General features: G+C 44.9%; 2 protein-coding genes across 2 annotated transcripts; both read left to right on the top strand.

Annotated features, from left to right (window-relative positions):
* Positions 1-708: 708 nt before the first annotated feature.
* Positions 709-19,387, top strand: SLC30A6 (solute carrier family 30 member 6). The gene is made up of 16 exons (XM_061567936.1): positions 709-894; positions 2,725-2,768; positions 3,385-3,471; positions 4,766-4,850; positions 5,669-5,711; positions 6,035-6,100; positions 7,055-7,135; positions 8,441-8,476; positions 9,487-9,581; positions 9,903-9,951; positions 11,323-11,442; positions 12,267-12,369; positions 12,523-12,570; positions 14,351-14,419; positions 15,692-15,806; positions 15,996-19,387. Exons 1-16 carry the CDS (start codon positions 723-725, stop codon positions 16,418-16,420), a joined length of 1,638 nt encoding a protein of 545 aa, XP_061423920.1. The 5' UTR covers positions 709-722; the 3' UTR covers positions 16,421-19,387.
* A 1,208-nt stretch (positions 19,388-20,595) lies between these two features.
* Positions 20,596-95,969, top strand: CFAP47 (cilia and flagella associated protein 47). The gene is given in 67 exon segments (XM_061568231.1): positions 20,596-21,935; positions 23,249-23,406; positions 23,770-23,885; positions 25,588-25,726; positions 26,748-26,979; positions 28,118-28,251; positions 28,522-28,658; positions 29,103-29,335; positions 30,394-30,592; positions 31,592-31,817; positions 33,291-33,443; positions 33,936-34,131; positions 34,485-34,581; positions 35,269-35,485; positions 36,090-36,334; positions 36,970-37,100; positions 38,007-38,129; positions 39,811-39,942; positions 41,345-41,422; positions 42,075-42,225; positions 43,170-43,261; positions 45,117-45,279; positions 45,996-46,096; positions 47,535-47,682; positions 48,033-48,243; positions 48,565-48,777; positions 49,421-49,521; positions 50,802-50,924; positions 52,030-52,076; positions 52,079-52,218; positions 52,566-52,922; positions 53,874-53,955; positions 54,138-54,269; positions 54,977-55,169; positions 55,587-55,639; positions 55,641-55,685; positions 56,092-56,205; positions 56,862-56,999; positions 57,818-57,930; positions 58,297-58,441; positions 59,389-59,477; positions 60,032-60,130; positions 60,886-60,986; positions 61,588-61,733; positions 63,042-63,150; positions 63,885-64,003; positions 64,006-64,101; positions 65,216-65,348; positions 66,095-66,288; positions 67,373-67,516; positions 69,358-69,531; positions 70,344-70,455; positions 71,111-71,233; positions 71,868-71,953; positions 72,729-72,904; positions 74,621-74,728; positions 76,074-76,185; positions 78,067-78,171; positions 79,174-79,330; positions 80,079-80,174; positions 80,755-80,914; positions 82,010-82,104; positions 82,422-82,655; positions 83,092-83,269; positions 84,043-84,204; positions 92,670-92,838; positions 94,701-95,969. Coding segments are annotated over 67 exon segments (9,684 nt in total). The 5' UTR covers positions 20,596-21,779; the 3' UTR covers positions 94,944-95,969.
* The last annotated feature ends 8,956 nt before the right edge of the window (positions 95,970-104,925 follow it).

The following is a 104,925-nucleotide window of genomic DNA, read 5'->3' as shown; positions in this document are numbered from 1 at the left end:
CATTAATTATGTTTACTGGCCAGCACCTCCAATTAGCACGGTTGGCTAAAAATAATTACTGGCCAAGACAAATTAGAAAATCTATTTAAAGTATATTAATTAATACACTATTTAATTGCATGCCTGTTCAGGTTATCATGTTGATTAACTGTGACTAATCCAACCGATAATTTATACTGCATATTTTCTGATTACCATAATCCATTGTAATTTATATGACTACATTCACGACACATCTATATTTACGAGATATCACCCCAAAAAATGAATATTGGTCGCAAAAAGCCTACGTGTTAAACATATTATCGACCCTGGCAGTATGATGGGCTGAGACAACTCTCAGCCAGGCTTTGTACAATTGCGACTACCACTGTGCCACTGCCACCAAGCGGTGCTACTGAGCCCCCTTTAACTCCACAGCACAGGGTGCTTCAAAAAATGTGAACAATTTGCAGCAATACTGCGAGAAATGTGGTATTGCATGTGTTGACAATGATGGCGAACAAGTGGAGACTCTTTTACTTTTTGAAGCTATTAACATACATTTGTTATCATGTTACAGTTCGTTCTTTTTTGCATTAAAACGATAGTCCCATATGAGTGTTTAAAACATAATTTTGAAGCACCTTGTATTTGTACAATGTTCCTGCACGGTGTCCATGCCGCAGCCTTTGCAGCGCCGGGGTTGAAATCGCCGCGGTCCCTTAGGCGAACCCCTCAACATGGCTGCCTCCACGTCCGCGCAGGCCCCGGCAGGAGACTGCTACTACCCGCGAAAGCTGGGGCCCAAACCCGACGTGGTGCCCACCGAGGTGACGGAGAGGAAGATCTCCGCCTATGCCACCTACAGACCCGACATGGTGTCCGTGGACGTGGCGCGCATGAACTCGACAGGTGCGGCTGTGTCCCTGGAAAGGGAGCGCTGGGCCCGAGCGAAGCCTCGGTCTTGTCTGAGAGCGCTGCCGGGGAGGGCGGCGTTCAAGCGGCAGGGCTCGTAACGCGTTGTGGGTGGTCAAGGGGGTAGCGTACGAGAGAAATGACGCCGGATTTAATAAAACTTATATTTTTATGTGCGCCGTAACGCTCCGTAGAGTGTCGTTTTATGTCAGATTTCTTTCATTTTGGAGTGTCATACTTTCCCAGTGTACAGTGCTCCTGCACGATATACAGAGTCGCGTCACGGGTCGTCGTGATCATCAGCCATGATCAATCCACTGCTGGATTGATTATGGCTGTGTCATCTCTCGCAATACAATTAATCTACCAGCGCATACACGCGAACCGATTGGATCGCTCTACCCCCCTCGACGTTCACTCGGAGGCGCTTTCATCCTTTGGCTGCCACTCCGGCATTGTTCTTGACCATCAGCCGTCATCCCCTTCTACTCCGCGGTGTGTTCTTGAGCAAAGTCCACTCATGAGTATCGGTCCTCTGCCACGTACACGATCATTATCACACGGCACTCGCGATCCCATCGCGCACAGCGTCAATATGCCATAGCGTTGCGTTCTTAAATTATCGTATATGCTGACATTGCTTTACAACAAGGGTGGACAAACAGACATTTTTTCTCGAATTCATCAAAAAACTCAATGTTACAAGAGCCGCAATGCACGTTAATACGAGACGGTTCTGAATAAATAACGTCATGAAATATACCTCAAGGAGCCGCATACGACTCTGGAGCCGTAGGTTGCCGACTCGTGTTCATGGTTAACTGGACTGGACTTCCATGGTGAACTTGCTTCCATGGTAAACTGGACTTGCATTGTAAACTGGACTTGCATTGTAAACTGGACTTGCATTGTAACTGGACTTGCATTGTAACTGGACTTCCGTGGTGAACTGGACTTCCATGGTGAAATGGACTTCCATGGTAAACTGGACTTCCATGATGAACTGGACTTCCATGGTGAAATGGACTTCCATGGTAAACTGGACTTCCATGATGAACTGGACTTCCGTGGTGAAATGGACTTCCATGGTAAACTGGTCTTCCACGGTGAACTGGACTTCCATGGTGAACTGGACTTCCACGGTCAGGGGACGGCAACCAAAATAACAAAAAGAGCCATTTTTGGGGGAAATTTCAAGAACCGCACTGTAGTCCGACGCTTTCTCTACTACATACCCGATCAAATAATATAAGAAAAATATATGTACAGCTCTTTGTCAATCCACTACTCGATGAATCCCTCCCCATGATGTATCTGTCATGGGGGTTATTGGTCAGTGCGAGTTGGTGTATGGGGGTTGGCCAAAACTGGTTCAAATTCTACTCACCAGTACGGTATGGACGGCACCACCGCTTCCACAATCAAAGTACAATTAACCAGACGTGGTGGCACGCTCCTGTTATTTAGCACTTTGGAGATGAGCCTTAGTGGATCGCATAGATTGCTAAAACTTCCCAATCCCAATTACGCTGGGCTGTGAATTGGCCATGAGGTTGCAGTACACCAATTGGGTTTGTTAAACTTTACAAACATTTGAGTGTTATCCTCTGGTATGTGGTGGGGTTTCTCTTAGTACAATTGTTTCATGCCATATACAAACTGCTTTAATTGTTCACTTTGTGCCCCCATGGAGATGCGCAGTAGAGGGAAGGTAAATGAGCTGTGCTTAGGCGACGTCGACCCATGTTGCTTATACAACATTAATTATAAGTGTACCTGGAATGTAATGTATATTAATTTGGGCTTTTTTTGTGTATGTTTCCACAGAACCTGTTCATAAGACACTACACCTAGGAAATCAATATGTGTCTGTAAGTAATTTACTCATGTTTACATTGCACACACTTAATTGTTCAATATGTTATATTGTAAATAACAATCTGTGAATTGGAAATCCAATTCATTGAGAGCCTTCACACACCAAATAATGATAATTCATTGACCTAACTCTTGGCTTCATCCCAGCGTACATGGATTTATATATGATGCACATAAGTACACGTGTATTTGTGTGTGTGTAAATATACAGCCCTTGAGTGAATCCACTGCAGGATGAGGGCTTTCCCACCTTGTTTAGGTCAATGTGTCTTTTTTTACTGTACTTCACTTTGATGGTCAGCACGGGTTAGTGAAGAAGAGGGCCCAGTTCCGGTTCAGATATCACTTGCCACTGATGTTAGCTATGGCCAAGAATCACATTCAGTTTGCTTGGTTCATTAACCGCTACACAACCACTCTGCCCCACTCTAGGCTTACCACTGTGTACTTTGAAATAAATGACACAGCAGGTTAAGGTTTTTGCTATCTTTGGCTATTGTTCAAGCGTATGTACACACGTTTGTAAGTGCGATTATATATGTTGTGAATATACCTTTGACCCTTGTGTGTGTGTAGTGCCTGACACTTTGACTCTCATATCCACCCTAGGGAACAATTCACCCTTTCCGGAAGTCACAGCGGTCTTTGCTCAGCAGATTAATACAGGAATCAACACTGGTGGCTTCAGACAGACGGGTAATTGTATTTGTAATAAATCAGTAACTGTGCTTTTCATCAAATGTGTCACAATATGCTCATTCGGTGATGTAGTGCACTGAGGATGATAAAATGGGTACACTTGATAAGGTTAACATTTAATAATAAATGCTCTTTATATACCTTGAAAGCTTTATTTAGCCTCAAGACTTCTATTCAGAAGCATCCCACATTAGGATGTTTTGGCCAGCTCTTTATATGGAAGGAATCAGAGTTTGAGAGAAACACAATGTCTCGGGGGAAGTAATACTCAAATCTCTGCACAGATACATGAAATCGAATGTTGTACTGCCATCTGTTGGATGCCTCTCAAGCCAAACCTCCACCTCTTTTATTCCTTGGAAGTATCCCATCCTAGTACTAAGCTCGTTCGTCACCAATGTAGTGTTCTATTATGAAGGCTCTAAACAAGTATATGATTTGCTTGTATGGAATAAACGCGTTTACTACCAATAAAATTAATAACGTCACCCAGTGCTGTTCTGCACGTCCACACAAAGCTAATTTTCAGCATTACATTTTGTTTTCAGTGAATCAGGAAAGTCGGTAGGAATGTTGAGCATTTGCCAATGCCAGTGTTAGCTTTAGCTTGCGATGCAATTTATTGTGATGTTGAAACTGGAAATAACAAAAATACCGCTTCAGTTGTCCTTTTAAAATACAGCCGTTTAATGTCATGTTACGAACATTACTCTGAGCGGTAAAGCAGGTGGGAGAGTGCTGCCCCCTATTGTGTAAAATTGAGGTCACTTGAAGTGGCCTATTCTCTAAAAGGAAAAAATGTACCCGTAAAAACAAAGTTTTTCACTATAAATCCTTTATATGCGTGGCATCGGTTTTATTTTATTGTTCATTTCTGTTTTTCTTGCGTAAGAGTTTCATTTTTATGACATTGGTATTTTAAATAAAATATGAAATTTTTTTTTTCCTAAAAAGTGGAAAATTTTGGGAAAAAAATTTCACGAAAATAAATTGTCACGCACAACGAGTCTGTGTGCAAAATGTCAGCTCGATTGGACCACGGGAAGTGGGTTAAAAAACGACCGAAAGATTTGCACGGTCGTAAGCGCGCAAGCAAGCAAGCAAGTGAACTTAATATAAAGGATTTAAAAAGTTGTACTGCTCTGCGAGAAATTCAAAGGGATTCTTTGTTTCATGACATGACGTTGATAGCACAATGAGGATAACGTTCACAAAAAGAGTAAAAGATATACAAATAGTTTGGTTTGATTGCTGACATTGCAATTACCTTGTGTTGCTTTGTAAATTTCAGTCAAGAAAGATCTTTGTGTTTGGAGTCCTCAATGTTGTTTGCACAGCCCTGCTCATCACGTGGTGCAGCTCTACAAATAGCATGGGTGGGTGCTGACTACTACACAGCTTATATTTTGTTCTATTGCATGTAGTTATACCTCAAAAGGGCAAGTTCTGGAATAAGGCTGATATAAAAAACATTTAAAACATGATTCATGTACATTCTTGAGCTTTATTTTTTACTCATTCTTCAACCTACATCTGTAACAAAATGTTATGATAAAATTAGTACTTTCGATAATAGCCTATAAACAATGTTTTATATTCAACACTTATTGAGTAACCTTATTTACTGTTAATGGCATACCTTTGCGAGTATAACTTGCTCAAGCCATCGATGAATATGTATTTTCAGTTGACAATACATGCTTCGAATCATGCGAGTAAGAATTGATCTTTTCAACTCAGGTGTAATGAGATCAGTTGTCCACTGCAGCCACCAGAGGAACTCGAATCCACTGCAATCTTAAAATCTTGCAACATGGACGTTGGGCCATGGCATCGGCACATAAATACATCTTCCTGCGAGTAGATTAACAACTTTACAGCAGGTGGCACGCTATTGAAATCCCCTTTAAGGTTAGCGAGTGGCTGCAGGAATCAAATTGTTGGCTTCGAAAACTTGCTCTTTTGAGCTCACTGATCGCAATTTTTACAACCACCCCAAATGTATTTTTTGTAATACGAAGGGTTGGTTTTATTTAAAACCAGATAACGTGGCTTGTCTATTACTTTTTGAAACTTAAGCATCAGATGTTTACAATTACAGGTCGTAGTAGCAAATAAAAAAATGAGAATTGCACAATATATTGATGCTGTACTGTAGTTATATGCATCTCAATGTTTTTGCTTCTTGTTTCAGCCTTAACAGCATATACCTACCTCACCATATTCGATCTGTTTAGGTACGTAACGCTGTTGTTGCTTCAGTGTATGAACACACGATGAACACATTTGAATGTTAAAGGACCCACTGGTGTTTTAAATGTTGAGGTGTTTTAACCACAGAATGCAAAGCAAAAAACCACCATTCACTCACAAAAGATGACTCATTGATCCTTTTATGTAATAATATGGGAAATGTATTTTATACGGTCATGTGAGGGGTTGCAACATGTATACTAAGTACATCAATCTTGGTCTTTTTGGACCCAGAGCTGCTTCCTAAGGTTGATATGCAGGTGTCTTTTTTCATTTCGATGAGACTAATTGTGTCGTTGCTTTTCAGTTTGCTGACCTGCTTAATAAGCCTATGGATCACATTGAAGAGACCCACAGCCACGTACTCATTTGGGTACGTTTCAATTTCACAGTATTTTACATTTAAATTCAAGGTCGAATAACATGTCGAGATATCGCGAGACATGACACATGCCTGCGGTGATTTACCAGTGGCCTACTGGAATTAGGGTTTGAGTTTTTTCAGGACCAAGGTTAAAATGTATGCCATTGTATCACTCAATATATAGTCGATTACCAACCAATATCAGACTTAATGTTATGGAAGTGTGAGTCATAAACAATAACACCACACGTGTCGATATAGTGACAAATAATGAGCCCGAGTGAAAGAAGATTTAATGAAAATGAGGAATCGACACAAGTCGACTGGTCAATGTTTAGAGCGCAACTGAGTAAATATATGGATTCTCTGCATCACAAAAGCAGCCGATTGCAGGAGAATCGGATGGATTCATAGTTTAACTCGTGGCCAGATTATTTTACTTGAGTTTCCCAGTTGATTATTTTTTTTAAGTGTTAATATAGCTCTATTAAACACGTTCCTTCGGAGTGGGCAGGTAGGAACTTGGTTGGTCAGCGCATTCGTGCGATCCGTGTCACGCGGCGCAAGCTGCGTGGGGCGGCGCGTCACGTGGTGCTGAGCCTGCCCGAAGCGCTCTATGAAATACAAATCGAGGGCGTGGCTATGCACGACAGACAGACAGACAAATAATCCCTGGTGGGCAATGTGGAACTGTTGATCCTACCGGTATTAGGAGCACTGCTTACCAACCGCGCTATTTCAATTCCCATCATTATTCAGCCACTGATTTAGTGTGCTTGACATATTATCTTCTCAAATTGAGTTTGATCGTCTTAAAAGTCCCGTGCTTTTTTTATATGATTGCGTCGTTATTCTCACTTATTCAGCAAGTGTCTGCCATGTGATATAGGGTGCCGTTATTTGTCTCCTTAGGAATTTGCCTTGTCCATGAAACCCTGAGGTTTTTTTTTTTTTATCACAAAGGTACGACCGCTTTGAGGTGCTGGCCGTCTTTGCATCTACGGTGCTGGCCCAGCTGGGAGCACTCTTCATTCTCAAGGAGAGGTGAGTGACAACCTGAGACAATGAGACTTTTGCAAATGGGCTGAGAGCTGGCCGGTGACTCAAGAACCAGAGCACTGAGCCAGCACCGCTGAGATCCTGGGTTCGAATCTGGTTTTCAGTCGCCCACAGAACACATTACTGCGGAGGGAGCTGGTAGGAACGTTGGGTTGCTCGGTCAATGGCCAGGGTCAACGGCGGCGTGGTGTATTCCGCAAATATGCCGACTGTGAGGGCGGGCACAAGCCGGCGTGAGTAGGTTAAACGTTGAGTTTTATAAGGGCACCACGGGTCAACCAGCCCCTCCCCTCCCACCCCCCACCCAGCCCCACCCTCCCCACCCAGCCCCTCCCCACCCAGCTCCTCCCCACCCTCCCCTCCCCACCCAGCCCCTCCCTCCCCACCCAGCCCCTCCCTGCACGACGGATGGACGGACACAATAATCCCCTGTGGGCTGGTGTAATCAGAGGTTCCTACCAGTATAAAGTGGTTTCTTAGGTATGACGAGTTGATAATTTCAAGCCAATGCCGTCTCGTTTGGTTCTCTGAGAAAAAATATGTTAGGTTAGATTACCATTCAAAGAACATCAACACGGCACATGGGACTATGCAGTGCCCTTTGAAGGACTCTTGAAGAGCAGTTCTGTAATGTCAACTTCCACAGACCAAAATTCAGAATACTCACCTTATTAGGCAGCCAAAGTGTGCCTCTAGTTTTTGCCTCCTACCAAACAAAATGGAACCCTGCTTTCTTAATAACAGATGTATTCAATACAGTTCATGCAAAAGTATACGTAGGCAGACTATCCGGGTTGCGCATTAACCATGATCACTCCCGCCTTTTACAAATATGCTGCTTCTATTATTGACTGCTCCTCACTCGTCGGGGGTCAGCGACTCAGTGGCCATAAACATGTCGGCAAGTACATCGATAACTTTAAGAAGCGATAATTACAGAGGACACATGCTACATCTTCACTTCCCTGTAATGCGTAAGTGCGGTTATAGCCTAACTTACATATGCATTGCATTACCCGTGTTTTATTTTATCAGGGGCATATCTCCATATCTCCCCCCCCCCACCCATTACTCTGCATATTTCATATTTAAGAGTTCACTACAATGAAAATGTATTCACCATGATGATTACCTAATCGATTTAGTTAAGCTCAACAATCAATGAGCTTGATTAATTGATGCGTGATTATTCACTGGTTACAACTGTGAATCGCATTATAACGTTGCGTTTTGATGTAATATTTATTCGGTTTTGGTTTAACGTATTGCCTCGTCTAATTCCACTTTCAGTTTGGAGCGCTTGCTTGAGCCCCCTGAGGTTCACACGTAAGTTTTATTATTATTTTTGTAAATGGCTTTTAATATTACTGCCTCTTTTATTTTTAAGTAATGAATGTCTTCATGCGTAAGCAGATGAGAGCATATTGAAGCCGCATGACATCGTGTAAGGGTTTACATTTTTTGCCCTTAAAATCCTGAGTACAGTAATTTTTTTATTGCATGTTTTATATCTCGCAAATGATGTTAGCTTTGGCCAAGAATCAAATTCAGGTTGGAGGATGCATAGCTTAGTGCACAAAATACTAGGCAATAGCCTAGGATTAAAATCAAAATGTTTTTCTTATGATTTTTTATGTTCTTTGTAATTGCTTTATGTGACCCCTGCAACCACTATCGGCACTGCAATTTCCACAATGGCAAAAAATTATCCCTTGAATCAATTATTAATTATTACATTTAATTACGTGTGAGTGCACAAGCCATTTAAAATGCCTATTCCTCTTAGATAATAAGTATTAAATATGTACGTATATAGAGTTGACAGTTTGACTCATGCCACCAGCCATAAAATGTATGCAGGGAATAACCATATGTATTTGTGTCAAATGGGTCTGACAATTTGCAAGAGTAGACCATTGTGTGGCAAGTTTAAAATTAGAAATTTACCCATGTCCAGAAGTTCATGTTTTTTTCTAAACTGAATGATATAAAGCCAGGCCTCTGTTGAGTAAGACAGGCTGAATCTTGACGGACTGTCATGCAGTTAATAAAGGGGCTTTTTTAAGCTCTCAGATGTATTTTTTGGTTATGATGTTTGAAGTTTTGCTCCATGTTCTGGGAGTTTCTTCTGTAACCAACTATTCAGTTGGCCATCACTTCGAACCACATGCGGTACAACCGTAAACCCCATCGCAGAGCTGTACGGCACAACTGCACCCCCCGATTAGCACGGTTGGCTACGTACGGTGCGAAAGAAGTTCAGCATACATACAACCACAGGAGGTGCTTCTACTGATGTCCTCTGTTACTCTGCACTGTGCTCTTGTTCATGGTAGGGGAAGACTTCTCCTGGGGACCCTGGTCGCCTTGTTCTTCCACCTCCTCACCATGCTGGTGGTCCCCAACAAGCCCTTCACACACGTCTCTGCGGGTACAGTTTTCTCATTGCTGGCACGTGGGAGGGGACTGAAGTATGCGGAGAGAACCCATGTTTACGAGGCAGTGCTGGCTTAAAGCTCTGCTCAGGTAGATTTAAATTATAAAATTTTTTTTGTACTGGCATAATTCTGGACACCGCACTACGCTGCCATTTTTGTGGTCACGTTGTGCCTCATTGCCTGCAGAATTGCATTGCGATGGATGTAAACATGGAATGTAGAGCACCTGCATGATTGATACAAAATATCCACTTTGTATTGGGGTAGGACAAAGGTTTTGTTCCACTGTTAATTTGCATACTTTTCTTTTTCAGCTGCGTCGACAAGTTGGCTGCAAGAGCATGTGGCTGACCTCAGTAGGAGGTGAGGTGGCCGGTCCCTTTTGAGTTTTAATACCCTACCTCGCGATGGCATAGTCAAGGAGCATAAACCATCACGCAAACTCCGGTCATCTTCTCAGCTGCTTTTGGCTAGCCATCGAACACAGACGATCATTGCATTGCGTGCTTTCAGGTGCGCTTCTGCGGCCATCTGGAATGCTCTTCCTTCCAATATTCGGAAGCCGCTGGAGCTATGCACTTTTAAAATCATCTAGATTAACAAACTCATTTATTTAGAACTGCTTTTTGTGTTTCGTTTGTTCTTCTCCCGCACCTTTATCACGTTTGGCTACGTACGGTGCAAAAGAAGTTCAGCATACATACATACAAACGCCTATAGGAGGTGGACTTTATCACAATAACTTCACATCTATTTGTCTTTGCTGTAGTCATAAAGCGTACAATGCTGTCCACATGTAAACCAATTTTACCTCCTTTGGGAGCTCAAAGCTCCAACTTAAGATCACGGTGGTACTCACATCAGCGGTGTATGCATAATAATGTTGAAGCAAGGCAAACGCATATAATACTGTACAACACTCATTGTAATTAATTTTAATTAAAACTGGACATTGTGCATCAATTAATTTACAAGATGAGCAACCTTCATTAGACATTCATGAATCATTTGGATTTAATTTTCACGTGCATGTAATCAACACTTGTCTCATTTACGCAAATCTTGTGCAGTGGTTGCGCATGCTGTTGTGCAGTGCATTTGTGGATTTTGTTGAAACTTTATAGGCTTATGTGGTTAAACACAATTATTAAGCCCTCATGTTAATATAAAAATTGTCATTCGAACTTAAGCAGGGTATTTGTTTGGAGGTCACATGATGACGTAGTGTTATAAAAGCACATACAAAATTAACTCCTCTTTTGCCCTCTCCCCTACGTGACTTAATGCCATTTTACAATGTAGGGTCACAATTCAGGTGAATAATCGGTTGTTTCCTGCGTCGTTTGTACCATCTGGTTGTATCTTACGTCTCATTTGTTCTATGTCATATATTCTGTCTCATTAGTTCCATTAACCAAAATGTCAAATTTGTATATCATATGCATAGGTGGTAAATAAACAACTCTTACACAGTTTCATGCATCTATCGTTAACATAATTGATTCTAATGAACGAATGAAATCATCATTACTTGCCTAGTTTCCTGAATAATGATATTTCTGATACAATATGATATCCTTTAATGAATTAACGAATCAATACATGACCTACATTACTGGATAATGCTAAATCTATCTGATAAAAAACAAGCCGTTCTTACGAAGGCTGGAGGCGTGATTGTATTGCGATGTGTAGCGATGCAATAACGGAGGAGGCTCGTGTTGCTGTGTGCAGCTTGTGCGGCGTGGTGCCTGGCCTCAGCAGCTTCCTGCTCCCACGCATGAACCCATTTGTACTTATCGACCTGGCGGGTTCCCTGGCCCTCTCCATCACCTACATGCTCATCGAAATCAAGTATGTACGATTCCGGCGATCCTCTGCTACATGCCTCGCCGTTGTTACTCGTCTAATCGGGTCATCCACATCCGCATGTGACAGCTGTTTTGTCAATGCACTGCTGGATGAGTGCCTCCTTCCACACATTGTGGGTCGTGGGGGTTATTTGACTGTCAGCATGCTGGTTAATGTGGGTTGGTGAACGTGAGGAGACTTGTGTTGCCTCCGAAACGTCGTGATTTATTATTATTGCCTACTATCTATCTATCCTGTCCTCTGCTGCCTACAATGTAGGTTACGCAACAGCTTGCATCACCTGTTTTATGCGTGGTGTTCGCCTATCCAAGCACTAGCCAGGCGGCTCAACCTGCTTAGCTACGGAGATTTGTATGAGATTCTGGGTGATTTGTTCATAGGCAGAATGTCAGCTTGCGGGAATTAAGTTGGCTGGATAAACCACAGGCTGTCACAATTGCTACTGAACCAATTTTGATTAATATTTAGATTTCTACGCAAGACCATTAATTTCTGCATGGAATTACAAACATGATTTGCCTTGTGCAAAGTGAACGTTAATAATTATGTGATATTATTCATGTGAGGAAGCCACTGAGGTTCCCAAGATGAATACCCAACAGAGATAGGAGGGGCCTCCCATTAAGTGCAAGATGCCAAGATTGTGTTCCTATAGTTGAATGCACACAAAGGAGAATAGAGTGAAATAAGCGGGGAGATGTGGATTGAGTCCGTAGGTCTACACCACTAACCTCTTTATTTCCTTGCACACACAAGCTGTAGCACTAGGTCATTAATTCAATCTCTGGTTGTCTGCTCTTCTCTAGTAACTATTATGCCGTGGACACCATGTCTGCCGTGGTCATCGCGATGATGACATTTGGTACCATGTACCCCATGAGCCTCTACAGTGGGAAGGTGCTCCTCCAGGTAAATGCTGTCAGTTTCACAGAAAAGCCTCTAGGCCACACCTCCCTGATCTGTCAGCCTGCAGCTTTACCATCGTTTGCAATGAGCAAACATCATTCTTGTGTGATGCGTCTCACACGATGAAAACATAATTCTCTTTGCTTTGCTTTCCAGACAACACCGTCCCACGTCATTGGACAGTTGGACAAACTTCTGCGGGAGGTGAAGAGTGCATTGTTGCAGAGCACCCAGATCACTGTGTCAAAGCCATTTGATTGATTTCTGTTTGGATTAGAACTTGCAAGTTGCACGAGATATTTTTAGTTTTTAGCCGGAAGCACAATTCCGTTCAGTGTCCTTAATTTAACAAATAAAATATTAATTGTTAATGTTGCAGGCAAGACCTGGCAAACTACAAGCAATTAGCTATTAGTTCCCCAAAATACAGTTTCATGTAGGTTTGCACATTTGGAATGCTTAGCAACGGTCATAGGAATTGGTTATACTGGTAGGAACCTCCTGGTTACACCAGCCCACAGGGGATTATTGTGTCTGTCCATCGTCCATCAAAAATGGGAGGGGTGGGGCTGGGTGGAGAGGGGAGGGTGGGGAGGGGCTGGGTGGGGAGGGAGGGGCTGGGTGGGCGGAGGGGCTGGGTGGGGAGGGACTGGGAGGGGAGGGTGGGAAGGGGCTGGGTGGGGAGGGTGGGGCTGGGTGGGGGGTGGGACTGGGTGGGGAGGGGCTGGTCACCCCGTGGTGCCCTTTTCAAACTCAACGTTTAATCTACTCACGCCGGCTTGTGCCCGCCCTCACAGTCGGGCATATTTGCGGAATACACCACGCCGCCGTTGACCCTAGCCATTAACCGAGCAACCTAACGTTCCTACCAGCTCCCTCCGCAGGAGGAATGTGTTCTTCCCATGTGAACGCTGCGTGTGTACAACAGGAAACCAGTCTGTAATTGAGCCACCAACAAAACTACTGACAGCATAGTTTAGTGTTGGTTTGTATTTGGCAACCCAGTAATCACTTCATGTGAAATGTTTACAAAGTGCACGCAAGGTAGACAGCCCAGAGGTGGGTTTTCTCACCACTCTGCCAGTTTATGTTGATTCAATAGTTTTCACTTTCACAGCCACCCAGTCATAGCTTCTGTTTACCGTTAAACATATTTTGACAGCATTCACTAGGGTATGCTCAATGTCCTCATGCCATTGCCTGTAATAGAGAATGAAAAAGTTGCCTACAAATACATTATGAGTATCTTTGCCTTAATCGTCTATGGTAAAACAGGTCTCCTTTTCAAGAGAGACAATGCCTTGATTGTTGTTTATTAAATGAAGTACATTGGATTTATACTTTTTAATACGTGGGTAGAGCGGTGACACAGTGATTAGCATCACTGTGTTATGAACCTGGTTACCTGAGCTTGATTACAGTCATGGCTAACATCAGTGGTGAGTGATATCTGAACCGGTCCTCCCTCCACCCACCCCAACCTTTACTAGCCTGCACTGACCAGTGTGGCAAAGTATGGCCATTACACTCTAATATTAGGGGATGTTACTCATAATTTTGGATTCTGAGCTGTACATACATCCAAGGGTCTCTAAGTGAAGGACTGTCTTTCATTTCGATTTAAAGCTTTCGTGACTGCAGGGATTCATCTTCTTGGTTCTTTCGGTAAAGTCACGTAGAAGGGAAGTGATAAAATAATAAAAATAAAACATAATAAAATAATTCTCACGACGTTTCGGCCACAACGCAAGCCGTCCTCAGGTGAGGACGGCTGCTATTATTTTATTACTTCCCTTCTACGTGACTTTACCGAAAGAACCAAGAAGACTATCTTTCAGGCGAGTACAGCTTTTGAGTTAACTGTCCCCGTGCTAATCTGAAGCGGCGATGTGCATACCAAATCCTTCTGTGTACCTTCCACTCGTCTGACTGCTTGGTTTTTGTTGTGCGTTCCACTCGGCAACATGTGCTTTATATGTGCCAGGCTTCGACCCTTGATGGAGTGCTGGAGTTCCGCAACGAGCACTTCTGGACGGTATCATTTGGCTCCCTGGTGAGCGCATGTTTTAGTTTAACTTTGTTGAGTGTAACGTAGAACCGTGCTAATTGTGTTGTGCGGTCACGTACGTTCTACTGTCCACCGCTCAAGTTACATGTACAGGGAGAGGTGTATGCCTAAAATTGCATACGTACGTGTACAGCCCACGTTCTGCATTTGAAGCTTTCGTGGCTGCAAGGATTCATACGCTTAGGTTTTTCGGTAAAGTCACGTAGGTTAAAAATAGTGATAAAATAATATAATAATAAATCACGGCGTTTCGGAGGCAAGACAAGTCTCCGTCTTCAGGTGGGACCACCAAATTTACTGTATACAGTAAATTTTGTTGTGACGGTCCCACCTGAAGACGGAGACTTGTGTTGCCTCCGAAACGTCATGATTTATTATTATTTTATTTTATTATTAATTTTTTACCTACGTGACTTTACCGAAAAACCTAAGAGTATACAGCCCACGTGTCAATCCACTACTGGATGAGGGCCTCCCCACACCTTGCGGGCTGGGAGAAATGTGACCATACTTCACCACTGTGGTCAGTGTGGTTTGGTGAAATTGAGGGGGAGTGCGGAACAGCACGAGAGTGTGCTGCACTGCCCTCTAGTGTCCAAAACGCCTCTTGCCACCTGTCTTTGCAACTGGTCATCACCCTACCCATGCAGTAGCCAGACTCAATCCTATGCATAGCATCTGGGATCCCATGAGACGGGGTGCATTCTGGTTGATTTGATCGTAGGTGCTTCAAATTACGATTAAAAAAATTAAACGCGAGGATCTGAGAATAAGTGCAAATCAGAAAAATAAGTGGGATTGGACAGAACACAATCCTGTAGGAGGGTTGATGGCCGACGGACGATACTGGTAACAGAGTTGCAGTCAGGGGAGGGATCTTGCCCGGCGGATAACCACCATGGAGATGGAGTGATGAAAGTTAATGTGTGGGAGCAAAATGAATTGTGCCATCTTGGTTCCATGTCAGGTGAGATGACTTGGGAATGCCTTGATCGTGGTATAATATTATTTGCATGTATGTTGAACTTCTTTCGCACCATACGTAGCCAACCGTGCTAATCGGAGGTGTGAAAATTGATCATGGACTGCGCGTTATTATAAAAAAATGCACGTTCTCTTTGTGTCATAAATTATCAATAACAAGCGCTATGTAATAGTGACGATATACTACGTCCTGAACACCGCTCAAAAGCAGTGTTGCTCCTAATACGTCCTGAAGGACACTGTTCATGTGGAACTGTCCGTTTTGTTTCCAAGGCTGGATCAATGCACGTGCGTGTGCGACGCGATGCCAATGAACAGCTGGTGCTGGCCCACGTGACCAGCCGGCTCTCCACTCTCGTCTCACATCTTACCGTACAGATTTTCAAAGGCAAGTTCTCTGTCAGGCGATCAAAATAAATAAAAACATTGAATGTATAAGATGTATTGCTGGGAGGGTGACTAATACATTTGTAATGATATACCGTACTTCATTAATCATATCATTCGTACGGCAATGTTTACCATAACGAAATACAATTGTGTAACGTGTGTTGTTTGGATCGGTCTGTGCGCGCAGACGACTGGAGCAGGGCAAGTGTGTCCACAACCTCTCTGGCCCCAAGCGTCCTGCACAACGTCGTGCCGCCCCTGACCCATACCCCTCACCAGCCTCATGGCCACCACCATCACGGCTCCCACAACCCCCTCACCTCCACCCCGTCCAAGTCCACCAGCCCGGCGCCAGAGTTCTCCTTCGGCACACCCGGGCGCAGCGTGCAGCCCATCGTGCCGCCCCCAGCCGTCACGCGTCCCGGCACTCGGACCTACGCCCCACCCGCTGCACACTACCCAGACTCCGCAGGCCTCTACAGGGCCTTCGGGAACTCCTCCAGGCCGTTTGGCCCAATGCTTGGCACCACCGGCTTGCCTTTAGGGGGCAGGTACCCAGCCAACTCTGTACTCCATGGGCAATCATCTTCTAATGTACCATCGAGTTCATAGCAGTGAGAAAACTAATGGACATTTTTCGATTTAAAGCTTTCGTGACTGCAGGGATTCATCTTCTTGGTTCTTTCGGTAAAGTAAAATTTATAAAAGTAAATTAATAAAAGTAAAATAAAAATAAAATAAAAATCACAACCGTCACAGCACGATAGCTGTGACGGTTCCACCTGAAGACGGAAGCTTGTGTTGCCTCCGAAACGTGATTTTTATTTTATTTTTATTTTACTTTTATTAATTTTATTCTTTTACCTATGTGACTTCACCAAAAAAACCTAAGAATATGAATCCTTGCAGTCACGAAAGCTTCAAATCTAGAATTAATGGACATTGCTATGTCCGAGCAGCTCAGCAGTTTTACTATTTTCTGTTTCGTTTGTCCTTTTATTTTACGTGGCCACAATCGTGTTGCAGCTTTAAACACATCTAAGACGATCTGAATCTTAATGGGCTTTGCTGTGTCTATACCCCGGGTCTTAACGAGCTGGCTGTTATTACCGGTCTAACAGCACTGTAGGTATGTTAGCGACAGCTGAACACTCAATTTATTCTTCTTTAGTTAATTATCTCTGAGCCCTTGAAGTTTCTATTAAATATTTTTTTGTGAGGAAGACCTGGGTGCCTACTGGAATCAAACCGTTAACGTCATGCAGACTGGCTCAGGTGTTCTACATTGACCGCTTAGCTTTCCAGCCACCTTATATCACACAGTTATAAACAGTAAAACCTATTTAAAGCTCTCATAATTTAAGCATGTGATTATGCCTTAATAATAAAAATTTAATTTTTGGGATTTATTCAATTGCTAAGTATAATATATATTTTTTTAATGTCCAAACATAATATTAACAGCCCTTTACCAACCCACGGCTGGATGAAGATCTCCATTGTCCTATTAATCAGGGGGTTGTTTGACCATGTCTCACCAAGCTGGTCAGTGCAGGTTGGTTGAATGGATTTTGAGGGATGATTTAGGATTGATTCAGATAAGACTCGCCAATGTTAACCATGGCCGGGAATCGAACTTGGATAGCCTGGTTCAAGAAGCCATTCGCGAATCTCTCCACCACCGTTCCCACCCCAGCTCCATAAAACACTATTTGTAATTTATTTTCCTTATCGTTAAGTCGAGTTTCCAGGATAGCAGTATTTTCCAAACTTTCATGTCAGAAATTTAAAATGTAACAATTATACAATACCATTGGGAATTGGTGTATAAATGCAACCCACACCTTTAACTTCTAAAATTGCCTATCTTGCATGTGACTTGGAAAAATAAACGGCCACTATTATCTGTGCAATTAAAAATACATTTTTAGTTTATTCAGGTGACATGCTAGAATTCAATACATTTATGGCTGATGTCGCATATATCAGAGCACAGGTTGACGTCTGTACTTATGGGTCCCAGGTCTGAGGAATTAAGTAATTGTGGGTTTGTGGCATAGATGGGCCACATAACCTGTGTGGACAAGTGAATTTTCACACAAGAGTTCTCTTTTGTAATCTGACACTAAGCTGCGAGAGACCCACGGTTTTTCAATATTGATATAGGCACAGTAAAGAAGATGTATATTCAGTGTTATTGTACACAGATAACAGAGTGAAGTGTCTCAACAACCCACAGCAATGCAATATACGTTGTGTGTTAGTTGTGTATATTTTGGTCCTGTATAAAGTGCCTCTGTTTGGTGAACTTGGGGCGTTGTTCTACAATGATGTTCCTTAGGCCAGTGGCGGATGTTCCCCATTCCTATGGTGGGATGACCATGAACGATTTGTTACAAAGTGGTACTTCATTTGTCCACCCTGGCCATAACATTTGCTCAGTCACAATTGAAAACTTGGATTTGAACTCTCAACAGTTTTATGGCGAGTTGAGTACTTTCACAATGACACAGAGTCAGTGTGTTGTAATAGCGAACAAGAAATATATTTTATAAAGTGTTTGGTCTCCCACTTGGCTATCTCAGTATTTTATCAAATATGGTGTTAGACTGTATTGCCCACTGAACATTTAATCCGGATGTAAGTTACGATTAAAACTTGTGCTGTAAAAAAAATCCCAATTTAAACAAGCCACAAAAGTGGCCTGAAAAATGGCCTTTTTTATGTTGAATTAAAATTTAAGCCACATTCTAAATGGTACGTTGTGTTATGTTGCTAAGACTTGGGGCCCAATGCATTTTTGAAATTTTTAAATGCATTAAAATGATCACATTTAAGGGGGATTTGTTTGCAGACCAAGCAGATTATTCACCACATTGTGACCGCTCATGAGAATTCATTTGGTGTAAATAATATTGCTTATCTTCTCGTGCTATAACAGTAAATGGATCCCTGTTGCCTATGTCTATAGCCCATGTATTTAAATAACCAATGTTTGTATAAAAAAAAATTACATCACTGCAGTAACTTTAGCAAGATGGTAGTTTTGGTAATTGTGGAGTGTAATGAGCATTGCGGAAAATTCTGCTTAATTGTACATTTAAAAAATATATCCTTGTGCTTTATTTGCCATGAAGTGGTTGCTAATGAACAGCAAGACAATTTTGAGCGGTGCTTTCAATTTACGTAAAATCCAGGCAATGTTGGCCTCATTCACATTTTGTACGAAGAAAGAAAAAAAAACATCCGTGTAATGTAAACCTTGATTTTTATGCCAAGTTTAATATGACGAGCTGTCAAGCATTTAATACAATACATAATTTTTACAGTATGGTGTTTGTTGAAAATATATACGGTCATTGTTTGCCGAAATTGTTCTGTGCCCATTAAACGATGCAACTTAACTCGGTAATCCTGGAAGTGAGTGGTTGATTGTAGCGTGTGTGTGATAACTTATGTGTATTGCACAGGTATATATGTGAATCTATTATCTCTCACTTTCGGATGCTACCATGGTGTAATGTTACTGGTAGGAACCTCCTGGTTACACCAGCCCACAGGGAATTATTGTGTCCGTCCGTCGTGCATCCAAAAATGGGAGGGATGGGGCTGGGTGGAGAGGGGAGGGACTGGGTGGGGAGGGTGGGGCTGGTGGGGGGTGGGAGGGGCTGGTCACCCCGTGGTGCCCTTATAAAACTCAACGTTTAACCTACTCACGCCGGCTTGTGCCCGCCCTCACAGTCGGGCATATTAACGGAATACACCACGCCGCCGTTGACCCTGGCCATTGACCGAGCAACCCAACGTTCCTACCAGCTCCCTCCACAGGAATGTGTTCTCTTACTTTCGGATGCTACCATGGTGTAATGTTTAAGCACCAGCTGGATATCCTGGCATGGCAGTATCACTGGACAGTGCTTATTTCTGTGCAGACTTTGAATCTAACAAACTTTGGACAAAGGTTAATGTGCAAAAGTGGTGTGCTTCAGAGTTACATACCCTGGGGAATACCCAGTAAACATGAAACGGGCCAATGCTGGTCCCAGCAATACATCTTATATGCCAAAGTTGACCTAATTTTGGATGTTTGTTTGCACTTAGTCACATATTCACTTTAAGATGTTTTCTTGTTCATGTTTTAGTTTTTTGTTTGTTGCGGTTGCACCCCATTCAAGAGCCGAATGGCTCACAGGGCTACACCTAATAAATGAAACTTGAAACTTGAAAAACCTTGCCTATAATTTGCATTCCTTTCGTGTTTTTTTGTTGTTGTGATTATATTCTAGATTTGAAGCTTTCGTGACTGCAAGGATTCATATTCTTACGTTTTTTCGGTAAAGTCACGTAGGTAAAACATTAAAATTAATAAAAGTAAAATAAAATAAAAATCACGACGTTTCGGAGGCAACACAAGCTTCCGTCTTCAGGTGGAACTGTCACAGCCACGACAGCTGTATCAATAAATGAGAGATTGCAGGAGCTACCACTCCGTTTATATAATGGTTGGAGAGGGGGGGAAGGGCCAAGTGCAGCACACTTTTTATTCATATGGTAATTTTGATTATATGTTGGTGTGACGTTCTGACCTGCTCCCCTTACTGGACACATCTGTGGAAAAGAGCTTTACAGCGCATCGGGTTCCTCCAGTGACGAGTAGCTATTGAGACTGAAGCCGGCGAGCAGCGAGCACGTGGCGGCGAATCGCGCGGCGGCCAACGCGGAGCCGAGCGCCGCGCGCCGATCAGCTGTTGTTTACTCTCGGTTGCCTAGCGACGGGACGCGCACTCAGCGGCAGCAGCAGTAGAGACGCAGAGAGACGCAGGGTCAGAGACACAGAGACACAGGGACCAGGTAGACACAGAGACCAGGAGACAGAGACAGGGGGGTGGAGACACAGAGAAAACGAGACACAGAGACCAGGAGACAGGGGGGTGGAGACACAGAGACAGAGGGTGGAGACACAGGGACAAGGAGACACAAAGACCAGGAGACAAAGACAGGGGGTGGAGACACAGAGACAATTAGACACAGAGACAGGGGGGTGGAGACACAGGGACAAGGAGACACAGAGGAGTGGAGACAGAGACCAGGAGACACAGGGACAGAGACGCAGGGACAGAGACAGGGGTGTGGAGACACAGGGACAAGGAGACACATAGGGGTGGAGGCAGAGGGACAGAGACAAGGTGGTGGAGGCAGAGGGGTGGAGACATAGGGACAGAGACACAGGGACTGAGACAGGGGGGTGGGGACACAGAGACCAGGATACAGAGACAGGGGGGTGGGGACACAGAGACCAGGATACAGAGACAGGGGGGTGGAGACACAGAGACCAGGAGACACAGGGACAAGCAGACAGACACTGGGGACGAGCAGACAGAGAGTCGGGGAGACGAGGTCGCAGAGTTACCAAGAGACACAGAGACGTGGAGAGTGAAGAGGCGAGAGTCAGGGGGTTAGAGACGCAGAGTTGCAAGGAGATAGACACAGAGTTACAAGGGGACTTAGAAAAAGAAAATGAGATGAGGACACATCGCAAGACAGAGAGACAAAGAGACTGAGAGAGTGCAGGGACTTCTATTTGGAACTGGGACCGAGTGACAGGGAGACGAGGGACTTGGGGGAAAACCAAAGAGGCAGCGAAGCTTGAAGACAAAATATCTGACATTGGGATAAAGGAAACTCGTAAAATACCTCTTCTGCTGAAGAGGGTGCATTTCATAAAACAAGGGGAATAGGTTCCAGGGAGGAGCCTGTATCTGTAGAACCCTGTGGGATCATCGGTCACCTGTTCAGCGAACAATCAGTTAAACGAGACCAAGGTGGCAATCGGCCAACACTTAACGAGGGTAGGACGCAGAAAATCTGGGAGCTAAGGACCTCTGAACTTGGGACTGACCTGGACATCGACCGAAAGTGAGAGATTAAAGGGAACCCCGTGAATCTGAAGGAAGGAGGCTGCCCAGGGGCAATGGCCATGGCTGAGTCGGCGCTGCTGCTGGTGGTGTCACCTCGCGTGGTGGAGTTCGCGGACGCCATCCCCGGCCGCCGACTCTCGGCCGTGGTGACTGCGAGGAACGCGGGGGACAGGAGCCGCCGGGTCCGCGTGTGCGCCCCTCGCTCCGGCGTGAGAGAGACACACGTGGCTGTCACACACACATGTGTGCTGTCACACACACACACACATGTGCTGTCACACACACACACACGTGGCTGTCACACACACACACGTGCTGTCACACACACACGTGGCTGTCACACACACACACGTGGTTGTCACGCACACACATGTGCTGTCACACACACACACGTGCTGTCACACACACACACGTGGCTGTCACACACACACACACGTGCTGTCACACACACACACGTGGCTGTCACGCCACACACACGTGCTATCACACACACACACATGTGCTGTCACACACACATGTGCTGTCACACACACACACGTGCTGCCACACACGTGCTGTCACACACACACACGTGTGCTGTCACACACACACACACGTGCTGTTACGCCACACACACGTGCTGTCACACACATACACGTGGCTGTCACACACACACACGTGCTGTCACACACACACACGTGGCTGTCACGCCACACACACGTGCTGTCACACACACACACATGTGCTGTCACACACCACACACATGTGCTGTCACACACACACATGTGCTGTCACACACACACGTGCTGTCACACACACACACACGTGGCTGTCACACACACACACATGTGCTGTCACACACACACATGTGCTGTCACACACACACACACACGTGCTGCCACACACACACACACACGTGGCTGTCACACACACGTCTCGTCTCTTCCTGTATTTGCAGCGGAGCTCCGCAAATTTGTCGATTTTGACGATAACAATTATTGGAATCGTACAGAAATGACATTAATAACACAGATGAGTGGAAAAATCTTCATATTTATTTTATTTGATTGTTCTTTTTTACTTTTCGTAACAGCTATTTTCATTGGAGTATGGCAGGTGAGGCTCTGCCTCCCCTGCCTCCCCTGACCGCACGTCCCTGACTATGAAGCCAACTCAGGCGCACCGCGATGTAACTTGTCCTGCAAGGGTCGGCCAATCCCCTGGCACCGGGAAACCGTGGGACTTTCCTCATAGGGACCCTTCGGATGAAAACCCGTTGTGCCAAGCAATCCCACGCCAGGCCGGGCGTGGTGTTGGCCACCCACTCCCTCGTGTGCCGTGCCGGCCTTCATAGGTGCTCGCTAACACCACTTGCCCCTACAATCTGTTAAGGCTATACGGGGGATCTTTGTCTTTGTACTGAGTGTGGGGGACGGGGGGGTCGTGGCGCTTGCAGAATGGCTTTGAGGCCGTGGCATCACAGCAGCTGTCTACTCTAACTCTTGTTTTCCCTGTGTCTGTGTCGCCCATACATCTACTATAGGCATTTAAGCTGCACGGAGTTCCTCTGCAAGAACAACATTTGGCTCCTGGTCTGTCCATTGCGGCCACCGTAGAGTTCTGCATGGAGCACAAGGGATCTGTACGCGATCGTCTACTGCTGCTGGTTGATGGAGACTCAATTGAGGTCCCACTCATTGGGCAAGTTCTGACATTCATGGAAATAACACAACCACAATGTTGTCCGAGTTGTTAGTAAAAATACATTTGTCGGAAGAACATCTATTCATTTGTTAAAATCTATTCTTACACTCATGATGTATCTATCAGATGATGCAAATTATATGCTAATTATGTGTACATAAAATGATGATACATTCAGACTAAGTGTGTAAACAAAATTACAAATGAGGCCACAAAGTAAAAAACAATACAAGAAGGAATATGTGAAATTAATTTAATCATGATCCAGAATCGTGACAATTCAACAAATCACGATGGGGGTGAATTATCAAATATCTAATTGTTATGTAATGTTTGTGATTCTTCGTCTCGCAATGGCAGGTTTTCTCCAGCTTGTAACTTAGATGTACAGAAAGAAGTGGACTTTGGGTGTGTTCTGGCCAATGGTGCCATGCTCCAGCAGAACATCACAGTGGTCAACCATGGTTCTGCTCCAGGTAGGCCATTGTTTGTATGTTGAACTTCTTTGCCACCATAAGCAGCCAACCGTGCTAATCAGAAGTGCGGGGAAGGACAACAAATTACACACAAACAGCAGTTCTCAATAAATTAGTTTTCAATCTAGATTTGAAAGTGCATAACACCGTGATCTTAACTTGGAGCTCCCAAAGGAGGTAAAATTGGTTTACATGTGGACAGCATTGTACGCTTTATGACTACAGCAAAGACAAATAGATGTGAAGTTATTGTGATAAAGTCCACCTCCTATAGGCGTTTGTATGTATGTATGCTGAACTTCTTTTGCACCGTACGTAGCCAAACGTGATAAAGGTGCGGGAGAAGAACAAACGAAACACAAAAAGCAGTTCTAAATGAATGAGTTTGTTAATCTAGATGATTTTAAAAGTGCATAGCTCCAGCGGCTTCCTAATATTGGAGAGAAGTGTTCCAGACAGCTGCAGAAGCGCATCAGAAAGCGCACAATGCAGTGCCTGTCTTTGTTCGATGGTTTTCCAAAAGCCGCTTCGAGGATGGCTGGAGTTTGCGTGATGGTTTATGCTCCTTGGCGAGATCAGCAAGATATTTAAGTTCAAGCAAAGTATTGTACAGCACGATAGCTGTACAGCGGACTTTGGGTGTGTTCTGTACAGCAATCGTGCTGTGACGGTTCCACCTGAAGACAGAAGCTTGTGTTGCCTCCGAAACGTCGTGATTTTTATTTTTATTTTACTTTTATAAATTTTTATTTTTTACCTACGTGACTTTACCGAAAAAACCTAAGAATATGAATCCTTGCAGTCACGAAAGCTTCAAATCTAGAATCAAAGTATTGTAGTTCACAATACCATCAGTGCCGATGCTCATTTTGCGTATTAAGTTTACCTAAATGTAACATGAGAATATCATTTGCAAATGTAATTATTAATTCGATGATCCACCATTCATTGCGTTGGCTGAGTAACCGAAAGAACAGGGTGTGCTAAGAATCTCTGGGTACGAACGTGAGGATGAGATGTTAATCAATACATTGATGTATCATGTATGTATTATATGTCTACAAAGATCATTACAAATACTTGATTTCACTTATTTAACCAAGGGAAAGAACTTTGAGACTAATGCTCATGTTTTGCATAGATCTATTGTTTTATTCTATTAACATTTTAATGGTGGATAATATTCAAGTTTAGACTTTTAGCTCAGATGTATTTTATATCACATTGTCTTTTAATTTTACCAAAAATAGCTTGCTTAGACGCAGCTTTTTCTTGCTGTGGTTGTCCCACCTGATGATGATTGCTTGTGTTGCGATCGAAACTTCGTGATCTATTATTTTTCTACCTACATGACTTTACCGAAAGAACCAAAGAGTATGAATAACGATCGTTGAGCTTAAGATCCACTTACAAATTACAAAAAAATGTACGTGTATGTCATATATGTATTGGCTTCACATTAATCCCCCAGACAATAGAGGCCACTACATTCACCACAATACAACAAAATAATACATTCTTCAATCACTATAATTAATTGAATTTGTCAGTGAGGGGTGCAGTCATTACACCCTTAGTGGCCAACTTGTCCGATGTGCTTTCAGATCAATATGCACAGCACATCAGTATGCACTCTGTTAATATAACCCAATAGTACAGAGCGGTTTTTGTATCTGTTGATTTCTGGTGTGTTTTGCTACAGGGGAATTCCATTTCAGCTGTGAAGGGGAAGTTATGTTTAGTTTCCGGCCAAGCAGTGGCATGGTACCCCCAAAAACCATGCAGCCCGTGCAGGTGGAGTTCTGTGCAAGCAGCCAAGGGCATGTCCTTCAAACCGCACTGTGAGTAAGACCACAGGGACACGGGGCCACATTCCCATGCAGATCCAGTGGGCTCAAATATTGTGGCAGGAGGCTCTGAAATTGGTTCTTCAGGCCACTTTGGCAAATGTTTGTGGTGTCATCATAAGACGTGTGCGTTTCGGCCAGTGACGACACAGCACTCTACTTGTTCATTTAACACATTCCTGCGGAGGGAGCTGGTAGGAACGTCGGGTTGCTCGGTCAATGGCCAGGGTCAACGGCGGCGTGGTGTATTCCGCAAATATGGCCGACTGTGAGGGCGGGCACAAGCCGGCGTGAGTAGGTTAAGCGTTGAGTTTTATAAGGGCACCACGGGGTGACCAGCCCCTCCCCACCCAGCCCCACCCAGCCCAACCCTCCCCACCAAGCCCCTCCCCACCCAGCCCCTCTCCACCTAGCCCCACCCCTCCCATTTTTGGATGCACGACGGACATACACAATAATCCCATGTGGGCTGGTGTAACCAGGAGGTTCCTACCAGTATCACTCGCCATTGATGTTGGACCGTGGCCAGACGTTGAACTAAGGTCGCCAGGTTCAGAGTACAGTGCATTAATCACTGTGCCACTGCTCCAACCCATGCATTATTATACAGTACCGTATGATGCATTAAAAGTTTGAAGGTTTACATAGAAAACTGGCAGATGGACGAAACATATATTAAATGTTTTTTTTTTAAATAGATGGGCAATTATTTTAACTGCGAGATCACACAATGATTTATTATCTCTTGTTGTAACTTTCTGACCCACCCCTACTGGGACATCAGTGAAAAATAGCTTCATAGCTCATCGGATTTCTCCAGGATAAATAAAGATTCTGATAAAGATTCTGATCTAAAATGTAAACACAACTACCATCATGTGCACATATTCCATTGCCTAAAGCCTCCTCTTTCTGGACTGATAGATGAAGCGCACAGTGTCTATATTTGCCTTTAACTCTAGGATGTAGAATTGAGGTTGTTTCATGTGCCCTCGTAACGCGCTGTGGCTTTCAGGGTACGGCTGGATGGCCGTGAGGAGGCACAGGAGGTGCAGCTGAGGGCAGAGGTGGTGCAGCCGCGCTTGGAGGTTTTGTCTCCTTCTGGGAACGAGGAGCTGCGATGCTTGAACCTGGGGGCGGCCTATTACAACACAAGCAGGCAGGGCCAGGCTCTCCTTCGCAACCCTGGGCCCGAGCCCCTCAGCTGGGTGGCAGTTCTGCAGGAGGACACGGCCGGAGAAGAAAAGGTGGGATCGGGGTTTCCTTACGCCACGTAAATGAAATTTGTGATGGAACACTTTGGAAATAAATGTGTTGTGGTGGCTTGGTGGTTTGGCGTTTGGGGTTCATCTTTTGGTCAGCATAATTATCCAGCCTGGCTTTATTTATTGATTGTAAGTTCAGGTGGATATTTAACATTAAAGGGGTAGTTGTGTTTAACACAACGCAATACAAATGTTCGTGTATAAAATGCTTAAATATGACTGCATCTCCAAACAATATGGTAATTGCACTTCGTTTTTTCTCTCCAAATTTGAGGAATTATCTGGACTGAATCACTCATTTGCACACATGAAATAAGTGTAATAATTGTAATGAGACATGCAGTTCTTGTTGATTTAGGCTGTTTGGCACAATTAGTAATTTGTATAAAAATGCAAACTATGGAAGAACTGACCATATGGCTAAGGCTTCAAAACACTGAGCCTGCAGCACTTAGATTCGCAATTTTAATCTGTATAACCACTGATTAATAAACTGAGTGCTTAAGTATAGTGGACAGATGAGTCTCGGGCTTGTTACCATTAATACAAAATCCCCATCTCATGAAATTTCAGCTTTCACTGAATGAGGCAAAATTGAAATTTCGATTTGAATGCCATTTGATGAAAATTTCGCTGGAGCAGTGCTTGGGACAGAGGTCGCAAACCGGTTTTGATTCCTTACCCGTACCCGGCCGCACCAGGGTCGCAAACGGGTACCCGTACGGGTAGCCAGGTATCGGGTAGGGTACGGGTATCGGGTGCCCGATTGCGACCTCTGGCTTGGGAGCTGCAGTGGCACAAAAGTAGGTCAGAGGTCACTTTGAAGGAGTGTCAGAAATAGTGCTGTACTATCAACTTCCACGGGCCCTAATCTAACAATGGGTTGACACATTTTCCTGCAACAGTTCATCATGCATACTCTACTTCATCTCATGATATGATATATTTCCCGCACCTCCGATTAGCACAGTCGGCTACGTACGGTGCAAAAGAATTTCAACATACACGCTGGTAGCACAATTGAAGTCCAATTGGAGGAAAGAGGAAACAACGTGAGTGAAATGTTATTTGTGGCTACTGTGTTGTATTATTGTACGTGTGCGTGTGCACTGCGAGGCAGAGTGTGGATGTGGTAGATGCTTCAGCTCCCAGGCATGAGCTGCAGGGAGTGCTGCACTGCTTCCCAAGTCAGGGAACTCTGCGTCCGCGCGAGGAAATACCTATCACGCTCACCTTCAGTCCACGCCACACACGGTGGGTCAAAGCCACCGTTCAGTTGCCACGCTCATCACGTTGTGAGGAACGTACATTGCAAGCAATGAGAGTGAAGTCTAGATTTGAAGCTTTCGTGACTGCAAGGATTCATATTCTTAGGTTTTTTCGGTAAAGTTACGTAGGCAAAATTTATATTTTTACTTTTATTAATGTTAATTTTTTTTACCTACGTGACTTTACCGAAAAAACATAAGAATTAAAAAAAAATAAGAGTGAACTTACGGAGTATTCTGTTGGGTATCACTGCAGAGATCGCACTGGCTGGAACCACATGGATCGACCGCCTCCAGGACATAACTACGCTCTCTTTATCCACTTTGAGATCGTCGGCAGCCAAAACAGCTCTGTCATTCCTCCAGGGCAACCCCGGCAGCCACATGGTACAGGTGATGGTCGATACTTCGTCGGTTTCATATGATCGGCAATTATTCTCACAGTCAATACGGCAAAGGTGGTGTTATGGATGTGTTAATACTGTTGACATTGTTTGGACATTTTCTGTTGTGAAACGACCTGTACGTGCGATCACAATCCTTCACCCGATATTCCTTAGGAATATTTATTGTGCAAACACCAAATTGTGCTGTCTTCAGCTGTGCAGATAGTATAAAGGTTTGCCTTGTACCGATTTAGACACATTTTTCGGTGGAGTCATTCGTTACCAGATTTGAGACCAGTTAACTCATCGCGCAAGAAAAGGTCGTTTTATTTTGTGTGAGAGCCTAAAATATCGGAAGTAAAAGCGCTCCAGACGGCCACAGAAGCACATCGGTAACTTCATTCGTGAAAGGGAAGCTTCTGGCTGCGTGAACCCTCCTCCTCCTGCCCAGGCTTGGTGGGAGTGGAGCTTGCTGTGACAGCCACGGCTCAGCCTCTGCTGCTGAGCACGGTTCCGTCTCCCCTGGTGTTCGACGTCGGTGCGTGTGCACCGGGCGCACGCGTCGAGATGCTCTGCACCCTACGCAACGAGTCGACCGTGCTGCCGCTGCACTACCGCATCCCTCGAGTGGCCCACATCCAGGCCATTCCAGCCGAGGGCAAGATACCGCCTGGCCAGACACAGGTATCCAATGTGATTTTGGCAAGGCATGGGCCAGGGCACATGGCACGATTTTACATAAAATGTGGAGGTAAATTCTGCACCTCAAGCATCACTGTCATCTCCATATATATAAAAGGCAAAGTTGTGAATATGTGTGTCTGTTCAAAATGTTTAGCGTACTTCCCGACATGCAACAAGCTGGAAATTTGCCATGTGGGTACTTTCCAGACTGTACACCATGCAAAAATTATAAAAATACACTTTTATTTTTTTTTGGAGGGGGGGGGGAGCTCAATAATGCATAGATTTTTTGCACGGCAAGTGAGCTGTAACGTCAAATCTGTCACGTGACCCGCGCATGTGGAAGCGTAACGCATTGTAGTGTAGTGGTTAGCGCGCTGCGCTACGAACCCGGCGACCCGAGTTCGATTCCTGCTCACGGCCACCACCGGTGACAATTATTTGAACTGCTCCTGGGCCTCGCCTAGGTCGACTCAGCCTCAAACGAGTAATTGGTGTGAGGTGTGAACATCGCCACTGGGGAGACAAAGGCGGCCGGGCGTGGTGAATCCAAGTCCCGGGCGAAGCCGGGTAGAACAGCTAGTATGAAGTCTATATGGTAAAGATGCAGGTGCAATCCTCAGCCAAGACAGACCCATCATAAGCATGCCCTAGGACTCTATTTAAAAGGTGGTAAAGGTGCAGTCCTGCAATTGCTTGCTCATGCCACTACGAGTAGAAGAGCCTTCACTCGAGGGACCTCTAGAGAACTCCTCTTATGAAGGGTATATTGGCCTACTCATCCACGCTGCCCAAACATTTTGAAATAAGTGAGAGTAACCGCCATACTTTACCCCACCTCATGCGACCTGCCACTCGACTAACTGTGGTGTACCCACCTGTTCTGCTGGGTGGACAGAGGCAAGGGGATTCAAGAAACTTTCACCTTGTTTAATCTGTCACACCGGGAGTTCGAATTGAACCAGCAACCTTGGACATACCGCCGTTCTATATTTTTTCCCCTTCCTGTGTGTTTGTTGTGAGCTGAAACGCTGCCGCTTTGCGCTGTGTGGGGGCAGGACGTGGTGCTGTCATTCCGACCCAAGCAAGTCGGGGAGCTGCAAATGCGGCCCACGCTCGAGCTGTTGGGCCCTGTCGTGCCCCGAAGTGGCGGTGGCACCGTGGGGCTGTCGTTGAAACCCTTCCACCGTATTCCGATGCAAATGAGTGGCCAGGGCATCCCAGTCACTCGCCGTCCCAACCCCGCCTTTAACCCAGGTCAGGCTCGCTGTCAGTCGAATAAACATCTTGAAAATGCGACGGTACTCGAAATTTCTAGATTTGAAGCTTTCGTGACTGCAAGGATTCATATTCTTGGGTTTTTTCGGTAAAAGTCACGTAGGTAAAAAAAATTGTTACGTAACAAATGTTTCGTAGACTAGCTGTAGTTTCAGCCGCACCAACCTTACCATAATAATAAAAAGGGGGCCTGTCCTGGCTCCTCCCCCCCTCAACCAATATATATACGGGGTAGTATCGCTTGGAATTTCTCATTTACTTGATGCAGCAAGCGTGCTGTGACGGTTCCACCTGAAGACGGAAGCTTGTGTTGCCTCCGAAACGTCGTGATTTTTTTTATTTTATTTTACTTTTATTAATTTAAAAAAAAAATTACCTACGTGACTTTACCAAAAAAACCCAAGAATATGGTACTCAATATACAGGACGCAGAGTAGCTCGCCATTGGTACCATTGGCATGGTTGCTGAAGTTTTATGTTTTAATTGCATGGTCATCCAGTTTTGTATCTGGGGAATTAACAAATCACACCATGTGCTGTAAAATGGGTGTTACAAACCTCATGTCCAGTTTGAAAACTAGATATTAAATTCAATTATGATTATATATCCCCCACCACAATGAGTGGTATATCCTCGAAATATTTTTTTAATAACAATTGATTTTTTTTAGGTTATATCCCCCTGGTTAAACACAACCAACATATCGCAGCATGGTGGGTGTGGAGAGGATTGACTGATCTTCTTGGTTTTTTCGGTAAAGTCACGTAGAAGGGAAGTAATAAAATAATAAAAATAAAACATAATAAAATAATTCTCACGACGTTTCGGCCACAATGCAAGCAGCCGTCTTCAGGTGAAAAAAAAAAAACCAAGAAGATGAATCCCTGCAGTCACGAAAGCTTTAAATCGAGGATTGACTGAATGAGCGTGCACGTACGTACGCAACACTGACAAAGGCTCCGCCACCTTTGTCGCAGGCCTCACTCCGCTCATCTCCAACGCGACGGGCACGCTGGTGGAAGTCAAAGCGGCTGAGGCTTCCAGTTACACGGCTTCGGCACAAACCGCGCTGCTCAGCTCGGCCAAGACACGCATCCACCAGCACAGGCGCAGCCACAGCGCCGACGACGGGGCAGCCCTCCTCTCCTTCCCCAATGACCGCGCGGCCAGCGTGCGGCCCAGTGACAGGAAGCAGCCCTACCGGTGCTTATAAACTATCAACAATTTATTTTGTTCACCAAGGCCCACTGAGCTATACAGCTACTTTTCAGAAGCGACCTGGCCGCAAATGATTGCTCAACGAAGTAGCTTATCATGTAGACATTTATTGCAGCCAAATACTCTTAAACACGTGTATCTAAATGTGGAGGGAGAATACTCAAATTCCAAATATACAAGCGTCAGTGTCGGGATCGGAATCACGATCTCCTGCATACCTGGCGAGGTCATTAACATCTCGCCACCGTGACACCCCTTCGCGCGGCTTAAACCACGCGAAGCCTATGCCGTGCATTAGGAGTGTTTACACCATGCACGGTGGTGCCGCGAACTTTCGTGGAATATGATAATTGTTTTTTTACCCTTCTATCTGGCAACAAAACTGACACCGTTTTAACAAGGAGTCATGTTTGCATAGATCACAATACCTGCAGCCATAATGCAAAAAAAAAAACATAACTGGTAATATATGCACTGTCCTTGAAGTTGATTGGTCCACACCCGTGACAGCTTTCCTTAGAGCCTAGTCTCACATGGGTTGGACCAGATGATGGCGTCATCTGTTTTTGTTTGCATTATGGCTGCAGGTATTGTGGTCTATGCAAACATGACTCCTTGTAAAAAAGGTGTCAGTTTTGTTGCCAGGTAGAAGGGTAAAAAACCAATTATCATATTTTTTACTGGCAAATGAGGTTCCAATGGTGTTTCGTGGAATAGTCAATGGGCATGTGACGGCGCATTGGAAACGCAGTAACTGTTAACTCACCATATGGGTTGCGGAGTGGTTACGCGCGGTGAGTATCAACACTGCATTATGAACCCGGCAGCCCGACCACGGCTGACATCAGTGGTGATTGATATATGATTCAATCTTTGGCCAAGCCTTTCAATAAATGGTACTGATGTCGTTTAGGTAGGGCTTCATAATTAAATAATATAGTTTATCATTCTTGCAGTCTTATCTCGGGGTATGATATTTTATCAATTATAATACCTCCTCACATCTCAAGTTCATAGATCTCGCCAGCTAAATACAGCCTCAGAATTTAGCAATATAATGCGCTGATAGAACTACACTTTTAATCTAAATATTAATAAAGTCAAAATATCAACCAGTATCTCAGAATGACAATCAGCACTATCCTTGTTACAAAGCCCATACGACGGAGATTTGTGTTGCCTCCGAAACGTCGTGATTTTTTTATTATTTTATTTGTATTAATTTCAATTTCATTTTTTTACCTACGTGACTTTACCGAAAAAACTACGAGTATGGATCCTTGAAGTCACGAAAGCTTCAAATCTAGAAAGAAAACAAAAACCCACTTGCCTGATGCAAATGTACGCAACGTAACAGTGCATTGAAAAATATTTGTAAATTACTTTTCCTGCTTGCGTTTTACTGCCGTCTTGTCGTTTGCCCGCGTATGACGCGAGTGCGATCCTTTGTCTTCCTAGAACGATATTCACAGGCGAGGGCCGGCACACGTACATCGACCCGGATTTTGCGTACACTGACGAAGAGGAGCTGCAAAGGCAGGAGCACAAGGAACGCTACAGCCACTTCATCCAGCAGCTGAGAAACCAGCGCCTCTCTAAGCTGCAAACCAGGTGCACTCCGCAGAGCTCTTAGCCAGCCAAACGGAGCTATTTGTTATATGGATGTTACCCTGTCGACGTTGACGACCATTGTTTTAGTCCCAGCCCCTCCACCACAAATACTGACTCCAAAAGTAATTTGGGTTAATTTGAGCAAATTTACCCTGTTCAAAACTTAAAACACACTTTGATTTTTTTTTAAGTCAAAATGCAGCATGTGCATTTTTTTTACTTAGTAGGCAGCTACAATATATAAATGCCCAATGTGTAAATGTCAGGTTTTATAAATCAAACCTGGAATGTATTGTACTTTATTCAACGGATTTAAATCCATTGAATGTATTCAATAATATGAAATTCTTCCAGCAGTGGCGTGAGCAAGCCATTGCGGGGAGGGGGGGGGGCTGCATTTTATTTATTCGTAGCAGCTGCCCATTGTTTACCATTTCGTTTTCGCTTCATGACAGCGGTCTACCACCTCCACGTGTGTGTGTGTGTGCACAGAGAAAACAATGGGAATGAGAACTCTGCAGACTTGGGCATGGAGCCGGCTTCCGGCCTGTCTCCTCCCAGCCCCAAACCGCCAGCAAGAGATGCGATCGCACATGGAAGGAGAGTCACCAAGCCAGGCCAGAGGCACAGCCGGGTGCTTACCACACGAGACCTGACAGCCACCGAAGTGAAGGCGTCTATTCGTCCCGTGAGTCATTATTAACCGTTTTCCCCGTTCCGAGACGTTTGAAAGTTGTAGGGGTGGGTTGCCGTTCCGATGACGTGCGTGGACAAAATCATCAGAAGAAAATCCGATGACGTGCGTGGACAAAATCAGAAGAAAATCCGATGACGTACACGTACTGATTATGTACACGTACGTCATCTGTACTATTGAACCCGGCATCGGAATGGGTTAAGCATGTGATGATGATTTGTTGAATCGATTAAAGATTGTTTTGCTCATGATAACTGCATAGAATGGATGATGTGTGCGATGGTGCAAACGGGCTAAAATTGGAGAAAAAGTTGACAAGTGACAATGTGATGTGTGTCTGGCAGCATGTGGAGGGTCTGAACGCTGTGCCAGCTACACTGCAAGAGAAGGATGACTGCAGCATGATTTTGTCTCCCCAGCAACTCCTGAAAGTGATCATAGGTGAGAGCTTTCTTCACTCGTACAATACAGAAGCGATAGGTGCAAGCAATAATGCCCCTCGAAGGATATCTACTTCTGCCAAGTATGTGCATTGAGTGAGGAAAGAGCTTGCTTACAAATCTTGCTCAAACAGTGCAAACAGACTAAGAATTTGCCTCTGTATTTGTATACATTGTGCGGAACTGTGGAATGGCTTGTCGCTATGATCCTAGTAATAAGCTCATTGTGAAGTAAATTGGCTCTCTTACCCTGAAGAGTTGGGCCAGCCTGCAATACACCTTGGGATTGTACTGACCTAATGCCATAGAAACAGGTGGGTCCAAATACAGCCTTGGCCTGGCATGACTCAAGCCCTCTACAAAACTATGGAAGCCAGGCAAGCGGTGAACGGACATGGTGCTGGCCACACCACCTAATGCAAAGTGCCAACTTACAAAATCACTCCTAACTTTTAACAGTACATGTTTTGTTTTAAAGCCCATTAAAACGTATCTATGAAAGTACATTCACCAACAAATTTAATATAAAAATTACCTGTAAAGAAAAAATTGTCAAATTTACAGCGAACAAAAAATATTGGCTTGTTTTGTAACATTGTTACTGCACATTTCAAAACTGTTATACGTGAAAAGTAGAAAACTAAGGTATAATGTAATTACGTGCGTGCATGTATGTGCGTGTTCCAAGGCCCAATGCCGCTGGATTTTGGAGAGGTGTGTGTCGGCTCGGCCGTAAGCAGGAGGCTGCACGTGGTCAATGGGCTGGAGCACCACGTGCTGCTCTGCCTGTCCACCGAGTGCCCCGAGCTGCAGCAGGGCAGCCCCTTGTCACAGGTGGTGCCTCCCTTGTCCCGCGCCTCCCTGCCTCTTCTCTTCCAGCCCAGCCAACTTGGCAGGTTTCAGAGGTACCTCCTGTCCGTTAACAATAGAGATCACAGTGTCGATGCATGCAATGCCGCTAACAACTGCAAATTTGACTGTCTTGATCTGCCCCATCATAAACACCCCCAAGTTACATCTATACATCGACTGAACATTTATTTTATTTTAATTATTCATGCATGAGAGGGTTAAACAAAGAGCTTCCTGCCAAGGCTTTCTAGGGGTCACCAAGTTGGATTATATTTGCACGTTCAGCTAAGTGATTAACCTTGGCATGACATCGCCAAGGGGCATAAACCATAACGTGAACGCCAGTCATTCTCACAGCAGTCATCCTTAAAAGTTCATAGCTCCAGTTGCTTCCTAATTTCGGAAAGAAGAGCGTTCCACACGGCCGCAGAAGGGCATCTGAAAACGCGCTGGCTATCCATCAAATAAAGATGGTCACTGCATCACGCGCTTTCAGATGCGCTTCTGCGGCCGTGTGAAACGCTCTTCTTTCCGAAATTAGGAAGCCACCGGAGCTACGCACTTTTAAATCTAGATTGAAAACTTCTTTAGAACTGCTTTTACATAGTCGTCTAGGTGCTCATTACTCCCTCTGACGTGGCCTATTCCGCTCGGCAGGTCGTTTTGGTACAGCGTGAACGAGCACCACTCGTCACACCTCGTGGTGCTGGCAGAGGTGGTGTCCTTAGAGCTGGAGCTGCGTCCCGCCGTGCTGAAGGTGGCGGCAGTCGAGGGCCTTGCCTCCGAGCTGGGTGTGCGGTCATCGGTGCGGCTGTGTAACCCGCGCAACCTGCGCGCCTCCTTCTCCTGGGAGCCTGTGCCCAGCGAACTTGGCGTGCCCTTCTCCCTGCGGCCCGCTGCTGGTCTGACCACGTTACACTCAGCTACTTGCGCTCACCATTCATCTCACTGTCTCTTAACTATCCGTGTGAGAGCCCAATGGATAAAAAATAATTGTCACGCACAAGTGTCCGTCCGTCATGCTCTGTATCTCGCCAACGGTTCATGGTACGCTTTATTGGTGGAATGGTCCAGAAGTTGGGTTCTCCGTTGATTCATATTTAAACCTATTCCGCATGATGTCATCGTAGATGGCTTTGCCACAGTGATGTCACGTTTGCAGGCTGGATGACGCCGTGATGACATCTTTGCACTTAATGCCGAATCCTTCCACAATGCACACACGGGAAAGGGTACGGTGAAGTTATATCCCTCGCAAATGCGCAGCGGTACTTGTCACACTACAAGGCTGCGCACGGTTACACTTCTATAGATCAACATGTTTGATGTTGGTCCCACCAGATTGTTGACTGTTATGAATACGAACCATTCCTGAGTATTGACACTTTCTATAAATCAGTCTCATGTGGATTTGCACAATGTTGCTTGGCCTTAAATGTGAGTGATGTGGCGCAAGTCTCGGTAAGATCTTGGCGAAGAAGTATTTGTCCCGAATTGCCATGTGCTTTGCTGGCAAACTGTGATGTGTGTGTTACAGGCTGCGTGGAGGAGAACAGCGAGCTGGAGTGTGAGGTGGTGTGGCACCCTTCGTGCAGGGCCACCGATCAGGCAGAGTTCGTTGTAAACGTACAGCACGGAAACTCCCTTCGACTCAAGTGTCAGGCACAAGTACGATGTCCCTATCCCTTACTTCTACTAAGACTGAGTGCTGAATATGCAGGAATTGAATTCACTTCCTACGAGTCAAATTCCTCTTGGAACTGCGATTCTTCTACGGGTCATTCTCATGTAAGAAAATCTTCATTCACTTGAGTTAGATTTTAACAGGTTTTCTGCCATGTATGTATGTATGTTGACCTTCTTTCGCACCATACATATCCACCCGTGCTAATTGGATGTTTGGGAGAAGGACGTGTATGATATGTGCAGTAGGATGGCATTCTTTTGTGATTCTATTGTGAATCTGCGTTAGCTCAGCCTTGGCTTTTCATACTGCTTTACTGTTAAGCAGCGCTGCATATGTCGTCATCAACAAGACCCACATGACTGTGATTTATACTACAGTATTATAGCTTTACCAGTGGCAGTTTGAATGCATTGTCATGGAGCAGTTAACGCTGCACGTGTAAGTAATACAGGTATGGCAATTGTTCTTGAAGAGGACGGGAAATGCTTGGTCATAATAATACTTTTGATTTAAAGCTTTCGTGACTGCAGGGATTCATCTTCTTGGTTCTTTCGGTAAAGTCACGTAGAAGGGAAATAATAAAATAATAAAAATAAAACATAATAAAATAATTCTCACGACGTTTCGGCCACAACGCAAGCAGCCATCCTCAGGTGAAGAACAGGTCTGTCGGAAAGACAGCGTCTGAATTCAGACGCTGTCTCTGAATTCAGACGCTGTCTTTCGACAGACCTGTTCTTCACCTGAGGACGGCTGCTTGCGTTGTGGCCGAAACGTCGTGAGAATTATTTTATTATGTTTTATTTTTATTATTTTATTATTTCCCTTCTACGTGACTTTACCGAAAGAACCAAGAACGTAATAATACTCTCAATGGTATTGTGCAGATTGGCGCGGTGAGCGTGCAGTGTGTGGACCAGCGGGTGGTGCTTGGATCTGTGCCGCTCAACATCACAACTGTGCGGAGCGTATTTTTACGCAACATGGGGCAACAGCATGCCTACTTTCAGGTACAATGTGCAGTTGCATCTTTCGTCCACCCAAGGGACACCCGCTTACAACTCGTTCAAACACGACTATGTACATGTACAGCCCTTTTGTCAAGCCACTGGAAGTTCCATTGTTGTACTGTACCTATATGATCTCATGTCCCTGCTTTCTGCCTTCACAAACCTGCACTGACCAGCATGGTGAAGTATGGTCAAATAACAACCCAATATCCAGCAGTAGATAGACAAACGGATTGTACAAGTTTTAATTACTCTTTGGTTTTTTCAGGAAAGTCACGTAGGTAAAAAATAAAATAATATAAATGAAAATAACTAAATTAAATAACGACGTTTCGGAGGCAACACAAGCTTCCGTCTTCAGGCGGAACCGTTACAGCCAAAGTCGCTGTAGTACAGCGAAGACGGAAGCTTGTGTTGCCTCCGAAACGTCGTGATTTAATTTAGTTATTTTCATTTATTTTATTTTTTTATTTTTTACCTACGTGACTTTACCAAAAAAACCAAAGAGTATGAATCCTTGCAGTCACGAAAGCTTCAAATCTAGAAGTATTAATTAGCAATGTAACAATGCATCGATTAAGTGGTTAATATTGATTTTTACACTAACGATATATGCGTCAATTTCCGTGTGTGAAAATCGACTGTTGGTGATTTATGGATGTCTTAGGCTGACAAATGTCCAGAAATACTGAATAACTTTCATATGCCAATGTTATGGAAATGTTACATATCGGCTAATGGAGCGGACACAACTTTACAAATGACCATGAACAAATGAGAATCCATACAAATGAGACCGCAAAACCGAGACGCAACATAATTGCCCTTTCATTGATTTGCAATGTAAAATGGTGACCATTCATAACACCGCTGGGTGGATAAATCATGAGTAATTAAGAAGTTATAAAATTTTGTATTTGTAACACGCACAGTTTTCATTCACTCTCAGAGGCGGAGTAAACCACAGACGGGCGGGAAGGCAGCCAGAATCGCTGGCAACAATTGCCCAAGCTCTGTGATCCTGTTTTGTCATGTGTGGTCAGCTCTGTTAATGAGTGCTTATCACATACCGAGTAAGAATATTACTTGCACCTGCCCTATGTAATCTTATTACAGTGGCTGCACATATTCTGGTGATGCAGTGTCCCACAAACTGATTCTGTGTATTTGTAATAAACCCACTCCGGACGATATCGTATTTTCTTGTCTTTATGCGTTCTTCCTTTACACAGCTCTCTCACACCGCTGGGTTCCTTTTTCCCGTTACTCCCGTTACTCCCGTTGCTCGAGCGTGGCGTTCGCTCGCTTTCCTCGCTCCCTCACACCGCTGGCTAACGGCGTTCGTGAGACAACCTCCGGCCTGCCACGTGGCCGCTGGCATGCCGGAGGCACAGACGTGGTCTCTCCTCGAAGCTCTTCACACTGACCACGAACTGTCTCTCTCCACCCCTGGCTCACGTGATGCCACACAGCCAATCATAAGCCTCTCCCCTGGAACCTTCTAGATGTTGCTATACAGCCCCAGGGCTACGCCCCTGGCTCGACGTCCCATTGGCTGCGGGCTGAGGCCGGCAGAGCCTATCACCATCGCCCAGTTACCCCCGGGTGCATCCTCATATTACATATTGAAAAGATTCTGTGCAAGTCTGTAACCAGGTCTTGACAATGTCGTTCCCCTCAGGTTCTAGACCCCAGCCCGTTGCCTGGGCTGTCCATCATGCCAGAGGAAGGGGTGGTGGCCGTGGGTGGAGAGACGGAGTTGGCTGTCTGCCTCACTCCCAACACTCTTGTCACATTTGACACCAAGGTTCAGGTGTGTCCATCAAAGGGGGTTGGGAAATGGTTACAGCATACTGCATGTTTGTGTGTGACTCTATCATACCACCACGACATCGTTTCTTCCTTTCGTAGTGAAAAGGCTAAGATGTACAATTAATCATCTAGGCTGGAGAGGCAAGTGCGGTCCGTGGGGACATAATGTGGCTGCCAAATTGTCTCCATGCTATGATAAGTGCTATGGTAGCACTCTGAGTAAATTTTGGATTTTACACATTCTAGTGTGGGAGCCCAATCTTCATAGGACACCCACTGTTGACTTCCTTTAAATGAGTACTCAGTTTATTGATCTCCAAAGGGATGATGTGCTGTGTTGACTAAAGAATTGCATTCGAACAGTTAAATTTGTAAGTTTAATACTCTAACCCCAGTGCCACCTGGCCACAGATAATGATAATTTCCCAGTTTAAATAATGGTTATTGATATTCTTTGGTTCTTTCGGTAAAGTCACAAAAAAAAACACTAATGTAGATTGTAGCCTGGTTCTTAATCAGAGTGAGTGTAATGGCAATCTATAATGTAGACTGTAGCCTGGATCTTAATCAGAGTGAGTGTAATGGCAATCTATAATGTAGACTGTAGCCTGGTTATTAAGTTTGGTGAGTGTACTGGCAGTCTAACCCTTTATAAACAGTTTTGCCTTTAGAGGCTAATCCCCCTTTTCCTGATGACGACCGCTTGTGTTGCGATCGAAACATCGTGGTTTTTGTTTTTTATTTTTATTCTCATTTTTATTACTGAAAGAACCAGAATTAGTCTACATTATAGACTGCCAGTATGCTCACTCAGGTTAATAACCAGCCTACAGTCTACATTATAGACTGCCAGTACACTCACGAGTTCAAAAATCAGGCTACAGTCTACATTATAAACTGCCAGTACACTCACCAAGGTCAAGAACCAGGCTACAGTCTACATTATAGACTGCCAGTACGCTCACCGAGGTTAAGAACCAGGCTACAGTCTACATTATAGACTGCCAGTACACTCACCCAGCTTAATAACCAGGCTACAATCTACAATATAGACGACCAGTACACTCACCAAACTTAATAACCAGGCTACAGTCTACATTATAGACTGCCAGTACACTCATCGAGATTAAGAACCAGGCTACCGTCTACATTAGTGTGTTTTTTGTTTTAATTTAGATTTTTTTTTATTCACTTTATTTCTTATTTTTATTCTTATTTTTCTATCTACGTGACTTTACCGAAAGAACCAAAGAATATGAATTCCTGCAGTCACGAAAGTTTGAAGTCAAAATTTAATGGATATTAAATTAACAAACTGCCTCTCTGCTTAGAGTTGTAACAATAGAATTGATCTAGAAGGAGTGAACATGTATTTTCTCTGCTGCTGCTGCTGCTTATTACAGGTGGCATTTCGAGGAGGTAAAAACCAGGAGCTGAGGATCATGGGTTCTGTGGAACCCCCAGCCCTGGAAATTAACGTTGTAAGTTGCTGCTTATTCTGCTGATTGAGAAAAATGTTACGTCGATTAGGTCCATATGAAAATTTAATATGTAATTAATATGCCTTGTCTCTTCTGTAATTATAAATACATTACACCGGAGCCATTCACTTTGCAGAATTATTCTATCTGCAGTTACTTTGCAGATAGAATAATTCTGAGAACTAGTGCATAATTACTGCACTGACCATTTGTATCACTCGCATGCAGTAGTTTGGTCATTTCGAGTTAAAGTCTTTCATTGTTTCCAGTAGCCCACAGTCCAGCTACGATCATCAATATCAAACCATGGACAGCATAGTAACGCCCCTGCCCACTTCGATCATTCAATGTCATCATTTTAGAAATGAACCAGGGTTGGGTGGACAGGGTGGGAGGGGTGGGGCTGGGTGGGGGGAGGGTGGGGAGGGGCTAGGTGGGGAGGGGCTGGTCACCCCATGGTGCCCTTATAAAACTCAACGTTTAACCTACTCACGCCGGCTTGTGCCCGCCCTCACAGTCGGGCATATTTGCGGAATACACCACGCCGCCGTTGACCCTGGCCATTGACCGAGCAACCCAACGTTCCTACCAGCAGCTCCCTCCGCAGGACAATGTGTTACTAACCGAGTGCCCGTGTGTCTCGTGTGTGCAGAAAGCGCTGCGGTTTGACGGGGTCTACGTCGGTTCAAGCCGCTCTCTTCCGTTCACACTCAGAAATCCGACTCGATGCTGTGTGCAGTCGGAGATCGACCTATCAGCTCGTCCGGACTTTAAACTCGCACTCACTCACAATCAGCACGCAGGTACGCTTCACAAGTTTGTGCCGTCACGTATGAAGTCTGAATCCTATAATATTGTTGCATACTTTTGGCGATAGTATGATCATGTTTGCAGCACAATGTGGATGTTTAGAGCGTCAAATGCAATCCCCTGTCAAGATTCCACATCTGCCTTTATGTAATGATACAATTACTATTACAACAGATCTCACTAATTGCTTAAGTTAAATCATGTAATTTGCTGTGTAATTATTGAGACCATTGGTACATAAAAAAAACAAAGGATCAACTGAACAAATGCACGACTGATAAAGAAAGAGTGTTGCCAAAATAAACGGTGAACGTGAATACTCTTTGGTTCTTTCGGTAAAGTCACGTAGGTATAAAATAATATTAATCACGACGTTTCAGGCGCAACACAAGAGTCCGTCATCAGGTGAGAAATCTTGTGTAGTGCCCGAAACGTCGTGATTTCTTTTATTTTATACCTACGTGACTTTACCGAAAGAACCAAAGAGCATGGATTCCTGCAGTCACGAAAGCTTCAAATCAAGATTGGTGAACGTGAAGTTAAACGTCTAGCCTTTTTAACGATTATCACGTTTTATAGCAGGAGATTACGTATGTCAAGTTAAACACGTTTCACATTTTTGTTGCTTGTGCGATAACTGCAAACATGAAAAAAAATTAAAGTCAACGTAAATGTTAAAGATTAAAATACAGAGAAAGTTGTAGAAATGTCATGCTCACCAGACCTGACTCCCACTGACTTCCACACATTTCACCAGTTCAAGAATCACAAGGGAAGACACGTGCTCCGTTTACAATGAAGTGAGCTGAGCTGTGAATGAGAAATGTGTAGTAGCCTTCCGAGCTTGGCATTCTTATATAAATAGAACACACCATGGTTATAGAAACAGAATAACATTTCAACGTTTGTAATTTCAATGGTACGGTTCTGTTTGAAGCGTGTCTGAAAGAAGATATTCCAGGGCTGTACTCGCTTGAAGTCGATGCTGGACAGACTGTTGGCTGCTCTCTGAACTTCACACCAACAGAGGTACCATTCACAGCATCATCATTGCATTTCTAAATGTGCCTATCGCTCCTGGGGAGCTCACGGCCATCAACAGTGACGATCATCTAAACCGGTCCTGGGCCTTTCCTCACCGAATCAGCCTCAAATGAGTACCTGTTGCGGTGTGTAAATATCGCCACTTGCGAGACAAAAGCGACCGGGCGTGGTACTGGCCAACCACCCCCTCGTGTGCCGTGCCGGCCTTCATAGGTTTCTCGCTAACAGCACTTGCCACAACAGTCTGTTAAGGTGGGGGTCTTTGTCTTTGTTTGTCACTTCCAAAAATGTATCTCAAAATACAAACAGCTACGTGAGACACGTGCATAGGGTCATAAGGAAAATAAATAGAGCACAAGGAAGGAAGCCTGACCGTTTACAGACTTCCTCCAGGGCTGGCCTTACGCTCAGGTGCCGTGCATTCCGATCATTGTGAGACTCATACGCTTGGCACATTTATCATAATCTCACAATCAAGCATCCAAACAGCATTCATTTCTCAAACTGAGATGGTCCAGGTTTTGTACTGGGCAGGTTATGTTTCATATTGTGATACTGTTTGGCATTTATGATACGTATTTGAAATTCTTTAATGTTATTCTATCATATTGTAGTACATTTACTTTGTGTTTTTACATAGAGTGTACATTGTAGATGTTTCGTGATAATGCCCATTATTTACCCAATAAAGTCTCCCTGAGTCTCAAGTCTCTTTTTAAGGAGGGTCCCTGATGAGGATGTTTGGCTAATCCCATTAATGAGCGTTTGGCATGCGAGAGGGAATCAGATGAACTTAAGAAAGGCCATGCATACAATTGGAAAGCTCTAAAAGCCCCTCAAAACTCTTAAGCACTACTACTTTTTTCAAATGCCACAAAACAATTATTCAGTATTCTAAATTGCGATGAAAAAATGTTTAAAGACTTATTCCTATACTTATTGTCTTTCTTTTAATAATAATAATAATTTCAACTCTACTAAACATTTTTTTTTATTTTACCAGGTAAGACCCACTGAGCTATACAGCTCTTTTTCAGAAACGACCTGGTCACAAATGATAGTTCAATGAAGTAGCTCATTAATGGAAATTTATATCAACCAAATACAGTAAAACCTTGGATTGCGAGTAATTCGTTCCGGAAACGTGTTTGTAATCCAAAGCACTCGTCGTATATCAAAGCACTCGTATATCAGTTGTGATCACGTGACGCTCGGCAGACAAAGCGTATGCACGTACTACTCGTATTGCAAGACCTCGCTCGTTTATCAAATTAATATTTATTTAAACATTTTGCTCGTCTTGGAAAACACTCACAGACCAAGTTACTCGCAAACCAAGGTTTTACTGTACTCTAAACTCATGTTTTTAATGTGGAGGGAAAAACCGGAGGACCTGGAGAAAAATCCACGCGACTAAAGGGAGAACACACAAACTACAAATATACAGGCCCCGGGGTTGGGATCCAACCCACAATATACCAGGCGAGATAATTAACATCTCACCACTGTAGCGGCCAACTCACTCTCAAAGAGAGAGAATGAGTCGGAGGCACGAGGAACCACAGGCAAGCGAGAAACACTGCTGGGCAGTGAGCCGGCACGACATTTCCCCCCCCCCCCTCCAAGCTCTGCGGTCCTCTATAAATTAAGGTTTTATCGGCCAATGAATGAGCGTTTAGATGTGTAAACACACATTTAATTTTAGTTTCCTTGTGTTTTATTGAATGTAGTCATCACTGGGTCAATACTACTGATGGATATAAGCACCAATGTTTGTTTGAGAATGGCGTGGCACTGTGTCTTACGCGAGGGCCTCCCCCGTCTATTGCCTCTGCTACAGGTGGCGGCTTATGACTTCCGCCTCCCCATGCATCTGAACGGCTTGGTGGCTCCCTCGCCCGCACCAAGCACCGTGCCCCCCAGCCCCTCCACCCAGCACATCCGCACCCCGCGCCCTGCGTCGTGCGATCCCATCACCCCGGCGAGCAAGGTCCATGCTATTGGTACGGCTATTAAGAGCGTCGTGATCGTAGAGGTGGTTTGCAGGCTGTACGTATGTTTGACTTCTTTCGCACCGTACGTAGCTAAATCGGAGGTGCGGGCAATAATGATTGCAATACTAATTAGAGTATTAATTCTCGATTTGAAGCTTTCGTGACTGCAAGGATTCATACTCTTAGGTTTTTTTTTTCGGTAAAATCACGTTATTATTAATTTTTTACCTATGTGACTTTACTGAAAAAACCTAAGAGTACTAATTAGAGTAATACGCCAATAATGTACATATACAGCCATTGGTCAATTCACTGCTGGGTGAGGTTGTGGGGTCAAAATGCTGGTCAGTGTGGGTTGGTGAAGATGGTGAACATAGATTGGAGGGAGCTTAGAAGTACAGTACAGCAATGGAATTTGCTGCATCGTGAGTTGGGATAGGCTGCACTGACTAGGCACATTGAAGTATGCTCAAATAAACTACACGACCTACACATTATGGTGAGGTCCTCAACGAGCAGTGTATTGAAAAAAGCGGTTGTACATGTACCTGTTATTCTATTACAAATCACATTCATATCATTAGCACGTGGGCTACTTACGGTGTGAAAGAAGTTCAACATACATACATACATGCTGGTTGCACATTCATCATATGAACATGTGAGTTTGGACACGTGCTGAAGCGTTGCCGGTAATGCATTGTGTTTTGTGGGCCTGCTTTTAGCTCTGCGGCCACTGTTGCTGATATCTGAGAGCAGCCTGGAGTTTTATTTGCCATCCAACTACATCGGGCTCGGCGTGTCTCCCGAGTCTCTTACCATTCAGGTACTTTCTGCACAATACAAAATGATGTAGCTCCACATAGCCTTAAAACACAAATGCTAAACTACACAATCTACTTTCATCTTCTTGGTTCTTTCGGTAAAGTGACGTAGAAGGGACATAATAAAATAATAAAAATAAAACCTAATAAAATAAAATTCTCACGACGTTTCGGCCACAACGCAAGCAGCCGTCCTCAGGTGAAGAACAGGGCTGTCAGAAAAACAGCATCCGAACAGCTCTGTTCTTCACCTGAGGACGGCTGCTTGCATTTTGGCCGAAACGTCGTGAAATTTAATTTTATTATGTTGAATTTTTATTATTTTATTATTTCCCTTCTGCGTGACTTTACCGAAAGAACCAAGAAGATGAATCCCTGCAGTCACGAAAGCTTTAAATTGATACACAATCTACCTTCCTGAAGGGAATACAAATTGCAGTGTATAATGCAGTTTACTTTTTCCATAGTGTATAAACACATAATACAATACAATATATAATATGCTACATCCACTTTAGAAAAGAAAGATGAGTTTCCAGGTGAAATTTTTTTATATTTTACAATAGTTAAGGACAATTTCATATCCTTTTCACATGTTCAGATATAATAATATAATGTATCTTCATGTTAACAAAAGCGATGTCACTTGATGCTGAGTGTCACAACATTTGGTGGGAAAAGCGCAGAAGTGACAAAATATCTATTTGGATCATCCGAAATTTGGTATCTAGGCCCGATTTTTGGATCTTGTCTGATAAATATAAAAATCCGGAACACATCCCGACTACAAACATGTATTACTGCGTAAATAATTCGATTCACAAAACTACGCAATTATATATATGACATTACTAAAAAGCATCATCTTCTGTAAAGTGAACTTTATAGACCCAGTGACAACACTTCCAGAAGTACAATCAACACGAAACTCGACACATTTGTCAACAGCACCGCCTTTAAAGGAAAAAATATCTCATGGGTGACGTTTTTGGCAATTTCCATCTTGACTTAAAGCTTTCGTGACTGCAGGAATTCATATTCTTTGGGTCTTTCGGTAAAGTCACGTAAAGCAATTTTTTTTACAAAAAACCACGACGTTTCGATCGCAACACAAGCAATCGAAACGTCGTAGTTTTTTGTTATTTTTTTCGTTCTACGTGACTTTACCGAAAGACCCAAAGAATATAATTGTCCATCTGTTTCCCTTCTTCACGTGCTGCTGCACGTACACTTTCAAAAGTAGGTAATTTAGTGCTGCTGTTAAAAACTAAATCCCAACTTTGAAATTAACAACAATCAAATTGTACAAACATTAATGCCTCCACGTGATTGCCAATGCCGTGTATCTCGTGCACCCAATATAATTAACACTTTACCACTCTGTACAAGTGGATGTGCACTGTTTGACACGCAGTCATTCCTGCGTTTATTTTGCCACAGAGCGTACAGATCCAGAACCTTAGCAACACGTCTCTGCAATGGAAGTTTGACCTGAGGACACTCAGTGAGGATTCGTTTAAGGTTTTCCAGAGTGAAGGCTCCCTGGGTCTGAATGAAAATGTCTCCATCACCTTCTGCTTCTGTCCAAGTGGGTGTTCACACATCAGTCGAATAATAATCTTCCCGAGCCAACTTACGCAACAGATCATTTATTACGTAACAGTGACTAATGTCTGTGCAATATTTTACATTTTAATTTCGAACAAAGGTGTTTTTTGCACGTATTTCTATTCGTAACGTTGCTGTACTCTATTTAATATGTTCAGATTGTTTAATATTGGTGACCTAGCACACTCTTGGAAATTAGATCAATTCTGGTCTCTTGGGTTCTCACCTCGTGAAACAAAATAAACCTGAAACTCGACTTGAAAGTGCATGGATCAGCAAGTGGGGCTATGTGGCTCTCTCTCTCTCTCTCTCCCTCCCTTGGCCGCGTAGGATCAGCTGGCACGTTCCACGCCCGCATCCCTCTGCTGGTATCCGGCGAGGGCGTGAGGAACGACAGCGAGCCATACCGTGTCATCTCGCTGAAAGGCGTCCTCCCCACCCCGACCCTCACGTTTCACCCGAACTCCATCACTCTGGGACCTACGCCTCTGGACACGGAGGTGTCGGCTGAGTTTTGCATAGTCAGCAGACATAATACCAGGTGGGTGCACAATACACGTCGAACTTCAAATGCTACGAGGCTTGTTCGAGGTGCCAACCGTACTAAATACTGAACAACACACGGTACAACCCGAAAACATAACAGGGACATATTCTTGGTTCTTTCGGTAAAGTAGAAGGGAAAGTCACGTAGAAGGGAAATAATAGTATTCTAATAATATTATTATTTCCCTTTTACGTGACTTTACCAAAAGAACCAAGAATATGAATCCCTGCAGTCACGAAAGCTTTAAATCAAATATAACAGAGACAATCTAATTGGTACTGGATATTAAAAATTTCTCCCATATGCTGTGTGCAGCTGGGTTACGCTGGATGTGGATCTGCCAGAGGTGGAAGGAGAGCTTGGGGAGAAGTTGACTCCCTTCTTCATAAGCTTCCCCTCTGGACGAAAGTTGGGCCCCTCTGAGTACGGGCAGCCTGGTTCCCCATTGCCCTGCCGCCTGGTCTTCCAATGCCCCAAGCCCCTCAGCCTGTCTACCACCATTGTGTTCCACGACTCGTTGGGAAGAAGGTGAATTTCGGTGGATGCACTTCATTCACTCATTTTGTTCAGTGTCCTTGAACTAGGTGGGAGGCCTAAACGCATTTAGACAAGAATGCTGTTTCAGAGACAATATGCGAGGGTCAAATCGCAATCCTTTACTGTGATCTCATGTTCCATTGCTGAACTTTCTTCAGCCCAAATCCTTAGCAAGGATTGACGTAGACCATCATCCCTCTGCGCTTGATAAATGGAACACCAATGTTATATGTAGGCTTTCAAAATAATCAAATGATTCAAATAGAATACCACTTTGTAGAAGATCAACTGGTTGTCCTATGAGGAGGCTGACCCTCAAATTAGGAATTACCACAACTGCCCAATGTTTGTAAACAGAATCGAGTACAACCTAATCTCCTGTTTCCGCATGAAAACATTTAGATTTTGTTTTGTATTTACTTTGTCAATTCAATGTATGACTTGCTAAGCAGCAGGGATTATTAAACCATTCACTCCATGAAAACTGGCCTATTGGTGAACTCACGGACTACTGACATTTATGAGTGTCCCTTATGGTCACCCCCATCATGCATGTCTTTCCGTATTAGCCACCATTTGAATGCTGCTTTTGGGAGTGGGTGTATCTTCAGCGTGTTCGTGTGCCACTTTACAGGTTTGAGCTTCCAGTAGCGGTATGTGCTGACAACTGTCTGCTGACTCTCTACCCATTCCTGGCCCTTCATCGCAACAATCATCACGTGGTGCTGGAAGAAGGTGAGGACAATCTTGGTCATATTATGTGAAATGAAAGGTGCAAGCAATGTGCCAACGGTGTAATCGCAATCCAAGCGTGTTTGTGCCGAGTAGACCTAGTAAGACTCACGACGCCTCGTGAAAATTCCGTCACAGTTCCTATGATTGATTTTTCATTGCTTTCATGGCTTTATTTTGGTGATTTCGAAAAGTGTATTGGTTTAGCCATGTTTGTTTGTTGTAGTACAGAGTTAGACTGATGGCCTTAATCTAAGTTGTCTTGTGGTTGTTGTTGTTGTTTGACTTGCATCCCACTGGGATTTTTGCACACAGCGTTGGTGTACGGTGCTTTTTTTCTGCAATATTTTGCTGTCTTTTCTTGGATTTTCTGTTTGCACTTAGTCACATATTCACTTTAAGATGTTTTTTGTTCATGTTTTTGTTTTTTGTTTGTTGCGGTTGCACCCGATTCAAGAGCCGAATGGCTCACAGGGCTATACCTAATAAATGAACTTGAACTTGATTTGTTAGGGAAGTGCTGTTACCTTGGTTAGCATGATACACTACAAACCTAGAGACTTGAGATGGACTCCTAGCTAACGCCAACATTAGTGGCGAGTGTTGTCAGCGATGGGTCTCGGCCTTCCCAGGTTGGCTTGGCCTGATATGTTATGGTGTGTACACAGCAGCAATGGGGAGACAGACAAAGGGGGTCGGAGCAGTACTAGCCACACTACCCCATTGCGTACCATGTCAGCCTTAGTAGGTGATGGCTTAATGCACTTGCCCCAACAATTTGTAAAATAACGTAGAGCCCTTTGTCAATGCAATGCTGAATGACGGCCCATCTCCACCGGGTCGAATCATCGGAGCTTTGCACCACACTTTACCGTGCTGGACAGTGCAGGTCGATGAAGTGGGTCAGGGCCGAGGACCAGTTCATATATTACTGGGCACTGATGTTAGATATTAGTGGTGGGTGGAAATTGAGCTCAGTCTACCAGGTTCAGAGCGCAGTGCTCTGACTACTATGCTACTGCTCTACCACTTCCAATCTATGTAGGCTTCACAAATAGTATTTGATCTTGTCTTTGTGTTTGTCTTCGTGTGTGCAGCCTCAAATGAGTGCTTAGTGTGATGTGTAAAAAAAAACTTGCTACTGAGGAAACAAAGGTGGCCAGGGCGTGGTGCTGGCCACCCAACCCCCCCCCGTGTACCGTGCCGGCCTTCATCGGTGCTCGCTAACAGCACTTGCCCTAACAGTCTGATAAAGGCTATATGGGGGATCTTTGTCTTCGCAGTGGAGGGAGGGGAGCGGGCAGCCATGCTGAGGAGCTGCGTGTCTGCTCAGCAAGACTCGAATGTCTCCTCATCCAGCTCCCACTTCTCCTGCCCCACCAGCACGATCTACAACTCACTGACAGGTAAAGCAACATCCGTCAATGCAGAATTGAGTAATTTAAATTGTTCCATCTATTTTTTTATTTTGTCTGGTCCACATGTCTCTTTCGCCCCAGCTCTTAGCCAGTTTTAACAGCGTGATATCAAATGATCTTTCATGTTTATTTGTAGCAGACGACCAGGCGTCAGTTTCAGTAACTCCTCCTGGATGTCCAAATGCACCGTTTTATGTAGGACCGGCAAATGCCCATCATATTTCACCAGCTAAAATTCTCCCCAAATATTCAGTGTGTCCTATCGCATATTAACTGCATTTTTCTTCATTCTACGAAAGTATTTCCAATTCTCCACTGAAAACATTTGAGGGGATCAGAAGAGAGGTATACATTTGTAAAAACGAATAAGAGTGGTGTGCTGAAAATGTTCATTCTCGTTTTTTTTTTTTAACCTCGAACAAAGCTCATAAGTTATCCAGAGCTTATCATCAGTACCATAGGCTTGCACTTCTTTCTGGTCAAAATGCGCCCTTACTCTACATTGTGTAAAGAACGTTACTCTAGTTCGCACTGCGACTAACAGCGGACTGCCTCACAAACAGACAAATTTAGTCTCTTGCAATATCCTATTCTTAGGTTTTTTCGGTAAAGTCACGTAGGTAAAAAATTTAAATTAAATTAATAAAAGCATTTATTAATTTAATTTTATTTTTTTGCAATATCCTATTCTAGGTTTTTTCGGTAAAGTCACGTAGGTAAAAAATTTAAATTAAATTAATAAATATTTTTATTAATTTTAATTAATAAATACCTTTATTAATTTTAATTTTTTATCTACGTGACTTTACCGAAAAAACCTAAGAATAGGATATTGCAAGATAAAATAAAAAATTAATGAAAGTATTTATTAATTTAATTTACATTTTTTACCTACGTGACTTTACCGAAAAAAACCTAAGAATAGGATATTGCAAGAGACTGAATTTGTCTGTTCGTGAGACTTTAATTAATACTTTTATCAATTTAAATTTTTTACCTACGTGACTTTACCGAAAAAACCTAAGAATATGAATCCTTGCAGTCACGAAAGCTTCAAATCTTGCAATATCGATGATTCGCTGTCACTCAACAGACCTGACGTCCGTCAGCGTGGCCAACAGCGAGGGCCAGGAGCCAGGCAGGCTCCTCCCTTTGCGGAGTCTCAGTGCATCGACGATATCTCCTTTTACCGACGGGCCCAGGCTGCCGTGACCCGCTGGTTCAGCCGCTTCGGGTGGCCTGGCGGAACCAACCACCTCTCTGGACCGCAGCAATTGCGCAGGTGATCCCCGCAAGCAATGGGGGTTGTCACACAGTGCAATGTGATGCTCTTTTACTTACCCCACAAATAGAATGCGGAGAAACGATGGGGAAAGCAGAATTGTATTTGAACGCCTGTAAATCGTTGGCTGAGGAGTGATGATGGAGATGATTATTACATCCCCGTTTCTCATTTAATCAAAGATACAAATCTGCACACGTCAAAATCTACTTATAACCATTCAGTTTGGTGTGTAATTAACGCAACCATTTATCAAAGCATGTTCACTTCTGCACGGTTACATTTTTACCATTGTTAGTAGTCGTAACTGTAATAAAACAACACCTCATTGCATATTTCTCTGACAGCGCCATCGGAAAAATATTAGTCTCCTCATCTGATCGCAAAAGAGGCGGTGTCGGCGGTGGCCGCAAGGGCCTCGCTGGCGCCCCGCCGCCCGGCACCGGGCCCCGCAGCGCCTACGGCTCCCCTCGGCCCCGTAGCCGCCAGCAGAGCTCCCGGCCGCCCTCCGCGCCAGCGAGGGCCACCGCCCCGGCCACGCCGTGGGTGCTGCGTAAGGGCGGCCGTACGCTCTACGACATGCTGGCGCACCTGTGTGGGCGGGCACTGCCCGGCGTGCCCGTCAGCCAGTCGGTGCCAGCGGACGTCGCGGACAGGGCCGTGCAGCTGCACTGGCAGCACGCGACGCTGCTCGAGTTTCTCAGGTGATGGGCCGCCGGAAATCGGCGTCCGTGCCGGCGGAGTTCGCTGTGTCTTCCCTGCTGAGTTTGTATGAGGGTATTCAGAATCAGAATGTTTAGTTTATACTTGAGGAATCCGATGAGCTACAGGGATCTTTTTCAAGCAATATGAAAACACGATAGGACTGCAAAATGTAGGAAAGGTAAACAGATCACTTTAAAAACATATATACGAATAAAACTAAACAATATTTTATCCTACCAGGTAAGGCCCTGAAGCGACCTGGCCACAAATGATAACTCAGCGAAGTGGCTTATGAGGTGGAAATTTCCAGCAGTCAAATACTGTTATTGATTTCAGGGGTAGAGCATGAGTGTAGTGATTTGCAAAGGTGCGCTCTGAAGCCGGTGACCTGAGTTTGATTTGCGGTCACGGTTAGCATCAGTGGTGAGTGATATCTGTAGCAGTCCTGAACCAGACCGGTACTAACCAGAGTAGTGAAGTATGGTCAAACAACCCCCGTGACTGACACGGCGTGTTGAGGCCTTCGTCCAGTAGTGGATGGATAAACAGCTGTAAACTAAAGTAGACTAATAAAACCTGATATCTTAAAAAAATTAACCCGTAAAAACAAAGTTTTTCACTATAAATCCTTTATATGTGTGGCGGCTAGAGTCCTCTCGTCCTCTGGCTGCAACCTATGGGTCAGATGATTGCCTGCCACCATTAAGCAATTGGTAATTAAATATAATTTATTTTTTCCTAAAAAGTGTCAAATTTTGGAAAAAAAATTTCACGACAATAAATTGTCACGCACAACGAGTCTGTGTGCAATATGTCAGCTCGCTTGGATCACGGGAAGTGGGTTAAAAAACGACCGAAAGATTTGCACGGTCGTAAGCGCGCAAGCAAGTGAACTTAATATAAAGGATTTAAATACATTTCACGCGAATAATGTGCTCTGTGTTGTACAGGGGTCAGGGAGCGTGTTTGCCAAATGTGAAGCCTGAGCATCTACTTCACATGGATGACTACTACTGCTGGCACAGTCTGCTGGTACGATGTGCTTGCAGCATCATTCCATTGCGAATGCACGAAGTGACAACACACCTGAGAACAAAATAATCTTCGGCTATTTTAGTGACCACTACATCACCCGTGCTGTTTGGTAAGTAAAAGTGTAATTGACAAAGTTCGATTGGCCTATTTTATGAAAATGATCCCATTTCTGTCAACAGAAGGAAAACGGGAAATGTGGAATTGAAAATGAAGAAAGCGAGTTCGGTTCCACGGCCACCGAGTTGGCGGAGAGCGACTTTGAGAATGTGAGCGAGCGTGCATGGACCGACGTTCTCCTGCAGATTTTTAAGGTGAGTTGTTGGGCATGCTTGGGTACCGTATGCATTGATCACCTCAAAACAGTAACACATGAGCCAGACTTGTTCTGCTCCTTCAGCAGACAACTAGCTGGGAGACCACTGAGAATCATCACTGGTGCTGGACTATGCCCATATAATGTATCATTTTGAAGCAGGACTCGCATCACGTGCCAAGCTATTGCACATGGTAGTGTGGATAAGTGGCACTAAAGACAATAAGACAAATTAGTAAAATTAACGTTTGTGGTCTGAGCCCAGCTGTTGCCCTGGTTAATACTGCGGGTGCATTTATCATAAAAATGCGTTGGCTGCTTCACAGTAGAAGGTAGAAAGGGCCATGATTGCCAGCGTCAGGGTCCAAATTTGAAAAGTTACACAAAGTATTTAATTGCGGAAAATCACAGAGCAACATCGCCCCCTACTGGAAAACTAATGCCCACTTGTAGGCCGGTGCTGCGTGCACCTTGTGCCACATTGGGACATCTGCCACCAGCAATCGTCTTGGCTAAACTACAGCAGGGCACTAAAATGATTAGGATGAGATTTAATGTTGGACGCTTTGAGTTGCTGACGTTTTTCAAGCACCCTATAAATACAAATTCTTATCTTCACAGCACTTCCCTCGACTTCCCAATGTCGATTTAATAGAGGAATCTGTGTGGGTGTGTGGTTGTGTATGTGCTTGTGCGGGTGAACAGGTGTTTGTGCTGTCGCGTGTAACGACTGAAGCGGTCAGCAAAGCACTACCGACAGAAAACCGTACAATGGCTCAGCCACCGCTCCTGGCGGTGGCACCTTTGAGTAGCAATTTTTATTCTTCCAGCGAGAGGTTGCTCTTGTCCTGGCTAAACCACCACTACCATGCATCGCGCATGCTCATCTGCTCTCCAGGTAAGCAAAAGAATGGGACCTTCCCCAGTTCAGTAAGTGAATAGGTCTTACTGCCCCTTTGTCATCCTACTGAGGGACAAAGGCCTCCCCATGATGTGTGGGTAATGTGGGTTGTTTCACCGCACTTTGCCATGCCGTTCGGTGTGTTTTTGTGAAGGCAGGTAGTGTAGATGTGGGAGCATATAAGAACAGTACAACAACACATTTCTCTGCACTGGCCGCCTCCAATTACCACCACCAAGGGCCTCTTGCAGTGGCATAATTGACTGAGGTGTGTGTTTAATGTGAATCTCAGCTCATGGTATTTCAAAGTCATGTTCGTAAGGAAAAGGTTCCCCAGCCCTGCTCTAAGAGCTGTGGAGTCTGAGTGATGATATCCTTGTTGCTGTGATGCCCCTCAATCCCCTCTGTCCTCAGATGACCCCCCGTCTGCACGGTGGGTGGTGAACTTTGACTACGACTTGATGGACTGGGCTGGTGATCGCAGCGGTGCTTGCCTCCTACTGCCCCTATCTGGTTGGACACACACCCACATCGATGTGATACAAATCTTAACATTATTAGATCGCTGCTCATTACATTGTGGGTTCATGTACACAAGGCAGAGAAGAGTGGACACAAATGCCGAAATGTGCAGTGGACACCTACGGGCTATGTCCCCATGGATCGTGATGATGATTGTTTTACATTGGAGACAACGGTAACTTGATACTCTTTGGTTATTTCGGTAAAGTCACGTAGGTATAAAGTAAACCACCTGATGATGATTGCTTGTGTTGCGCCCGAAACGTCGTGATTTAATTTATTTTATTTTCTACCTACGTGACTTTACCGAAATAACCAAAGAGTATGGATTCCCTGCAGTCACGAAAACTTCAAATCTAGATTGAACGGTAACTTGCTTGTTTGTGCCCATCGATAGATACCGAGCCACTTAAGCCGCCTGCAGCCTCATCCCTGCAGCCCTGAGCAGTACCTGCACAATGCCCTGGTGCTCGTGTCTGCCCTGCACGTCACGGGCCTGGCACTCGACATTACAGGTTTACACACACACGCCACATCACATTGACTGACTAAACGATGCATGGCAATGTTATTTTGCTGTTGTGCAGCCTCTACTAGCGGTGTAATGGTGCATCGGTTTGTTGAATAATAATATGAAATGTTTATTTTTTATATTTTTATATTTTGTTATATTTATATTATTATTATTTTTCCCTTCTACGTGACTTTACCGAAAGAACCAAGAATAATATGAATTTGTTGAATACTATTGATATTGATTTGTTAAAGATCATGCGTCGATTCCCGCGTGTGAGAATGAATGTTTTCCATTCACGCAAAGTGTATGCAAACGCATTGCTAATGTTACAATTAACAAAAAAAACACATTCGTCGATAACAAAAAGGAAAATCTAATTTTAGACAACATTTATGGCGATGGCAAGAACTTCTTTATCCAGCGAATGAAGAGTTCCCCAAGCTGCCGCCATCTGCTGAAATCCTCCGATGCAACAATAGGCTCATTGGGGAAAGTCTAGTCATAGTAAATAACATTTGTACAATGTTTTTTTTTTAAACAAGCGAAGTGTAATATTCCCGTTAGAATAGTGTAACATTTAAAATGATGTTGTTCTGTGGTATGTTGCCTTCGTGATATTTACGTGCGTGTGTTTATATCTCTCGTGCCACCAGGCCATAGAGATTACGGACCCAAATCCCGTGCAGATGCTCATTGTGTGCGTGGAGCTGTTCAGGGCTCTGCCTCACTACTCCCCACACCGCTCTGTGAACTTTCCAGCAGCACTGCATGCCCCAGTCACCCGGCAGGTCAGTCTGTACATCACCACAAGCATAAAAGCTGAAATATGTAAAATCGCAATCGGAAGGTTGCTAGTTCACAAACCTAGTAGGGGCTTGACTTAGCTCTTCGACCCTCCAAGGTCAATAAAATAAGTTCCATTTTGTGCAGAAGTCAACTTCGGTCTACAGCAAACATGTAAACTCACACAAATATGCAAACCCAAATATAGATTAAGCCACATGTCTATGCTTGTGTAGTTGTAAAGTCCTGGCCGAGAATTGGTCACAATTTTCTCGAGCTCAATATTTTGAGACATCCCAGCCACATTATAGGGCTCGCTAACAGCACCTTCGATAACAGCCTGTGCTGGCGACACGGGCGGGGATCTTTGTCTCTTTTGCGTGTAAGGCTTCCCTTGTTTGCCAACAGCATGTCTTAAAACCCATTCTCCATGAACTAATATTTACGGAAATATTTCAAAGTAGCAGTGGGACACACCGCCTGGAGAAAACCGCAGAGCAATCCACGTCTCATTGTTCTGATACATTCAGATTGAGTGGGAGCATAGGCAGAGTTTGAATTCTGTATTTGGGGGGAGGGGGGTGGCAGGAAATCGCTTTGTCCCTCACATTAGGAATCACAAGTGCATATAATTAATTTAGTTATTTTTACTCTTAATTGTAAACTACTGAAAATGTATTTATAAAGGTGTCCAGTTTGGAGGTGGTGTTGGCCCCACGTCCGTGCCCCCTCCCCCGCCCCCCACAAACTCCGCCCATGAGTAGGAGTCATATTTGTGTGATTTGCGCGAGCAATGATAATTGTGCCTCTCATTGGACTGCAGATCAGGGTGTCCAACCCAAGCTCCAAGCCTCTGCAGTACCGCGCCGTAATCATCGGAGAAGATGCCTCGCAATTCAGATTCCCCAAAGGAGAAAACTACATCCTCCCTGCCAAGTGAATTCGCAAGCACAACTACATACGCGCTAGACTCATAGTGATGCGTCGATTTATCTATTAAAGCCAATTCATAAGCTCACGATAAGTGCATTGAATCGTGTGTCTAAGAATAAAATGTTATTAACAATTTATGCATGAATGCCAATTTTACGGTGCGGCAAACAGGATTTACTAAGCTGACATGCAAAACAAGAAAATAATGTAAAAAAAATACGTTTGAGTTTGATCCACTGCTGGATGAAGGCCTCCACAAGCCGTCATCATCTCTCACGAGCCACCTGCACACCAGCAGATTTCGTTGCTCAATCTCGGGCGCATTCCCTTGACTATTTCTTTGATGTCACCATCTGACGCTATGAGCAGGGGAGGCCTGGATGTGCCGGTGGAATTCCGTGGCCGCTTCTTGCACGATGCAGCAGCCGTGTTGCTGATGCTGCCCCGGGCTGGTGCGGGCGTGGACATGCTGGCGTTCACGCTGAACGCTCGCCTTGCCACCCTGGAACCTGAGGTTTGTCCGAATTGACCGATCCGTCTGATTAAGGATGCCCTGTGTAACATTTACATACACGTAATCAACGTTTTTGGGTTTAGATCGCGTTATTTATAAATGTGTCGTAACCCTCCACCACCCGACACGGCCAATCTTTTGTCAACGTGACACTTTTTTACTGATTGGCCGTGTCGGGTGGTGGAGGGTTACGACACATTAATAAATAACGCGATTTAAACCCAAAAACGTTGATCATGAATAATATTGGTCGCGAAAGCCTACGTGTTAAATTTACATACACAGTTTGAGTACAAATTATTCATTGTATTCATGACTTTAAATGTCCACTTAATAATTTCTGGGTCCACTGGAAGACTGGAGTTGGCCTGTGACTAAATAGCTACGGCCATTGCGAGATGTATACTGGATATTGTGTGCCGGGTGGGGAAATATTTTCTGGGTCATCGACCTGGACAGACCTGATTTTAGTACAATGACTGTAATATGACGACGAGATTGAGTTTTTTTCCAGTCTGATATTATTCATTGATATATATACGTGCGGTGGCAAGGTGTTAACTACCTTGCCTGATATGCAGCAGGTCGTGGGTTCAATCCCGACCCTGCCGCCTGTATATTTGGAGTTTGCATGTTCTCCCTGTGGTCGTGTAGATTTCTCTCTGGGTCCTCCAGTTTTCCATCCTCATGTAGAAACATTTATTTAGAGTATTTGGATGCTATAACATTCCACGTGATGAGCCACTTCGTTGAGTTGTCATTTGTGGCCAGGTCGCTTCTGAAAAAGGGCTATAGTAAAGTGTGGTCAAATAACCCTTATGACCCGCACGGCATTACATATGCCACCAGATCTCACTTAAAACTAAAAGTCCCTATACAGCCTCGTCTGACTTACTAAGGTTATGTTCTTCATGCTGGTGATGGCTGCGGTTGGTTCATTTCAACAGGGAGTGTCCAAGTGTGCGGGGCCATGTTACCAACAGCAGATGATGACGCTGAGTGTTACCAACCCATTCACGGAGCCTGGAAGGTTCAGGTAGGATCGCAATGCCTGTGTGGTGCATGTTGCTTTTGGTGAAATGAACCTTATGGCGGGACCCCTGGGGTCCCATAAGCCCCCGGCTCTCGCATAAACTGCGTTGCGACGTCATTTTAAGTCCGTTGAAGGCGAACGATACGGTGATCTATTCCTCTCGACGAGCTCTACACGATGCGCTAATTCAAAGTTTCGCTTGTTCAGCTCTTCTGCGCATTCAGTCCTCGATGCGCTTAGACGACATGACAACAGAATGATCCGTGCCAGGCGGGTCGCGGCGTTTATGTGCGCGGTGGGACGAAGTCGCCAAAAATAAAGAAATTAATTACGATTTTGTACTTCCGTTTATTCGGAACCCCAGGGTCCTGCCATGAGGTTAAAATGTGCATTGCTGTGGTTATTTAGGTCAGGAGTGTAGCGAATTATCTATTTGCAATTGCCATTATAATTGACCTCAGGTCTGTTGGAGAAGCATTCGTTTGACAGTGGACCGAAAGTGGCTGATGATGATGACAATGATGGTGATGATGATGTTTGGCACACGTTCTCTTCAGGGTCGTGGTCTTCGAATCCAGCAGCCTACTGCAGCCCTCTCAGCTCTCACAGCTATCTTCGCCGTGCCACCAGAAGGACCCTCGTGGCGAAAGCCTACGGTGGGTGCACCTCCCACGAAACTGTTCAGACTCTTTTTCTTTTTCGATTTAAAGCTTTCGTGACTGCAGGGATTCATCTTCTTGGTTCTTTCGGTAAAGTTACGTAGAAGGGAAATAATAAAATAATAACAATAAAACATTATTAAATAATTCTCACGACGTTTCGGCCACAACGCAAGCAGCCGTCCTCAGGTGAAGACCAGGTGACTTTACCGAAAGAACCAAGAAGATGTTCAGACTCTATAAGCTAGGGGTTGCCACCTATAATGTTTTTTTTACCAGGATCCTCTTTTTTTAAGTGTCTGTACTGCGAAATGTGCAGTTCTTTCCGGGACGTTAAAAGTCGCACGTTATTGTTGGTTGCGTAATAATTCACTGCGCAAAACACAGTGTATTTGCGTGAAGGTCTCCCCTCTTCCGATATTGTGCGATATCCTTATTCCATTAGAACAGTCTTGCTTTTTTGTGGCTCACAGGTGGAAACCTTACTGCCAGTTCTGAGATATATTGTCATGAATATGCCTTGGTCTTAAAGCCTACAGGGTTAAAGTTAGAGTGGACCTATTAGATCATTGCCAATCTATAAATGAATTGTGTTATATTCATTCATGACTAATATCCGTAGTCCAATATCGTTATTCGCGAAATTTGGCGTTCACGAGCATCTCCGGAACGTATCCCTCGCGAATAATGAGGGAATACTGCATCAGCAAAAGTGTGCAAGATGTTCATGGGCAGTGCCATATGGGTTACAGGATGAGCAAGTCTGAAGAGAGCCATGGTGTGGGTCTGCAGAGTCTTGGAGCACCGACAGGAGGGAGAAACTACGTTTGTTCGTCCTTGGATTCCCCCGAGTGTAAACATTTCACCCACAGCTCACCGCACAACCTCCTCACTCTCAGCTGGCTCGACCCAGTGGTCAACGCACATTTCACTGAGTCAGTTGGCACAAAGCTTATAGTTAACATTACAATAACAAGAGGACATGATCACCGAGAGAAGGCCATTCATTTATTGTGTCTTAATGAATGCCTAATTTTTTTCCCCAAAACAAATTATAACGACACCGGGGATGTTTCTAAACACTCTGGAAACGGAAGTGCTGACCTAGGATGGTACACAGGAGCAATGCAGTTTCAGTCTTGGTCTAATCAGCACCACATCTTCACACCTTTGGTAGCATGCAACGTTCTTTTTTATTGCTCTATTACCGAGCAGCAACCACACCTCATAACGAGCCACACATGTCGAAGCAATCTGAGACAGCTTTAGCATGAATGCCTAATTAAAATCTGGTGTAATTGTCAAAACGCTAATTTTGAACAATTGGTAAATCACCTACGTAAGAAACTACAGTTGTTCATGTATCCCTCGCGAGAGAACGATTGAATCTAAATGGACGCTCACTGCCCTGTGTTGAGAATGACAGCTAATGCAGGTTGTGTGGCAATCGGCAGGGTCAAGCGCCATGGCATTGCCGTGGTTCCTGTGCCCGGTGGAATTTGTTCAGCTGGATGTGGGAGAGACGGCGAGCCTGGAGGTCACCTTTCTACCATTTGGCCTCGGCCCAAGACACTGCTACCTTCTGCTTCTCAATGCACAGGTGCTATAATGAGTGACGATCAACATGTAGTGATAGATCATGTTTGTCTAGAATTGAAGCTTTCGTGACTGCAGAAATGAACACAAAAAACACGAAAAAAATTAGCAGTCTTTTGAAATACGTGGTCAACCAGGTTAGTGTCTTACTGTGTTGTTGGCCGACTGGTTTGCATCACGTGATGTTTCTAAGGTTTGTTGAGTTCTCGTCTCCCATCTTCTTGCTGTATTTGCCTCCATGCAGTTTGCCGTTCTCTGTTTGCTATGTATGTGGTGTCCCCCTGTGTGTTCCCTCGCTGTGTGTTTTACCCCATTTCCATCTGATGATGAGCGCTTGTGTTGCGTTCGAAACGTCGTGATGTATTTTTAATTTATCTTATTTATTTCAATTTTATTTTATTTCTACATACGTGACTTTACCGAAAAAAACAATGAGTGTGCATGTTTGTCTATTCATATCAATTGTGTTTTGTCAAAGCCCTAAATGAGTTGACAAGCAGAATAATAAGACGGGTGGAACAACTGTCGTGTTAACTAAGGGTTTTTTTTACATTTGTAAAAAAAAAATCCAGCTTTGAGAATTAAGCAATAAAATGTTGCTTTGACTGCGATGTATGTAAGTATGTTGAACTACTTTCTCACCGTACGTAGCCAACCATGCTAACCGGGAGTGCGGGGGAAGGACAACAAACTAAACACAAAAATTAGTTCTACAGAAATTAGTTTTCAGTCTAGATTTTACAAGTGATTAGCTACAGTGGCGTCCTAATATCGGAAGCAAGAGCATTCCAGACGGCCGCAGAAACGCATCTCAAAGTGTGCGATAGAGTGGCCGTCTTTGTTCGGTGTGACAAACCTCTCCACAGCAGGTCATGTGGGGAGGTCCAGAGCTATTAGTGTGGATTAGAGGACATTTGAAATTACTTGAGAAATAGGTCCAGGATATCACCTTCTACGGGCCATTTTCTAAGACAAAGTTATGCGCTGGCTGCTTGGGAAGAGTTCTGAATGGACATTTGGGCTGTCGGCATCGCGTCATGAAATAAATTTAAATTTAGAAAAAAAGACAAACTCTTTTTTACAATTTTCGATTTAAAGCTTTCGTGACTGCAGGGATTCATCTTGGTTCTTTCGGTAAAGTCACGTAGAAGGGAAATAATAAAATAATAAATAAAAATCTTAAATCAAATAATGTTTTATTTTTATTCTTTTTTACAAGGCTGAAAAGCAATTCCTGTGAAGGGTGGTGCAACTGGATGAATGAAATGTGGACTTCTGTCGATTAAGTCTGAATTTATGATTGTACACACAGATTGGGGATGTTGTGTACATGATCGAAGGCTGCTCTAGTCTGCCCACTGCTCTCCCTCCCATGGTTCTGCCCGACACTCCTAATGTCCATGTCGGCAACACACAGGCGGGTGAGTGTACAAGCCAGCTTATGCACCACACCCTACATCACACTTCAGCAACATCAGCAGCACCACCACTATCCCTGAATCCCTGTCCAAGATCGGAATGGTGTACATATATTAAGACGAAGAGTCCCTCGGTAGCATTATCAGACTCTTGGGGCAAGTGCTGTTTGCGAGCACCTCTGCAGGCTAACACAACACACGAGGAGGTGGGTGGCCAGCACCACGCCTGGCCGCCTTTGTCTCCCCGGTGTGGATGTATACACACCGCACCACAAAGTCACTTGAGGTTGATGTACATTACAACAATTGATTATGCTGCCTGCCCTTCTAGAGTCTAGGATTCTGCCCACAATAAAGCGGTGTTGGTAGGTCATGGTAATTATTATGGTGTATCTTAGTTGTTGTTCGGAGGTATACTTCAACTTCTTGAATTAATTTCACTGCCCATAATCATGACCCATCTCTCACGATTTTGCGAAGTAACAATCCATCTTAGCTTCTGCCGGGCGAGCTGGATTCATCGTTCCCCTCTCAGCAGTGGACATCCTCTCAGGCACGTTCCCTCCTTTGGCTACCACCAGCCATCGTCCTTGCTAGCTCCAAGTGCAGCCCAAGCCCACTTACGAACTCCATTCGTGCGTGCTCCATAAGTGCATCGATCTTGGCTAACCAAACCCCCCCCCCCCCCCCCGGTGTTTCCGTACGCGTGCGGGGCGCGGCGTGCACGCTGCTGACAGGTCAAGGGAGCAGCCCTGTGCTGTACGTGCGGTGTGCGGAGGGCCAAGAGGCGACCGTCGCCCTGCGAGTGCCGTGGGTGAACACGCAAAGGGACGAGGCCCTGGCCCTGGCAGGCGAGGCTTGCGCATGTCGGAGCTTGAGCTGGAGCGCCGCACCCTCACCAAGAGCCTGCGAAGCGCCAGCGTCAAGGCGGCGTTCGCCAGGCTGGCGCTGCAGGTGCCACCGACTCGGCGCGTACGTGCGACGTGCTATGAAACGCACCTTTTGAAATGTGAAGGTGCAGCCCTGCAATTACTCGTTTACGCCACTGCTGTGGAACCGCCTCCACTCAAGGGAGCCCTAAGGAGTCCCTCTGGAGCAGGGCTCGGCAACCTGCGGCTCTTTAAGGACTGACTGCATTGCAGCGCTTGAAATATTGATCTTTTTTTTATTTTTTACCGAATTATTTTAAAAAAATGGCTCTTCTTGCTATTTTGGTTGCCAACCCCTGACCATGAGAGTCCAGTTTGCCATGGGCAGGAGTCGGCAACCTATGGGCTCCGGAGCCACATGCGGCTCCTTCAGGACTGCTTCGTGATGTTATTTACTCAGGACCGTCTCATATTAACATGCATTGCAGCTCTTGAAATATTGAGGTTTTAATTTTGCTGATATTCGAAAAAAGTGGTTCTTGGTTTTTTGGTTGCCGACCGACCCTTGCTGTAGAGGGTATTTTTGCCTGCTGTTCCTCGCTGGACAGGCGTCTTGGAATGAGTCGGAGTACCCACAATTTACCCCACCACACGTGATCTGCCGATCAACCGTGGTGTACTCACATACAGTATACTGCTGTGTGTACAGAGGCATGGAGGATTTAATAAACTTGTCCCGTTCTTTCAACTGAATCACGGAAAATGTTACACAACAAACCTGGCCGTACCCAAGTGCACACCTGTTGCAGAATATGGGAAAATATATTAATACGATGGCTAAGTTCAGGAGCTACAAATGCCATTGACAATAATGACCTCTTAATATTGAGGGATGCATACAGGGAGAATTTGTGAATATTTCTGTACATAACATTTTGTTCAAAATTAGAATTATATTTCACGTATATATATATATTTTATTTAGTTTAAAATCATCAGGGAAGTAATCATTCATCATTGAACTGTTAAGTGCCTTGATTGACCTCTGGTATTTCGATTTTAACAAAGAAATTAAGATTTTATTACAGAATACATAATAGCATGCTGTATGTAGAAAAAAATGAAATGCAAGTATATTCCACCGAGGCAAGTGGGCATAGAAGCATCAATTTGCTCAGCCTCATTCCTTGCTTTTGCAGACTGACAACTCTGAGAAGCACTTCGCTGGTTCAGGATCACGAAGCAAGAAGTTCCATGTCGAAGCAAGCCTGTCCCAACACTTCACCGTTCCGCATCAGTTGTGCATGCCTGCACCTCCCAGTGGATCAGAAGGTGAGTCTGGCGCACAATGACCATGTAGCGACGCATCGATTAATCAAGCTCCATTATTACACTCACAATGTATGGACACGGTTCATGTTAATTATGCAGCCACTCGAAGTGATAATTGTTGACCACGTTTGGAATGAGTAAATCAATTCTTAAACTGAGCAGCGACTCAGAATCCTGACAGTGAATCGAATTTCAAGGCAGACGAATGATTCATGTATAGTGCACATGCAACATTTTCGGTGCGCTCCAATCGCATACGCGACGCGGTAGGGCACCGAGGTAGGGCACCGAGCCATGAGTGACCGAGTGCCACTGGTATACAAGAGGCGTGGGTTCGATCCCAACCCTGACGCTTGTATATTTGGAGTTTGCGTGTTCTCCCTGTGATCGCGTGGATTTTTCTCCGGGTCCTCCGGTTTTTCCTTCCACATTTAAGAAACGTGCGTTCATAGTATTTGGCTGCAAACATTTTACGTGATAAGCCACCTCGTTGGGCTATGATTTGTGGCCATGTTGCTTCTGAAAAAAAGATAAATAGCTCAATGGGCCCTACTTGGTAAAATACAAAATAGTTTTAGTTTAGTTTATATAGTGGCAGACAGTCGACCCGAGCGTCCACCACTGCCATGCATGCGCTCTCCGCGATGCTCCCCATAGTCTCTCAAACACACTTCACTGTCTCTTTGGGCTGCGTGAAGTGTCACGATTGTCTGTGTGTGTGCGCGCGCGCCCACGTGTCCCATCAGACTGCGACACGGTGGCTCTGCCGGTGAGGTTCTCCCCACCCAGCCCGGGACGCTACCCCTGCAGCGTGGTGCTGCGCTCCTCCGATGACGTTCGCGTGTATCGGCTGGAAGGCCTCTCCGCCCCCGAGCCGACTCACACCACCCTGACCTTCTGCACCGCCGCTCACAACGCCCTCAGCCAAGACATACCCATCGTAAGCACGCTCTTATCTGCCCGCCCGTAAAAAAGGTGGTATAACGGTGCAGTCCCCGCAAATGTTTGTTCACGCCACGGCTGTGCTGGCGGAAGGGCCTCCGCTAGAGGGAGCTCTAGAGAGCTCGTCCACAGAGTATTTGGCCTACTCTTCTATGTTGGTCAGATGCCTTTACCCCACCCAATACACAATCTGCTTGCTGATCGACTAACTGTGATGTACCTATTTACACTGCAGGGTGGACAGAGGTATCGGAATTTAATGAACTAAGCCCATGTTTCAATTGTCACACCGGGTGATCGAACTGGCGACCTCTTGATTGCAAGCCACCATTACACCATGGCAGGATCCTGTCTGTGAGGTTTATCAAATAGTTTCCTTTCTTTATCGCGGTTGCTGAGCACAGGCCCAAAGGCCCAACGTTCCAAGTGACCGGCAACAAACAGCGCTCTCGATTTTGCAATAGATCAGAGTTCACTAGTTTCTTAAATCAAGCAAGGTTATGAGAACTTGTCAAAAGGGGTCGATGGAGGGGAATTCCCAAGTGGATCAGTGCAAGGGAAGAAGCATACATCGATGTGTTTTTACTTGGTCGAACACGGTGTGGTGGATGAGACAACAGAGTCAGTCTGGTCGACCGAGTCCTCAACATGGGTCGAGGAATTGAGGACTGAAGTTCTATGTACTTATGTGTGTTGAACATATTTCGCACCGTGCATATGTATTTATATTGAACCTCTTTCGCACCATACATAGCCAACCGTGCGAATCGGAGGTGTGGGGGGGAAAGACAATAAATTAAACACAAAAATCAGTCCTAAAGAAATTAGTTTTCAATTTAGATTTAAAAGTGCATTGCTCCTCCAGTGGCTTCCTCATATCGGAAGTAGCCAACCGTGCTAATCGGTTGACTATGTAGTTCATGCGGAAATAACCATAGTTAGTATCACGGTTGGCTACGTATGGTGTGAAAGAAGTTCAACATACATGAGGAGGCGACTGACCTCGTCCAGTGGGAAAGTGACCTGGGGTATGATGTCAAATGCCTTCGTAGTCCTAATCCATGCCGTCTGACCCCGTGTAGCACAACGCAACTCAGCAGGACTGGTTGCTCACTGCCCACGTGGAGGGCAAGGGCTTCTATGGATCACAGTACCTGCAGGTGCTGGCCGGAGAGACCGCACCCTACTCGCTGCTCTTCAGACCTGGCCATGAGGGAGAGATCGTGGTATGGTTAAGCTGTACTTCCGTGATGTGTTATCTAATGGCTTCTTCCTTATGTCAAGAGCTTAAGCAATTTCCGTATAATTGAATGACAAGACTAACAGATTAGAGCCTAATCATATAATTAATAATGATATAATAGGGAGGAGTATTGGCACAGTGGTTAGCGCACTGCACTTTGATTACCAGATGACCTGAATTTGATTCCTGGATACAACTGACATCAGTAATCTTATATGTATTTTTAGTGCGCGTGATAAAATGTCTTTCCTGTTTTAGGTAATCTTACCAGCCAACTATCATACTCTTTAGTTGTTAAAGCATGTGCAGGCTAAAGACAAATTAAGAGTTAAATATTTAGTGTACAGCCATAAAACTGCGTAAAAATAACTCCCCATATTGAGTGCAGAGTGACAAAGTTCAACTGTGTCAGTTGGTCAGCAACACCAACATATACGAGTTCAAAATACTGTCTTAATGTGACAGCAAGGCTCTTGCCAAGTCTTCAAGACTGATATAGCTAGAATACTTGAAAACAATTCTGTTAGCCCATGATGTTGTTTAAAAAGCGTCACTGCTGATGAGATGCAGAATGTCAAAACAAGTCAATGCTACATTTTTATTTAAAGCTTTCGTGACTGCAGGGATTCATATACTTGGATCTTTTGGTAAAGTCGCGTAGAAGGGAAATAATAAAATAATAAAAATATGAAAACAATAAAAATTATCACGACGTTTCGACTGCAACACAAGCAATCATCATCAGGTGTGATTCTCACGACGTTTCGACTGCAACACAAGCAATCATCATCGAAATGTCGTGATAATTTTTATTGCTTTATATTTTTATTATTTTATTATTTCCCTTCTACGTGACTTTACTGAAAGAACCAAGAATATAAGTCAATGTTAGTTCACTTAGAGTACATGAATGCTGTTGGATAATATTAAATCATGAAGGTCCAGTCACTGATGAGACGAAAGCTAGTTTATTTTACGTGGCACGATGGACATTTCTTTATTTACAACAAAACAAGAGGCCATAATGCAGCTTTTTCGGGTTAGATTGTGTAAATATATAAATGTGTCGTTAAACCCGCCCCAACCCAACACAGCCAATTAGTAAGGTTTGTCACGTAAACAGAACATGCCAATTTGTCACTAGTATAGCACACCGATGTGTTGGAGAGCAAATCCACAACATTTACAATCTGAGTAAATGTTGCTGTACTAGTAACGATTTGGCATGTTCGTTTTACGTGACAAAACTTACTAATTGGCTGTGTCGGGTGGTGGCGGGTTTAACAATACATTTATATATTTACGCGATTTAACCCAAAAGAACCTGCATTATGGATTACATTGGTCACGAAAGCCTACGTTTCGATTTAAAGCTTTCGTGACTGCAGGGATTCATCTTCTTGGTTCTTTCAGGTAAAGTCACGTAGAACTGTCTTTCCGAAAGATCCTGTTCTTCACCTGAGGATGGCTGCTTGCGTTGTGGCCGAAACGTCGTGAGAATAATTTTATTATGTTTTATTTTTATTACTTTATTATTTCCCTTCTACGTGACTTTACCGAAAGAACCAAGAAGATGAAAAATGAAATTAAAATTCATTATTAATTTTAATTTCATTTTTTACCTACGTTTAATTTCATTTTTTACCTACGTGACTTTACCGAAAGAACTAAGAGTATGAATCCTTGCAGTCACGAAAGCTTCAAATCTAGAATGAAAGCCTACGTGTTAAAGTGTTAAACCAAAATAAGAGGCTTTTTTGTGTTTTTCGGATCGCACGGCTTCATTTAACTGAACTACGCTCGTGTTGGGTTCTTCCGCGCCAGGGTCGGTTGGTGCTGTACAACGAGCAAGACAGCTCAGAGCACACTTTCGTGCTGAATGGCAAAGGAGAGAGGCCGTCTCCACTTGCCCATGTGGTCATCCACGCGCAGGCCGGGCAGACTGCATGCAGGGAGATCTCCGTGCCCAACTACACTCACCACCGGCTACGCTACTCGGTGAGCATCGCATTCAGCAGACGACGTGCTTCGATGCTTGGTGGAGGGGCGGGGGGGGAACAAAGTACACGCAGTGTTCAGTGTTACATTTTTCCACTTAACCCTTTCCCGTTCCGAGACGTCTGCAACTTGTAGGGTGGGTGTCCCGTTCACGGCTGAATCTCGGAACGCACGTGAGCGGCTCAGCATTAATTTTATTTAGAAAGGCGTAGCACTGTTGTTTTTTAAGACATTGTACTCGCCGCAGTAAACTGTAGCGACACGACCGCACTCTATGATAGCCGGCGCCGAACCGCCACACGCTCTTCCGCGTGGCCTTGTGGTTAGCCTCGGTACCGATAGAGTATATTTTTTTCTTCGGCTTCCATTCTGATGATGTACACGTACATCATCGAAATGTAATCGGAAGAAAAACTGATGACGTATAAATGCCTTCATTGGAATGGGAAGCGCAAGGTTAAGCCTGGTTTGTACTTACGTGAGAAACTACCTTAGAATGTTTGGTGTTGTAGACTTGGGCTATGAGGTGGCCAAATGCTGGCAGTACAATATAACATTGATACTTTAACTTAACCACGTGGTGCGTTGCGTGTCACCCTCTCATATGTGTGGCTTGTCTCTGGGAACAATGGTTTCCTCCCACACCAAGCGAAAAACTCATCAGTGAAAATTATCACATTACCCAGTCAGTGGAACACTGAGTCTTGAGAACCCAGTGGGGCTTTTTCGTTACTCTACTGACATGTATGTATGTTGAACTTCTTTCGAACCGTGCGTAGCCAATGGTGCTAATAAGGTCATGTGTGGTACAGGTGGAGTCCGACGTTCCGTTTGTGAGCGGCGCCCCCACGCTGAACGTTCCAGCCGGGGAGAGCAGGCCCTACCTCCTGACCATCACTCCGTGGAAGCGAGGCACCTTCTACGGCGAGTGCTCACCAGTGTTGGTCGTATTTTTGTTTAAGTTTTCACCCTTTTTCCCGTGGTTGCTGAGCACAGGCTCAGAAAGGCCAAAATTGTCTTGCTGTAGTTTCCACACCTGATGATGATTGCTTGTGTTGCAATCGAAACGTCGTGAGAATTTTATTGTTTAATTTTTATCGTTTTATTATTTCCCTTGTACGTGACTTTACCGAAAGAACCAAGAAGATGCATCCCTGCAGTCACGAAAGCTTTAAATCGAAACACGCCAATTAGTTACTACTTCAGCCCTCCGGTGTGTTGGAGTGTAAATCCACAACATTTACAATTTGAGTAGTACGACGTTTCGCTGGTAAATACATCCAGCACCACCCGGTATTGCCTTCAGTTTAAAAATATAACATTTCGACTCCAATTAATCGAAAACGACGTATCTTAACGCAAGTATTATGTATCATTCATAATAATTATTGGAGCCTTGCAATATTTTTCTGACATCACTCGATGTGTAAGGCACTGCACTGATTACTCAGATTGTAAATGTTATTAACGCTAACCGCTTGCACGTTCCGAGATTCAGCGGTGAACGGGACCCACCCTGCAACTTGCAGTCGTTTCGGAACAGGGACAAGGTTAATGGCTGTTTCTGTGTGATGCGTAGGCGTCGTGAACTTCCACGCAAAGGAAAAGGCGGCGAAGCAGCTGGAGGCGACTGAGCAGGCGGCAGCCGATCAGAGGCAGCCTTTCGCTGAAGCGGAGCACGAGCTGGACGTTGCTGACGGGCGTAAGAGCGAAGCTCGCGTTTACTGCCACACGATTTTATTTTGTAATCCATTCCTTTTTTTATTTTGGTGAAAGATAGTGCCTCCAAAGGCTGCAAAAGATTCAGTGATATTGAGCTCAGTATGAACTTTGAGGCGGTCTTCATGTCTTGTTCACAACCCTGAGCCGGGTGGTGGAAATTCCACATTTAATAATAATGATACATTTTTACTTGTACCTATGTATGTTGAAATTCTTTGGCACCGTACGCAGCCAACTGCGCTAGTCTGACTTGTAAAGAGTCTGTGCATAGGACGAATGCTGCTGATCCCGACACAAAGTGCAGTGGTTACGTGAACTTATTACCCACACTATGTATGGCTCGAGAAAAACATCGATTCTTAAAAAGTTATTCAATCGCCATTGGAACCTCATTTGCCAGTAAAAATATGATAATTGGTTTTTTAGCCTTCTATCTGGCAACAAAACTGACTCCTTGTAAAACAGGTGTCAGTATTGTTGCCAGATAGAAGGGTAAAAAACAATTATCAAGTGATTCAATGTTTATTTCACGTACGCTTAGGTATCGATGCTCATCGATGAATCGATGTGTATGTGTACAATGAGTGCCACGTGCGCTGTGTGTGTTCATGCAGTCGTCAGTCGGGTGTGGTTCACGCTGGAAATCAAGAGCGTGCCTCCACCTCCTCAGCGAACGGTCACCGTAGATGCAGCGATGCAGGTGGGCCATCATTGCCTCCTCCCTCCCCTTACCGCTGATGTAACGCTCCAACAATCTTGGTGTCGTGCTAGAAAAGCATCCATTCACATGCTACGAGTCAGCAGTTCGACTCCGTAGCCACACCGGTTATTTCCGTGATCATTGAATTGAAATGTGTTGCATCCTCATGCATAATGTCTTCATCAACCAATAAATTAGAATGCGTGCCTCTGTCGACATACAAGCAAAGTATTTTTTTAGTATTTGTTATTAATAATAATACATTCTGTGCAGAGATTAAATAAGGTCAGTCGGGTTTTTTTACCCACAGTGCTCTAAAATGATGTGGAGAGATGTTTCAGTGGTTGTCACATTGCGCTACAACTTGAGTTTGATTCCTGGCTATGGCTAACATCAGTGGCAAGTAAAATCTGAACCAGTTCTGGGCACAACCCTTCTCTGACCCGCGCTGATCAGCATGATCATTAAACTCCACGACCCACGCAGCATAGGAAGAGGCCCACATCCAGCAGTCAATTGACAAAGGGGCTGTGCATTTACATAAGCAACACAATTCCAGATCATGGTTGACAAAAGGCTGTACATGTCCATACACCCAGGGCTTAATTTCTCATTAAATATTTTCTGGGCCACTAGGAGGCACAGCCAAAAGCGAGGGGTAATATTCGATGCGATGGGCTGGGTGCGGAAATATTTCCCCGGGTCACCAACGTGGTCGAAATGAAGGCCCATACGTACCCCCCGCTTGCGCGCCCCAACCGACCGCTGTTGGCAGGGCACAGTGGAGGTGAGCGTGCCGGTGAGGAACCCGTGCGACACACGGCTCACGCTGGACGTGGCGCTGGAGGGCGTGGGACTGAGCGGGGACGCCCGTATCGTGCTCGCAGCTCTGGAATCGGGAGTCTACCGTCTGCTTTACCAGCCCAGCCGCATCGGGGCCTCTCGCGGAAGGTATGGGTGCTGCGGAAGATGCACACACCGCTCACACAGCGCCTACCCAACCTTATGTACGGTGCAAAAGAAGTTCAACGTACATAGCATTTTACGGCCGCTGTTCCCAGATTGCTATAGGGTTGGCCGCCCATGTGTCCCTGCTGCCACTTCTAAAACTAAACTATTTTTATTTGAACAGGTAAGGACCCACTGCGCTATATGGCTTTTTTCAGAAGCAACCTGGCCATAAATGATAGCTGAACGAAGTGGACTATTACATGGACATTTATAGCGATTAAATAATCTAAACACATGTTTCTAAATGTGGAGGGAAAAACCGGAGGACTCAGAGATAAATTCACGCGACCACGGGGAGAACATGCAAACTCCATATATATATCGATGTCGGAGTAAGGATTGAACGCACGACCTCCTGTATTCCAGGCGAGGTAGTTAACATCTCGCCACCGCGGCACCTTGTCTGCGTAAGGCCTCCATGCCTCGCTCATTGCCACCCCACTCACTCTCGTGTCCCTGTCTATTTTAGTCTTCCATCTCATCTTTGGTTTCCTCTCCTTCCTCTAATCTACATATTTAAAGGTGTGTGGATGGTAAATCCTTCCTCATTCCACACTCCATGGCCAAGCCATCTGAGTCTGACTTCTCTTGCTTTGTCGACAATATCGTACACCCTAATGTCATCACTTCCCTTTCTCTTCTTACCCAACTTATATAACTAATAAATCCGCTCCAGACGAGACCATGTCTTTTGTCTTTTCTTTATTCGTTCTTCATTCACAGCTCCCTCACACGCTGGGTTCCTCTTTTCCCCGTTACTCCGTTCCCCGAGCGTGGCGTCCGCTCGCTGCCTCGCTCCCTCACACCGCTGGTTGACGGTGTGTGTCGGAGACAGCCTCCGGCCCGCCACGTGGTCGCTGGCGTGCCGGTGATGCAGACGTGGTTCCTCCTCAGCCCCTCTCCACACTGGCCCGGAACTGTCTCTTCCCACCCCTTATAACACCTGGCTCACACGTGATGCCACGCAGCCAATCATCAGCCTCGCCCCCTGGAACCTTCCAGATGTTGCCATGCAGCCACAGGCTACGCCCCTGACTCGACGTCCCATTGGCTGCGGGCTGAGGCCGGCAGAGCCTATCACTATGGCCCAGTTACCCCACAGGTGCATCTTCATATTACATAACCATGAAAAAAATTCTACTTAAATCACCATAACTGCCCACTATGTATGTACGTGGAACTTATTTCGCGCCGTACGTAGCCAACTGTGCTAATTGGAGTTGGTATCGCAATGGAGCCGGGTTAAAGCTGTATACTACTCATTTCCCATGACAAAATCACCTAGAATGTGATGTGATCACCGTACAAGTTGAACGTAGATAGTGCTTGGATGAGTGACGACCACCTCCGATTCAATCCCACGCACTTCTGCTTAGCACGGTTGGCTACGTACGGTGGGAAAGAAGTTGAACATTCATACACCATGCATCCTACAGATGCTGCTCCCAAGTCTACCGCTCATCGCCTTTACCTACCCACACTGACCAGCATGCTGAAGTATGGTCAAATTACCTCCACGACCCGCACAGGCATGGGGAGACCTTCATCCAGCAGTGGATTGAGAGAAAAAAATATCTCTACGTGTACATGTTGGACCAGAGTGGTTGATTAATGGCGGGTGGTGTGTATGTGTGTGTATCTTTGGTGTTTTCTCAGCGTCATATTCCAGTCAGAGGTGTGTGGAGAGTTTTGGTTCGATCTGGAGCTGATCGCAAATCCCTCAGCCCCTGTCACTGTGCCCGAGCTACAATGCCAACTTGGAAAGTGAGTTCATGATTGCACATTGCCGTTCTTGCATTTTGCCTCTCAACTGAAGTAAAACATAACATTTAATCTGCTTTTTAAGGGAGAATCCAATGTTCCTTGCTATTGCATGTTTTTTTTTTATTTGTACTGAATAATAATACTTCGACTCCACATGTCAAGAGGAATGAATTGCATCATGTCCATGCATTAAATTTTCAACAATAAATGTGGGCAATGCCACAAACAACAACAGTAGTTTTAATTTCATATAGAGTCTCAATACAATCGCATGTCAAGAGACTTTATAAACAAGAATAAACTCTGTCATGGTAGAAGGGGGACAGGGGTGAGGCAGATAAACACAGAAGACAGTTGCGATAGGAACACCGTGGCACAGCCCAGGACGAAGCAACCGGTGCCCAGTACAGAGTTAGACTGATGGCCTTAATCTAAGTTGTCTTTGTGGTTGTTGTTGTTTGACTTGCATCCCACTGGGATTTTTGCACACAGCGTTGGTGTACGGTGTTTTTTCTGCAATATTTTGCTGTCTTTTCTTGGATTTTCTGTTTGCACTCAGTCACATATTCACTTTAAGATATTTTTTTGTTCATGTTTTTTGTTGTTGCGGTTGCACCCGATTCAAGAGCCGAATGGCTCACAGGGCTATACCTAATAAATGAAACTTGAAACTTGAACCAACACCAACGAGCCCCAGGGGTAGCTGTGGCAGCCAGCTCATGGCAGCACCGAGTCCCAGGGCAGCACCGAGTCCCAGGGCAGCCCTAGCAGCAGACGAGGCTCAGGGCAGTGACAGGGGACGACCGCCTTGAGGAGCAAGGACGCAGAGGAGAGGTCAGGCAAGGGACAGGAGACAATGTGGGGGTAAGGCCAAGAGATGAGAGGAAAACAAGAATGAGGTGAGGAGAGAACATCTGAAGAAATTAGGGAGACAGTGTGCGGCTGTGGTCATCCAGAATAGACCGTACAACGTATAACGACGCAATGCCCAATCCACAAATACGAATGAGACGTCACAGCGATACACTCCGCTGCTCTTAACGCGGTTATCTGGCTTGACCAGCTGAATGTGAAATTGTAGTTGTTGCTCTGCATCTACAGCAGCCATACGAAAGAAGAAGAAGGGAGGCCGTGGGGAAGGACCAGGGGAATTGTTGGTTTGGCAGTGGCAACGTCATCGGTGCACAGCCAAGGGAGCTTCTTCAGGAACTGAGTATTCCATCCCGTTCAGTTCGGTTCCTGAAGAAGCTCCTCGCATGTGGAGCGAAACATCAGACATCATGGCAAACAACATGCGGTACAACCCGAAGAGAATATGCTTCCCCGTACCAATGTCGTGCGACAGGTGGACGAGTCAGCTGCTGCGTTTGACGAACACCACATCGGAGAATCTGGAGCTCGAGCCGGTAGTGAGCAACCCCAAAAACTTCACCCTGCAGATCCCAGCAAACAGACTGGTGAGTGTGTGCATATCCACAGGACAGGCTCGATTACTATACACAAGTTGTAAAAAATATATAAATATTTAAAAAAAAATTGGCGTCATCTGGTCCAACCCATATGAGACTAGGCTCTAAGGAAAGCTGTCTCGGGTGTGGACCAATCAACTTCAAGGACAGTGCACATTATCAGAGTTATGTTTTTTGTTTGCATTATGGCCGCAGGTATTGTGGTCTATGCAAACATGACTCCTTGTAAAAAAGGTGTCAGTTTTGTTGCCAGATAGAAGGGTAAAAACCCAATTATCAAAACATGCAAACTTCATGAAATGTAAAGGGTGCAGCTGTGCGATTTCTTGTTCACACCGCTGCTAATGGAAGGGCCTCCACTCGAGGTAGCTTGAAAGCGACACTGAAGAAAGGGTAGTTGGCCTACTCCTTCACAATGGCTACACATTTTGAAAGAGGAAGTACCCACAATTTACCCCACCCTCACGTGACCTGCCAATAGACTCGTATTGTGCCCATTTATACTGCTAGGTGGACGGGTATTTAACCAACTCCCGCACCATAATCAATATAATCAATTTCCATCTGTAATCAACTGTTATTTGTGGGTTGATACCTCAATAACAGAATCATGTTTTTGACCTCAGCAATAAACATTGTTAAGTGTGCTCACAAATGACAGTTATATGCCAGCGGAGGCAAATGCACAGGTAAACACAGACTAATGACCGTATTCAACTTATGAAGAAGTTTATTTATGGGACCTTTTTGGCTGTATCAAAGTATGTAAAAATAAGAATAGGGTTTACCCTTTCTGGCAATAATACTCTACCGAAAGACCCAAAGAGTAACAATACAGGTGTTAAGATGTTCAAACACCAAATAGAAACCTTTTTCAAGGAATCGTGTCCTTGCAAAATCATGTCCTTGCAAAAGACTATTTGGCGTTTGAATATTTTAGCACAACTGTTTCATTACCAGAAAGGGTAAAACCTATTTTTATTTGTCTACAAGTTTATTTCTGCATGCGCTCTTTTATCACCCAAGTGGTGCTGCTGGCTTACGGAGCAGAGCGAGTGTGTGGAGACCAGTGGTCTCCACCCAACCTGTGGTTCCCACCCAACCTGTGGTCTCCACCCAAGCTGTGGTCCCCACATAACCTGTGGGCCCCACCCAACCAGTGGTCCCCACCCCACCTGTCCCCACCCCACCAGTGGTCCCCACATAACCTGTGGGCCCCACCCAACCAGTGGTCCCCACCCCACCTGTGGTCCCCACCCAAGCTGTGGTCCCCACCCAACCAGTGGTCCCCACCCACCCTGTGGTCCCCACCCAACCAGTGGTCCCCACCCAACCAGTGGTCCCCACCCAACCTGTGGTCCCCACCCAACCTGTGGTCCCCACCCAACCAGTGGTCCCCACCCAACCTGTGGTCCCCACCCCACCTGTGGTCCCCACCCCACCAGTGGTCCCCACCCAACCTGTGGTTCCTACCCAAGCTGTGGTCCGTGGGCCCCTGGTGGTCTGCGTGGAGAAGAAGAGGAATAATATCCTGACCAAGGAAATTCCAACATTTCGTAGTCGCGTGTCGTGGTCCGCAAAATGTTTGGAGGTTCAAAAGGGGTCCGCACACTCGACAAGGTTGGGAACCGCTGGTGTAGACAACCTTTATTCGGGAATGGAGGAGGAGGTTATATGTTGCTATTAAGCACTTTTATTATGGCTGCAATAATATCATGAAAATGGCTCAAAACAATACTGGTATACAGTATAGCTAATGAGATGCATTGCACTACTTCGCATTACCGCATATACCCTTGCCCATAACCCGGCATATAAACGAAATGGTGACGCGTTGTTTCCATGCGATACGTTTTGTATTCTTTCCAGGTTGAGCTCCCCGCTAAGTCTGAGCGAGAAATCTCCCTCCAGTTCAGACCATCTGCTCTGGGGTCCGCTGATCATCATGCCGCTATAACCTTCACCTCCTCGCAGGTTTGACTATTCACACTTTAAAAATGAAAAGGATCAATACTCTTTGGTTCTTTCGGTAAAATCACGTAGGTATAAAATAAAATAAATTAAATCACGATGTTTCGGGCGCAACACAAGTGCCCGTCATCAGGTGGGACGACCACAGCAAGAAACAATTGCTGAAGTGGGCAAAAGGGCTGCCGTGACAAGGGGGCGCTAGTGTTGCGCCCTAAACGTCGTGATTTTTATTATTTTATTTTTATTAATTTTTATTTCATTTTTTACCTACGTGACTTTACCGATAGAACTAAGAGTATGAATCCTTGCAGTCACGAAAGCTTCAAATCTAGAATTAAGATCAACAAACCCTGACATTCAGCGTGTCGGCGTTCAGCTGCTCTGCCCTGGGGCAGAGAATCAGCCTCGTGAGCCATCTCCCACCCCTTGCTCGTTAACTCGTGCTTTCACCCCCATATTGGCCGGGTGGCTCAGAGATCGGAGCGATGAGCCAGCACCGCTAAGAACCTTGGTTCGAATCCAGGCAGCCACCTGTGATTAAACCAGGTTCTCATGTTTAGTGATTTGATGGTCTCAGCCCAACCGCCAATGAATGCACGCAAAAGCATCACTTTAAATTAGCTTCTGCGCTTGGTTAAGATAAATTTCAGCTTTGACAGTTAAATGTGTGGGTTTAACCTTTATGCAACAGATATTACTCTCAGATGCAGAGTGAATGAAAATGTGCTGCTGAATACAAATCACTTGTATGTATGTATTTTGAAATTATTTTGCACCACCGTACGTAGCCAACTGCTAATCGGAGGTGCAGGGAATGGACAACAGCTCTGATTTTCGCTTCCACGGGCCATTCTCCAACATGAAGTATTGCACTGCTGTACCAGAGAATCAATTCGTAATCTCACGACATGAGGCCGATAGCTCAATCAGGAAGAAAAAAAAATTGCCGAAAATTGTCAGGTTCAAATGTTTTATTATTATTACATTTCGCCACTGTGACTGCAGACGGGCGCGTGGGTCTTCTTTGCGAGTGGAGTGGGGCTGCCACCCGAGCCCTCGGAGCCCGTGAGCGTGATGGCCCTGCTGGGCTCGCAGGCGACACTCATCCTGCCCTTCAGCAATCCCACCGAGTTCGCGGTCAACGCTCAAATCTCACTCACGGGTAACCACCCCCCCCAGCGCCTTGCGACCCCCGTCATGCAGCCTTCGCGATGAACGTGACACTAACGTGAAACGCGCCCCATCAATCGGTGTCGGCTCTGGAGGTCTGAGGTCAACAGTTAACGGAGAGCGGCGGGCACTTCGTCTCGGCGCGAGCGCTCATGCTGCCCGTGTTCTTTCGTCTGTCTGGTCTGTGTGTGTGTGTGGGTCACGCTTAACATATAGAGTTCACATGGGGCGTCGTGTTCAACGGTCATCAGGCGCGTATAACATGTAGCAATTAAATTTTGTATTAAAATGAAGGTTGTGCTTGAATGTGCTTGGACGGGTGACCACCATGCACAACAGGTGTTATAGGCTGCTGTGGGGCATTTTTGTGGACAGCAGAATGCGTCAAAATCCATTGTTGTACTGCAATTACAATTTTGCACTGTAAACTCATTGTTGTACTGTCATCCTACATCTATGCTTCCTGCCTTCAACCCGCACTGACCAGCATGCGGAATACTGCATGGTCAAACCCCCATGGCTCTCGTTCAGCAGCGGATTGACAAAAGATCCATCGATGGACATGTGCTCATTGGTAAACAAGTAAAGGTCTACCATAGCGGACTGTTGAGGAATGGAGTTTGTGAATCCTTTGTATTTTAACGTGTTGTGTTTTTTTCCTGTTTGTAAAGCAGCTTGATATGGGATTGTAATCGGATGCAATGTCACTTAAAATTGTTGTTGTTCTGCTGTGCTTGCAGATGAAGAGAGCGTGGTGCAGTTGACCAGTTCCTCTGTGCTGACTCAGAGCATTCAGGCAGAGTCCCCGTTCTCCCTGCTGCTCAAGCGGACGAGCGGTGAGCCTTTTACAAAGCCCAGTGTGGGCTCTCGTCCGTCTAAGGGGCCGTCCATAAATGACGTCATGCACGTTAGGGGGGGGGGGTCAGACATTTTTGACGATGTGTGACGATGGGGGGTTTGAGAAATGTGACGTCACATCAAAATGCGCAACTTTAAATAAATATAGAATTGTTATAACAACACTCCTACAACATCAGAGTGCAGTGCCACATTAAATACGCACTACAATGACAATAGTTTAAAGCGATTTGAAGCGTGTTTTATTTTCAAAATGAAATTATGGTTTGGGGAGGGGGGGGCAGAGCTTTGTGACGTCATATTTAAGGGGGGGTCTGACTTTTTGTGACGCCGTGTGACGAGGGGGTGGGGGGGTCAAAAATCGTCCAAAATCGCATAACGTCATTTATGGACGGCCCCTAAGATGCATCGGCATCAAAGCGAATGGTCTTTGGCTTAGGCTTTGCAGTTTATACTTTGTGAGCTGGCTGGATGTGGTATTGGCCACACTGCTACAGCACTTGCCCCAACAGTCTGTTAAAGGCTACACGGGGGACTATTGTCTTTGTCTTTGCATAGATGTGTCCTTGCCACCACGGGGCCTCCTGTCCATCCCGCTGAGCTTCTCACCGGAATCCCCACGTCTCCGCCGAGCTCTCTGCGTCGTCTCGCTCAGCCAGGAGTCCGGGGGGAGGTGGCAGACCAATGGGCTGGACCTTCCCGTGTCCAACCTCGCCAGGTGAGCAAGCTATGAAACAAACACGAATCATATTCTTTGGTTGTTTCGATAAAGTCACGTAGGTAAAACAATCAATGAAATAAAATAAAATTTAGTTGTTTTCATTCATTTATTTTATTGATTGTTTTACCTTCTTGGTTCTTTCGGTAAAGTCACGAAGAAGGGAAATAATAAAAATAAAACTTAAATACAAGTGAGAATTGTATTTTATTATGTTTTATTTGTATTATTTTATTATTTCCCTTCTTGGTGACTTTACCGAAAGAACCAAGAAGATGAATCCCTGCAGTCACGAAAGCTTTAAATCGAAATTTGATTGTTTTACCTACGTGACTTTACTGAAAAAACCAAAGAGTATGAATCCTTGCAGTCACGAAAGCTTCAAATCTGAAACACAAATCGGGTCTTTTAGAGAAATATACAACATTTATATTCGAAAAGCTATCGAATTAATTAAGGGGAGTTTGTTATTTTTAAAGAGATTGATTAATTTAAATGTATAAGTTAACATCTTGGAGTATTCCATTTTTTTTTACTGCTGACATTTTGATTGCCATGGCAACTTTGTCACCTCCACATGACCGCATCCAGCCAATCACAGCACCTTTGCGTGTGAAATAAGAAAAATTACGTAAACTAAAAAGTGGCACCCATGACCAAATCACAAATGTTGATGTACCCTTTTATCAAAAGCAATTCGGGTCAGGCACGACACTAACCCACTCGCGCTAACACTAACTCATGTGCACTGCACAACTATTGTGTTTTTTATTTCGCTGCTATAAATTTCCACATGATAAGCCACATCGTTGAGCTTTCAATTTTTCCCAAATCCCTTCTGAAAAAGAAGCTAATAGCTCAGTGGGCTTTACCTGGTAAGATAAAAAAAGTATTTAGTTTTATCTGTATTTTTTTCAAGTGATTTGTTTACCTTTCCTATACTTTTCACTCATCTCGTGTTTTTTTCATATTTTTGTTGTTGTAACGTTCTGACTCGATGCCCCCTTACTGGACATCTGTGAGAGAGCTTCACATCTCATTGGATTCCTCTACCAGTCTAACAAAACGTTCTGTTTCTGATTGCGTCGCTTTCAGTGTGCACATTGGGGACGGTGGCGAGGTCACAGAAATCCGCTGGGTGTTTCCAATTCATGGCATACCGGTGATAAACCCGCCAACAAGTACGCCTGGTACGTGTCGTCGCAACACTCTCGCTGGAGGAATATGTTTGCCTCCTGCAGAGTTCTCCCGTGAAAATGTACAAACGAATGTGTGCACAGTATGTCATTCTCAGCGCTGGATTTCATCCACTATAAATCGCAGGGCAAATTGATTACGATGGGCTTTGTTGTTGTTGTTCAGACCATCAACTCACTACACTGGAAAACCCGGTTTCATGTACATATGTACGTTGAACTTCTATCGCACCGTAATCACAGTGCTGCGATGTAAAGATGTGGGGGGAAAAAAAAATCTACGTGGATTTTATTTTAATTTTCATGCACAGCCACGTTTAGGTGCGCGGCGAGGAGCCGGCTGGAGGAGTCTGTCGAGGTGGCACTCTCCAGCGTCCTCCCGGAGAGCCGCGACAGCACCCCATACACTCCCAGGCACTCGGCTCACTCACCACCACCACCACAACAACAGCTGCAACCACAACTGCTGCAGCCCCCCACGTGTGAGAGCCCTCGCTCAAGATCTCCCAGGCAGGGCAGCGCCAGTTCAGCGAGCAGACCAACAGGTAATCAAAAATGCATTCCAACTGGTGTTTTCGGCACCACTCCGGGTTAGTGTCGTGCTTGACTCGAAGGAGTCAGTTTGCGTTGCTCCATATGTTAAAGAACGGTCCATGGACGATGGTATCATCACTGCTGCAAGTAAAATAGGGTCAAAAGAGAAGTATGGTCAAATGGCATCCACGACCCGCATGGTGTGGGTAGACCCTCATCCAGCAGTGGATTGAAAAAAGGACGACATCATTAAAGAAGGGTAACCCACTTTAAGATGTGTTTTTATGAAATAAAGGGCATTTCATTGAATTTCACCCCATACTGCATAATAACCTGGATGTATGTTACTTGTGTTTGGTTTATTGTCCTTCCCTCGCACCTCAGATTAGCACGGTTGGCTACGTACGGTGTTAAAGAAGTTCAACGTACATTTCCACTCCCTTGCAGAACTCCGCCACTGGCTGGACTTTGGATTTGGGAGTGAAGATGCGGCGCCAGAGTCTGCTGCGCAGGCGGCGTTGGAGAGCGCCGTGGCCGTGAGTCTGCTGGGTCAAGAGCGCGACCCCCACTCGGGCATCGTGCGACTCACCTTCAGAGTCGTCTTCGCTCCCCAGGCTCCACTCAGGTACCCAGCCTCTCCCCAGCCGAGCCCAGCGATACCTCCGCTGTGCGCGCTCTTTCCGTTAGCGCGGTCGCCTGTGTTTTTAAACCTATACAACGCATCCGCACGATTTCATGATGAAATTACATTGTGAATATGACATCACCCCAGCTGTTTTGGTGTCTGTGATCAACACAATAAATAAAAAAGAATTGTAATAGTTATGTAAGAGTAGAGCATTCGTAGCACAGTCCCACAGCCTCCGATGATAACCTGGCTTGCATGGTGGTCACCGATCCACGAGCTATCTAGAATTAAGCCTGCTTGGCTTCCGAGACCTGACGAGATTGGGCGCATCCAGGCGATTTCCTTACGCGACGATGTGGGTAACTGACGGAGTTTCCGAGGTACAGTCTGTTCTCCTGTAACGCGTGTTTTCATAACGCGAATTCTATATATAACGCGATGAATGCATTAGGGAACACATTTTTGTTTATAACGTGGATGCGAATTGGATATAACGCGATCGAGTGAACAGAACTACGTCACGCGGATGTGCGGCTGCCTCGGCGTAGCATCACACAAGGCGGGATGCTGCTGGATGCTTCTAGATGCTACCCACGCGCCTCAGTCTTTGTTCAGCCTGTATATGCGGACTGTGCTTTAACCCTGTATTATATATATTATTTATTTTCACGCGATTTTCCCCATAACGCAGTGTTATTCAGGAACGCAACTGTTGTAGAGGAACAAGACTGTACGTTGATCTACGTCGGTGGTGTCGGGCTTCCCCACAGCGCGGCGGCCTCGCTGCTGGTGAGCGGCCCCTCGGGAGGCATCTACCGCTTCCCTCTCCACTTCGAGGCCACGGAGGCCCTGCCAGACGACGTTGTCACGATCCACGCGCACGGCCTGCACCAGGCGTCCACGGTGGCTTTCCGCCTCACCAGCAAGTCAAGGTAAGGGAGGCCACGTGGCCCAGAACAAGGACTCGCCGGATACACTCGGCCACTGAAGGCTCAGATGCATGAAACAACTTAAGAACGATGTTCCCCTTTACGCCTACTTAAATTTGTGTCAACTAAGGGGGATGTTTCGATTTAAAGCTTTCGTGACTGCAGGGATTCATCTTCTTGGTTCTTTCGGTAAAGTCACGTAGAAGGGAAATAATAAAATAATCAAATAAAAATAAAACATAATAAAATAATGTTTTGTTTTATAATGTTTTATTTTTATTATTTTATTATTTCCCTTCTACGTGACTTTACCGAAAGAACCAAGAAGATAAGGGGGATGTTTTACTTTAAGGTGTTTTATGGAGCTGACCAGAGAGCATCGGGCATTGTTCCCAATAAATTTAGTAAGGTATGTACTGTAATGATTTACCCTCCGCTTCACTCGCACTATGGTTAATTGTGACGATTCACATTCATGGTTCGATTCACGTATCCATTATCTTTTTGGTCTGATTTTTATGCCCTTATTGTTTTGTTTCTCTTTAAATTAGATTTTTACTGTTTTATTTGCTCTTTAACATGTGGAGATGTAACATTTGCGTAGAATTGTAAAAATGGTCAAGCATGAATCATGTATACATATCATTAAATACAGGTATCCTGAACATAAGAATAGTTAAATTTCGATTTAAAGCTTTCGTGACTGCAGGGATTCATCTTCTTGGTTTTTTCGGTAAAGTCACGTAGACGGAAAATAATAAAATAATAAAAATAAAACATAATAAAATAATTTCAAAAGGAAAATAATTCTCAAATTATTTTATTATGTTTTATTTTTATTATTTTATTATTTTCCTTCTAAGTGACTTTACCGAAAGAACCAAGAAGATAAGAATAGTTGTCAATGGATGAATGTATGACTACATGTCTAGGTGAGGCCACATTACTCCACCCACAGGAGTCGCCAGAACACAGCTTTAAAACACAAGCGAATCAAACCGAGGATCCTCATGATGTAACATCCACTCATGATGCTATCGGTGTCACTCGCTGGATATGGGACGTTTTTAATCCACGTTAATACTACTCCTGCAAAATGAATAGCAGAGAGCCGTCCAGAAAAAATACATTGTTATACTGTACTGTGTCTATGCTTCCACATCTGTACTCACCAATCTACATGCAACACCTTCATCAAGTACAATCACATAGCCCCCAATAAGAAATAGATTGTACCCTTTCTGGCAGTAAAACAGGTGTTGAGATCTTCTTGGTTCTTTCGGTAAAGTCACGAAAAAAGAAAATAATAAAAATAAAACATGATAAAATAATTCTCACGACGTTTCGGCCACAACGCAAGCAGCCGTCCTCAGGTGAAGAACAGGTCTGTCGGAAAGACAGCGTCTGAATGGGCACCACCAGGCTTGGCAGCGTATATTTAAGCTGGGTTGGAGGGGGAAGAGCGCCTTGACAAAGGAATTAGCATATCAAGAGGAATTTAGCATATTTATGGGAAATGCAGATATGGGATTAGTCACTACTTTACCGAAAGAACCAAGATGAATCCCTGCAGTCACGAAAGCTTTAAATAAAAAAAAAACAGGTGTTCAGAGGTTAAACAGGTGTGAAGATGATGATACTACCAGAGTATGTTTTTTGTTTGCACGTTCACCACAAGTATGTGTGTTTAATGCAGACACGATTCCTTGCAAAAGGTTTCTGTTTGGTGTTTTGACATCTTAACACAACTGTTTTATTGCCAGACAGGGTAAAGCCTATTCTTATATTTTGATTGCTGGCAATGGAGGTCCCATGACGTGCCTCCTCCAGCCACGCGGCTTGGGGAGGTTCCCACCCAGCAGTGAAGTGACAAGAGGCTATGCACGTCAAACTCTACCGTTTTAGTGTGCCCAGGCTGTATGTTTGTACGTGTGTAGACATGTTGAAACGTCTTTCGCACCGTACGAAGCCAACCGTATACTTACTTTTTCCACTAATTGTTAAGGGGAAAAAATACCTATCCCATGGGATAATTGAATGTAGTCGGATGGATTTATCAGAATATGACTAAAAAAATTCAACATTTGTCAATAACACACTGAGCAATGGCCCTTCTTCGTAGAACATAAGCGGGGAGGCCAGCGAGTATAATAAGAGTTTGAGACGGAACTTTACACGATGGAATCTGCTGAGAATTGAATTTTTTTTTATGTTTTCTGATCACCAGTTTTTTTTTATTGCCGTATGAATAGTTACCTAATAGTAGCTAGTGAGTAACAGACAAACCCTGTTCAGCGTTTTTGGGAATTGTGCTGGTGCACCACAACCAATGTAGTGTCACCAAATAATTAGTTTTACCTGACAGGATATGACTCAGGTCATTTTCAAGTCTGTGCACTTTTGGTCCGATCACCCCATTTGACAAGACGTTTTAAACTAAAATACGTTTAATAATTAACCATCGAGGGTCGTTTCTTTTTTTCAAAGTGGTCATTGAACCACCGTCTAAATCAGGTATTTCAGTGCCAGTTTACTTGAATTAAAGGGTGTCTACCACGTTCGTTTTTTTAAAATCCTTTATATTAAGTTCGCTTGCTTGCTTGCGTGCTTGCTTGCTTGCTTACGACCGTGCAAACCTTTCGGTCGTTTTTTAACCCACTTCCCGTGATCCAATCGAGCTGACATTTTGCACACAGACTCGTTATGCGAGACAATTAATGTTCCTAAAAAAAAATTCCTAAATTTTACACTGTTTAGGGAAAGCAAATTAAATATTTAATTACCAATTGTTTAATACTGGCAGACAATCATCTGACCCATAGGTGGCAGCCATCTCAAGCCAGAGGATGAGAGGACTCTAGCCGCCACGCATATAAAGGATTTAGAGTGAAAAACTTTGTTTTTACGGGTTATACTTATTCGCAGTTTTTGTCTGCCATGAAAGGTGTAAAGCAGATAATGAAGGCTACTCTTAGTTTTTTCGGTAAAGTCACGTAGGTAAAAAAATGAATGTGTAGTGAGAGAAGAGGCTCCTTTGTTGCAGCGTTCTTTTCAGTTTAACACGTAGACTTTCTTACTTGATACAGCAAATCTGGCTGTGACGGTCCCACCTGATGACGGAGACTTGTGTTGCCTCCGAAACGTCGTGATTTTTATTATTTTATTGTTTATTAATTTTAATTTCATTTTTTACCTACGTGACTTAACCGAAAAAACTAAGAGTATGAATCATTGCAGTCACGAAAGCTTCAAATCTACAAATAATGAAGGCTACTCATGGAGAGTGGTAACCCCGGTAATTATTGTTAATTGCAATAATGCTCAGGTCATCGGATATGCAATAAGTCTCTTACAAATTACACCAGCCTTTGTGAGTAATGGGGTGGATCAGTGGTTTGTGGAATGTGGCTTTTTTTAATTTGGTGACCTCAGTTTAATTTCCGGCCCTGGCTTGACGTCATTGGCGAGTGAAGTCTGAACCGGTTTTCGTCTCCCGCTTCACCGACCGGCATGAAGGACGATGCAAATTCGTTGATAACCCTGAGCGGAATGAAGAACGATGCAAATTCGTTGATAACACTGAGCGGAATGAAGAACGATGCAAATTCGTTGATAACCCTGAGCGGAATGAAGAACGATGCAAATTCGTTGATAACACTGAGCGGAATGAAGAACGATGCAAATTCGTTGATAACCCTGAGCAGAATGAAGAACGATGCAAATTCGTTGATAACCCTGAGCGGAATGAAGAACGATGCAAATTCGTTGATAACCCTGAGCGGAATGAAGAACGATGCAAATTCGTTGATAACCCTGAGCGGAATGAAGAACGATGCAAATTCGTTGATAACCCTGAGCGGAATGAAGAACGATGCAAATTCGTTGATAACACTGAGCGGAATGAAGAACGATGCAAATTAGTTGATAACCCTGAGCGGAATGAAGAACGATGCAAATTCGTTGATAACCCTGAGCGGAATGAAGAACGATGCAAATTCGTTGATAACACTGAGCGGAATGAAGAACGATGCAAATTCGTTGATAACCCTGAGCGGAATGAAGAACGATGCAAATTCGTTGATAACCCTGAGCGGAATGAAGAACGATGCAAATTCGTTGATAACACTGAGCGGAATGAAGAACGATGCAAATTAGTTGATAACACTGAGCGGAATGAAGAACGATGCAAATTAGTTGATAACCCTGAGCGGAATGAAGAACGATGCTAATTCGTTGATAACACTGAGCGGAATGAAGAACGATGCAAATTCGTTGATAACACTGAGCGGAATGAAGAACGATGCAAATTCGTTGATAACCCTGAGCGGAATGAAGAACGATGCAAATTCGTTGATAACCCTGAGCGGAATGAAGAACGATGCAAATTCGTTGATAACCCTGAGCGGAATGAAGAACGATGCAAATTCGTTGATAACCCTGAGCGGAATGAAGAACGATGCAAATTCGTTGATAACCCTGAGCGGAATGAAGAATGATGCAAATTCGTTGATAACCCTGAGCGGAATGAAGAACGATGCAAATTCGTTGATAACCCTGAGCGGAATGAAGAACGATGCAAATTCGTTGATAACCCTGAGCGGAATGAAGAACGATGCAAATTCGTTGATAACCCTGAGCGGAATGAAGAACGATGCAAATTCGTTGATAACCCTGAGCGGAATGAAGAACGATGCAAATTCGTTGATAACCCTGAGCGGAATGAAGAACGATGCAAATTAGTTGATAACCCTGAGCGGAATGAAGAACGATGCAAATTCGTTGATAACCCTGAGCGGAATGAAGAACGATGCAAATTCGTTGATAACACTGAGCGGAATGAAGAACGATGCAAATTCGTTGATAACACTGAGCGGAATGAAGAACGATGCAAATTCGTTGATAACCCTGAGCGGAATGAAGAACGATGCAAATTCGTTGATAACCCTGAGCGGAATGAAGAACGATGCAAATTCGTTGATAACCCTGAGCGGAATGAAGAACGATGCAAATTAGTTGATAACACTGAGCGGAATGAAGAACGATGCAAATTCGTTGATAACACTGAGCGGAATGAAGAACGATGCAAATTCGTTGATAACACTGAGCGGAATGAAGAACGATGCAAATTCGTTGATAACACTGAGCGGAATGAAGAACGATGCAAATTCGTTGATAACCCTGAGCGGAATGAAGAACGATGCAAATTAGTTGATAACACTGAGCGGAATGAAGAACGATGCAAATTCGTTGATAACCCTGAGCGGAATGAAGAACGATGCAAATTAGTTGATAACCCCGAGCGGAATGAAGAACGATGCAAATTCGTTGATAACACTGAGCGGAATGAAGAACGATGCAAATTCGTTGATAACACTGAGCGGAATGAAGAACGATGCAAATTAGTTGATAACACTGAGCGGAATGAAGAACGATGCAAATTCGTTGATAACCCTGAGCGGAATGAAGAACGATGCAAATTCGTTGATAACCCTGAGCGGAATGAAGAACGATGCAAATTAGTTGATAACACTGAGCGGAATGAAGAACGATGCAAATTCGTTGATAACCCTGAGCGGAATGAAGAACGATGCAAATTCGTTGATAACCCTGAGCGGAATGAAGAACGATGCAAATTAGTTGATAACACTGAGCGGAATGAAGAACGATGCAAATTCGTTGATAACCCTGAGCGGAATGAAGAACGATGCAAATTAGTTGATAACACTGAGCGGAATGAAGAACGATGCAAATTCGTTGATAACCCTGAGCGGAATGAAGAACGATGCAAATTAGTTGATAACACTGAGCGGAATGAAGAACGATGCAAATTCGTTGATAACACTGAGCGGAATGAAGAACGATGCAAATTAGTTGATAACACTGAGCGGAATGAAGAACGATGCAAATTCGTTGATAACACTGAGCGGAATGAAGAACGATGCAAATTCGTTGATAATACTGAGCGGAATCAAGAACGATACAAATTAGTTGATAACACTGAGCGGAATGAAGAACGATGCAAATTCGTTGATAACACTGAGCGGAATGAAGAACGATGCAAATTCGTTGATAATACTGAGCGGAATCAAGAACGATACAAATTAGTTGATAACACTGCTTTGGCAGTGGTGCACAAGCACATATAACAAACTAAAAAACTCAACACATTTGTCAAATAACACTCTTAAAAGAAAAAAAGATATAGCAGATGACATGTATAGCAATTGCATGTAAAATGAAGAATTATAATCAAACAACCCCCTTTAGTGGTGGAAAGTCCACATTTCTCTTGCAGGTACAAATATAGACAGAGGATAACCACAATTGACTTTGCCACGTGGCGGTACTCTTTTATTTACCCGATTGCAGTGTCCTGATGAAGGGCTGATTCGACCCCCAGTCCTGACTGAAACCCATAACCTTCTGATTCCGAGCTGTGTGCTGTCCTGCCGGTGCCACTCAATTGGATTAACATTATTATGCTCGGCATAGAATACGTGATTGCATCTGTCAGTAATTGTAATTAAGATTCTGCAAGTAAAAATTTGCACATGCCCATTCGCAGCAACAAGGGAGTCATGCTTGCTATGAGCAACCACATGAGCAAAAGTTAGTGCCCTCTTGCTCCTGAGATGCTGGGTTCAACCCCAGGTTTCAAATACAGTCCTCCAATCGGTCTGCTTCTTCACTTAATTTGGCAAAGATTCCAGCCCTGAGAATAACATAAATCTCTGTTTAACTGCAATGTGGTGAACATTACTCGATTACAGGGTGCGTAGGAAGTGCACTACTGTATTGTACAAAAATGTGAGGACTCGTACACATGGGGAAAAGGGAAAGGCTGACAAATCTCATGGATGTGGGGAGATTAGGGAAAGTGCTACGATAGGGGTAACTCTGTCATAGATTTGCCTTTGGGCAGAGAACTTATGATGAATGAATAAAGCAACTAAATGCAAGCACATCTAAAAAAATGCTGTTCAGAAAAAGTGTGTGTTTATTTTATTGAGGCATTTTTGTGGAAAGAACATCCAAATGGAAGCGAAGCGTGCAGATTGTAAAACCGCAACCACGAGTAAGGTTATACGGAGAATCGAGCTGTAGGGCTGGGCATTGAGGGAGAGATAATACTTGAAAATGATCAGGTGCACACTGGAGTCACAGTGAGAGTTAGGCAGAAATCACGGCAGGGGCGGGGAGGTATGAAGTATTATCGGCAAAGCAAGGGAAGGAAACAAGACTGAGATGCTTTTCGATTTAAAGCTTTCGTGACTGCAGGGATTCATCTTGGTTCTTTCGGTAAAGTCACGTAGAAGGGAAGTAATAAAATAATAAAAATAAAACATTATAAAATAATTCTCACGACGTTTCGGCTACAACGCAAGCAGGTGAGGACGGCTGCTTGCGTTGTAGCCGAAACGTCGTGAGAATGATTTTATTATGTGTTATTTTTATTATTTTATTATTTACCTTCTACGTGACTTTACCGAAAGAACCAAGAAGAAGACTGAGATGCTTTGACCATGCGGTGCGAGATGAGGAGGGATTGATCATACACGTCCGATTAGCACGGCTGGCTACGTACGGTGCGAAAGAAGTTCAACATCATACGTAGAGTTTAGAGGGAGTGGAGGAAGACGGATGATGAGGTGGAGGAAGGATAACGTGAACAGGGACAAGACAGTGGCTGGGATGGCAACGAGGGAGGGCATCTCTCCAAGGTGACGCACTTGACAGTGGCTGTGGTGGCAGCCTTCAGTCGTGTGTTGCTTTAGTCACCGTTGTTTAATCTTGTCATGGTCTAAGTAGGAGTCTGTGGATTTCATGTCATTATCTTAATCCCGTCGATTAACTCAGTCAATCGCTTCGTCAAAATACTCTTAGTAATTGTTGGTGCCAGGGGAGAGAATTCTCCACGCCCTCCTCCCGCTCAGTCAGTGAACTCACAATTTTTGTATATACATATATAGCCAATTACTTTGCTTGGTTTTCCTCTGTGCACTGGTGCTTCTAATAACGTTGCTAATGATGTTTGTCTACGGCTGCATTCAGACTAGATTATCTCATTATAGTGAGTCGTACTTTGGTCTGTGGTGGGTAGCCATCGTCATCACCCTCCATGACCTTCATCCACTAAACATCATTGTTGACTAAAATAAAAACCCCATTTACTTGAATGTTATGCTTCAGTGCGGCACTCTCATTAAACACAACAAAGAATCTGGCCGTTTTCTTGGTTCTTTCGGTAAAGTCACGTCGAATGGAAATAATAAAATAATAAAAATTAAACATTATAAAATATTCTATTATTATATTTTATTATATTATATTATTTTGTTTTATTTTAATTATTTTATTATTTCCATTCTACATGACTTTACCGAAAGAACCAAGAAGATGAATCCCTGCAGTCACGAAAGCTTTAAATCGAAATTTAACTCTGGCCGTTGTTTATCGTCACGGCGCAGGCATGCGGCCGCCTACTCGGCAAGCTTCACGCGAGACAGCGACCCTGAGTTCAGCGTGTGGCCTCCGAGCGGGGAGCTGCTGCCCGAGGGCAGCGAGGGAAGTCGCCTTGCCGTGTCCTTCTGTCCTCGGAGCTACGGCAAGCCGTACCGCGCCACGCTGCTCGTCAAGGTAACGTCTGCCCGGTGCAGATGCCGAGCAGTTTGCTTCATAACAATTCAATTGTCCTCACTCTCCGCCACCCCCTGACAAAAGAACTAAACTTTTTGTTTTATCAGGTAAGAGCCCACTGAGCTATGTAGCTCGTTTTTTTCCGCAGCGACTTGTCTGTCATAAATGATAGCTCAACAAAGTGGCTTATCATGTGGAAATGTAGAGCAGTCAAATCCTCTAAACTCATGTTGATTCTAAATGTGGAGGGAAAAACCGGAGGACCCGGAGAAAAATCCACACAACCACGGGGAGAGAGACACGCAAACTCCAAATATACAGGCGTCCGGGTTGGGATTGAACCCAAGACCTCCTGTATACCAGGCGAGGTAGTTAACATCTCGCCACCGTGGCGATTCTGATTGTGATTCACTTAATTGTCAGGATGCAGTGTTGTGTAATGCGCAATAACCCACTGAGCCGCCCAACCACATCCATTATTTGTTTTTCAAGGATAGCCTCCATGACCTCAGTTGCGTTGGTTAATTTCCAAATGTGGGGTTTGGGGTGGGTTACTCCCACAATGTCACGGAACAATTAAAAACTACTCAGCAGATGTTGTTCTTCAGAAATTTCCTGTAGTAATCACTGTGGTAAGAAGCATTTTAGGGCGCAGTAGTGGTTGAACAATTTTTGCACTGCATTATGATCCTGGCATCCTGAGTTTGAATTCTGGCCACAGATAACCATCAGTGGCGAGTCGATGTGTTACCCTGGTTCCGTGCACACCCCACTCCCTTCACCAACCTGTACTGACCAGCGTGGTGAAGTATAGGCCTTCATCCCGCAGTGGATTGATGAAGAGCTGTGCACTATTCATAATTTAATCTTATAAATATGGAAAGATGTACCATGGTGGATTGTGAGAATGGGCTTTGTGAATATATTTTATTTCTTTATCCAGCATTTTCACGAGCCTTTTTTTTACAATGGACTGCAAACAAACTGACTCAGTCACAAGTCCTCTGACTACTATGCGACCCAACTGCTCGAATGAGTTTGCTTTACAAGCTCACAAGTGAGCTCATCAGGGGCGGTTTCTTCATTAGGGTGATTGGGCGACGCACCACCAATGTCATTCAACCACAGAGTCATGCTAGCCGTCACTGTGCCTCTGGATATAGTCCAATCAGCGTCATGTCACGTTCTGTGGAGTACCGCCTCTTTTTGGGCGATTTCACTCCGGCTGAGAATCGCCCCGAGTGGCCCCATAGACTTACATTCAAAGATGTTTTTTTTCGACCGGGGGGCGCTGCAATGCATTCTTTATGGCTTCCCGGGAGGGCTCGCCCTAACGTGCTTACGTCATCATACGTAAGCACGTTTCATCCAAAAATATAATTTGTCGCCACCTAGTGGAATCTTTAATAAAAGAAACTTGAGTGGATTGTATTAATAGTGAGTATAGAAACAAACAAGATGTATTGTAAGAGTCACTTTATTTTTCATTAATATTAAAGAAGTGAAGTTGCCTTTGCATGCTTAAGCTGTTAATTTATCCATTGCATGGGTGGACCTTATCCTTATCAATCATCCAGACATTTGCCCCCCCTGAGAGATTTTGCAGGAGCCGCCACTGGAGCTCATTAGCAAGTCTATTCCATTACGGTTACTGCGTAGGTTTTCACGGTTTCACTGTGTAGCTCTACCGTATGTTTTTGGGTCGTACCACGTGTTTATAGTTTCAGTCCCTGGAGAAGCTCGTAGGACGTGGAGCGAAACGTTCGACATAATGCCGAATAAAATGCTGCGCAAACGAAAAGCACATCAGAGAGCTGCGCGTTTGTCCTGCTGCTAATTGACCATATTTCTTTCCCCACCAGGCGGGCGAGACCACATGGATGTACGAGATTCACGGCGAACCCTCGGTGTATTATCCTCCCTCCGCTCACTCCTCACTCCATTCCATTTTCTCGGGAAAGTCTAAGTCCAGAGCGCGCCCGGCAGCGCTGGCCAGCCTCAAGCAGCCAAGCCATCGCAACTTTGTAAGCGAGAACCTGAATCTACAGAGCACGGGGCCCTCCTCACCCATCAAGGGGGCACCGCTACTGGCCTCCAACAAATAGAGCGAGCGAGGTCAGAGGGGAGACGTGACAGCGATCACCGCCAGGTGTGAAATGTTACATTTCCACGACAGTGAGACACTGGAGCTGAGCCGAGCCAATGCAGTTGCTGCATTGGCTCGGCCCCTTCCTGCACCATTCACCTTGCTCTGTTCCCCACTTGTTATGATTGTGATCACGTCCCTCGGTGGCCAGAGGGACGCGATCATCATCAAGTTGAATATTTTTTTTGCAACCTTTAGTGTTTTTCTAGCATTCGGTTATGCTATCACAAGGCAAAGTCTATTATTGGTGTAATGTTCCATCTTGTATTTTCTTGAACAAAAACATGGCACTGACGTTGATCTTCCCCTGCACCTCAGTTAGCACGGCTGGCTATGGACGGTGCGAAAGAAGGTTCAACATACACGCATACATACAAGAGACACCATTGACCACGAGTCGATCTTATTCGTCGACCCCGTCACATCACGTCTGCTCCCGAGGGCGGCCCGGCTGAACGGTCGCAGCTGCTGCCTTGGGAAAGGAAGCCACGCAACCCAGGCACGACCCCGTTACACAGCCCACTTCACGGCAGAGGTCGCAACCGGTTACCCGATACCCGTACCCTACCCGATACCCGGCTACCCGTACCCGGCCGGGTATGGGTACGGGTAGCCGTTTGCCACCCTGGTGCGGCCGGGTACGGGTACGGGTACGGGTAGGCCGTGAGTCACTGGTGAGTCACCGTTTGTCACTCATTTCAGGTAGGGTACGGGTACGGGTAGGGAACGGGTACCCGTACCCAGCCGGGTTTAACATACACGCAGCCGGGTACGGGTACCCAGCCGGGTACGGGTACCCAGCCGGGTACGGGTACCCATGGGTTGGGAACCGAACCAGCTCACTTCCCAGGGGCCATGGGAATGCATCATATATGAGACAATTTAATGTACAGAGGATGCCACATGAGGAAGACCCATTTACTCATATATATCCGAGGCCGCGGTGAAGTCCTCATAATACTGTAATAAAAGGACTCAGACACTTCTTGCTGACTCCGTGTCCTTTATTTGGGGTTCGCGTTCTCCTTCCCACACGGCACTCCTCCTGAGACTCTCTCCCTGGCAGCCCCACATCTGCCTTCGCTCCCGTGGCCTTCCACGCTCCTGCAGCTCCGCTGCAGGCTCTTGGTACAGCCCTCTGGCTGCTCCCCCAGCAGCTCCATCGCTGCTCCCTGTTCCTCCGTGCGTGGCGATCTCGCCACCTCCCAATGTCAGCCCTTCGTGGCCTCTATGGCTATCTCGCCATTTCCTACCTCAGCCCTTCGTGGCCTCTGTGGCTATCTCGCCATTTCCTACCTCAGCCCTTCGTGGCCTCTGTGGCTATCTCGCCACTTCCTACCTCAATCCTCCACTCTCTCTTCCACCCCGCTGGCTGGCGCCGTCATGAGCCCCTCAGCCACCAGGCTGAGGCACGGCGACCACCCAACGTGTTCACCACCCTTCACTCCCCCGACTGACCCAGATAGCTTCCTGTCTCCCCGCTATAACTTCTCCCCCACGTCACCCTGACTCCTCCCTCTTGGATCGTCATATCCGCCCCGCCCATTTACGCCCGCATTACACTACCCTCCCCCGTAGAGAAAATCCCAGCCGTCCTCGGCTGAAACAGAACAAAATAATGCGGGCGAAGGCATCACAATCAGGAGTCCCCCAGACACAACGGAGATTATAACAACAACAACACAAGCAACGAAAGGGGAGGTATCAGGAACTGGAACAGAACACCGGCCTGTCCTCCGCGCAACATCAACAAGAATAAGAATGGCACAATGAACAAAAACGGCAACTGACACGCAAGAACGGCCAACGCGCACAACCCAGAAATGTGATGTTTTAGTGCGTGTCCATGTTGCAGTTCCATCCGCTCGGCTCAAGTCCAACGTCTAAGAGAAAGTGGTAGAGCAGAATGACGAACGGCGCTCAATTGCTCCTTCAAGTCCTCATCCAGCTAGCACACCAGGTAACACCCAGTGCGACGGGAGCTGAAGAATCTGTGACGAGAAGGAGAATCCAATCCCCTGAGGCACAGCACAACAACGCACATCCGCATGTCGTACACGACAGCCACCCAGCCTCAGGGTAGTGGAGATGATGTAAATCCAGCCCGCTTAAAAAAACTCCCCATAAATACCCAAAATAACGCAATGGATGCCCCAGTATTTACATTTTAACAACAATATTATTTAAACGTGACAACAACAACAACAAAATTTCCTGCTCTTACCCACCAGCAGTCCTCCCTTGAGGACCAGCAGACATCGCACGTACACAGCATGTACCCACGGTCACTCTCAGCAACCCAACAAAACACCTAATCGCACACCCTCGCGTGGAGAGAGCCACGCTCCCCAGCGGTAACGTTTAACTCGCCCTAACCCCCACCGTGGTCGTCAACCCACAGCAACATCCACTGACCATACTCTCAGCTAGTGCAATTTCGGGGATGAGCAGCAACTCGGCCACGCTCCTCCCTTACTATCCCATCAGAGATGGACACACACCAGCCTCGTATAGTCCGATGCTTTATAGCCCAGGGAAGGTTCATCCCCCAGCAATGCCAGACCCCCTGTACTCCCCCCACGGGGCAATGTTCTCTTATAGAGACAATAACACCCTAACCCAGATCCCGTGAGCCCCCGGCACACCAGGTTCAGTCTGCCCCCGCACAACTGAACCATGACTCCCCGAGCCATATGAGCACATGGCCCATTAGTTTAAGACATACCACGGAGGTTTCGCCTCCGGGCTGTCAGGTCAGCCATCAGCCATAGGCCGATGTGACCACAACTCGTGCATCACCCAATCAACAATGGCAGGCATAACAGATGGAATATTTGCCCCACCCCGGTTTTTCCCGCGCGCTCAAAATGGCGTCCCCCTTCGCCCAGCGCGTTCGCGCAATCTCTCGCGCGCACTCAAAATGGCGGCCCTTTCCGCAAAGCGCATCGTCGCCATACCCCGCGTGCGCGCAAAATGGCGGCCCAACGTGCGAACACGTGGCCAGTTTTCTCCATTCGTGCACCCCAGCTTCCCTTAGCTGGGGGTCACAAGACGCATCCCCCGTCACGTTATAACAACCCCACCAACGATAGACGCACAGCCCCAGCTTGCTGCGCACAGCTGTCATATCGTGGAATTTTTTACCAATATTTTACCAACCACATTGGTTACACAACCCAACTCGCCAAGCAACTCGTGGTTGCATGCGATCAACCGAATACGCGACGCCACTTGGCGCCAATTTACGATCCCATTAGCATTAACAACTAAGCCACCCACAACGGCGTCATCGCGCACCCTCATTTTCACAAAGCTCAATTACCCCTATAATATACACGCAATCTCGTGTGCACAACACCCATACAACCAAATTTTATGGTCCCCCTCTATAATATACACACAATCTCGTGTGCACAACAACCATACAACCAAATATTTGGGTCCCCCTCGAATTTGTTACCAATTTCCAACAGGTACGCACAATATAATAACAATCTCAATTCCAATAGTCAACCACTGCATCGCACCCCATAACCATACAGAACGGTATAACAGCACATGCAATCAGCATATCGCGATCACACGCGTACATTTAAGCACAATAGCAAGCAGATCTGCAGGCAACCAACACACCATTAATCCTGTCGTAACTTTGCAGCAACAACACAATTATTCTCTCTCTTGCAACAATCGCATCGCACACAGCACCTCGCAGCACAATACACCAAAAAAAAAAAAAATTTTTTTTTTCCAATTAAGCCCATCGCACAAGGTAACCCACAAATAATACAGCGCAAGATACCCGACGCTCCCAAGTTAATAATTAACTTCACCATCAAGATAACAACTCCACGCAGCAGCGCACACACACAATTTGACACTCAGCAAATACAGCAGACTCTCCGTCCATTCTCAACACACGCACACACTTATATTGACACCAAGCAACAAGCAGATAGCGCGTTCATCGTTATTACACACACATACACACAGTCCGAACCGCGCTCCGCACAATCGAGTCATAAAAGAAAACCAAAATAGCCCCCCGGCCCTCGAAAGATGAGTGAGGTGTGTGTTAAGGCCGGGTGCGTATCGTTATGACTCGCCCGGGGCTGCAGCAAGAAGAGGACGGCAGGGTGGCAACTTGAGACGCCTCGCAGAACTCGTTCGGCGACTTGACGGCTCCGTTGTCACGCACCCGAACCAGGACGGGAAGCTCCCGCCCCAGCAGCTGCAGCATCGGCGTCTTCTCCTCGCAGCACCCCCTCGAAAAACAGCAGCTCACAGCAGGCTGCTCACCCCGCGGCACCTCCAGATGGCAGCGCAAGGCTGCCTCTCCGCCGCGATGTTGAAGATGGCGGCGTCCTCCCGCCGCGGTGAAGACAAGATGGCGGCTTCCCGCCGTTTCTCCCCTGCCACGCCCAAGATGGCGTCTTCGTGCCACGTGGCAATGGCGCTGGCAGCGCAGGAAAGGCAGAGGCCTGCGGATCACCACCGGGCCTCCCCGACGTCGTCCTCGGCGTGGTGAACTCACACAGTCGCGCCAGCACGATTTTCAAGGTCCCCATCTGCATCACCATCTGTCTCCATCGTAAGTTGGCATCCTCCGGCACAGACAGGTCCACCGACGCGGCGACACCTTGCTCACCCGGACCCGTACTCGTTCCAGAACGGATCTCCTCTTCCATCGCAGGCAGGTCCACTGTCTGAGGAAGGTCGTCGTCGTCGGATGATGTAGCAGGAATATTTTTTTTTCTTCTTTCTCTCAGTTGTTTTGAGATGCCGTTTCACTTCTGACTCCAGTGTAATAAAAGGACTCAGACACTTCTTGCTGACTCCGTGTCCTTTATTTGGGGTTCGCGTTCTCCTTCCCACACGGCACTCCTCCTGAGACTCTCTCCCTGGCAGCCCCACATCTGCCTTCGCTCCCGTGGCCTTCCACGCTCCTGCAGCTCCGCTGCAGGCTCTTGGTACAGCCCTCTGGCTGCTCCCCCAGCAGCTCCATCGCTGCTCCCTGTTCCTCCGTGCGTGGCGATCTCGCCACCTCCCAATGTCAGCCCTTCGTGGCCTCTATGGCTATCTCGCCATTTCCTACCTCAGCCCTTCGTGGCCTCTGTGGCTATCTCGCCATTTCCTACCTCAGCCCTTCGTGGCCTCTGTGGCTATCTCGCCACTTCCTACCTCAATCCTCCACTCTTCCACCCCGCTGGCTGGCGCCGTCATGAGCCCCTCAGCCACCAGGCTGAGGCACGGCGACCACCCAACGTGTTCACCACCCTTCACTCCCCCGACTGACCCAGATAGCTTCCTGTCTCCCCGCTATAACTTCTCCCCCACGTCACCCTGACTCCTCCCTCTTGGATCGTCATATCCGCCCCGCCCATTTACGCCCGCATTACAATACTATGATGCAAACAGCCTGCGTTTGCAACAGGAAGCAGCTTTGAAAATGAATAACTTTGGGCAACGCAGCAGAAGCCTTGACTGTAAGTCGTCTATAAACACTTGGATGGCACATACGGCAAGAAGCTGTTCAGTGAGTAAGACAAAGATTATTTTTAAAATCGAATTAATGAACTTGTAGTTTAGTTAAAAAAGCAACATCATATTCCTGTTATTTCTGTTTGTGTCTGTTTTGTTGTTTGATGTATGTATTTTTTTACCCAGTTCGACCTTGTAAGAGACACTTCTCGTCTCGAAGGATGCCTTACATTTCTGTTCTACATAAATACAAATTGTATTTTATTGTCACGAACCTAAACATAGTTTCAAATAAAGGCAATCGGTCAGTCAATTTTGCAATCAGAAATTCAATTAAAGGTATCAGCATCCATCGCGAGGCTGCTTTCCCCCTCCCGACATGCATCCCAGGTTTTAAAAGATTTAAATTCACGAAGCTGTGTTTTGACCTGTGTTGAGCAGTGTTGATGCCAAACTTGCAGCAGCCAGAATCAGAATATTTCGATGTAAAGCTTTCGTGACTGCAGGGATTCATCTTCTTGGTTCTTTCGGTAAAGTCACGTAGAATGGAAATAATAAAATAATAAAAATAAAACATAAAATAATTCTCACGACGTTTCGGCCACAACGCAAGCAGCCGTCCTCAGGTGAAGAACAGGTCTGTCGAGACGACAGAGTCTGTAAGAATTATTTTATTATGTTTTATTATTATTTTATTATTTCCATTCTCCGTGATTTTACCGAAAGAACCAAGAAGAAGAATCAGAATATTTCAGAATATTTATACTGGAGGAATCCAATGATGTCCGGTAGCCAATCAAATGCCTTGTTTATGCAGTCGTCGCTGAGTTTACATTAAAATTGACAGTGCATCAAATGTTCACCGTGGTCATATTTTTTGTTAAATAATTGCGCACAATTACAATTTTTCTCAATGCTATAGAAGGCGCACAACTATTTTTCCAATCCTATACAACTAAATACGATTGTTGTATGTGGCTTCTTTTTTATTAACGTAAATATGCAAACGAGGGCCCAGCTTATGTTGTAGTTCCTCAACAATGATTTGTTTGTTGTGAATTATTTACAATCGTGTAATGCTAGGTCTAGTAGTTTAGTCCATAAACTCTATGAACATAAGTATTGAATAAATTGTGAACTGTCATCAAATGTGAACATCTATATATTTACATATGCAAACTGTGCTATCAGCAGTAAAAGGCATTTTATAGCAGTAGTCCACTACAGAGAGTGGAGCGCTACTGGTTTACAATAACAGTAATGCTGATTCATTTCCCAGGAAAGCCTCACTGAGTCTCAAAACTCTTTTTCAGGAGGGTCCTGCATAGGCCTGTTTGATCAGTAGCACCAGTAACGATTTGTCTTTGGTATGTGAGAGGGGGCGCCAAAGTCTGATATTCATTGATAGAAATGTGCGGTGGCAAGATGTTAACTACGTCGCCTGGTATACAGGAGAACGTGGGTTCGATCCCGACCCTGAGTTTGCATGTTCTCCCCGTGGTCGTGTGCTTTTATTATCCGGGTCCTCCGGCTTTTCCCTCCACATTTAGGAACATGCATTTAGAGTATTTGGCTGCTATAAATGTCCACGTGATAAGCTACTTCGTTGAGCTATCATTTGTGGGCAGGTCGCTTCTGATAAAGCAGTGGGCCCTTACCTGCTGAAATAAAAAAGACTCGATTGTACTCGGAGAGAATACACACACACACATATCGATTAGAGTATCAGATTATTAATTAATACTGGAGGAATCCGATGAGCTTTTAAGCTTTCTTTCACAGATGTCCAGTGCTGTACTGCCAGCTCCTCACAGCCCAGGCCTACAACACCTGGCATTCACTAAGCAGTATCCCATCCAAATGTTTATCAAGTCGTATCTCCAATTAGCACGGTTGGCTACGGACGGCGTGGAAGAAGTTCAACATACATACAACTCTGCTTATCTTCCGAGATCTGGCGAGATTGGGTGAATTAAAGATGATTTCTCACAACGACAGCGAAAAAAGACCACGTAACTTTGGTGCGTCTGTAATCAGCATTTTCCCACAACTGCAACTCGGTTTCCTGCTCTGCCTACGAATGCTTACTTCTCTCCACGGTCATCCAAATAAAGTGCAAACTCCAACTTTATTTACATAATGTATAACGCTTCGCTACACGTGCTCCCGAGATTCAGTTCCTGAAGAAGCTCCTGCCACGGGGAGCAAAACTTCGGACATCATGCGGAATTCGCTCTAAGAAAATCAAAAACGTAAACGCAACTTCTTGGTTCTTTCGGTAAAGTCACGTAGAATGGAAATGAAATAATACAAATAAAACATAATTTTCTTATTATATTTTATTATATTACTTTATTATTTTACATTATTATATTCTTTTACTTTATAATTTTATTGTTTTATTTTTATTATTTTATTATTTCCATTCTACGTGACTTTACCGCAAGAACCAAGAAGATGAATCCCTGCAATCACGAAAGCTTTAAATCGAAACGTAAACGCAACTTATCAGTGGGTGGCACTCTGAGCTACCCAAGTGACCACGAGTTCTTAACCGTGCTACGCTTTGGCTCCACGATTCTTATCATGCCCCCCCCCCCCACGAGCACACAGCCACTTTCCTTCCTACTCTGCTCCCCTTACATCCTCTGCTTGCACAGACTAATGGTTTGCGGGGGCTTCTATGCATCGCATGCCTCCATGAGAGAGGTCGGCCAAGTTACAGCTCTTGCACTTAACATCATCGTAGATACACATCAGGAATGTTGTTTATAATAGATTGTGCATTCACCTACATGATTTGGGTTTAACGAATGAGAGTTGCTACGGGGATCTTGGCATCGGCACCCTCTTTTTAAATCCTTTATATTAAGTTCACTTGCTTGCTTGCTTGCGCGCTTACGACCGTGCAAATCTTTCGGTCGTTTTTTAACACACTTCCCGTGATCCAATCGAGCTGACATTTTGCACACAGACTCGTTGTGCGTGACAATTTCTTTTCGTGAAAAATTTTTCCAAAAATTTTCCACTTTTTAGGAAAACAAAAAATTATATTTAATTTAAAATACCAATGTGATAAAAAATGAAACTCTTACTCAAGAAAAAAACATAAATGAATAGTAAAATAAAACCGATGCCACGCATATAAAGGATTTATAGTGAAAAACTTTGTATTTACGGGTTAATTTTTTTAATCTGCCAGCAGCTTTTATAGCGGTGAATGCATCGTTGCAGGAGAACTACCTCTTATCCGTGGTGATGCGGAACACCAATATTGCAGATTCTGTTATCCGTGGGATTATCCACGACTTTGCTCCACTTATCCACGGGGAGAAATATGTGAATATTTGTGGATGATAGAATTAATTATGTAGTGGGAGTGAGTCTCCATAGGAAACAACTGTTGACTTCCCCACAAAGTGCTACTATTTTATCGACTCCAGCGAGATGATGAGCCGAGTCAACCCCCAATCAGGATTTATGCTCACAACCTTCCGGTTGAGCTGCAATGCAGCTGATATAATGCAGCTTATGTAATGTAATGAATTTATTTAAATTAAATTATACCTATGTGACTTACCGAAAGAACCAAAGAGTATGGATTCCTGCAGTCACGAAAGATTGAGCTTAGTGTAATGTTCGAGTAAATCATATTGAGGACTTATAGCTGCCACTTTACTACTTTCAGTACAGCATTGCAATCAACTTCCTCCCTGCGTGTCCCAGACGTTCCTAATAATCATTATCACGGGGTGCTGGGGTATTCCTGCTGTGATAAATCCAGCACAGCCCACAAGCCACAGCACATTCCGTATTTGATAAGCGCCTTATTCGCAACGATTGCTCATTCTGAGATTCGAAGAAAAAAGGTACACCAGATCGAATCGTGAACTTTGTACAGCCCTAAATGTGCACGTAGCAATGCGGTAAAGTAATTGAACTTAGTGGTGAGCATAATAAGTCCAACATACAGTACAGACATCTAGGCAAGCTTGTTGGCTAAATTATGTGAAAAGGACAGTCCTCCGATGTGTTTTCGGGTTGTTCGGCACGATGTTCCAACGTTTCGCTGCACATCCTGGGAGCGTCTTTGGTTTGCACAGAGTATAAGGGCATAAAGCTTGCTGGGCTGACCTCTGGCACAAGGTGATGCACTGCTTTTGCAGTGAGAGTCGCTTGAAGTCACGCAAGCTCTTTTGGAGCCATGCGCTTAACCTTCAACGCAGAAGATCCCTGGTTTTGATCTTACACGAAGCTCATGGTCCACCCCAAACCGCATCCGTACAATACCTGATGCACAAATGGAAACTTTAAAAAAAAACTCTCCAATGTGCGACTGTGGTCATCCAGAACAGACCGTACATCTCGATTTAAAGCTTTCGTGACTGCAGGGATTCATATTCTTGGATCTTTCGGTAAAGTCACGTAGAAGGGAAATAATACAAATAAACATAATAAAA

The sequence above is a fragment of the Lethenteron reissneri genome, chromosome 40, assembly GCF_015708825.2.
Source record: "Lethenteron reissneri isolate LAM-NWPU_2019-01 chromosome 40, ASM1570882v1, whole genome shotgun sequence".
Taxonomy (NCBI): domain Eukaryota; kingdom Metazoa; phylum Chordata; class Hyperoartia; order Petromyzontiformes; family Petromyzontidae; genus Lethenteron; species Lethenteron reissneri.
Note: the sequence above shows the minus strand (reverse complement) of the source record. Positions and strands in the feature narration are given on the sequence as shown.

Excerpts from the sequence above, each read along its gene's own strand:
- SLC30A6 (XM_061567936.1), top strand. The coding sequence starts at position 723 with ATGGCTGCCTCCACGTCCGCGCAGGCCCCGGCAGGAGACTGCTACTAC. Across the intron at positions 895-2,724 it reads GGCGCGCATGAACTCGACAG|AACCTGTTCATAAGACACTA; the intron begins GTGCGGCTGTGT and ends ATGTTTCCACAG. Across the intron at positions 12,370-12,522 it reads GTGGGAAGGTGCTCCTCCAG|ACAACACCGTCCCACGTCAT; the intron begins GTAAATGCTGTC and ends TTTGCTTTCCAG.